The sequence below is a fragment of the Amblyomma maculatum genome, chromosome 5 (genome assembly GCF_055883805.1).
Source record: "Amblyomma maculatum isolate TAMU_Amacu chromosome 5, ASM5588380v1, whole genome shotgun sequence".
In the NCBI taxonomy this organism is placed as follows: Eukaryota; Metazoa; Arthropoda; class Arachnida; order Ixodida; family Ixodidae; genus Amblyomma; species Amblyomma maculatum.
In genome coordinates, this window is record NC_139348.1 from 22,560,882 (window position 1) to 22,705,060 (window position 144,179).

Sequence of the window (144,179 nt, forward strand, 5' to 3'; positions counted from 1 at the left end):
TTTCTAGCGTTTCTTTAACACACAAGGGACATTAGATGAAGGAGGAACACATAAGATGAGAAAAGATGAGTTCAAATGCTTTCCAACTCGCCCAAGTTTCCGCCTTATTAAGTGTCACTACCGTATTAATTGCCCAGGAGCAACCCATCGCTACCTGACTATTGGTTGATGCCCTGAGGACACATTTCGGACTCAGCCCAGAGCATGTTACTTAGGGTCGCTATGCCTTCAAAGTTTTTGCATTTGGAAGAGTCCACCTCAGAATGCCATTTGTGTAGGATATACGGGTTCGGGAAGGTACCCGTCTGTTTTCGCCAGATTACTTCTTCCTTCTTTGTGAGAGACCTATGGGAGAAGGGGTCTCCTGACCATTCTGTAGTGTTAGAATTTCTCTGTATGTAGTTGTCTTGCTTTTTCGACAGGGAGTAGTCTGCCCACGCAGGGGTCCGGTGGGTGAGTCCTCGGGCGACCTTGTTGGCGATATCGTTCCCTGAGTCCACTATGGGCGGGTGCCCATATTTTAATTAGGTCGTTGGGTATGTTCTCTTCGCTTGCTTGCTGAATTTTGCCGGCCTCTTTGGACACTTTACCGTTGTCATAGGCTTTGATTGCAGTTTTATGATAGGTGATGATTATTCTGCTTGGTGGATTTTTACTGCCAGGGCAACCGCCGCCATCTCTGCCTCCTCTGCTGAAGGTGTCTCACGCTACAGCTCGAGATTAGCTCGCCTTTTTCACTGCATACTGCTGCAGCGTAGTGCCCTTCTGTGTACTCTGCCACGCAGGTGTACACTACCCCTTATTTTTGTTTTTGGAGGAGGGAGCTTTGGAGTCTGAAATCTGCTTCCCTTGTGTTCCTCGTTGTGTATGGGGTGCATGTTTCTTGGTATGGGGGTTATTCTTAACCTGATGACAATTTCTTTGAGGAAGGCGTTTATGCCCTCTCGCGATTCTGGGTTTTGGTAGCCAAGCTTAGGTCTGGATCTGCCCGTTCTGCTGCTAGTTATTCCGACAAATTGGGCTGTGAGTTTCACCTCGCGCATTTCCTCTAGGGTATTTGACACTCCTAGGTTGAGGATCGTTGTGGTTGAGGTGCACGCTGGTAAACCTAGGGCTGTTTTGGCACATTTCCTGCTGAGGATGTCCGCCTTGTCTCTCTGCTTTAGTTTTCTTTAGCTATGGGATAGCGTAGATGATTCGGCTAATGATGAAAGAGTGGACAAGCCTAAGTAGATTCGCCTCCTTCATCCCCGCGTTTTTGCTTGCTATCCCTTTGAGAAGCCTGCAAGTTTGGTGGGTCACAGCTTCTAGGCTGTTTATTATTTCTGTGTTTCTTCCATTTTGTTGCATCCACATACCCAGTATCCTGATCTTGTCGATCCTTGGAACCGGAATGTTGTTGACCAGGAGCTGGATATTGACCTGCTGCTTGCTCTTGATTAGCATTCCCTATTTTTCCGGCTAGCATCTCAGCCCTATGGGTCTCAGATAGCTTTCCGTTTCCCAGATTGCCCTTTGTAGTGTGCCTTCTATCTCGCCATTGCCCCCTCTTCCTCTGTCGACCCAAAGGGTGAGGTCGTCAGTGTGGAGAGTGTGGCAGAGGCCTTCCATCTTTCTGAGTCGTTCTGGCAGCCTGGTCATTGCAATGTTAAAAATGGTAGGGGACAGCACCGATCCCCACGGTGTCCCTTTGTTGCCTAGCTTAATGTTATCTCTTGTTGTGCGCCCTATTTCCATACTCACGATTCGGTCCATGAGGAAACTTTTGATAGAGTTGTATAGCTTGCTTCCTACATTTAGACAATTGAGGTGTAACGCTGTCATACGATTTGCTGAAGTCCAGTACCACTATGGCTCTCGAGTCGCTAGTCTTCCTTTCCAGCACTAGTTCTTTAATTTGTAGCATGACGACGTTTGTAGATGTCTAAATCCAAGCACGATTTCTGGGTAGAGGTTCTTGCTTTCGAAGTATCCGCTGAGCCTATTCTGTATGACGTGCGCCACGAGCTTGCAAACACCGGAAGTTAACGATATTGGTTTGAGGTTCTCTAGTTTAAGTTCTTTTCCTGGTTTGGGGATGAGGACTAGATTTGCTTTCTTCCACTCCCCGGGTATATTCCCCTGTTCCCAACACTTTTGAATGACTTCTGTTAGTTGCTGGAGGGAATTGTCATCAAGGTTTCTTAACATCTTATTGCTGACCCCAATGTACCAGCCGCAGTTTTTCCGTTAAGCTTGTTTAAGGAAACTTGGATCTCTGTTCCGGTTATTGGTTGGTCTAGCTTCTCGCTGTTTTCGCTGCTATAGTCGGGGAATGTTTCGGTGTTTGTTTCCCCTATGCACCTTCCGATTATCTGGATGATTAAATCCTGCTCCGACCCTTAGAAATTGTCTGTTAGTATTTGCATTTTTCTCCTAGTCTCATCTTTGGTGTTGTCTGGGTCCAAGAGGTGTCTCAGTAGTTTCCAGGTGGTGACAGAGCTTGACAGCTTGTCTAGTCTATCGCAGATGTCGTTCCAGTGTTGTCTATTTAGTGTTTGGGCATGGCTCTCAGTTTCGTTGTTGAGAACTGCTATTCTCTTTCTCAGGTTGTAATTGCCCCTTTTTTGCCCAACCTCTGTGTCTGCTTTTTTTCTTCACCATTGTTTTATATGTGGCTATCAACCCACTTTCGTTCCTCGTGTAATTCTACTTCCTCATCAGCCTCTTTGAGCGGCTGCTTGATGTCATTGGTCCATTCAGCTATGTCGGTGATCTCACCGCAACCCCCTCCGTTGTTGCGGAAGGACTCCCAATTGATGAGTTTGAGGAGCCTCTTTTCACTTTTGATTTTGACCCCGTTTTTAACCACGATCTCTATGATTCTGTGATCACTATCTAGGTTCTCGAGTTGTGCAATGTAACCTCAACATCCGCTCCGATTATGGCCAGGTCGGGTGAGATGTGTGACATGCTGTTCCCCTCCCTGGTTGGCGCGAGTGGATCGTTAAGGAGTGTTAAATTACACTGTGTCATGGCATCCCAGATTTCCCTCCCAAACCAAACCTTTATTTGGGAGTGGGTGTATCTCCGTGCTTGGTCACTTGGTGTGGCGTATGAACGTCTCCTACTATTGCAAGATGCTGGTGCCCTTGTGCCAGTGCTTGCGCTTTGGCAAAGAGCTCCCTGAAGCCACAATCTTTCCATATTTTAGGAGAGCAGTAGAGGTTTAGGACTTGCAGGCTACATTCTTTCCGCCTCTGCGGTATAATATCCGTTAGCACGTAGTCAATCTGCGTGCATGCTGCAGGACTGTGATAGTTCTCTCCACCAGGGTAGCAGTCTGAGTGTTTGGCGATCGGCCTGGGTACGTTTTTTATCCCTCTGAGTAGCGTTTTCCCACAGTCTTGCTGCCCGATGATATCGGACCCATCGCACCTCGCAAGTGAGGCTTGAAGAACGTTTCTTTCTTTGTGAAGCCCCTACAGTTACAATTCCATATTGTGTTTGCCCCACTGTTGAGTCTGGTCTTGATTTACCCGCAGACGGATTTGTTTTTGCTGTTATGTCAGTTGGTCCATTCTAGTTCCCATTGGGATGACTAGTTGGCTTAGCTGAGATGAAAGTTGGTCTATCCTCACCGCGTTACGCTGGATAGCAATGGCCGCCTGTTGTACTACTTTTTTGAGTTGCTGTATGTCTACCTCCGGTTTGTCTATCCTGCCCTCTGCCTTTCTCAAGGCCTGATTCGGTCTTTTTAACTCTCTTTTTTGGCGGTGCAGGCGCCTCTGGCTCGGTTTCGGACGAGCTATCGTCCATGGCCTCGTGATGCTCTTTCAGTTGTCTGAGTTATGCTTTGCGCTTACTGTTCTCCCTTTGTAGCTCGATAACGTAATTACGGAGCTCCTGCATTTTAGCTTTTATTTGCTCCTGGTAAAACTTCCATTGCGCCTGTTGCTGTTTTATCATTTCGTGTAGTGGTCTCATTTGCTCTTTGAACTCCCTCACACTATGTCATGGGAATTCCCTGCTTCCAAGCCTATCGTTTTAGTGGGTGGTGCCCCTTGCTTCTTGGGCGGGGTGGTGGTGGTCTGCTGCGGTAGCTTCGGGAAGGATGTGGACCACTGTCGCTCCCTGCTCGTGGCCCGCGTCTTGCTCTCGTCCCGCCTGCTTCGATATTCTTGGTTTCTCCTCCTCCTCCTCTTGCTGGAGCTTCTCCCATGGAGCTTCTCCCATTTTGGGTTTTTAAAAATGTATGGAGTTCTGAAGACCTGCTTGCAGGTGTTGTCGCCGGGGGGGTGCGCCTTACCGCATAGCTTGCAGGTGGGGCTGCAATCGTGTCCTTCGGTTGGGCTCGGGATACCGCAGCCCCTGCATTTCTCCTCCATGCTCTCGCATACGTCGGAGTGGTATAGCACTCCAGACGTATAGCACACGTCTCACTTTTTCTTGTACAAGTGACCGTTAAGGATGGCACCTAGGCATTTCATTTTCCTCGGTACTTCCTTTGTGGTGAACGTAAGCATGATGGCCTTGCTATGTCCTGGTCGTCTGATCTCTACCATCTTGGGGTTCTCCTCATGTTCTGCTATCCCCTGCCTGATGTTTTGCAGTGAGGTACTGAGTCCAATTCCGTGGATGACTACTCTCGAGAAATCGTCGGGTACTGGCAGGTGAACTGTCAAGCCGTACGCTTTGCCTTCAATGCCCAGGTGTGTGAGGCGTATGAGCTTGTCTTTTGCCTCCGTGCTGGTGGTAAAGAAGATAAAAATTCCTTACTTCTCGTTCTTTACCAGCTGGCAGGCCTTGTTCCATTCAATTTACGCAGTTACCTGTATGGCTTCGGTCAGGGTCGATCCAATTTACTGTTTGACTACCATTCGTCCCATGGGGCGGAAAATGACTCTCCAGCCTTTCGGGAAGCTTTATTTGATTCGAGGCGATCGACTTTTCAGCTTGTTTTTTGGTGTCTCACTGCGGTGATGCTGGTGAGATGGCTATCACTTTTACCTCTTCTGAAGCGAGCTTGGCTTTCCGTGCCCATTTCTCCTCGAGGTTGCATTTGTTGAGCATTGTGATGAAATCCGTGGCGTCGAGCTCACCCTCTTTGGCATGGCGACCTTGCGCAGTGATATTCATACTTCCTGTTGGCTGCCGCATGGCTGCCGCGGCGGTACCGGGGACACCGTTAAGCCTTAGCCCTCGTTAGGCCGAGCGGCTAGTGTTCGAGTTCACTCGTCGACCCCACGGTTGGCAGCCCTGGCGCTAAAATGGCTAAAAATCCATTTGCAGACAAAACAATGATGTCCGCAGAGCCCTGTCAACTCCCGATTGACGATTTTATTCAGCTCTTGTCAATCCGGTAACATTTGCCGCTAGAAATCACTGTAGAAAGGCAGAGCCGACGTGGCAAAAGTCCGCTCGCCATGGCCCCTAGTGGAGAATCCGCCATTTTGATAGCTTTGATTAGCCATTTATGGCGACCCGTTATAAGCAAATATTTAAAAATATACAGAAATGGTTTTCCTGCTACAGTGGCTTCACATTCTCCTCTGAAAAAACCACGTAGAAATCTGCCTTATCTCAAGAGAAGTGGATCGTCGACTTCTATAAGAAAGCTCTAAATGTTCTCTCGCCGTGAGGTTGCGACATCTTGGCGCATGGCATCTATGCACAATTGCAGCTGAGCTGGGCACTCAGGCTAGACCTAGCGCCTCGTCTTCCGCGCTGGAGGTGGACTCTTTGCCGGCGTTTCTTGGACCATCAGATCTGCTACCGACGCCTGAACCTCGGCCCCTCGTGCACCTTCATCGGCAGCAGTGCCCACCCGTCTTCCCGAAATATCCAATAGCCCCTGGTGATCTGCACCGTGGACAGATCACGCCCATGGACACCAAGTCTACACTCCTATGTAGGCCTCCAATCATAGATCGTGAGGAGTAAATATCACCAATGGACGTATAAACACCATCAACCATGATAGAAAGCCCGCTGCCTTCACAACAGGGTCGTTCGGAAGACAATCAACCGAATCCATTTGGGCAAGTGATGGCTCACAGGGCAAGCATTCCTGACTTGAAATAAGTACCCATTTGCCCCTTACTACAGAATAAGCATGGTATAAAGTAATCATTAAAGGCTAACTTGCACAAGCGTCTCGGAACCAGAGGTTTTTGGGACTTCACTACCAGAAATACGTTGATGTCACCCAAGATGCACCACTATTGTTGCTCACACACCCAGACATCCTTTGAGCGGGGAAGCTGTCCCGGCCTCAAAGGAGATGCCCTCGACTTGGGTTGCAAGCTGAGCCAGAAGTCAACTACCTGTAGTTAGAGAAGGGGTGGGGTTTGATACCCAGGTTTCGCCGGTTCAAGCCAAAGTGAGGGCTAGTGTCAGAAGTGACAAACAGAAGCAAACTTTATGCACACCAAGAGACGATACAGAGGAATACACACTAACAGTGAAAATACACAGGCACGAGTTTCACAGGAAGGGAACGCCAAGCATGGAGCTAAAAGGGCTTTTATTGCGCAGAGGCTTTACAACACTAAACAATACACGAGAGGGTCCAATAAACAAACACCAAATTGTTCACCGGGTGCTGTCGCAAACCGACGTCTAGAGAGTAACGATGTGGGCGCCGTACGAGTGCCGCTCCTTCGCGGATAAATGGGCTTGCCGAGCCGCGATTTGACCCCAGGAGCCAAGCAATCCCACTTGCTAACCCGTAGCAACACTAGCTCAAGAACTGCCTGGCTGCTCCAGGAGCGAACCCAAAAAATACGGCACGCCGCGTCTCTGTCCGTTACGACGCGCAAGACAGGCGCGCACATACACGTACCTTCGCACTTTTAGGTGTCCCCTCGTCCTCCCGCCGAGCCGCGCGCCATCATTGGTGTGGGCCGTTCCTCTTCTCGAGGGGCACACGAACCGACTCGAGGCGGGTCGTGAAAACACGGGGGTTTATTCCTGACATGTCCGGAGATCATACAATCGGGAGACAGCAGCAGGAGCACCCGAACTGAAGACGATGCCGGCGAGGAAGAGAGAGAGGCGACAGCGTGCGCTTCCCTTTATAGCCTCGGCGCCAGGACCGGTTATCCCGGTACGAGCGGGGTGAGAAAAATAATGAAGGAGCGGCGCATCGGTAGCCGCGTGAAACACGTTCTCTTCAAATGTGGCTGGCGCGGTCCCCACCTTGGTTAAGCGCGGACGAAACTTCTGGAGAGGATGAGTACCTTCCGGCAGGGTGAATCACCATCCCCGTCGAGTGATGTGAGGGTGATGCCGATGCGTTCAAGGTTACGTGCTCTCCTCACGAGGAAAAGGAGACGTTTATTTAACAGGCCAGAATGGTCTAAGCAGACACCGCGCGGGCTTCCTTCGCGCCGCGCTGACCTAATAAAACTGTGCGCCGATGTCGTGACACTGCCCCTCCCTTAAATTTAGAATATTGTCCTACAATATCCTCAATTTACATGAATATCGCGCGCACATGCATGTGATAACTACATGGGGTAAATGCAAACGTAAAGCACACTAATTGCACAAGTTTCACGAACTGCAAATGACAAATGTCAAAATTCACATATGTTTCCAAATTTAACTGACTGTTGTCGAGATACTCTTCAAAACATATCACAAACCGTGAAATCAAGCTGACAGGATAAGTGAAAGCGATATCTGCACGCTGATCAAATCTACAGCGCGCATTGTGGATGTTCATCGTTTCGGCCGCTCAAAGTGCGTTAAATTAGTCTTTGAAACTGAATCCCTCCTATCCCACGTTAAAGTGGGCTATGTGAGACACCCAGTTCGGATGTATGTTCCAAGACCTGTTCAGTGCCACAAATGCCACAAGATCGGACATGTGAGCGCCGTTTGTCGAAACGAGGAATCCTGCCGTCGATGCGGCGGTACGCATCCTCATGACACATGCCAGACGGAGACTGTCAAGTGTGCAAACTGCTCCGGTGCCCATGAAGCTACGGCTAAGGACTGTCCTAAAATTCGGAACGAAAAACGTATACTAAAAAAGATGGTGAGAGATAACTCGACTCATCAAGAAGCGGCCGCGTCTATTCGTCGTCGCAAGCACCGTTCCCGACGCCGACACAAGGAATCGGAAGGCAAGCTTAGCCTGGATAAGTCAACTTCAGAGATAACGTCAGCTCAGGTGCCACAACAGATTGAGTCTAATCCCGTTAAGAGTACTCTTGCTGTAATGTCGCAGACAGTGTCACAGGCCAAGGATCAGATAGAAGCTGTTGTATTACCTACCGCCTCTGATGTTGAGTGGCCTGCTCTACCATCAAAGGCCAACGCCAGGCCTCATCCCAGTTTGGTTGCCACACGTACTGAAAATTCCGACAACCCCGACAGCCAGCAGGTAAAAGAAATGCTGAAACAGCTGGTTCGTTCACTGCGGGTGCTGCTCTCCAGCATCAACACGCAAATAGCAAAGTTTGCTGTTCAGTTTTTGGACGCATTTGAGCCGCTCTTGGCGGCATTGCAATAACTCACAACGGCGCAACAAACTAACCCCACCTCTGTGACGATGCACTTGCGCCGCAGTGTAGTGATGCAATGGAATGCCCGAGGCCTGCGTGGTCGGCTGAGTGACTTCCGACAGCTGGTACAGAAGTACCGCTTTCCTGTGATTGTGATCTGTGAGCCCAACATGCCGGCTGCTTTCCGCCTTTCTGGATATATTCTGCTATGGTCTAGAGAAGCAGACGAAACAAGCAAAGTGCTGGTATGTGTACGCCAAGACATTGCGCAGCACGTCCGCCATGCTCTGCAGCCCCACAACACGAACCACTACATTTGTTTGATGTTAGCCTTGAAAGGATGAGTATGCTCTGTAATTGGCGCTTATATTCCACCGAGGGATGGCTTGGACAAATCATATCTATTTTCAACAATCCAGTGTTGTGCAGCTCCTCGTATTATTGTGGGGGACTTTAATGCTCACCACCCTCAGTGGGGTAGTGCCACAATGAGCAGTAGAGGAAGAGACCTGGCAGACTTTATGCATACGCAAGATCTCGTCAATATAAACGACGGCTCACCGACGTTTCTACGCGGAAAAACCTACAGCAGCTGCTTGGATGTGGTGTTTGTTTCCAGAAGCCTCCATCCCTCCGTTTCTTGGTGTAGTGATGTGGAAACACATGGGAGTGATCCCATACCAACGTACATATTGCCGCATAGAAGACGACGCAAAAGATGACGACTATGGCAACACAAGCGCGAGCTGAAAAGAAGAAGGAGGAAGCTTGATCGCAAGACTCGTTCTAGGCCAATAATCAAACCGTCTTATATTTCGACCCTCCTTGGCGTTCTGTCGAGACGTGACACTGGTGGAGCGCGCTGGGGTATGCATAAGACTCCTTCCGGCAGTCCACAGCGGATCCCAGACATCGACACTCCTGTCCATCGCACTAGCCGCCGCCTTCTAGGCCTAGCCCCGGAGTACAGCCATCTGCCGAACGACTCTTCTTCAAACGCCCAAGTTCGTCAGGTCCCCCAAGCCATGGCACATACCAACCTTACGCCGGTGACCCTTCAGAACACCAAGGTACCAGAGTGCTTTCGCGGGGACGCTTTTGAAGATGTCGAGGACTGGCTTGACCAGTTTGAGCGAGTGGCCAAAATCAATCAATGGAGCGCAGACCACAAGCTGTCCAATGTTTATTTTGCCCTTCAGGATAATGCTAGAACGTGGTTTGAAAACCACGAGACCAGCTTATCCACATGGAATGACTTCCGCCGCCAGCTGGTAGATACTTTTGCGAGAACGGATCGACGAGACAATGCGCTGCGCCTGCTTGAAGTGCGCATCCAGAAGCCGAATGAGAGCGTGGCTATGTTTGCGGAAGACATGGCTCGCCTTTTTCGCCGTGCCGACCCTGATATGAGTGAACCAAAGAAGCTACGGCATCTCATGCATGGCGTCAAAGAACAGGTGTTTGCCGGCTTGGTCCGCAACCCCCCTAAAACCGTGAGTTCGTTAAGGACGCTACGGCTATCGAACGAGCCCTCCAAGACCGGTGCCGCCAGTACAACCGACCGGTCAACTGTGCCCCGACGACTGCGGCGGCGCTGACTGCAACAGATACGACCACTCTTCGAGACATCATTAGAGGCATTGTCCTTGAGGAGCTGCAGCGAATTACGACTACGAAGGCTCAGTCGTCAGGGGCCCTCATGGAAACAGTGAGGAATGAAATTCGATACGCCCTATCACCGTCTACACCATGCAACGAGTCTCATCCAGTCGACAACGCGGCACCCCTTTCCGAACCATACCACGCTCCAAAACCGATCAGCTGCACGGCCAACATTCCTGCAGCTTACCTCGAGCCGCAGCCCGAGAGCTATGCTGCGGTCCTTCGTCGCCCACCTCCAGACCACGCCCCACCGAGCTCACCGAACCGTCAGGAGATTCGGTTCCTCCAGGGGCCTCAGTGGGCGCCTCCCAGGCGCTCTCAACTGCGCCGAACTGACAGGTGGCGCAGTTATGACAGCCGACCACTTTGTTTCTACTGCGGACAACCTGGCCATGTGTATCGGTACTGCCGCCACCGCGAAGAGGGGCAGTCCTTTCCGCTTGCTTCTGCTCGCCGCCGCTTCGACACTGATTCTGCCCAAATCGACGACGACCCTCCGGTCAGCAGGGAAACCGAACCCCCGGGCTTCCGCCGCCGCTCCTCCCCATCGCCACAGCGTTATTCGCCGACGCGTCGCAACACTACTGGCGTTAGCGGACGGCGGTCTCCTAGCCCTCACCGGGGAAACTAAGAGCTGCAACCTCGCGAGGGGAGGTTGCAACCAGTCTAAAAGTGTCGAAACCCTCACCACCGCCGCAATTGCCGACAACCCGGACTTCTGACGCCGCCGCTAACATTGACATTTCCGCACTACCGCCGAAAATGCCGTACCAGATGATCAGCCATGACGACGAAGCTGACAGCGCCGACCTTGCCGCGCTTCCGCCGCAAATGCCGAAAGGGACGATCAACCCAGATAATTTTGTTAGCGCTGACCTCGCCGTTTCCATTGATGGGCTGGCGGTACATGCCCTGGTGGATACCGGGGCAGATTTTTCAATTATTAGCCAGAAACTGGCCGACACCCTGCGCAAAGTAAAAACTGAATGGACTGGACCAGTAATAAGAAGTGCTGGGGGTCAGCTACTGGCACCGACAGGGAAATGCACTGCCCGGATAGGAATAGGAAACGCGGTGTTTGTTGGCAGCTTCGTTATTCTCCCTGACTGCTGCAAAGACCTCATCTTGGGCATGGACTTTCTGCGTCTTCATGGGGCTGTAATCAGCATCCGTGACAGCATCGTTGCCTTCACCAATAACCATGAAGACCTTGGTTATGCGCAAGTACCACTATTACCCTTACGCGTCGCCAATGAGACGGTGACATTACCTCCGAGATCATGTTCTCTTGTTGAAGTGAAATGCGACGTGGCGCATACAGGCGATGGCGTCGCCGAACGGGCAGTTACCCTGGTACTCAGCCGAGGTGTTTCTATAGCTCGAGGGCTGGTCAACTTGACCAATGGGCATACCGAACTGCTGCTGACAAACTTCAGCGACGAGCGTCAGCAAATTCCGAAAGGCACAACTGTGGCCTTTTTCGACAGCCTCCCAAATGCGCAGCACTGTTGCTTACTGCAACAGAGAGGATCAGTGTGCAAGACACCCGTAACCATCGTTGATGTGAGCCCAAATCTGTCTTCTTTAGAGCGGGACCGCCTTTTGGATCTCATAGATCAATTTCGAGACTGTTTTGCTTCAGAATCGCGGATCGGCCAAACGCCTTTGACAAAACATCGAATTATCACGGATGACTCGATTCGCCCGATTCGACAAAATCCTTACCGTGTGGCTCCGAAAGAACGTGAAGCCATTCAGCGCCAGGTGGCCGAAATGCTTAGAGACGACGTTATCCAGCCGTCACAGAGTCCCTGGGCTTCCCCCGTGGTACTTGTTAAAAAGAAAGACGGCAGCTTACGATTTTGCATAGACTATCGCAAGCTCAACCAATTGACCAAAAAAGACGTGTACCCTCTCCCTCGCATCGACGACTCCTTGGATCGCCTACGAAATGCACGTTACTTCTCGTCGATGGACTTGAAAAGTGGATATTGGCAAATCGAAGTGGATGAGAGGGATCGGGAGAAGACAGCATTCATCACTCCCGACGGATTGTATGAGTTTAACGTCCTTCCGTTCGGTTTATGCTCGGCGCCAGCAACATTTCAGAGACTGATGGACACTGTGCTTGCGGGACTTAAGTGGCAAACATGCTTGGTGTATCTTGACGACGTGATAGTGTTTTCGGCTACATTTGAAGAGCATCTACTCCGTTTGCTAGCTGTGTTTCAGGCCATACAATCTGCGGGCCTCACATTAAAACCCGAGAAGTGCCACTTCGGTTACGAGGAGCTGCAGTTCTTAGGCCACGTCGTCAGCCAAGAAGGTGTTCGGCCGGATCCTGAAAAGCTCTCCGCAGTCGCCAAGTTCCCAACACCTACAGACAAAAAGACATTGCGGCGCTTCTTGGGTCTTTGCGCCTATTACCGTCGGTTTATTGCTGGCTTCTCACGAATAGCCTGGCCGTTAACTTCACTGACTCGTGACAACGCTGTCTTTCGCTGGGGTGAAGAACAGCAACAAGCTTTTAATGAGCTGAGGAGGCGTCTACAGACACCACCTGTCCTGGCGCACTTTGATGACGACGCCCCTACACTGCTTCATACGGATGCCAGCAACGTGGGCTTAGGTGCTGTGTTAGTGCAGCGCCAGGATGGTGTGGAAAAGGTAATTGCTTACGCCAGCAGGACCCTATCTAAAGCAGAAGCGAACTACTCGGCAACCGAAAAAGAATGCCTTGCAGTGGTATGGGCGGTTATGAAATTCCGCCCTTATTTGTACGCTCGCCCCTTTCAAGTCGTCAGCGACCATCACTCTCTCTGTTGGCTGACGAACTTAAAGGACCCTTCAGGGAGACTCGCGCGTTGGAGCCTTCGATTGCAAGAATTTGACATGGCAGTTATTTACAAATCTGGAAAGAAGCACGCAGATGCAGATTGCCTTTCGCGAGCGCCGGTCGAACCTTCCACTATGACCGATGAAGACACTGCGTTTTTAGGTGTCATAGATGACGCAACGCTTTCCCAACAGCAGCGAGAGGATCAGGAATTGCTCCCTCTTATTGATTTCTTGGAGAAGCGAACTACGGTTGTTCCGAAGATTTTCGCCCGAGTAATCTCTTCATTTTTTATTCGCAACAACGTCCTTTACAAGAAGAACTTCCGTCCTGGGGGAAACAGTCTTCTGCTCGTCGTCCCATCGGTTCTCCGCACTGAAGTTTTGCAAGCGTGCCACGACGAGCCAACCGCCGGTCACCTAGGCTACACCCGCACGTTGGCTAGAGTACAGCACGGATACTACTGGCCAAAACTGCCGGCGACAGTGAAACGCTATGTACGTACGTGCATTGACTGCCAGCGCCGTAAATCACCCCCTGTAAAACCAGCTGGCCTACTCCACCCTCTTCAAGTGCCAGCGACACCTTTTAAGCAAATTGGCATGGACCTCCTGGGACCATTTCCGACGTCTACAGCCGGGAATAAATGGATAATTGTCGCCACTGATTATCTGACCCGCTACGCGGAGACCAAGGCTCTGCCAAGGGGTACCGCCGCCGAAGCAGCTAGGTTCTTCGTTGAGAACATTGTCCTGAGGCATGGCGCTCCGGCACTTATTATAACTGACCGAGGAACTACATTTACGGCCGAACTTTTGGAAATCGTTCTTCGCCTCAGTGGTACCAGTCACCGTAAAACTACTGCCTATCACCCTCAAACCAATGGGTTGACGGAACGCCTCAATAAGACCCTCGCAGACATGCTTTGCATGTACGTCGACGTAAACCACAAGAATTGGGACGAAATACTTCCCTACGTTACGTTCGCCTACAATACGGCCCGCCAAGACACCACTCGCATGACACCATTCAGCCTCCTTCACGGGCGACCAGTAACAACTATGCTGGATGCAATGTTGCTCCCGAATGCCGACACCGATGATCTCGATCAGGACGCCGAGGAATTCGTTCAGCGTGCAGAGGAAGCTCGCCAACTAGCTCGTGTGCGGATTCAAAATCAGCAGGAGCACGATGCACAACGCTACAATCAGAGACACCGGCATGTAATGTACGAACCTGGCGACAAAGTGTGGGTCTGGACACCTATTCGCCGCCGTGGACTCTCCGAAAAACTATTGCGACGATACTTTGGACCCTATGTTGTTCAGCGACGTTTAACCGACGTCACTTATGAGGTGATGCCAGACGGGGTGTCGACATCAAAGCGACGCCAGCACCAAGCTGACGTCGTCCACGTCGTGCGTATGAAGCCATACCACTCAGCCTGACCTTAACCTCCTACTTCCTTTTGTTCTCATCGGGACGATGCTTCCTAAGGAGGGGGGCAAATGCCGCATAGAAGACGACGCAAAAGATGACGACTATGGCAACACAAGCGCGAGCTGAAAAGAAGAAGGAGGAAGCTTGATCGCAAGACTCGTTCTAGGCCAATAATCAAACCGTCTTATATTTCGACCCTCCTTGGCATTCTGTCGAGACGTGACAATATGCATTAAGTGGTTTGCACCTGCCACTTCACCTCGTGTGCAATACACAGACTGGCCCGCCTTTAGGGAAGCGGTGGAGACATCTAGCGTGGACCTCCAGTCACCATCTGAAATAGAGGGACTCATTACTTCTTCTCTCAGTCAGAACATTCGCTATGTTAGTGTGCCGGTGTCAGTGTCCAGCATCGACGTGGAATTCGAGCGGCTTCGCGCGATCCGTCGGCGGGCTGAAAGGAATTAAGAACGAAATCCGCGCGAGATCTCGCACTTTCTCGCCGAGCTAAACGACAAGTTTTGCGCCACCTGGAGAGGTTAGGACGACAACGTTGGATACAGTTCTGCTCATCACTGGATCCCCGTAAGCCCCTGTCGCGTATCTGGCATGTTGCGAGAAGCTTGCGCACACCTCCGCGAGAAAGGCACCCTTTTCGCGCCCTGGCCCTTTACCAACGCCGCAATAAAGTTGACGTAGCTGAAGATTTTTGTAAAATGGTTGTGGGCCCCAACCAGGCACAGTTACCAATTTCAGAGGTTTTTGCACCACCTTCGCCGAATGATCAATACGACGTGCCCTTTACAATAGCTGAATTAGACGCCACTCTTGCTTCTTGTCGGCATTCATCTGCACCTGGTCCTGACGGGATTACTTATTCAACCTTATCAAACCTAGGCAAGGATGGTAGAACTGCACTACTTAATTATTTCAATGATATATGGGCTTCTAGTACTGTTCCTGAACACTGAAAAATTAGCCGCCTGGTTGCTCTTTTGAAGCCTGGAAAGCCTCCTCTCGAACTTACCTCATACCGGCCAGTTGCCCTAGCAAGCTGTGTTGTAAAAGTTATGGAGCGCATGGTGCTGGCAAGACTTGAGTGGTATCTAGAGAGTAATGATCTTTATCCGAATGTGATGACTGGATTTCGCCGCGGACGCTCTTTCATAGACAGCGTCATCGACCTTGTGGCGACAGTAGAACACGAAAAGCGTCACCGTCGACTAGTAGCTGCTGCATTTTTAGATATGAAGGGAGCTTACGACAACGTCCTTTATGAAGCTATTTTTGATGGACTTTACGACGTGGGAGTTGGTGGCCGCCTGTACTTGTGGATCGTGAGCTATCTCAGTGGCCGCTCTGTTTACATGACTAGGCCTGAAAGAGATACTACCCGCTTTCAGGTCGGTCGTGGAGTTCCACAGGGAGGAGTTCTCAGCCCAACTTTATTTAACGTTGCGCTAATTGGCCTGGTGAGTACATCCACATAAGTGCATATGCTGACGACATCTGCATCTGGGCCTCTGGTTCGACGCGCCCACAACTACGTGCGAGACTGCAACGAGCAGTGTCATCAACATCGATGTACTTACGGCGTCAAGGATTATTTTTAGCGGCAGAAAAGTGTGCAGTGATCGCGTTTACGGGAAAATGTGTCAGCCGCTACCCGATTACCCTTCATGGAGTCGTAATACCATACGTCTCCAGGCACAGATTCTTGGGAGTTATTTTTTGACCACCGACTATCTTGGTCGAAACATATTGCTATGATGAAGAAAAGGCTAATTAATTTTTGCCATGTACTTTGTTCCATAGATGGCATCAAAGGGGGTCCAACTGAGCGCTCCTTATTACGGCTTTACGAGGCTCTGTTTGTTGGCTACATCCGGTACAGTCTCCCAGTACTGTCTAGTATGAGCATTTCCTGCTTGCGGACTTTAGAGAGCGTGCAAGCGCAGGCACTGAAAATATGCCTTGGACTGCCCAGATGCACCTCTAACAAAGGCACAATTGAAGAGGCACACGCTCGCCCAATGTCCATATACTTGTCACACGAATCACTTCGTGTATATTTACGAGCACTTACAAGACACCGTTTTAACCCGCTCAGAAGATTCTGGATGAGAGGCCGGACTGCAGTTTTACAAGTGCACTCCGCAGCCATCAGTCGCAAGTACCGACAGGATATGTATGCCCTCCCATATCGCCCCACCCAACCACCATGGACGATGGATAAACCTTTGGTGCACCTTCGTGTTTCCGGAATACTAAAGAAATCAATGGTACCAATTAGTGGACTCAAACAACTTACTCTGGCACACATCTGGTCAGAATATCCTGATTATATTCACGTAAGACCGATGGATCTGCGTCAGCACAGGCATCCACTGCAGCTGTGGTCATTCCAGCTCAGAACACGACTCTGCATTTCCTTTTGGGACATACCTCTACATCAACCGCTGCCGAACTTGTAGGCATTCGGGAATCAATTCGCTATTTATGTGGGGAACCACCTCAAAAATGGTGTATATTCACAGACTCGAAGACTGCATTACAAATTTTGGAAAACATTCTTATGCCACACTGCCTATCAGTCCATGGCACAAAACATTATGAAGCTCATCCTATCTGCCCAGCTGCAAGGCCACATGGTTTCAATGGATCGCTGCCCACTGCGGCCTACATGGGAACGAGCAGGCCGATGTTGAAGCGAAAAGCGCACTCATCAATGGCTTCCAAACAGCTGTGCATTTTTCAAGAGCGGATACGACGTGTCTTCTAAAGAGTTGTATGAATATTGCTACAGCAGCTTACTGGGCTCAACCAGACGCCCGACACATCCGTCTAAAAAGGCTCGATCGAACATTGAAATTTAATGTTCCGCGTGATATTCCGCGTCATCAGGCATGCTTGATACATAGACTTCGTTTAAACGTGGCTTTCACGCGCAAGTACTTACATTTAATTGGACAGATGGATTCACCGGAATGTTCAACTTGTGGCATCCCAGAGACTGTGGACCATGTATTATTGGAGTGCACAGTGTATGCGTGCGAAAGACGTGTGCTAGCCGCTTCCTTGAAGCGTTTAGACAACAGGCCTCTGTCGGAGGAACTGCTGCTGGGCGCTGGTAGAACAAGGGGAAGGGCGTCCAGGCAGTGCGTGCTCATTGCCGTTATTTGAGCGCCAGCGGACTTGATTCGCGCTTGTAAAGCAAGCTACTGTGTCTGTATATATATTTCTTATGCCTTCTCCCACATCGTTACCCATCATGATCTTCTTTCTTCTCTCCTTCCCCTTCCGCAGTGCAGAGTAGCAGGCCAGATTTGAATTATTCGGGCCAACCTCTCTGCCTTTTCCTTTCAATAAATCCATCTATCTAGCGCATCTCACTTGGAACACATTGGTTCCTCTCAACCATTGAGACACGCAACTCTTTTTCTGAGAAAACACTTGCTTTTCTTTCTCACGCGGGTAAGGCTATTTTTCCTCCTCGTACGTGGAGGTTTCAATACTTCAATACACGACTAGAGCATCTCACTTGGAACACATTTATTCCTCTCAACCATTGAGGCACGCAAGCTCTTTTTCTGAGAAAACACTTGCTTTTCTTTCTCACGCGGGTAAGGCTATTTTTCCTCCTCCTACGTGGAGGTTTCAATACTTCAATACACGACTAGCGCATCTCACTTGGAACACATTTATTCCTCTCAACCATTGAGGCACGCAAGCTCGTTTTCTGAGAAAACACTTGCTTTTCTTTATCACGCGGGTCCGGCTATTTTTCCTCCTCCTACGTGGAGTTTTCACTCGCAATTTGATCTCGCTATTCTTTCTTCTCGCACTCAGTTCTGATTTCTTATCGGAAGACAGAGAGAGAAACAACTTTATTTGCCCCAGGTGCCCGATCGGAAGTTTGGCCTTGTCTCTGATACTGCTAGCTGGGAGCTTGCGGACCGAACTAGCGATAGCATGTCTAGCATTGCTTCGTGTAGGCCCTTATTTCTTCTCGCCCTGTGCTGCTCTTTTTCCGCTTGCGCTTCCAGTCCTTCTAGCTTGTCTTCCTTCGGGAGCTTTCTTGATCGACTTCACCTACCTTGGCACGTTTGTGTTCTACTTTCATTTTCGCCGCTTTTCTTGCGGTTTGCCAAGGCACCTCTGTTTTGATTCCACTCGCATCACTAAAACACTGTTCCCCTTATGGAGCACCTCATTGAGAATCCCTTCTTTCTCTCTCAGAGCTTTTAATTTCCTTGTTTCGCTTTACGACTTTCAGTCGTATCTCTTTAACGCAGGGCTCATCATTAATTCTAGACTTTTTCTCCTCACATTAATTGAAAGCTCTATTCTCAAAACTTTCATTCCATGCTTCAGTATTGGTGCAACCGTCAATCTGACTGCTTCGGTTCATGATCTGCTCTGTAATTTTTCCAAGAGGAAAAGGTTTTCTCCTCTTCATCAGTGAGTGGCGCCTCCTCGGTAGTCGAGCCGTGCCTCGAAACCGGTTCTTGAATTATTGGGAAAGTGCTGTATTTTCTTACAGCTCTATCCGTACTTTGCTCACTGCTATATGACAGCTCTTTCTCTCGGTCACTCTTGCACTCGGACATGGTGCAATATATTGTGGAGCTAGAATCCTGCCCTCCTTCCCCTTCAGCGTAAAGCACAACTTCTTGACAATTGCCTTCGCAGTTTCTGCGCCCCCTGTGTTGTCGGACGGCATATTCTCACTTTTCAGAGAAATCTTAGTGCCAGAAGAGTCCTCTCTTTTCACTCTCTTTGAAGTTCGAAGGAACAGTCATGAGAGCGGAACGGGCTGTTAAAAAGTCTAGGCCTAAAATTACGTCTTGAGGGTAAGTAGGAAGGACGGCGAAGAGCAGAGGGACGTGGTGGCCGGAGATGCTGACGCGCGTAGTGCACATTCCGATGGTGGTAGCAGTGTTTTCCTCAGCAACACAAACTGTAGAGGTGTTAGCGGACTTAAAAACGTTTTTGAGGCGCTGGCGAAATTACGAAATGAGGACTGAAATATGTGCTCCAGTGTCAATAACCGCAGATACTGAGACTCCTTTCACAAGAATGTCAATCAGGTTACGTCTGGGTGTGGGGGTCAGTTCCGAGTTGACAGTCCGGGTCAGTAATGCAGCGTCAGTCGCGGGCACTGTACTCGCTAGTTTACCGAGTAGGTGCTGGTGTATGATGGGGAGGAGCTGCGACGAGTCACCGGTGAACGGGATCGGCGAGCCTGTGGGATGGAGATCGGCTGGGGCGACGGACAGTTTCGAGGCTGATCTGTTTTTTGAAGATAATGTCCAGGTCCATCATAGGCGGGAAGGGGCTCCTCTGGTTGGTCAGGGATTCGTCGAGGTCCATTGTAGTATCGACGGTCGGCGTTGTAATAAGAGCGAGGGGCGAAGAAGATACGGCTATGGCAATAACGCGATGGGTAGCCAGCGCGACAGCAAATGAAGGAAATTGGACTGTCGTCTAAGGTGCGCCACTCTGCAGGATTGCGGCTGAGGTAGCGGCGTGGGGAAGCCTGTCTGGCGGTAGCAGCAGCCACTACAGGAACAGGGTGCGTTGGTGATGGTGGCGGCTCGAGGCTGGAGGAGAGGCCGACGTTGGCAAGTTCCTGGCGAACAACGGCCTGTATCGTGGCCATGGCGTCGGGCAGCGAAGATGTGAGTGGTGCAGGAGCCAAAGCCTCGAGTTCTCTCCGGATGATATGAGTCATGCTCGCTGGATGAGAAGGCTACTGCAAAGGTGCCAGGTCAGCGCAGGATGATATAGCCGCCGTGTTCGGAAGCCTCTCAAAGCGATGTAGAAGACGTCGTTGTTTAGCCTGCTCAAAGTTTCGACAGATTTGAAGTACCGAGTCGATGGTAGAGCAATCCGTGCAGAAGAAGATGTTGAATGCATCATCCGCTATACCCTTGACGATATGCCCTATCTTGTCACTTTCTGGCATGGAGCTGTTCACTTTGCGGCACAACGAAAGCACGTCTTGAATATAGGCAAGGTAGGACTCCGTGGGGGATTGGGTGCGAGTAGAAATTTGTTTTTGCTGCGAGAGCCCGTCCAATCGGCTTCCCGAACAAGTCCTGAAGCTTTTGTTTACAGATTTCCCAGGTCACTAGCTCTTGTGCGTGATTTTGGAACCACGTCCGCGCTGTTCCCGGCAAATAGAAGATTATGTTCGCCAGCATAATGGCCGCGTCCCAGTGGTTGTTTCTGCGGCAGCGCTTTTACTCATCTAGCCAGTCGTCAGCGTCCGGCTTGTATTCGCCATTAAAGATGGGAGAGTGACAGATCTTTGTGAGTACCACTGGCTGAGCCGATGTTGCTGCGATGGTAGGGGCTCACTGGCTGAGCCGATGTTGCTGCGATGGTAGGGGCTGTCTCGGAGGTCATAGTGGTCGTTGCTGACATCGTTGTGAGCCCAGGTAGGTGGCGGTCACTGCGCAAACCCAACTTTCTCTGCTATTTTGCTCTTCTAATCTATTCTGTGCGCACGAGGATCTTTAGTCGCATCCACCAAGATGATACGTGGCTAGGTAAGGCCAAGAGATTAGTTCAAGATGACACAGCACACAGAAACACAGCAGCGTCGACCAGGCACCAGTCGACACTGCTCGAACGTTGTCTTCTCTAAAACTCATGAGATTCTTCTTCCTTCCTAATGCGCATATCAGTGCATGCACCGCAATATCCTTGAGATTCATCATAACTCTGAACTGCCGAATTGTCAATAAATAGCCCTACTCGGTGTATCTTACACAACCGCTTCCGCGCGGTACCTATCGCTATCGTTCTGCTGTTACACTGTTTATGACCTGTTGGTAAACCCTCCAAATTTGTGCTCTGTCCTCTGAGCTTGAGTTCACCAAACATCTTGCGGTGAATGCCAGAATAATTCTCACCCGTTATTAATATGTTGTTATTAACGATGCGCCGTTATTGTACACACACTCCCAGACACCCTTACAGTGAGTATGAGTAGCTGTCTCGGTCTCGGAGGAGATGCCCTCGACTTGAGTGGCAAGCTCAGTCGGAAATCAGTACCTGTAATGAGAGAAGGGGTAGCCGTTTGGTGCCCAGCTTGGGCCGGTTCAAATCATATTAAGGGTCGGAGTCAGAAGTAACAACTTTATACACAGCAAGAGATGATACAGAGGATACACACCAACACTGACAGCACAGGCACTAGGTTCACAGAAAGGCAGTGCAAAGCATGCATTAGAGACTCATAAACGCAGGGGCTTTACAACCGTCAAAAATACGCAAGGGAGTCAAACATACAAACAGCAATTTGTTCACACGGGGCCGTCGCAGACCGACGTCACGATGTGGTCGCAATGTAAGACGAGCCCCGCTCCCTCGCAGATAAGTCGGCGTGCCGAGCAGCGGATTGGCCCCGGCAGCCGAGCAGTATCACTTGCTAACTCAATACAATAGGTGGCTGCTCAAGCGACGCGACCTCAAAAGTAGGGCACGCCGCGTCTGTCTGTTACGACGCGCCAATACCGGCACGCGCATGCACGCAACTTCGCACTTTTAAGCATTCCCTCTTCCCTCCGCCGACCCGCGCGTCGTCATTGATAAGGCGAGGCCGAAACTTCAGGAGAGGATGAGTACCTTCCGTCCGGGTGAGTCACAATCGCCGCCTGAGCGATGAGAATGAGGGTGACGCCGATGCGTGCAAGGTTACGCGCTTTCCTAGCGAGGAAAAGGAGTCGTTTTTATAACATGCTAGAATGTTCTATGCATTGCCGCACGGAACTAATAAAAATGTGTGCCGACTTCGTGGCAGTCGGACACTATACTATGTTTCTCCCGGCTCTCAATTCTGTCGAACGACTGCAAACGCTCACGAGCATTCCGTTATTAAGCGAAATCCCAGTTCCTGTCCAGGTGTATCTAGTTGAAGCTTCCGACTTTTTACAGTGTTGCGTCGTTTACACGGTCAACGGCAGCGATTGTCAGGCTGCACTTCAGTGTGAGCTGTTCCACGCACAGTGTCCTCTGAAAGAAAAGTTGCGCATCAGTGTGGACTTTGCAAATCAAACTACTTTCGTTCTAGCAAAATTCTTTGCTACCCAATTCTTGGCCGATCCCCCTCTGTGGGTATGTGCCATAAGTTATTTGGACAACAACAACAAACTACCATGAAGTCATCATCATCATCATCATCATCATCATCATCAGCAGCCTGATTATACCCACTGCAGGGCGAAGGCCTCTCCCATATTTCTCCCCTTAACCCGGTTCTGTGCTAGCTGCATCCACTTAATCCCTGCGAACTTCTTAATCTCATCCGCCCACCTAACTTTCTGCCGCCCCCTGCTACGCTTTCCTTCCCTTGGGATCCAGTTTGTTACCCTCAGCGACCATCGGTTATCCTCTCTTCGCACTACATGTCCTGCCCATGTCCATTTCTTCTTCTTAATTTCCACTAGAATGTCGGTAACTTGAGTTATTTCTCTAACCCACTCTGCACGCTTTCTATTTCTTAATGTTACCCCTACCATTTTTCGTTCCATAGCCCTCTGGGTTGTCCTCAACTTAAGTAGAACTCTCTTGGTTAGCCTCCACGTTTCAGCCCCATAGGTGAGTACAGGCAAGATGCAACTGTTGTATACTTTCCTCTTGAGCGATACCGGTAAGCTGCTAGTCATAATCTGCGAGTGCTTGACAAATGCGCTCCATCCCAATCTTATTCTTCTGGTTATTTTCTTTTCATGGTCCGGATCTGCGGTTACTACCTGCCCTAAGTAGACATATTCGCCTACTGCTTCCAGTAATTCGCTACCTAATGTAAACTGCTGTTCCTTCCCGAGGCTGTTCAACATTACCTTAGTCTTCTGCATATTGATTTTTAAGCCTACCTTTCTACTTTTTCTATCTAGATCATCCATCATTTTTTGCAGTTCATCCCCCGAGTTGCTTAGCAAGGCAATGTCATCAGCAAATCGCAGATTACTGAGGTATTCTCCATCTACCCTTATCCCTAACTGCTCCCATTCCAAGTCTCTGAATACTTCCTCTAAACAAGCTGTGAATAGTACAGGGGAGATTGTGTCTCCTTGCCTAACACCTTTCTTTATGGGAATTTTGTTGCTTTCTTTATGCAGAACTATGGTTGCTTTGCAGCCACTATATATGTCTTCCAGCACTTTCACGTACGGCTCGTCTACCCCCTGATTTCGCAATGCCTGCATCACCGCCGAGGTTTCAACTGAGTCAAATGCTTTTTCGTAATCAATGAATGCTATGTATAGGGGCTGGATTTATTCCGAACATTTTTCTATCACCTGATTGATGGTATGGATATGATCGATAGTAGAGTACCTTTTCCGAAACCCTGCTTGATCCTTTGCTTGATTGCAGTCTAAGGTTGTCCTGATTCTATTAGCGATTACCTTAGTAAATACCTTATACGTAACAGACAGTAAGCTGATTGGTCTGTAATTTTTAAGGTCCTTAGAGTCCCCTTTCTTGTGAATGAGGATAATGTTTGCATTCTTCCATGGTTCCGGTACCGTCGATAACACCAGGCACTGCGTATACAGGGTGGCCAGTTTTTCTAGCACGATATCCCCTCCGTCCTTCAGCAAATCTGTAGTTATCTGATCCTCTCCAGCTGATTTCCCTCTTTTCATAGTTTCTAGTGCTTTCTTGACCTCGTCCTTTGTCACTGGTGGAACGTCTGACTGTTTTTCCCTACCGCCAATCTCATTACGGTCCTGACTACTTTGGCTACTGTAGAGATCTGTATAGAACTCCTCGGCTACTTTGACTATCTTGTCCATATTAGTCATGACGTTGCCCGCCTTGTCCCTTATCGCATACATCTGGTTTTTGCCTATGCCCAATTTCTTCTTTACCGCTTTAAGGCTTCCCCCGTTCTTTAAAGCATGCTCAATTTTCTCCATGTTATACTTCCTTATATCGGCCAAATTGCGCTTATTGATTAGCTTTGATATCTCGGCCAATTCGATCTGGTCTGCTGGATTGGAAGTTTTCATACTCTGGCGTTTCTTAATCAAATCTTTCGTCTCCTTAGACAGCTTACCGGTATCCTCTCTAACTATCCTACCACCTACTTCTACCGCGCACTCAGTAATGATATCTCTGAAGTTATTGTTCCTTGCCTCTAGGGTAATGTCGTCATGCTCAGTTAGAGCTGAATACCTATTCTGTAGCGAGATCCTGAACTCTTCTGCCCTCCCCCTCACCGCTAATTCGTTGATGGGTTTCTTTCTTACTAATCTATTGCGTTCCTTCTTCAGATTTAGGCTAATTCGGGACCTCACCATCCTGTGGTCACTACATCGCACTTTCCCGATTACCTCTACATCCTGCACAATGGCGGGGGTTGAACACATTATGAAGTCGATTTCATTTTTAGTCTCTACGTTAGGACTTTTCCATGTCCATTTCCGGTTCTTCCGTTTGCTGAAGAAGGTATTCATGATTCGTAAGTTATTGCGATCTGCAAACTCAACTAGTAACTCCCCCCTGCTATTCCTAGAATCAATGCCATAGTCACCTACTGCCTTGTCCCCTGCCTGTTTTTTCCCTACCTTGGCATTGAAGTCGCCCGTTAGTACAGTATACTGCGTCTTTACTTTTCGCATTGCCGATTCTACATCTTCATAGAAGCTTTCAACTGCCTGGTCATCATAACTACATGTAGGTGCATAGGCCTGTATAACCTTCAGTTTATACTGCTTATTAAGCCTAATTACGATGCCTGCAACCCTCTCATTAATACTATAGAATTCATCTATATTACCCGCTATATACTTATTGACAAGGAAGCCTACACCTAGTTGTCGCCTCTCTGGTAAACCTCGATAACACAGTACATGCCCATCCTTCAGTACAGTATATGCCTCATTCGGCCTCCTAACCTCACTAAGCCATATGACATCCCATTTCATGCCCTCTAGTTCCTCTAACAGCACTGCTAAACTAGCTTCACTAGCTAGGGTTCTAGCATTAAACGTTGCCAGGGTCAGTTTCCAATGGCGGCCTGTCCAGCGGTGTTACCATGAGGTAACACCCCCAATGTGTCCTACAAATCAAAAGGCAACGCAAAAGGCGCGTCGCCGCGCCACTAGGCCCTGGCCCATACTTGACAGCGTGACAACTGGGCAAATGTCCAGTCATTTGTCGGCTTATAAGTGGGATGACGAGTGGCCGGCCTTACTGTGCCTCATCGAGTGCACTTCCAGCTAAGCAGGCATCAAACAATATGGTGCACTAGGAACGCCGCCGACATCATTATACAAAACACAGCAGTATATCTAAACTACCGCATGACTATGGCCGCAGAAGCGAAGATCAGCAATCTTCGCAAAACCACGATCTCCCTGCTCGACGTCCACGAGATGCGGAATCAACCACCACATGTCAAATAACGCCGCTTCTTGGGCAAGTTGGTGCATACTTGAGTTGGTGAAAAACGGCGCCGAACGAAACATACCACAAGAAAGAAGACAAGACAGAGGCGCTACAATGTCTCGTCTTCTTTCTTGTGGTGTGTTTCTTTCGTTCAGCTGAAGTTTTCACCAATTCAAACATCTGTCAATGGCGCAGTGGCATTCACTCCTCCTGTCAAGCGGTGTCATTTTCTATCTCTCACCAATGTAGCAAAACGCGAACGAATAACTCTGCAGCAGCGCTGCTACGGTCTATGGACGGCAGTTGTCCAATTGGCGTCCGTGATAGTACAGCGCTTTAACTAGAACCCTGCAATGGCAATTACCGGCCGTCCTGTTGTACTACAGTGGAACTGCAGAGGCATATCTACGAATGTGCGGGAGCTCAAGACCCAACTACGAACTAGCAAACTCCGGAAGTGGGCCATGTTGCTATAGGAATAGGCGCCTTGACATCAATTTCGGGCGTCAGTGGTTACACATCTTCCATGACATACCGCCGTGTGCACAGTGCTGCTCCTCCAGGAAAGTCGGCGGTATATATTGATATGCGCTTTCCTCAGGTGGTCCTTTCTCTCAAAACTTGCGGCTCATCATATTGATATCAATTTTACAGCCATTGTCATTACTATGGCCATGGCTGTAAAATTTATGGAGAGCCATAGCGGTTGATTCGTTTTACGTTGAACGAGCAGGTTGCACCCCATGCTGTATTAACGTCGGCTGATTATTAAGCGTGCGTAAGCAGTACCCCGGGTGTACGATTTTAGTACCGCCCCTCAGCCGGATTGAGGGTATCCTGCTACGGGCATCGTGGCAAGCGTCTGCGGGTCGCCTTCATGGATGCCCTGTTCTACTCAACCATGCTGGGACAGCAACACGACCTTTGCGTTACACACGAAGTGTTACCTACGCTCCAGAATACACGTTGGTCGGGTTCGGGGATAATAATAAATAGGATTTTTTCAAGAACCGAACTACTACTACACTACCTCAATAACTAAACGCCATGAACAAAGTTTGGCTGCAAAGGAGTGATGGAAGTCAGCTGTTCGTTGTGTCGTCCAAGTAACCGCCGAAACAGTTCCGAGCAAACGAAAAGCCGCCTCAGCGTTTATTAGCGCTCGTTTTATACAGGCTCCGGGAAAGGGCACACAAGTGGCGAGCATGCGCCGATGATGCTGCACACAGGCTAGGGTCGCATTCAGCTTATCTACACGATACAGTGACCCCATTTCCAAAAACCAAGAAAGCATCTAACCGACCTGCAAACTTAAGTCCTATCTCCTTAACACCAACAATATGCAAGCTGGCAGAGAAAATGCTAGTTACACAATTATTGTGGTGGCTTGAGCTGTACGGCGTCTATCACCCCACTAAAACTGGTTTTTCTCCATAGGGTAGTTTGGCTTTCTTGCCATCAGCAGTTCGGTCATCGACCCGCAGCCGCAACAGCCGGACCGTTGCACCAATGGATATTGAAAAGCCATATAACAACATCAGTCATACTGTCATCGTGAATTCGGTTGACATACTAAACTCCATCTGACAGTGCGCAGTTATGTCGAATCATTCATGAGAGGCAGAAAATTTCCAATGGGCCTCAAGGGTTTGGACGAATTGTTTTGCTACGTGGCGTGACCCAGGGATCGGCATTATTACTGAAATTATTTAATATCGCTGTCATCTCGTTAGCATAGCGCTTGCATGCAATCTCTGACATTGGTATATACAATACGCGAATGATATCACTATCTGGAGCGCAAATCATGATTGGTTCATTCAGGAGACTGCCCCAAGTCAGCCGAAGGCATTACCTCTAAATACGCTGTATCAATTATTCATCTTTCGGGGCGGAAAACTACGTACACGTAGCTTGAAACAAGTTCACTTCGTCGCTGTCTATCAGGTTCCCCACTAAAGGAAAGTTGAAATTAAAAATTCTAGGTTTGACGAATAAGGAATTAAGGGTTTCTCGGGGAAAAAGCTACTCATATTTTGGGCTTGATTAGATGCAGAGGGCGGCGCTGGTTCGTCCATTTCACAGCAATTGGCAAGGGCAGTCGGGATGCAACGTATTGTTTATCAAGCCCAGTTTAAACACACAACAGGATCACAATGTGATCGCCTTGAGGCAGCGAACCGAGAGGCTATGAGGGCCATTATATGCCTTCCACACAATTGAAATTGCGCGGTTCAGCACATCTGTGAGCTGCAGCGGCAGCGCTGTGATGCTCGCAGACTTAAGGCCGATCTATCGCAGTTCCCACAAACACTGATGGCCTATGCAACTACGCTATTTACTCTTCAGCCGCCAGCACCAGTTCATCCTCCCTGGAAGCTTGTTCTGCTAAGCGAAAACGAGCGAACGGATAATCACAGACGAACGTTGTAGTTATTTTAATATCCAGTATTTTGTTTACCTTTCTGTGTTTATTTTGTAAGCATCGGGCCGATGCCTGTTAAGGGGGAAGTAATGCCGCAAACCATTCAAATCTTGTTCTTTTTTCGACAGCCGCCGAGAATTAGCGGCCTTACCACTCTAATTCAAGTGCGCGGATCAATTCTGTATTCTTTGCTTGTTCATGCTCGTTGTCGCATAACGTACCTTTATCAGTTTCAGTGTCGCGCAAGATGCGGCGAGATGTGTCTTGAAGATTCCGGCCACTCGCGTATGTTTCTTCTATGTTCCAGGTTGGGCTAGGAACAGTTTGTGGTTTTATCTGTTTCTTAGCAACCTTTAAACTGAGCGTGCACGTGAGCGACGGGAATTCTTTGTTAGATGACCGACGAGCACGTTTGCTGCTATCGCTGCCGCCGAGCTGTTGAGTTTAGTTATTTTGAGCGCGCAAGTCACCCTAATAAATGGTTAATGTTGTAGCTCCTCTGTGCCCTTTTCTGATCACGGCATTGTCACCGTCACGTGACACTGTCGGTTACTAATTCTGTCGGACACTGTCAGTTGCTATTGATGTCGGTTACTGTTTGTAACGTATATTCAGTGTGGAAGTCATTGCCCTGATTCGTCCACAGGGTAACATCGTTCGCGTATATGCCGAACGTTAGCCCATCTAGCTGTTCTGTAGTTGCCTCGGGAGTTCGTACATTACCACGTTCAATAGAAAGGGAGATATATATCCTGAGCGCAAGTGCGTCGTACATAGTGTTGGGGTGGCTACCCAGAAAACTTAATAGTGGCGCCATCTAAGCGTAGCCAGGGGGGATTGTAATAAATCACTTCGTGTTTGATTCTGGAGCAGCGTGTTTGCTTGGCTCTCTCTCTCGGCCTCCCGGCAACACAGCACGGGAACGCCCACGCAACATGGTGTCAGAAATGACAGCAGCATGAAAAACTTGTTCTAAAAACAGTTGCTTTCAACAGCCGTCAACGGCAAAAAGATGCTCCCTAACCAAAGCGCCCAGCAGGCCCAGTGGCTAGGCCCTACTCTGCAACCGCCAGACACGTTCGACTTCCGCAACCCTGCAAGTTGGTCTTCATGGAAGTCTCGCTTCGAGGACTATGCCGCTGTCTCCGGACTACGGAACGCTCCGCAAGACGTGCAAGTACATACGCTTCTGTACTGTATGGGACCGGAAGCTCGCTCGCTGCTAGATACTTTTTCACTCGACGCTGCCGTGTTAGCCTCCTACGACGCAGTTGTCAAACACTTCGAGCTCTTCGTACATCCCTGTAATGAGCTCTGTGAGTCGTCTCACTTTCACAAGCACAATCAGTAACCTGGTGAAAGTGTCGACGCATTTACACCGAACTGTTCAAGTTAGTGAAACGTTGCAACTACCCGTCACTGGCGGTAGAAGAACGCTTGGTCCGCGACAGGTTTGTCGTTGGATTGGTCGACACGTGTCTCTCCGATAAGCTTTGCTGCTACCCGAAGCTAACTTTCAAAGAAGCTTGGACGCAAGCTCGTCCGTCCGAGGATACAGACAAAGAACGCTCACTCTCACGGCTACCTCCCAAGGCATGGTCAACATTGATGCTGCGACTCAGAAGTTTCGCGACGGCCGGTCGATGCCAGAACGCGCTCAACGGACATGAATTCGGAATGCTATCGTGGTATTCCGGTCTGTTTCTTCTGCAGCCGCGCATATCATGCACGCTCAGAGTGCCCGGCAAAGAATTCTATCTGCAACTGCTGCGGTAAAAAAGGTCATTTTGCTGAAGCTTGCCCCTCCAGGAAGTCGAGGCAGGCCAAACTCAATGCCATCCAAATGCGTGCTCTCGAGACGCCAGCTAAACGAAGTATGTGGATATCACAGTCGACAAATACACAACTCAGTTCAAAGTAGACTCAGGGGCCGAGGTTTCCGCAGTTCCAAGTGACTTTCCCGGAGTCCCGGCTGAGCTCGCCTAGGTAGACGCTATTTTGACAAGGCCCGGTGGCCAACCTCTGCGTGTACGGGGTTCGTATTTGGCACAGCTATCTTAGCAAGGGAAGACCAGATCCCAGTGTCTTTGCGCCATTGAGTTACTTTCAGTACCTTTACTGGGTCTACCAGCCCTCCAAGCTCTTGAAGTTGTTAAATTTTTTGTACTGTCAACACTCCTGAGCCAACGCTGCCTGCTGAACTGTTCCATGGCCTCGGCACGCTCAGAGATGAGCACACCATTCGCTTGGAACAAGGTGTTGTGCCGTTCTGACTCAGTGCGTCTCAACGCATAGCGATCCCGGAGATAACCTCCCTCGTGACCAGCTGTGAAAGGTGCGCGCTTACTCGAGTGAATTCACCGGACCCACTCCTTCCTACAAACCACCCTGGTCGTCCCTGGAAAGTTTTAGCATGGACCTCTTTCACCACAATTCTCAAACCTTCTTAATGGTAGTGGGCTACTCCCGCTTGCCAGAGGTGGTGACAGTGAAAAGTACAACAGCTCCAGTAATCATTGAGGTGCTCAAAACCTGTTCGGCCGTCTTGGGATACCGCAACAGGTTGTCAGATAACGGTCCGGCATTTTCTTCACGCCAATTTGCCGCATTCGCCGCATCTTATAAGGTTTCAACCACATCACCAGTAGCCCCCATTACCCAGTCTAACAGAGAGCCAGAGCGCATGATCCGAACTAGAAAGACATCTTCCATAAGGCAAAAGGTCCTCACTTGGCCCTTCTCTGCTATAGAGATACACCAGGTGTGAGTGGCTTGAGCCCGGCTCAGCTCCTAATCGGAAGGCAACTGAGAACTCGAGTCCCAAAGCCGGATAAAAAGCTTCGTACACACTGGACCGAAAGGGAGGAAGTAGCCCTCAGAGATGATTCTTACAAGAAAAGGAGTGCAAAGAACTTCAACCGACCTCATCGCGTCAGGGATCTTCCATCACTTCAGTCCGGTGAGCAGGTTTGGGTTCGACCCTACGAAGTGCGTGCTACAGTTCTGAGCAAGGCATAGTGTCCAAGGTCATTCGTCATCGAAACGGAGCGAGGAACGATTATGCAGCGGAATCGTCTATACCTTGTTCCCTTTGTGTTGAGGGCAGCAGATCCCGCACTTCTCCAGCCTCACCGCCTAACTCAAGAAGCAGCAGCACCTGATCCGCCGCCTGTTACAGCGGGGCCTTCACGTCTTCGTGATGATGTTTTGTTTACCCGTAGCGGCAGCCGTGTATTACCACCGGACCGCTTGAACTTGCGACTGAGGGGAGGGGGGAAATGTTGGGGGGTCACCACCTATGAACCTAATATTGGCGCCCTCTACCTTACGCGCAGCCAGGGGGGGATTGTAAGAAATCACTTCGTGTTTGGTTCTAGAGCGGCGTGGATGCTTGGCTTGCTCTCTCGGCCTCCCGGCACGACAGCACGGGAACGCCCACGCAACACATAGGTGGTTTAAGCGAAGTTTGATAAATCCTTTCTGCTCAAACGTTTCCTGCAGGAACGCGGTGGCATCGGTGAGCCTCGGCTGCAGGTTGGACCTGAAGCAGATCGCCCAGCGTGCCCTGAACACGGAGTACAAGCCCAACCGCAGCCCGGCGCTAGTCATGCGCATCCGGCAACCCAGGTCCACGGCTCTGATCTTCAGCTCCGGAAGGATGGTGTGCAGTGGAGCTAGGAGGTATGCGTGCGACGAAGCCATTTTTCATGCACGCTCTAAATCCCCTGAATATCACATCTCGGTGAAACCAGCACACTGTCATTGGCATCTTTGTGCGCGCATCGTCTGATTCGTTAAAGGAACTTTACGCAGTCATTCCGCAGGTGACAGGGCGCTGGCAGGTGGTACCTGGCAAGTGACATAGCTTAGAACTGATTCTTCGATGGTTTGTGGCACTTATCATCATCATCAGCCTGACTATACCCACTGCAGGGCGAAGGCTACTCCCTTATTTCTCCAATTAACCCGGTTCTGTGCTAGCTGCATCCACTTCACTCCTGCGAACTTCTTAACCTCATCCGCCCACCTAACTTTCTGCCCTCCCCTACTACGCTTTCCTTCCCTTGGAATCCAGTTTGTTACCCTAAGCGACCATCAGGTATCCTCTTTTTGCAGCACATGTCCTGCCCATGCCCATTTCTTCTTCCTAATTCCCGCTAGAATGTCGGTAATTTGAGTTATTTCTCTGACCCACTCTGCACGCTTCCTATCTCTTAATTTTACCCCTACCATTTTTCGTTCCATAGCCTTCTGGGTTGTCCTCAACTTAAGTCGCGTTAAGTGCCACTCTTCTACTTAAGTGGCACTTACCGCGACCACATATCATAAGTTTGAAGCACCTGCCGCTGGATTGTTCAGTTTTTGTGGGATAGTGGAACCAACTTAGATCACTGCAGCCTAATGCATCGAAGAAATGCAGAATATCCCTCTTTATTCTTCTTTGCTCCCATTTCTTACTCTACATCTAATAACGCCATCTTCGTCAGCTAATCAATAGACTAAATATTTTGTATGTCATGTTGTCATGTAATGTCACATCTGCAGTTACCATGCTGAAAATTACCCATGCTAGCATCAGTACATATCTTAAAAAATGTTTTATACAACTGTACTTTCCCTAGAGCTTCCCTAGAGAAGCTATATCTTCTCTTGAAGTGAGAAGCTATTCAGCTTCAAACGTCAAAGCGCGGTGACTGAGTGTCAGCATCCCCTTCTAGCGTGCTTGCGGACGGCGTTAAATTCCCTCCCAGACCCCAAATTCGGTTTCTTTTCGTAGAGCGTTAGCTCCGTTTCTAACATTCATTAAGGTAATTTTACACCATAATTTGACCTTCAGCCACAGGTGTTGCTAGGTGCGTACTCTGTAAGGTACGCCAGCTGCCATGGAGAGGAGTTGAGAGGGTGGTATAGAGAGAATCCATGCCAACATCACTTTTAGGGTGAACTGAACTGAACTGAACTGCCAGGAATAGTAATAATTGGTTCAAGGAAGGAAAAGGCGCAGTATCTGTCACGCTTCCCCGTGGACATGCGATTCGCCATGGATAATAACAGTTCAGTTCAATTCAGTTGGTCAGTCGCGTCCGACTCTTCGTGACCCTATGAACCATATCACGCCACGCTTCCCAGTCTCTCACTATCTTCCTAACATCACATAACTTCACCTGCAGCGCCTCGAGAATACCATCTAACCATCGCGTTTGCTGCCTACCCCTTCTCCGGTGACCCTCAACCTTTCCCAACTTGAAATCTTTCTCCTACGACTCCTCTCTTCTCATCAGATGTCCAAAGTAGCTGAGCTTTAACTTTAGAATTTGACCCTCCAATGAGCAGTCAGGGTTTAGGGTCGACAATACCGACTCATTTGATCTTCTGGCCGTCCAAGGAACTCTCAAGAGTCTCCGCCAGCACCACAATTGAAACGCGTCAATTCTTCGACGGTCAGCCTTCTTCACAGTCCAACTCTCGCATCCATACTTCACAACAGGAAACACTATAGCACAAGTTATACGGATATTGGTTGGCAGTGTAATGTCTCTGCTCTTTACTAGGTGGTCAAGGCTAGCCATGGCTCTCTTTCCCAGAAGCAGGTGTCTCCTAATTTCATGGCTTCAGTATCCTTCCGGGGTAATCTTGGAGCCCAAAAAGAGAAAATCTGTCACAGCTTCCGCTTCTTGTCCCTTGATGCTTCAGGACTTGATCGGGCAAGATGCCATGATCTTTGTCTTTTTAGTGTTCAATTTAAGCCCAAACCTCTCACTCTCTTCTTGTACGCGCATAAGAAGTCTCTTGAGTTCCACTTCACTTTATGCCATTAAAGTGCCATCATCCGCATATATAAGGTTGTTGATACGTTTTCCAGCAATCTTCACTCCAGCTGAAGACTCGTCCAGACCGTCCTTCCTCATGATGCACTCAGCATATAGGTTAAATAGGCAGGGCTACATTATGCAGCCTTATCTCACTCTTTTCTCAATCGCAAACCAATTAGTAAGACCATTCCCAGTTCTAAATGTGGCCTCTTGCCCTTCATACAGGTTCCTGAGGAGAGGGATGCTGTGAATTGGAACTCCCATCTCTTGGAGAGCTTGCCACAATCTGCTGTGATCTACGCAGTCAAACGCTTTCGCATAATCAATAAAGCAGAAGTAGATGGGTTTCTGGAACTCTCTTGCTTTTGTCATGATCTAGCGAAGGTTAGCAATCTGGTCTCTAGTTCCTCTGCCCTTGCGAAACCCAGCTTGCACGTCCGGAAGCTCCCGATCCACATACTGCTGCAGCCTACCTTGGAGGATTTTCAACATCACCTTGTTAGCATGCGAAATAAGCGCGATCGTGCGGTAGTTGGAACAACCTTTCTTTGGAATGGGGATGTAAACTGACCTCCCCCAATCCTCTAGCAGAACGTTAACAGCGTCTTCATGGTCGAGGTTTTGAAGCAACTCAGCTGGAATGCCATCAATTCCGCTGGCTTTGTTCTTAGCAAGGCTGACTAAGGCCCATTCAACTTCACTCTTCAGGATGCCCGGCTCGAGATCAGTACTCACAACCGTCTTATGTTTGGTTTGCACGTCCGGACCGGGTCCTTCTTGTACAGTTCTTTAGTGTATTCCTGCCATTTCTTCTTTATCTCTGAGGCTTAAGAGAGGTCCCTGCCTCGTTTGTCCTTTATCCCGCCCAGGTTAGCACAGAAGCGGCCTTTGATATCTTTGTCTTATACAGAGCTCTTGTGTTCCTCAAATGGCTGTTGTCTTCAACTGGTTGGCACTGTATGTTCAGGAAGGCATTCTCATCTCTTCTTGCTATTTTCTGAAAATCCGCATTGACAACCTTGTATATCTTTCTCTTTCCCCCATAACTTTTGCCATCCTCCTTTCCTCAGCTATTTGCAAAGCCTCTTCAGATAACCAGTTTTCTTTCTTGCTTTTCTTTTTCTTTGGAACTACCTTAGTAGCAACTTCTTGTGTTATATCACGAACATTAGTCCACATCTCTTCAGACTCTCCGTCTCCTAGATCTAATTCTTGAAATCGATTCCTCACTTCCACGGCATATTCTGAGGGAATTTGATCCAGATCATATCTGAAAGGCCTTCTAGTTTTTCTAAAACAAAAGTACGAATGGTTTAGTTTTGATTAAACTGTGTAGTCGCGATAGCTTCACGTGGCAACGCCACCTGGCTTCGCTTAACTCCAATCATATCTCTTCTGCAGACTTCCTTGCCTCGCATCTTCTCGAACGGAGTCAGACGAACGGTCTTCGGATGGCATTTTCGACGTCGAGACGGCGGCAGCAGTAGCTGCGGCCTCCAACGTCCGACGTTCCCGCCTAGCTCCGTCGTCGCGACATCGTTTTTGCGAAGCGCTGCTCGCGTTCTTCTGGCATTTCGGTTGCTCTGTTCGATTTGCTCCAATCATTTCGCTTCTGCAGACTTCCTTGCTTGATCGCTATGTCTTCCGGATCATCAGAAGCACCGTTTATTGCGGTACGTCGTGCGGCGGTTCACGCCTTTCTCATCGTCCGGCTGCATGACATGGCTCTGGCCGAGCACATACATTCATGCAACCGGCGCATGCGATGGCGGCAGACGCTTTCCCCCTCCATTTGGTCACGGTGTGTGACATTAGTGAAATAGCGCTCAGGCCTCAAGTGTATAGGAGGCTTTGGTGCACCTTCTGTTCCTGGGGTGTCTCTTCCTCTTCGCAAACAAACGGGCCACGGCGGCAGAGTACGGCACATCTGTTGGAGCTAGAATCACGATGATTTACATAGTACCGCTTTTCTTTTCCACGCGCCGCTGAACCACCGATTGGTGATCATGGGTCACGTAGTGCGCCGCGGTCCACCTCCGCCATCAAACTTCCAAACAGTCACTTAGCGGATGCCTGCCACCGCACTGCATGTGCGAAGATTGCTGTATTTCGCGTCTGTGTTTTGCAGCTCGTGTTCTTTTTTCTTGTGAGAAATACTTAGCGGCAGAATGCCAGGCTGCAGAGCTTTCGGTTGCAGCAACCTGCATGAGTCCGGAATGTTTTTTAAGGCGAAAGCCTTTATAGCTACCTGGTTTAGCAAAAATGTGTGTGTGTGATTTGCGCAATAATGCGTCGCTCGCAAATAGCGGACTTGTGAGGAGGAAGATTAGGAATGAAAACGATTGATGGGGATAAGTACGACCCGAAGTTATAAACTCGATATGTCAATAACTAATAAAGATGATCAATAATGACTTCTAATGACCAGCACATCAAACTTCAACTCGTAATGACCGCACCTGATTGGAAATTAGTAAAATGCTTAGCAGTGTGTTGAAATGACTACAATGACTAGTCGTGGATAAAATTGACTTCTAATAACTACAGAATGACCAATATGTCAAACCATGACTTTTGAGGCCCTGCGGCCCTTTTTATGTTTCAAACCGCGAACGCTTTTTTTTTCGTTAGCATTGGTGTTTGCCCGGGCAGCGCTAGTGCGCATGATAGAGCCGGCAATCGTTGGGGAGGAATGTTATCGGCAGGGAAACGAAAGTAGATTAGCGCGTCGACAGCACAGCTCCTGGCTTTTTGCTCGGCGGGACACCGGCGTGGGGCGGCCAGCGTGCGTCAAGGGCCAGCGGAATGTGCACCGAAGACAGTACGAAGATCTGCGAAAAGACGGAAGCAGTGCCTGGAGGAATGGCTTAGGCGTATTTGCGTGAGTTGTTGCCACGCAAGGGCCAATGTTTCTTGTGCCGCCGGTAGCGCTTTGGCCCCGTTGCTCGTCCTGTTCGCTCCACGGTGTGTTTTATCTCGCCGTGGTGAAGCCCTGACCCTCTTTCTGCTTTGTCTTTCGTGTTTTGTAGTCGCGGAGCTATAAAATATACGGAGCTATAAAATAACACCATTATGCAGTTTTATCAGGTACGCGTGCTGATGTATAGCATAAGCTGGACTGTTTACACGTGCCGCATTCTCGCGTATCATGATCTGTGATCAGTGCTGCTCTATTATAAAAGCAAGAGCATCTATCAACAAACGTTGTCCTTTGGCCTCCAGCCACCGGCTACGTTCCGTTATTTCAGTGGCGACGAGGATGGGATAACTGCTGTACGATAGCAGCCAGGCCACCCGAGTTCGACGACACCACTAGTAGCTAGGGCACTTACCGTGTTCGTTTGGAGGCCTTTTTTGAGGGCCACAGCATCACAGACTGAGGAAAACAGGGTGCGCTTCTGGCGTCGGCACTGAATGACAACGTGGTGCGTGTGCTTCAAGGCCAGTGCCAGACGGAATCGGTGAACAACCTGAGCTACAAGGCCGTCGTACAGCTCCTGGACAACCACTTTCATGAGATAGCAACTAGCTACGTTTTCTTTATTCGGAACCAAGCGGACGGCGAAAGAGTACGGGACTACATCACCGACCTGAGGCGTCTTGCCAAGGATTGCAGTTTTGATAAGTTTTTGGATCGCATGTTGCGGGATCGGATTGTCTGCAGAATCCGTGATGAACAAGCTCGACGGCATATGTTATCGCAAAAGAAGTTGAGCCTGGCAGAGGCAGAAGCTTTTGTTCTAGCCGCGGAAAGCGCCGAGACGAATGTCCGGGTGATTAAAGAAAGGAGCTTCAACGACAACGTTGGGCTTTTGGCGGAATTTCCGGAAATTTTCGAGGATAGTTTGGGTCGTTGTAAGGGGCCGCCCGTGAAACTACACAAAAAAGAGGCCGCTGTACCACGCTTTCTCAAGGCTCGACCAGTGCCCTACGCACTTCGGGAAAAGGTATCGGCAGAAATTGACCGCATGGTACAGGAAGGGGTGCTTTCACCAGTGAGAGTTTCCGAGTGGGCTACGCCTGTCGTGCCTATAGTGAAACGGAACAGTGAAATTAGACTGTGCGGCGACTTCAAACTAACCGTGAATCAGGCGACACATTTCTAACAGAACCCTTTGCCAAAAATCGAGGAAATCTTCGCATCTCTGTACAGAGTGGAGGTGTTCACCACTCTGGATTTACGGCACGCATATAATCAACTTCCACTGGACGACGAGGCACAAAAAAGGGCCATGTTAAACACCCACAAAGGGTTGTTTGCATACAACCGCCTCGCTTTCGGCAACGCATCGGCTCCAGCTTTGTTCCAGCGTCGCCTCGAAGCCGTTCTACAAGGCATCCCTCGTGTCAAGATGTACTTAGATAACATCAGTATTGCCGAAAAACAGAACGACTACTCAACTCTTCGGCAAGTCTTCGAGCGGCTTGCGCGGTAATGGGCTCAAGCTGAACCGTGACAAATGCAGGTTCCGCGAGAAGGAAGTTTGGTTCTTGGGCCACAAGATCGATGCAACTGGGTTACACACTCCTGAGAATATGGAAGCCGTCACAGCCGCACCCAGACCAGAGACGGTGAGCCAGCTTAAATTCTTCTTGGGATTGATCACATATTACGCCAAGTTTTTGCCCAATCTCGCAACTAAGCTGGTTCCCCTCTATAGGCTGCTGGCTAAAGGAGCGCGATGGCAATGGGGATCCGAACACGAAGCCTTCCAGGCAGCAAATCAGGCTATGGCGAAAGCACAGCTTCTCGTACACTACGCCCCCGAAAAGCCGTTGCGGCTTGAATGCGACGCTTCGCCAGTGGGTGCCGGCGCTGTGTTGTCACACCGAATTGGAAACCGGGACTATCCCATAGCGTTCCGTTCAACAGCACTGACACCTTCGGAGCAGATTTTTTCGCAATTAGAGAAAGAAGCGTTCGCGTTGGTTTTCGACGTTACCAAGTTTCGAGATTATTTGTTGGCGAAGCATTTTACTCAGGTGATGGATCACAAGCCACTGACAGGTCTGTACCACCCGTAAAAGCCGATTCCGCAAATGGCAGCAAAAAGAACAGCGGTGGGCGTTGCTGCTAACGGCTTAACATTATGATCTAGAGTATCGGCCAGAACAGCGAAATGCCAACGCAGACGCTCTCAGTCTCCTTCCACTGCCGTGCATGGGAGACCGAGGAGGGCAAAACCGCATGGAATACGTGCTTTAAGCGCAGTGCCTCCATTCCACGGTCCTTTCCACTCAACAGCTAAGGAAACTAGCGGCGCGGACGATACGCTTCATCAGATCAGGTGGTAGATCGCACATGGCTGGCCACGGTATTTATCAGCAGCACAGCAACACCTGATGCCGTACTTTTCTCGCCGCAACGAGCTCGCGGCCAGTAACGACCTGATTTACTGGGGTCATCAAGTAGTGTTGCCAGAAGCGGCGCGACAAAGCATGCTAAAGGAACTGCACGACAGTCACCCCGGTATCAGTGCCATGAAGCGCACGGCTCGGGCTCGGGCGTTGTTTGGGTACCCTGGGTTAGATAGGGACATCGAACTGTTGGTTTTTGAAGTTGCCCGCAATGTATACAATGCTGGCTCATGCCGGCTGCTGAAGTTCCCACTCCATGGCCGGTGAGCAAAAAGCCCTGGTACAGGGTTCATATGGACTTCGCGGGCCCCATCAAAGGCTACCACGTTTTTGTGCTGGTTGATGCTGACACAAAGTGGATTGAAGCTATACCTTTCAAAACGACCACGGCGGAGGTCACCATTCAAGTACTTCGAGGTATTTTCGCACGCTTTGGCTTGCCATTCTGTGTGGTATCTGATAACGGGCCACAGTTTTCAAGCTCCGCCACGTCCAGTTTCTTGCAGGAAAATTAGGTGAAACACATAAGAAACGCCCCATACCATCCCTAGTCAGATGGGTTGCCGGAACGGGCTGTGCGAACAGTAAAAGAAGGTCATCGGAAGAATCTGACAAGTACATTGCAAGAACTACTAATCAAGGTTTTATTCCGTTATAGAATGACACCTTTGGAAAGAGGAAAATCGCCAGCGGCACGGCTGTTGGCCTTCCGTCCCGGAACCTGGCTGACAACTATCACGAATACCAAGGTGATAAGACATGACGGTTCTAGCGAAGCGGATCCAGGAGCAGCAAAAGAACCGACCCGGTTTCAACCTGGCAGGCTTGTATGGTCGCGCCAGTTTGTCTTCCCGGAAGTGGATGCCGGCAACAGTAGTGTCCACGACGGGAGCACGCGTGGTGACACTGGAAACACCGGAGGGACAGCAGCGACGCCACGTAGACCAACTCCGGCCACTAGTCACGAGTTCATCACCTAACAAGCACAGCCATGACCAGACCAACGACGGAGCTAAGCGTAGTTCCGGGGAAGCAGAAACTCGCCTAGATACGGAGGCACGGGAAGTCAGCTCTCAAGCCGAAGACCAACAACCAACACGTCGTTCTACTCGCCTGCGGAAGCCCCAAGATCATATCACGTACTCCAGCTTAGGGGGTGGGGATGCAGTGTTATCAGGTACGCGTGCTGATGTATAGCATAAGCTGTAACGGTTTACACGTGCCGCATTCTCGCGTATCATGATCTGTGATTAGTGCGGTTCTGTTATAAAAGCAAGAGCGCCTATCAATAAGCGTTCTGTCCTTTGGCCTTCAGCCGCCGGCAACGTTCCGTTATTTCACACTACCTTTCAGAAAAAGAAAACGCGGAGCAATTAAAACAAAGCACTTTGCATGCATATGCTGGGATTAGATCAACCGTCTCTTCACACTATACACGTGCACGCTAACCCTACTACACGGAGCCTTTTTTTTCTTTTTGATGGCTTGGGAAAACTTTGAGGAAGAGAAACTACCCCAGCTCATGCCTGAAATCACCGGGCTGCATAATGCAAGCCCACTCTGACCTCGCTATTCCCCAACATCGCAAATGCGAGCATTCCCGAGCATACACAAGCATAAAGCTGCGGTAGCCAGCTAGGCAGTTCTTTCAGGTCAGCACACAGACAAGAACACGGAATTTAAATTGAACGTTGCCATTTTGAGAGCGCTGTAGCGCCATCTGTAGACCGTCGCCTCTGGGATGGTAGATGAGGCAGCCACGGATACACGCATAGGTTTCTCGTTTAAATTAATGATTTACCTGAGAGTATAACCTCCAAGATCCGTCTATACGCCGATTATTGCGTGCTGTACCACACTATCAACTCTGTTAATGATCACCTCCTTCTGAATGAGTCTTTTGGTATGTTCCGTGACTGGTGTAATACGTGGCAGATGAACATCAATTTCAGCAAAACAGTTGTCATGTCTTTCACCAACCGCCTATCACCTTCTATTTACGACTATGCATCACTGCAAAGGGTTCATGAATATAAATATCTTCGCGTCGTTTTTTCTCACAATATGCAATGGTCAAAACACACCGATTACATCACAGCTAAAGCTCTTAAAAAGGTAGGTTACTTACGACGCACAGTACGGGATGCTCCTAAAGAAGCAAAATTGCTCATGTACAAAACTATAATTCGCCCTATTCTTGAATACGCTTCTGATGTCTGGAATCCATTCAAGCAATGTGAAATCGATCAAATAGAATCTGTACAACGTAAAGCTGTAAGATTTATTTTTCGCCGCTACGACTTTCATTTTTCACCCTCATCTGCGATGTCTTCCCTAATCATAAGCCCGCTTGCATCCCGCCGAAAAACTGAGTCCTTAAAACTTCTTCACTCCATAGTTCATTCTGCTAATTGCCTTTCAGAGGGTAAGCATATCTCGTTTTCAAAACCATCTGCAACCAGGAGCCATCACGATCTTAATATCCAACCTTTTTTTGCCCGCACTAACGTTTTCAAATACAGTTTTTTTCCGCGCACTGTGGAGTATTGGAATTCTTTGGATGGCAACATTCGTGCACTATCAATCTCTGATTTTGCGTCGGCAATTGAGTCGTAGCATTGTATGTTGTTTTTCTAGCGTTTATATTTGTAATGCTTGTATGTACTTTTGTATGCGTGGAATTGTTCCACATTTTTGTATCCACTCCTGCTATAGCCCCTTGAGGGGCTGCAGTATTTGCAAATAAAAAATAAAAATAAAAATTTCTGTTGTAGCAAAAGCTACACTACGCCACCCTTCTCCTTTAATTTGGGAGGGTGACGTAGAATCATCCTGCCATGACATTTGATTTCACATTCCCCTTATGCCACGCAGGCACGTTCATACGACTTAGTTAAAGCGGGGCATCATATGTTGGCTAGCAGCCATAGTCTAAGGAGGAGCGTACAACAGATCTCTAAGTTTGTTTAAGGCATGTCCTGTCAGTAACCCTAGTGCTTACATAAAATAACTTTTAGTATGTTTAGAAGTTTCTTCAGGGCATTCACGTTAAGAAAAACGAGTTTTTTTGTCAAAGGTTACGCCCAGAAGTATGTGTTCAATTCTTACTGGTAGTTTTTTTTTCTTTCAGTGTAGCGTAGGATAAGCCCCGACTGAGAGAGATAGAACAGCTACTCTTTTGGTGAGAAAACTGAAATTTGTTTGTGCCTGCCCATGGTGCTAGTTTATTTATAGTCAACTGTACTTGGTCTCTCACAAGTCGATACGTTAGAGGATGTGTACACGATCTGTAGGTCATCAACATAAACAGCGAGCATTATGGATTTCGGGATAATTGGGCTTATGGAATTCATTTTTATTATACAGAGAGTTGTACTTAAGACACATCCCTGTGGTACGTCATTCTCCTGTACGAAGTTCTTTGAAAGTGTTGAGCCCAGGCGCACACGAAGGGAACGATTCGACAAGTCCTTCAGACAATTTAATATCCTACCATGTATGCCTAAATCTGCTAGGTCATGGAGGATGCCAAACCTTCATGTAGTATCCTATGCCTTCTCCGAAGTAGGCAAGCAGTGCTGTGTATAAATACTTCAAGGACAGCGTTTTCAAGGCGGACGTGATGGTCTGTTAACGTGCTTTTTTGAACCCACACTGGCGGATGCCTAAGAGTTCTCAGAAGTGAAGGAGAAAGACTAATCTAGCATTAAGAACACTTTCAAAAGACTTTGCAAGGCGACTTGTGAGAGCTATGGGTCTATAACTGCCAGGGTCTGTTGGTGGCTTCCCTGTATTCAAGAAAGGTACAATAATAGCTTTTTTCCAGCCCCCAGTAATATTTTCGGATACCCATATTTTCTTGAAAATTTTCAGGAGTGCTCCAACAATAGGTGTAGAACGATGTGCGAGCATCTGATAGTGAATTTCGTCTGGGCCAAGTACTGTTTTCTTGCCGGCAGATAGAATCGTGTTAGCTTCCTGTACCGTTATTAGATTAATATACACCTCATATGTGCTCCCACATGTCAGAAGCTTTCTTTTTTTGGCCTTGTTTTTGTACGTATGAAGGATTTCGGGTATATAGAGAACTTGAAATTGCAGAAATATGCTCAACCAAAAATGTCTGCCGGTACTGTAAGTTCCAGGAGATGTTAGAACAGGAATTGTGTAATGAGAGAAGTTGCCAAACAGTTTGGGAACTAGCTCCCACATTTGTTTAGATGTGACTGAGCTATTCATTGATGATATTTATTTTTGCCATGAAGCCTTCTCTGCGTTGCGGCGGAGTGCCTGAGCTCTCGCCTGTTTGAATTTTACGAGCTTTTCAATTGTTGGGCAATTGCCAGAGGTTCCCCAGCTTTGTTTTGTTTGTTTTTTGCTTCCTTCCACTCTCTGAAATACCAGACTGCCATTTTTTGCACCACTCCTGATGACTATGGAATAGCTACAAGTGCTTCATCAGTGATGCAGGCCGTAATTTTTTCCTTTAACTCGTCAACACAGAGTTCTCAGAAAAACCGTATCCAGGTTGGCTTCCGACTGGAATAAGGCCCAGTTTGCGAGGTGCAGCTTCAACCGCCTGGGTTTGTTTAGAATGATGGATAGTGAGGGTGTTACGTTGATCATGAAAAGCAAATGATCGCTTTCAAGAGGATTGTCAAAGACTTCCCATTTAAAATCTGTTTGAAATTAATGTACAGCTGAACGATCAATCTAAAACGCTAATTTTCCCAGTGCTTTGGGAGCAGTATGTCTGCTTTTCTGCATTTAGCAGGAAGACATCATTGCATAAAATAAAATACTCTAAAATACGTCCTCTATTATATGTTTGATCGCTTCCCCAAAGGGTGAAGTGCGCATTAAAATCTCCAACAACCAGATATGGTTCTGGCAGTTGCTTTAAAAGCTATTGAAGTTATGAATGGTTATATTTAGGTGTGGTTGGAGGTAAATGAGCATATTGTTATTGTTTTATAATGAATTATAGAGACTGAAAAAGCTTCACACTTTGTTTTAATACTGGTGTCACGTGTTGCAACTTCATTCTGCAATACCACATGAACACCTTCAGACAACCTATTTGCTTCCTTTCGGTCGCCGTGAAAGACTTTGTGTCCTTTTCAAATGTTGTGATGAGGTCCTAATTAAGTTTTCTGCATGGCATAAGACTACAGGGAAAATGAATGAAAGGTGTCTTTTATATCACTGTAGTTAATATTAAACCACGGTAGTTCCAGTGTATGAGAAATGCCATGTTTATTTATGAGAATGTGCCTGAACATAGTTTTCAGGTTTGTCTGATCCCGTTATTCGAGTTTTCTCTCTCTGTTTTCTTTCCAGGGAGATATGCGGGAGCTGCAGCGGGGGCGAAGTAGAGGCTGTGTCCGTTGCCTTCTCAGAGGCTTTAGACGTTTGGGGAAAATAGTAGTTGTGGGTTGTAGGCTTCTCGTGTGGCGGCCAGCGTGCCCTGCTTTTGCAATGGCAAGACAGCTTTCACTGCTCCTGCCTGATGCAGAGATGGCCCTGCCTGAGACTTAGTCACCTCAGAGACCGAATCCTGCGGTGGTGTGCCGCCCCGATGCTCCACCACATTGGCATAGTTTGGTTTGGCTGTGAACACAAAAGTGCCCTGTCCAACAAGATATCGCTGCTTTGAGTCTTAAAATGTTATATTTTTTTTACCTTTATCGCAATTATATCCTATTCCTTCTTCGAAGGACATGACCTTGAGTATGCGGCGGTTTAACCCCCAAAGTTTGCACTGTGTAGTGCAGCTTCGCACTCATCACATTTATGGTAATTTGAGGCACATTTTGCACATGTTTGTCGGCCACGGCACCTCTGGGAGCCATGATCGAATCTTTGGCAGTTGAAGCTTCGTCTGGGGTTTGGGATGTAGGGTCGGATGTCTACGTTGATAAACGTGTTAAATTGGGCGTATTGATACATGTCTTGAACAAATATATATGCGCTGCCACATATGGCTTGAACAAATACATATGCGCTGCCATATATTTGTTCTACTTTGATGTAGCCAACTTCTATGGATTCAGGGAATTCGCTAGAGTTGAAAGTTAGAACTATGTACTTTGTTGGTACTTCTTGATTGATCTTTCGGATTTTGATCCTGTGCACACTGATTACATTTTGATCAGAAAGGCCTTCTAGTAGTTATTCGGTGAGCGAGAGGAAGTCATACTCTGAGATCACGCCTTGGACCGTGTTCAAAGATCTCCGGGCACTGACTTATAGGGATGTCCCCAAATGCTGGAAGTTGTTGAAGGTTGCTGTATTGGCGTTCGCTTTGGAGCTCAAGCACTAGATCCCGGCTTATCAGTTTACTTTGTACCCAGTGCCTAGGCTGGCTGTGAGAGACTTTGACACTACAAAAGGAGATATTAGCCGGGCGTGTTTGAAAGGGCTTTCACTGTGGATCGCATGGTATTTCGGGAAGCTTGCTTACTTTGGTGAAAACAACTGAGCTGCTACATCAGTCCGCCTTTTCTTGGAAAGGCGATTAGTTTTTTTAGAAGAAGCCATAAAAATGCTTGGACCATGTTTGGTCCGCAGTATATGAATAATAAAAATATATATATTTTTCGACTGCGGTGCCGGCCACCCACCACGGAGCCCAACAAGGGGATGTGACTGGAATCGGCAAGGAAGTCCTGCCCACGCCAGCCGTACACCGTAACTATAACATATGGCATAACCCGGGATAGTCATTCGCACAAGGTTAACCCTTGCCGTCTGGAAGTAGGAAGAAGCGAAGAAGGTGGGAAACTGGACAGTTGTAAGGACGAGACTAAGAAAGTGGGAGATCAGAAAAAAATAACATCAGATAAGCCGGGCTGAATCAAACTGCAAATGAGTGTTGTTTTCATAGCAGTCATCACCGGTGTAGAATTCCCATTCTGTATGGATAAGCAACACCAAGTCTCGAAATTCAGCGTGACCGGTTGGTGGTGTTTTTCATAACAAGCCGCAAAGCCCCGCTGGTGACTGTTCTTGCCACGCCGGTGACGATTATTCAAAAACAAAAACAAAATTACTGGTCTGTTATAAACGCCATACTCTATACGTCCGTCCGGTTAGAGCCTTATATTGGTCCAGTATAAACTTGTTTAAGCGCTATAAACGACGGGTTCCTCTGGTTAGAAATTTATTCAAAGTGAATGCCAGGTAAAAACCGGTTTCGATAGTGATTTTTTAGTAGGTAAGGGACAAAGTAGTCAGAGAAAAGACAAAGGGTTGCCATACTGGAGGGCACAGTAATAATTCCGACCACTGGAGATCTTTAACCTTCAACGACATATCATCAGCACTCGCTTTCCAACTATGAAACCTCCATACGAATACTGTTCTTGATGTGGTGCCAACACCAGATAGGAGGGGTGGTAGCGGGCGGCAGATCTGATGAGCTACAGACACAGTGCGGACCGCGGCCGCCAATTTTATCGGGCCGAAGGCATTTTTCAGAGCCCTACATCTTGAAAGATCTTTCTTCCTTGAATTCCTCCTTCCTCTCTTTAAGGTATGGTTCAAGTGTTCACCGAGAAGTGTGAAATATACTGCGCTTTTCCTTTCCTGAAGACGAATTTACAAATTGTATTAAACATCCAAATCGCGGGAGTTTACCACCGTGACCACTAAATCTGTTCGTAGTTGTCATGTAAGAGAAAACAATGAAATAAACATTGAAACCAGACATGTGTCATAAAATAGAGCTGTCGCTCGGCATTTGGTTCAGAAAAGTTGAACCTCTTTTTTCGTTATTCTTTAATCAGAAATGGCACCTATTCCAGTGGACACAATTTGCGGGCCAACTTCTTAAGAGGGATTTTGCTTCTGACGAGCCCTAGATGTTTTATAAGAATGAACCTTCCAGTCTTGGATGTCTGGTCGAGCACGTTATTCCTACCCATACAGGCGGACTCGCGAACTGGTTGAAGTGGGGCTTTATATGTGGTATGGTCGCCTACTCTACCGCCTGATATCCTACAAGTGTACCGAATGCTTTTCCTGCCTAAAGACACGGCCACTCTTAGCGAAAGTAAATCTCTAGAGATTCCGCGTATATGCTAATACAAGCACAGCTGCATAAAGGCGTCGTACAACCGCAAACCTTTACACTCTTGCAAACGAGTGCTGCGGGCGCCTTTCCATTCCAGGGTGGCACATATACACTTTTCGAAAGAGAGAACATCCATCGAGCTGCTTTTTTTTCCTCCCGTGCTTTCTGTTCAGGCTACCCTCAGGCAAGCTTTCCGACTCCACATGTCAAAAAGAGAGTGCTTAACGTGGCAGAGAATGGTTCGCTTTTCCATGGCTCGGATTGTACAGGAACGCGGATGAATCCGATCGACTTTAATTGACGCACATGCGGTGACAGTTTGTGCGTCTCTCACAATTTCAGACCACCATAGTAAGCGGGCATTCAAACGAGAAATTATCCTGTGCGATAGCAAAGCCATTTTTTATTGTATAATGTTCTCATTTCCTTGAACCCTTCCCGAGCCACCGAAAGGTTCATGTGTTTACAACGGCTTCACGGTAGTCCAAATGCTTTCTTCCTTGCGTTTGTACCAAGCAGAAATTATTTCTTCGAATTCAAAACTACTGTTTGGTATTCGGTATTTGGAATCTGGTCTCAAACAGCGCTGCTGTCATTCCAGTCTTGTTCGACTTGTTTTTTATCGTTGAGTTATCATGATCCACATGTAACCGCTACTCGGAATTTATTGATAATATTAGCAATTTTAATTTTAGCTCGAATCCACGTACTACCATATACGCTTCGACGATAGCTTCGATATGCTGGTAACAACAGTCGATCCATGCCATTACGATTTTTATGCCACATATTCGGACCATGCGAGTTCTTTCGCCCACACTCACACTTGGCTTTCACATGCGATTTTCACGGCACCGAGGGCGCTTTGGCAGGTAGCTAAGGTATTTAAATACCTGTGCCTAAAAAGCGTTGACTCACAATGGAGGAAAATAACTAGGAAACTAACTAGTAAGTATGCTAGTAACAAGGACGGATGTATAAAGAGCATTAAGCAACAGGTGAAAAACACAGAAGGTAAAAATTGGATAAATTCGATGGAAAAGAAACAGAGTGTGGAATTATACCGAAAGTGGAAAATCCAGATCAGGAAGGAAGATTTCTTTGATAACTCAAGAGGCAGTGCCCTACTTTTTGAAGCTAGATCAGGGTGCCTTAGAACACGCAGCTACAAAAAGAAGTTTAACAATGGAGATGACGCATGTGCTGTATGTGGAAACTCCAGTGAAACAATTGACCATATTATACTCGAATGTAATGGTATCCATCCGGAAGTTGATGCAGGCGCAATCACTGTTCCTGAAGCTCTGGGGTTTAGAGATAACAGTGGCCGGGTGAATAAACCGGCGGTGGAAACTAGCAAAAAACGACTGGAAGATTGGTGGCTTAAAAGCAGAGAAGTGACATAATGTTAGTAATGTAGGAGCAAAATTTAATAAAGAGAATGATGGTTTAGTTAACCATTCTAAATCAATAATTAGGATATAGGGAGAAAAATGAACATGATAGCTACTGCTACCACCCCGTTTCAAAGGGGACGCTCCTATATTCCATCCATTCCATCCATCCAGTTGCGTTATTTTTCTTTTGTTCGTTAGTGTAATCTGGCGATCCAAGCTATACATCTTGCTTAGTGTTGAAATTCTTAGCTGGCTGACCGCTGTCGTTGCATGCTTGTTTGACGACAGGCGCTTCGTTCCTTAGTCAGCATCGTGTGCGGTTAAATTTGCATCGCTTCAAATTTATATTTGCATTTTGTGATTTAAGAATAAAAACATCAAGCACCGGATTTGTTGGTTGAGGCGAAGTTCAGTCTTAGTCAAAAATCTTGAAGCCAAAAAAGTTTCTTCTCTGCCGCGAAATGGACCCGTCACGCCAGCTTAATGCTCGATTGGCAGTTAAAATGTTGCGAAATGATTTCGTACCCCAGAAAGAAACTGCATCGTAGTATTTCACGGCGCTTTAGTTGTAGTGGTGCCGCGACGGCTTTATTTTGCGGCTGAGACAAAAATCATTTGGCTTCAGGACTCTGTACATGCGCTGTTCAAGGATTTGATTTCCTCATCCTTGTGAAGACGAGCCTCGACTCTTCGTTCCCGATACCGAAATACTGCCGTGGGTATCTACGCTAGTGTCGGGGACACGATAGCAGTCGACACTTCCAGTAATGCGGGACGTGGAGGAGAAACTCAACAGGTGCCTGCATTCTCTCTGAAGCCGAACATCCGATTATTACTTCTCGAAGCTCTTTACTGCCTTTGCCAAGCGTAGCTAGTAGTGATGACGAACTATCGGTAAATTGACTATCGAGAGCTTTTTTGAAACTATCGATATTACACTATCGATAGTCTATCAATAGCGCAATCGATAGTGCAATCGAGAGTATTATCGATTTCACGCGATCGATAGTGCTGTCAATAGTTATGCAGTTTTTGGCCAGCGATATTGCTAAAACAATTGCTATAACCTGCTATCAGCAGTACTCATTTCGTGTAATTTATGGTAGAGATTAGGCGAATCAAATTAATAATTTAATTCCGCAATGAAAGTGCCGGATCACTAAATTGAAACTCAAAAGTGACCTGTAAACCCAACCAACAAATTCGGTGCTTGATGTTATTATTCTTAAATCACAAAATGCAAATATAAATTTGAAGCTGCGCAGTTCCCCACCATTGTGGATGAACAGTTCAACAGTTGTCGTTTATCAGCCAAGCATTCTGATGAAGGGACACAAGCGTGTCAACTTTCTTGCCATTCAGCCTGCTCCTCCTTTCTGAAATTACCTGTCCTGCCGTTGAGAATATGCGTTCTGCCGGTACCGACGTTGCTGGCACAAGCACTTCCTAGCCACTTCAGAGAGCGGCGTTGTGGGGCATTGCCAAGACCTCCAGAATTCTAAAGGGTTGCTCGTCCTTTCCTGTGGATGTAACTCGAGGTACTGGCGAGCCATTCGCTCTGCGTTCGAGGTCGCGGTTGAGGGCTCCTCTTGCTGTCTTTCAAGGAACCGCAGAATTCGGAATCCTGCCGCAGCTTCGTTTGGAACCTTCTGCTGTCTAGATAATTGAAATGCAGAACTAGCCGGTACCGATAGTACTATCGATAGCGCTACCGAAATAACCTATCGACGGACTAATCAACAGCGCTATCGATATACTATAGAAATTACTAGCGATAGTACCATCGATAGTACCATTGATATTACTATCAATAGTACTATCAATAGTACTATCAGTAGTACTACCAATAGTATTTTTGCTTGCCATCGTTAGATAGGGGCATTTGGCTAGCACCTTACCGGTATCGCTCAAGAGGAAAGTATACAACAGTTGCATCTTACCTGTACTCACCGAGGGGGCTGAAACGTGCAGGCTAACCACGAGGGTTCTACTTAATTTGAGGACAGCGCAGAGAGCTATGAAACAAAAAATGGTAGGGGAAGCGTGCAGAGTGGGTCAGAGAAATAACTCAGGTTTCTGACATTCTAGTGGAAATCAAGAAGAAGAAATGGGCATTGGCAGGACATGAAGTTCGAACAGAGGATAATTGATGGTCGCTTAGAGTAACAAACTGGATTCCAATGGAAGGAAAGCATAGCAGGGGGCGGCAGAAAATCAGGTAGGGCGGATGAGGTTAATAAGTTCGCAGAGGTCAAGTGGATGCAGCTAGCACAGAACCGGGTTAATTGGAGACATATGAGAGAGGCCTTCGGCCCTGCAGTGGGTATACTCAGGCTGATGGTGATGATGGTGGTGATGATGAGTTAGATAGTGACCCAATTATCGATAGTATCGATAGTACTATTGATAATTCTGCAGCACTAGTAGCTAGGTTCCGTGTATTGCTTCTCCGTAGTATTATTGCGCACCTATGTTAATGCCTGTGAATATCTCTAAGGCAAGGAGAGCCCGTGTCCTCACGATACAAGATTTCTTTGCCGCCAGGGAAGGGACGAGGGCCCCATTGTAAACCCGAGGCGCTCAGCAGACAGCCGATGTGTATATATATATATATATATATATATATATATATATATATATATATATATATATATATATATATATAATTCTCAATTCTACCTTGAAGAAGGACGGTCCGCCGTCCGAAACTGTTGGAATAAAATAGATAATCGGGAGGGTTGTGTGACATCCTGTTTATAAATATATATATATATATATATATATATATATATTGCACGTGATTGTGACTGTGTGCACAAGGATCTCCCGCAGCTTTTTGTCAGTAAGTCAGGGGAATTTGGCATCCTTGAATCCTATGCATGCTCCATGGGAAGCAAGTAAATATTTTTTTAAACATTGGCCTGCGAGGCAGGGTGTTGTTCTGCGAGCAACGAGGAATCAAGAGGGACAAGGCCTTTCTTGTTGGGAAAAATGTTTTCTATTCCATTTAAAACTAAGTGCGGTATTCTGCTTCATAGATGATGCTAGGTGATTATCGCACCAGAACTGGCATCTGTCTTTTCTGAGTTTATAGCCTAGAAACGTTGGTCATGATGTCGTTGGGTGTGTAATTTCACAAATTCGGCAGGTTTGATGCTACGAGTCAGAGCCGCTGTGCATGTTTGAGAGGTTTTTTTTTCATTCCTGCGAAAAAAGGCGCCGTTATTGGTATTAATTCAAAAATTACGAAATCACCTTCATGATTGCGCGATGGGTGCACGTGTGTGTGTGTGAGAGAAAGATAGCGAGAGAGACAGAAAGATAGATAGAGAGAAAGAGAAAGGAAGAGAGGCAGAGAGATGAAGTACTGTTAGCAATGCGGAACAGCGCAGCTGAAGCGCCCCCTCGAAGCTCCTTGCAAGAGTAGTCACTGAAAAATGAAGCCGCCTGGATATGGTGGCTAGAAGGGGGCAGTGTGACGGACAGGAGCCGGCGAGGCGCACAGGGGAGCGATGAAGCCTATAGATGGCGCTACTTGCAACTGGTGTGCAGCCTGTGCAGCCGTCGCGGCTGTTGGAGGGGGCGGCACAGTCAGGCACGCGTGTCGCGTGAATTTTGCGTAGTGTGAATTTTTATTCTGATGCGCGATGCCAACATGACGAAATGTATGCAGATTGGAGATGAAAAGATGCATTGTTTTCTCCATGAGTGCGCGCAAGAGGCGATTAGGAAAAGCAGGCATTAAAGGAACGCATATCAGAATATTAACTCTGTACGCGTTTGGTTTTCGCTAAAGACTTGATAGCGCAACTTAACATGTACAACGAATACGGATAATTCGGAACTCTGAGCTTTGGAGTTCGGCTGCAGCCGCGGCAAATATAATGAGTGGCCACAGAAAAAAAAAAAAAAAAGACGCACTAGCAAATTAGTTCTCGGCGCGCTACTAGACGCTAACAAGTAGGCAAACGTAAAACAGACAAGACGACGAACAGAGCGCTGTCTATTCGTCGGGCTGCATGCGCCAGCAACATGCCGTTTATGGCTACGTTACTTGGAAGCTGTAGCTCATACATGATAGGTACACTTGTGGGTGTTCTGGCGCATATATCATATCATGCACTTAATATTTTCCATCACTGCTTTCGCTGGATAAGTCCACATGACCAAAGGAAACACTTCATTACAAGACAACGAAATCATTCGCACAAAATGTCCACGAGAGCATAAATGACGGTTATTTTATTAATACAATATACAAATCAGACCAAACGACCAACGAATTAATGACTCTGCTTCGAATTCACTATGTTTAACTGGAAATGTTTCTTGCGTAATTTTGAAGAGCCTTGCCCTTTATTCAACGAGTAAAAAAAAAAGGAATCCATAGTTAGCACCGCAAACAGGATATATTTTGCAGTAACCTCTTTACGATGAAGATCGCGCATCCCGCTTGGTGGAGTTTGTTTTACTGCTGAGAAACTGCGCAAAATCATGCACACTGAAAGCATAACATGTTTTCTTTTTTAACAAAAATGTGAATGCGTCCCCTACTGCTTTAATAACGTCAGCCAGCATAGTTCTATGGTGCAGCCAAAAACAAAAGTTTGCGGGAAGGGGATTTGTGGGAAAAATTTGTTTCTTCGTTGCCTCGTTAGTTTGTCTTCTGATATTTTCCCCCCTCTGATGGGGCGTGCATGTGCCCTCGTGATTCCACACATTTTGTTCTCCATAATTGCCCGACCGCATACAAAAAAAAAAAATGCACGAGTCCGCATCTCTCAAACTTTTGTTTTCGCTGTAAAATAAGCCTCCCCTATCAAAGTGTTGCGGCACAGGGATCTTAATTGCATTCAGCTGCTGCTCGGGTGACTTTGAGGCCAGAATCACAATTCTGGCAAGAAATTGTGCTGCTAAACTTCTATGTCACACATCCTGCCATGTACAATATAAGCTGGCTATCACTTGTTTCACCCACATAATTGTGGCCTGAACTGAGGCCCAACTGAATAAGAGAGCCAGCATCACAATGCTCCTAGCATGTCCTCAAATATAAACATGTCCTGCGCAACATTTAAGTTTGGCTTGAATATTATTCTGTTTTTGTGGACGGGCAAGGTTATAGAAACTAGGGCAGATGATATTACGAAAAACTGCGCAGGTCTTGGGTGAAGATTTGTCCTGAGTATTCTCTATCGAAAAAGTTGTCCTGACTTAGCATATGCCATGTGTTCGCAAACGAAACACAATTAATCGTCAGCTCCTTGTCAGCACGTTATTTCGCTACCCCAGTTCGCGTTAAGCTGCATCTTTAGGTGGTCTGAAAAGGGGGTTTCGGCTTTGCGCGCTCTGTACCCGCTACTGCGCCCGGGTACAAAACATGTTCGCGCTTTTGCGCCATGAGTGCGCACAGCGTTATCTACTGCATAACACAGGATCAGCACAAAATCACCCACTTTGCACCTCAAAAGAATCACTGTGCGACTCCCAGCACCGAATCGTTCGCGGTCCACGTACAAACAGCGCAGTCTACGCGTCCCAGACCTAGCCCGGACCCGCGCTGCTGCGCTCGATCGCGCGGAAGCGGCTGGTGCTCCATGCACACCAAAGCGCTGCAGCGCCCCTTGCGGCGCCGGGAAATTTCATCGCGGATCGCGCCTCCCTCTCACAAGGCGCGGATACGTCGCCCGTCGCACTGCCCCCTTCTAGCCACCATAGCCTGGATGCGCCCAAAATTCAATGTTCGGGTTTTCCGGAGACCTGAGTATCAAAGCCTAACCTCTTCCTGAAATAAGTATTTCTGAAAAGTGTCTTGATGGCATGCATGCATGAAATACTTGCCTATTGAATGCAATGGAGCAAACTGTGTGCCGCGTTTCTCTTTACAGTGCACCGGAGATCAAGCTGGCAACCAGGAAATTCGCCCGAATCGTGCAGAAGTTGGGATTTGACGTAAGGGCATTTTCATTCTTCCAGCGCCGTTCATTCAGCATTAAAGCCACACTAGAGGTAAATGTACTGTCCGAGAAGCCCCATGGCAGAAAGCAAAATTGGAACAACAGCGTTATGATCACATCTGCACTTCCTTTCTGTGCTGTAGCCTGGCCTATATTCCTTCTGCCCCTTCTGCATGGTGGTTTATTGAAGGCAAGGATGGGTACGGGGCAGTGCAGAAACGCCGAACGGACGCGACCGAGTCTCGGCACGTTTCTGCGCTTATTGGCGCGAGAACGTTTCCTAACTACATTGTCCAAGCATTCTGAGGACCAATATCACTCGATTAATGGAAGCGCGAGTTGCGCCGCAGTGTTCACGCTCTTCGTTTTTTTCGCGAGCGTCGTGCGCATTCCACGAAACCGTTAAGCGTTACCGTGCGTAGGAAAACGCGTCTTGAGAAAACATCTCCAGCAGCTCTGCGACAAACTTCCCCGGAGGAACAAATCCCTCTTCAAGTGCTTGCCTAGAGGCTGTACGTGGACTCCTCGCATGTACGCCTGCGGCCGAGTTCCCAGCCCAGCCTGCCCCTATTACGGTAACACTGGCACACTCTGGCACTTGCTTCTGGTGTGTCCAGTCTCTGCTAGCCACGCCAGAACCTTCTGGCTGGCTACCTGAATTTTGGACTCCCTGTCGATACGGAAGTGCAATTGATTTTCCCGACTCGAAACCCACTTCATACTCACCGGCTCTTTCAGAAAATTCAGGAGGAGTTCGGACTCAGTTGTATCCTGTAGGCCTGCTTGGGCCTATAGTGCCACGTGCGACGAAAGGTGGTGTCAGCCAGCTCCTTCCACCGCATCCCTTCCGCACCCCTAAATCTGTTTCCCCCACCCCCTCGTTGCCGAGAGTGATGCCACAAAGATGGCCAACATAAGACGCGACCAGTATCCCGTCCCCGAAATATCCCATAATCACCACCACTATCTACGCTTCGCTAAGAGGAACAACACGAGCTTGCAGTTGGGGTCACTAGCACAGAAGTGGGCGCGGTTCTCTTTCTCTGTCTGCCCCTCTGAGATGAGCAATGGTTACCCACTCGACTGCTGCGCCCAAGAATGCTGGATTGAATCCAGGCCGCGGCGGCCGCTTTTCGACGAAGGCGAAAAGTAAAGCGTTCGTGTCCTATACAATGTTAGAGCACGTTGTAGAAACCCAAGTGGGAAATTTACGGAGCTCTCCACTACGGCGTCTGACATAGCTTGAGTCACTTTGGGATTTTGGGATATTGGGCACCATAAGCGAAACCATGTATTTCCTGTCTATGTCTGGAGCATTTGTTCCTCGCGGTGCGGTGCGTTTTTAAACGGTCACCAGCCACGCCCTTCTTTCGAACTAGAAGTGCCGGCGCTGGCGGCTTACTGTCTTAGCCGCACACAAAAGCTGTCCTTTCGTCTGCACGCTGGGTGCCCTGATGAAAGTGCACGACGGGGAAGAACGAGTATCCGACGTCGTAACAGTGCATACCCAGTATATTATGATGATGATAAACTCTTTATTTACTCCCAAAGAAGGGTAACCAGCCGAAAGACTGGTTGCACTGCTTAGAGAAGGTCAGCAGGGATCCCTTGGGAGTCTGCGGCCTCCAATGCGCGCAAAATGAGCTGGCGCTGTTGGGCGAGCTCGGTGGTATGCAGGAGAGACTCCCACGCATCCACTGTAGCTGTATTGTCTGCGTTGTGGCGTAGAGTAGAGTGAACGAGGCATTAAAAACACCGCATGGAAGTGCGACAATGAAGGGACGACAGTCAGTAAAAGCTGCGTGAAGAGCGCAATGCAAGGCGCCAAGGTTCAGCGGAAAGGAAAACAAAGCCACTAGCCATAGTACAGCCTTTCTGCAATTACGTGCACGCCTTAGAATCATTCGATAATAATCTCGGCGCATCTCAAACCACAACGAAAATGGTAAGACCGCCTTCCGGAGCACTCAGCACGAACAAAGAGGATAAGGTGGTTGCGTGCGCTACAGTCACAGTGATAAGCTCGCATGACGTCGGCTGTTGAAAATAACAAAATGATTTCAAAATTTCGCATCAATATTCTCTTGAGGGGCCAGGATGAACAGGAAAATCCCACAGACTGGAACTGATTGGGCTGTGGTAGAATAAAAGAAGACCACATTTTGAGCAAGAAAAGGGCTATGCAATAAAAAAACTACAGACAAGTAAATGGGTGAGACGAGGCGCTTCTCACATAATTAGAGGTAGTAGTTAAAATAGCTGCTCTCCATGTTTATCACCGATGGTACTGACGGATTGTATTAGCCACAAGAGTTTATTAAATCTGATGTTTGCAATGCGGCTGGTAAGTTGGAAACACGGGCCAACAGGCCTCGCTCTCTGGTGTCATGTTGCCGTGTTAACGATTACAGCTTAAGCGGTGACGTCGGAAAACGAGTCAGGTGTGCGTAGTGCTGCCTGATGACGATGTATATACAGTCGACGAAAATCGCGGTTTTATTCCACACCACTTGAAGAGACTATAGTGATGTGCAAGCAGTTTTTCCTAGCACAAACATATGCCGCTGCAGCCAGTTCCTGCTAATCACACCTCGATCAGCGTTGGTGCCGTTTTCAGGCCTCACGAGTTTTATGACCATTCATGCTGCGGCAGGTGTACAGCTGTATTTTCGTGGCGAGCACTGGCTTATCCGCGCATATTGGCGACTTTGCAGGCACACTTTCTGAACTTCAAGATTGAGAACATGGTGGCCAGCTGCGACGTTGGTTTTCTCATTCGTCTCGAAGGACTTGTCCTGGCGTGCGAGCCATTCGCCAGGTATGAATTTTTCGCTTCAGACGGTGTACCTTGTCTTTATGGTACGCGTAAACACACAATGGCCCTGAGATACAGTGTGTTAGCTATTCAATAGCAATGGAAGCTCCTTAACACCGACTGTTCTGTATCGCTGGTTGTGTTTGGAGACTACTTTACGCCTGTCTGCATCAAACCAGACATCACATCATCGTGTCATAGTGAGAAAACTTGGAGGGGTATAAAGGCGGTGACAAAAACCTAATGAGGACACATAGAAACATCGAGTTGTCGCTCCTCGTCTTTTGGCGGCACTCTCTCATAACGTGTGAATTTATCCGATCTGAATAAATCAATTTAACCGTATGAGCTATGGAAAGAACTGGCGTGCGAAAAAAAGACACGCGCTCTTTGTAGCCCATGCTGAATGCGCGTAATCACATAGAAAATAAAGAATATATATATATATATATATATATATATATATATATATATATATATATATATATATATATATATATATATATATATATATATATATATATATATATATATATATATATATACATATATACATATACATATATGGGTCCGGTAGGGCATAAGCATAATGGAGATGACACACGGTAGAAAAACAGTAAACTTTAATCCGACGTTTCGGCCGGGGTCCGGCCTTTGTCAAGGAATGTAGAAAGAAGCAGTCGGTCCCCATTTCTTATATACATACACCATCCAAGAACACGTGACCAGACAATATCAACAAATAAACATCACAATATCAAAAGATTAAACACGCGTGATGTAATGGAGGAGCAAGGTATACAGACAGAATGACACGTGTTGCGCTTAGGTCTTGCATCTTAATATGTTGCACAAAGAAAGTAAGATATATCACTTAAAAGGTTGTTGTCACTATCAGCGCACAAAACACAAAATATCACGAAGTTAGAATTGGTGGAGTACACGTTACACTTAATCCTGCAATATTCAGGAGGGGGAGGGGGGATTCATCCACTGAAATATCATTCTCATCGGTAGGCGACAGTGGCAGATAACATGTCAGTACAATTTAACAGTGAAATATAACTGTGATTAGCGCGGTAAAAAAAATTAAAAATAAAAATAAAAAATACATAAATAAACAGTCACTCAAATTGTGGCATGGTGAAAAACTCGATTGTGAGCTCAATGCGACGGAGAAAAAGAGAAGCAGTTAAAGAAGTTATTTTTTCGTACCACTGTTGATTACACAAGGAATCGTGTGCAAGGTTATTGGATAAGATGTAATGATCAGTCCATGTTACAGCGGGAAGCAATATGCTCGAGAGAAACTGGCAAACAGGAAAAAAATCAGTGCAAGTAAAGCATGGCATTTCGTGAGGGGCTTTGTGCTGTGACCGTAAGAACGCAAGCGAAGAGGCAAACAGTGCAAAATGGAGCCAATATGGATTAAACATATATTTTAAGAAGCTGCCAAATGTGCTACCATTTAGTTAAAATGCTACGAAGTGAGACAAGTTAGCTTGCCAGTGTTTTCATTGAGATTACAAGAAACCGTGTTAAACTGGTGTATTAAAAATGATTCGCGAACTACGCGTTCGTGGTGGGTTCTGAACCCTGATTCCAGTAAAGTTACTTGCATTCTTTTAAAGGGGTGCTTGGTAATGTTAAAATGCTTAGAGATAGGGAGGTTAGGCAGTGTATTACAATGAGCTTTATGATTATAAATCGATATCTGAAGGCTGTTTTGGTTTGGCCAATGTACTGTATTTTGCAGATAGAACATTGAAGCAAATAAATCACGTTGTCTGTATCGCATGAGAAGTTGCCCCCAATATACACATTAAAGTTCGATGCACTGCTAAAAGCTTTCACCGATGTAGTCATTTGTGCACAACCTTTGCACCGTGACTTGTTGCAAGGATGACAGCCGATTGGTACAGTGGGGCTAGCTTTAGGCGAAGTTAAAATATCACTGAGGTTCTTGTTACGGCGATTGACAACACGGGGTGCTTGCTGATAAATTTCTTTTAGACGCTCACTTTACATGAGAATGCTATCATGTTTCTTTAATATACCTGCAACGTTGGGGACCGAAGTTTAATGCGTTAGCACGAGATTGATTCGTGATTGGCCCGATGGTTCCTTTCCCGCTTTGAGAAGAGCTTTGCGATCAAGAAGGCTTTGCTCGTACTACTGCATCATTTATTAGGCACTCTGGATATTTGCATTCAGTTAGGGTGTTCCGAAGGTTGGCACAGTGAAATTCAAAGTCGCAATCGTCAGAACATATCGGTTTAAAGCGGACGGCTTGTCCTAATGGTATGCTAGTCTTCCAGTATTTAAGATGGCTGCTGTCGAAGTGCAAGTACTGAGGTCTGTCACTGGGTTTCCGGTATAAATCAGTGATTAGTTTGCTATTTTTTATTGACACTGTCACGTCTAGAAAAACAATAGTGATTCGAGAAAAAGAATATAAGTTTATGGCCTCATGCACATTATTAAAACTAGAGACGAATGATAGAAGTTCTGCTTCAACATGTTGCCAAATAAAAACAAATATCGTCTATGAATCTCTTGTATTAAAAAGGTTTTAGCGGGTAGTTGTCGAGAAACCGGTCTTCTAATAAGCCCATGAATATGCTGGCGTAGTTGGGACCAATACGTGTACCCATCGATGTTCCGTTAATCTGGACATAATGTCTGCCATCAAATTCCAATTTGTTAAGTTCGAGTAATAATTTAAGAAGGATAGCCAATGTAGAACCGTCAATGTTACTGCATACGTTTCGATCTTCAAAAGCCTATACAGCTGACCAGATATCATCGGAGTGGGGAATATTGCTATAAAGTGACGCAACATCCAGAGTTACGAGCAAGACGCCTTGAGGGATAGATATGTCAGCTATATCAGCTAGGAAATCAGTTGTGTCCTTTATGTAGTACTGGAATGTGGCTGGAATCTTTAAGTGTCCACATAGCGTGACAGGTTTTCAGTTACGGTTCCTATACCGGAAATGATGGGTCGTCTGAGGTTGTTCGGTTTATGAATTTTTGGCAATAAATAAAGTCTGCCTGGTACAGGGCTGGAAGAATTATTGACTTTGCAATGCTTTTGTCAATTTTTTCACTCAAGCTAAGACAATATAAGGTTTTTTCTAAAACAGTCTTAAACTCCGTAGTCGGATCACTTTCTAGCAGGCGGTAAAAGGAACCATCTGCCAGTTGCCTTTCGGCTTCCGCGATGTAGTCACTTCTGTTCGTGACCATGATGGAACCACCCTTGTCAGCCGGCTTTATGACAATGTCAGTTTGTGACGCGAGTCGTTTTATTGCTGCGGTTTCCTTTCCAGAAAGATTACGACAAAATTTCTTTTGGGTATTGTAAGCTTTCAGCACATCATTTTTGACTGCCTTAATATAAATGTCGAGGCAGTTTTCTCTTTGACCCAAGAACGCGGGATCGAATCCCGACCTCGGCGGCCGCTTTTCGATGGAGGCGAAAAGCAAGGCGCCCGTGTGTTGTGCGATGTCAGTGCACGTTAAAGAACCCCAGGTGGTCGAAATTTCCGGAGTCCTCCACTGCGGCGTCTCTCATAGCCTGAGTAGCTTTGAGACGTTAAACCCCACAAACCAACCACAAACCAAAAGTTTTCTCTTTGAGTCGGGGGAGTCCAGTCATTTTGAAAGGGCAATTTATCATCTTTCTCTCGAGCATATTGCTTCCCGCCGTAACGTGGACTGATATTGACATCTTATCCAATAAACTTGCACACGATTCCTTGTAATCAAGACTGGTAAGAACAATTATCTTCTTTAACAGCTTCTCTTTTTCTCCGTCGCATTGAGCGCATAATCGAGTTTTTCACCAAGCCACAGTTTGAGTGATTGTTTATTTAGGTGTTTTTTTTTATTTTTTTTTCGTACCGCGCTAAGTCAAAGTTATATTTCACTGTTATATTGTACTGACGTGTTATCTGCGACTGTCGCTTACCGATGAGAATGATATTTCAGTGGATGAATCCCCCCTCCCCCTCCTGAATATTGCAGGATTATATATGACGTGTACTCCACCAATTCTAACTTCGTGATATTTTGTGTTTTGTGCGCTGATAGCGGCAACAACCTTTTAAGTGATATATCTTACTTTTGTGCAACATATTAAGATGCATGACCTAAGCGCGACACGTGTCATTCTGTCATTATACCTTGCACCGCCATTGCATCACGCGTGTTTAATCTTTTGATATTGTGATATTTATTTGTTGATATTGGCTGGTCACGTGTTCTTGGATGGTGCATGTATAAAAGAAATGGGGACCGACTGCTTCTTTCTACATTCCTTGACAAAGGCCGGACCCCGGCCGAAAAGTCGGATTAAAGTTTACTGTTTTTCTATCGTGTGTCGTCTCCTTTATGTTTATATATATATAATACCAACTGACGGTTGCAGATAGCGCTTGAAACCCGAAGAAGTTGGAGACTCTCGCGCGCTTCGGCTAGCTGGGACGGTGGACTCTTGAGCCTGTGTCTTTGTGTTACTGTTTCCCAAGAACCCCTGTCTTGACTGCGTGTCTCTACCCCTGTTACCGATTCCCACAAATCCCTGTCTTCGCGACAGTTTTGGTGGAGCCGGCTGGGTAATTGTCCTCTCAATGTCGCACACCCCTCCGCGAACCAACGACACCGAGCTTTTGCCTGTGGACACGCCAGTTCATTCCGTCAACCGGAGGAACCTGGGCCTTCCTCCCGAACACGGGCCCTTAGAGTCCACTTCAACTACGAGCCTCCGGCCAGCCACGAAAAGCACTACGTCGCTCATGCAAAGGACTCCTGTTTACCTTCAAAACTCCCGAATGCCGAAATCGTTCCATGGCACTGCGCATGAAGACGTTGAGGACTAGCTAACTCAGTTCGAACGAGTCGCATCCTTTAATCAGTGGGACGACAATTTAAAGCTACGGAACGCCATTCTTTGCCTGGAAGACCATGCTTTGACATGGTATGAGAACAGAAAAAACACATTAACATCATGGCCTCAGTTCCGCTGTCTTATCATAGAGGCGTATGTCAGCCTGGATAAGCGCGAACGAGCAGAACGTGCTCTACAATCTCGGAAACAGATGCCAAACGAGTCAGTCATGATGTATGTTGAGGACATGATGCAACTATTTCGACGTGCGGATCCCAGCATGCCTGAAGACAGAACGCTGCGCCCTCATGCGTGGGGTTAAAGAACAGCTTTTTGCTGGTCTTGTACGTAGCCCACCAACTACAGTTACCTCATTTTTAACAGAGGCGGTCACCATGGAAAAGATCCTACACCAGCGCTCGGCTGTCTACGACAGCCCAATCCTCGCTACGAGTGCTGTCGAGCCTCTTACAACTGCTATAAGCAATACTGATCACCTCCGAGATCTTATTCGTGCAATTGTACGCGAGGAACTGCAGAAGGTTTGTGGCACGTTCCAACCCAGGGGTTATTCTCTCGCACATATAATCCGCGAAGAGATTCAGCAAGTCACGCAGCCATTTCTGCATGTTGCTGAAGCTCAAAGTACCCCTGTTCATGATTATCCTCGTCCGACTTGCGCTGACATTCTCCGACGCCCAGTTCCCGTCCAAGCTCCGTTGTCTACATTACCACCAACCCACTGCATGCCCGTCCAGCAGCGAACGCAATACATTCCTTTACAGCAATCAACGCGGTACGTGCGGCCACCGCTGTCACACATTCGACGAACGGACGTCTGGCGGACCCCTAGGAGCCGCCGCCTTTGCTACCACTGTGGGGAACCTGGTCGCATTTTTCGGTGGTGCCCTTATCGGGAACTCGGACCGGAAGGTTTTTACACCAACGCACCTAGACGCACGTTCTGTCAACTACCTTGTGACATTGGAGACAACCTCGTACAAGAGAGCCTCCGGATGGTGCGCCGACAATCAAGGTCTCCATCGCCACGTCGGCCATCCCCTTCAACAACTGGTGACTTCCCGCGAGCACCGCCTTGTCGCTCGCCAAGCCCCCGCCGGGAAAACTGAGTAGAGCGACCTCCGGGGGCGGGGCCGCTGAATGTCAGCACAAAGAAGTCTCCCCAATGAGAATAGATATGGATTTTGGAGCAGAAACGACAGCATTTGGTTCACGAGACCGGCTATCGCTGGACATCCCTGTGTGCATCGATGATCATTACGTCAGCGCTTTAGTGGATACTGGATCAGACTTTTCGATTTTGGGTGGGAACCTGGCAGCGCATCTAAGGAAAGTTAGGAAACCATGGTGTAGCACGCAGATACGCACTGCTGGGGGGCATGTAATTACTCCTATTGGACAGTGCACGGCTAGAATCCAGATTCGTACGTCAGCGTTTGTTGTCAGCTGCGTCGTTCTTTCCCTGATTTGATTCTCGTCGTGGATTTCCTGCGGGAATATGGCGCCATCATCGTTCTCCGACAGCGAACGGTCTCGTTCTCAACGGAGAAAGCGGCTGCCAGCCCCACCGACGGCCAACGTACGTGCGCCCTACGAGTTTAAGCCGAGTTTGTTTCAATGCCTTCCCGCTCCTGCGTGTTGTGTGCGACGGGCTACGTGACGGGCCGATAATTGCTAAAGACAACCGATCGCTATTATTTTCTCATGGCATCTGTGCAGCTCAAAGCTTAATTATTCTCAGCAATGGTCACTCTGAGCTCCTCGTCACGAACTTCAGGAATGAATCTCGCCACCTCTATCGCTCTACTGCCATCGCTTTCGGCGAACTGTTAAACGAAGTTTCTGAATGTTTCGCGTCTGACATTATTGATACTCCTAGTGTTCTAGACCACATCGATGTTAGCAGTGACCTTTCTGCCTGTCAACAATGCGACCTTCTTGCCTTACTGGTGGAGTACGCCCCGTGCTTTGCCTCATCATCGAAAGTGCGGCAAACTTCTATCACCAAGCATTGCATCTTAACGTCTGACCACGCCCGACCTATTCGACAGCAGCCGTACCATACTTCGGCCAAAGAACGTGAGGCAATTCGGACACAAGTCCAGGAAATGCTTAATGATGATGTTATTCAGCCGTCTAAAAGTCCGTGGTCGTCGCCAGTCGTGTTGGTTAAGAAAAAGGATGGCACGCTGCGTTTTTGCGTTAATTACAGAAAACTGAATGACATCACAAAAAAAAAGATGTATATCCGTTGCCCCGCATTGACGATTCGCTCGATCGACTTCGCAACGGCAAGTTCTTTTCCTCCATTGATTTAAAAAGCGGTTATTGGCAGATAGAAGTGGATGAGCGTGATCGGGAAAAGACTGCCTTTGTATTTAAAGTATTGCCTTTCGGTCTGTGTTAAGCGCCAGCGACGTTGCAGAGATTGATAAACACCTTACTTGCTGGTCTTAAATGTCAAACCTGTTTGGTTTATTTGGACGACGTCATCGTGTTTTCAGAAACGTTTGACCAACATCTTAAGCGGCTGCGAACGGTATTGGATGCTCTTCGCTCGGCCGCTTTGATACTCAAAATGGAAAAATGTCACTTTGGATATCAGCAGCTGAAATTTCTCGGTCACGTGGTTAGCGCTGACGGTGTCCGGCCTGATCCTGACAAAACATCCGCTGTAGCCAACTTTCCCATCCCTACCACGAAGAAAGCAGTCCGACGTTTCTTGGGCCTGTGCGCGTACTATCGCCGTTTCATTGCCGATTTTGCCAAGATTGCAGAACCTTTGACGCGCCTGACACGTGATGACGTCCCGTATGTCTGGTCTTCCGAGCAGAAGGAGGCTTTCACCGAGCTGCGCCAACGTCTGCACAACCCTCCCATTTTTGCACACTTCGATGAGGACGCTGCCACTGAAATTCACACCGACGTCAGCAACATCGGTCTGGGTGCTGTTCTGCTCCAGCACCAGCAAGGCGAGGAAACAGTGATCGCTCATGCCAGCCGTACCCTTTCTCGGGCAGAATCAAACTATTCAACGTCTGAAAAAAAGACTGTCTCGCCGTCGTTTGGGCAAATATAAAAGTCCGACCTTACCTCTACGGCCCGTAAATTTAAAGTTGTGACAGACCATCATGCTTTGTGTTGACTGGCTAGTCTCCGAGACCCATCAGGACGTCTTGCACGGTGGAGTCTTCGAATGCAGGAATTTGATTACTCTATCGTTTATAAATCTGAACGTAAACATGAAGACGCTGACATACTGTCTCGATCACCCGTGGAGTTGGCCCATGACAGTACGGACGAAGATGCCCATTTTCTTGGCATTATCAGTTCCTCTGATTTAAAGGTCCGGCAACGGGCTGATCCAAACCTCAAAACAATGATTGATCATCTGGGTTCTACAGTATCTCGACTGTTTGCTTAGAACTTGTCATCCTGTATGCGCGACGGACTCCTCTACAAGAAAAGCGCCGGGAACAGTGACCGAGCCTATCTTCTAGTCATCCCTGCAGATCTCCGCGATGAAATCCTTCATGCTTGCCATGATGAACCCACCGCTGGACACTTGGGCTTTGCACGCACTCTTACCACAGTGCGCCAGGCCTACTACTGGCCCAAACTTGCCGCCACCGTTCATCGATATGTTAGAGATTGCCGCGAGTGCCAGCGACGCACGACACCGCTATTGAAGACAGCGGGTTCCCTGCAGCCTATTCCCGCCCCACTAGTACCATTCGACCAAATTCGTATGGACATTCTCGGCCCTTTTCCTCTATCGTCAGCTGGCAATAAGTGGATTATCGTGGCTACAGATTATCTGACACGTTACGCGGAAACTATGGCAGTGCCACGTGTAACATCCTCCGAAGTGGCACAATTTTTCATGAAGCAGATTGTCCTCCGCCATGGCACCCCTTCATACATCATCACTGATCGTGGCAGGGCATTTACAGCGCGTCTTGAAGAAGTTTTCCAACTAAGCCACACTTATCACCGAAAGACTACTGCTTACCATCCTCAGTCTAATGGCCTTACTGAGCGACTAAACAAAACAATAGCGGATATGCTCGCCATGTACGTGAATGTGCGGCATAAAACATGAGACGAGATATTGCCTTATGTCACATTTGCATATAACACGGCCGTCCAAGAAACAACTCGATTCACTCCGTTTCGCCTTGTATACGGACGCGATGTACAAACTATGCTCAACGCTATGCTGCCATGTGCGGCTGACGACCAGCTGCTCACCGCTGACGCAGAAAAATTCACCAACTACGCTGAGGAAGCTCGCCAACTCGCCCGTAATCACAATAAAAAACAGCAAGCAACAGATGCACGCCGATATCACGACCGACAAAGCTATGTCGTGTTCCAGCCTGGTGACAAAGCCTGGGTGTGGACACCTGTTCAGCGGTCAGGCCTGTCAGAAAAACTTCTTAGTCGTTACTTTGGACTCTACAGAGTGTTGCGTCGCCTCGTACGAGGTTATTCCAGACGCAACTGTACCGAGTTCTAGTCGTCAGTGCTCGTCTGACCTAGTGCAGGTGCTTCGCATGAATCCGTATTTCACCCGCTGAAAGTCGCATTTGCCATCCGGATCAGTTTTTTCTGTGAGCTTGCGTTAATTTTTTTCAAGGGGGGGGGGGGGGATAATGCCACCTGACTGTTGGAGGTAGCGCTTGAAAGACGAAGTTGGAGACTCTCGCGCGCTTCGGCTGGCTAGGACGGTGTACTCTTGAGCCTGTGTCTTTTTGTTACCATTTCCTGTGAACCCCTGTCATGACTGTGTGTCTCTGCCCCTGTTGCCGATTCTCATAAATCCCTGTCTTCGTGACAATATATATATATATATATATATATATATATATATATACCCCTTCATGGATCACTGCCTTGTCGTGGCGGAGGGGCTTGCGAAACTCGATGAAGTCGTGAGCTCTGCTGTGTAGGGCCACCCAAGATAGACAGGTCACGGCAGAGAGTTCTGACTAAAGGTGATTCACTGGAGAAGGTAATGGCAACCCACTCCAGTATTTCCTGCCAAGAAAACCCTATGGCCAGTCACAATACCATTATCGATATGGAGCCGGAAGATGAGCCCCCCAGGTTGGAAGGCGTCCCACATGTTACTGGGGATGAACAAAGGGCGATTCCTAGTAGCTCCAGGACGAATGAAGCGGCTGGGCTAAAGCCAAAACGACGCTCAGTTGTGGATGTGTCGGGAAGCGACCGGAAAGTCCGATGTTGCAAGGAGATATGTCACATAGCAACATGGAATGTGAGATCTATGACGCAAGGTAAACTGGATATCGTCAAGCGAGAAATGGACAGATTGAACATTGATATCTTGGGTATCAGCGAGCTCAAGTGGACCGGAATGGGAGAATTTAACTCCGGCGACCATTATGTCTTTTATTGTGGGCACGAATCCAAGAGAAGGAATGGGGTCGCTCTCATAGTAAACAGAAGAATGGGCAAAGCAGTGCTAGGGTACAACCCCAAAAACGACCGAATGATTTCACTTCGGATCCAAGGTCACCCTTTTAAAAAACAGTTATCCAAGTCTATGCACCGACCACTGCTGCTGAAGAAGCTGACGTTGAGAGATTTTATGCGGACCTACAATGCCTTTTAGACTGCACCCCATCATCAGACGTCGTTTTTCTCATAGGAGACTGGAATGCTAAGGTCGGGAGTGAAGAAATATCCGGAATTACAGGCAAGTTCGGTCTTGGTGAGCCAAATGAAGCTGGGCAGAGGCTAGTAGAGTTCTGTCAAGAAAACAACCTGACCATAGCGAATACTCATTTTCAACAGCACAAGAGGCGCCTGTACACATGGATTTTACCGGACGGTCTGTACAGGAATCAGATCGATTATATTATTTTCCCGCAGAGATGGAGAAGCGCTATACAAGCAGTAAAAACAAGGCCTGGGGCCGATTGTGGCACCGATCACCAGCTTCTTGTTGCCAAGATTAAGCTTCGATTGAGGAAAACGCAGAAAACTAGAAGGCCTTTCAGGTATGATCTGGATCAGATTCCATTAGAATATGCTGTGGAAGTGAGGAATCGATTTCAAGAATTAGATCTAGAAGACAAAGAGCCCGAAGAGATGTGGACTGATGTTCGTGATATAATACAAGAAGTTGCTACTAAGGTAGTTCGAAAGCAAAAGAAATGCAAAAAAGCAAACTGGTTATCTGAAGAGGCTTTGCAAATAGCTGAGGACAGGAGGATGGCAAAAGGTATGGGGGAAAGAGAAAGATACAAGGTTCTCAATGCGAATTTTCAGAAAATAGCAAGGAGAGATAAGAATGCCTTCCTGAACATACAGTGCCAAGCAGCGGAGGACAACAGCCAATTAAGGAACACAAGAGCTTTGTATAAGACAATCAAAGATATCAAAGGAAGCTTCTGTGCTAAGCTGGGCGTGATAAAGGACAAACGAGGCAAGGACCTCACTGAAGCCTCAGAGATAAAGAAGAGGTGGCAGGAATACACAGAAGAACTGTACAAGAAGGACCCGGATGTGCAAACCCAACATAAGACGGTTGTGATTACTGATCTCGAGCCGGGCATCCTGAAGAGTGAAGTTGAATGGGCCTTAGCCAGCCTTGCTAAGAACAAAGCTAGCGGAATTGATGGTATTCCAGCTGAGTTGCTTCAAAACCTCAACCACGACGCTGTTAACACACTGCATACATTATGTCAGAAGATTTGGACAATCCTGCAGTGGCCACAGGATTGGAGGAGGTCAGTTTACATCCCCATTCCAAAGAAAGGCAGTGCCAAAGATTGTTCCAACTACCGCACGATCGCGCTTATTTCGCATGCTAGCAAGGTGATGTTAAAAATCCTGCAAGGTAGGCTGCAGCAGTATGTGGATCGGGAGCTTCCGGACGTGCAAGCTGGGTTTCGCAAGGGCAGAGGAACTAGAGACCAAATTGCCAACCTTCGCTGGATCATGGAAAAAGCAAGAGAGTTCCAGAAACCCATTTACTTCTGCTTTATTGATTATGCGAAAGCGTTTGACTGCGTAGATCACAGCAGATTGTGGCAAGCTCTCCAAGAGATGGGAGTTCCAATTCACCTCATCTGTCTCCTCAGGAAACTGTATGATGGGCAAGAGGCCACAGTCAGAACTGGGCATGGTCTTACTGATTGGTTTCCGATTGAGAAAGGGGTGAGGCAAGGCTGCATACTGTCGCCCTGCCTATTTAACTTATATGCAGAGTGCATCATGAGGAAGGCCGGTTTGGACGAGTCTTCAGCTGGAGTGAAGATTGCTGGAAAACGTATCAACAACCTTAGATATGCGGATGATACCACTTTAATGGCAGAAAGTGAAGCGGAACTCAAGAGACTTCTGATGCGCGTACAAGAAGAGAGTGAGAAGTTTGGGCTTAAACTGAACATTAAAAAGACGAAGATCATGGCGTCTTGCCCTATCAAGTCCTGGAGCATCAATGGACAAGAAGTGGAAGCTGTGACAGATTTTCTGTTCTTGGGCTCCAAGATTACCTCGGAAGGAGACTGCAGCCATGAAATTAGGAGACGCCTGCTTCTGGGAAAGAGAGCAATGGTTAGCCTTGACCGCCTAGTAAAGAGCAGAGACATTAGTCTGCCAACCAAGATCCGTATAACTCGTGCTATGGTCTTTCCAGTTGTGATGTATGGATGCGAGAGTTGGACTGTGAAAAAGGCTGACCGCCGAAGAATTGACGCGTTTGAATTGTGGTGCTGGCGAAGACTCTTGAGAGTTCCTTGGACTGCCAGAAGATCAAATCAGTCGATATTGTCGACCATAAACCCTGACTGCTCATTGGAGGGTCAAATTCTAAAGTTAAAGCTCAGCTACTTTGGTCATCTGATGAGAAGAGAGGAGTCGCTGGAGAAAGATTTGATGTTGGGAAAGGTTGAGGGTCGCCGGAGAAGGGGTAGGCAGCGAACGCGATGGTTAGATGGCATCCTCGAGGCATTGCAGATGAAGCTATGTGATGTTAAGAAGATAGTGAGAGACCGGAAAGCGTGGCGTGACATGGTCCATAGGGTCACGAAGAGTCGGACACGACTGAACGCCTGAACTGAACTGAACTGATATATATATATATATATATATATATATATATATATATATATATATATATATATATATATATATTATATATTGTCGCGTAGTGGTGACAGGGCCGTAGACACCAAAAGAAGACAGAGGCTTGATGGTACTGAAATTACCTCTTTATTGGGCTGCCTTCCGCCCGCAAAAGAACTAAGCAACTCGGCGGCGGCGGTAGCAACAAACTGCTCGTCGATCGTCGAACAAAAAATGCTCGTCACACTCGTCAACGCTCATTTTAAAGGTTGCTCAAAAAAATCTAGATAACGTCGCAAACTGCTACTAGCACAACCTGGAACATTGTAGAAATATACGCAAATGATCGTAATCTTAGAGACAGATCTCGGCGCATCGTTTGCGACAAAGAAAATGATAACGCGTCGTACCTCAACAACGTGCATGAACAAGCACTGGATACAGAATTGATACACGTGCCAGGATCACAGTGATAAGCTCGCATGCCTGATGCCGTTAAAAAACAACAAATACAGTTTTGAAGGTTTCGCGGCATTACTGCCCCCTTAAAACATCGCCTCGATGGTCTTAAAAAGCAACTTAAATAGAAACCGTACAAAGTTTAAACACGGCGGATTCTTTAACGCGCGTAATAAGGCTTCAGACGAACAACATGTACCATTTCTGGGCGCGCGCGCGTCGCCGTTGTGATGCTGTTGTACCGTCGGGAATGACTTCATAGTCCAGTTGTCCGACGTGACGAAGGATTTTGTATGGCCCAATGTATCGATGCAGCAGCTTTTCACTTAGTCCACGGCGGCGAATCGGTGTCCAAACCCACACTTTGTCTCCTCGATGGTATTCTGCGTGGCGTCGTCATAAGTTGTATCGTCGGTTGTCGGTGCGCTGTTGGTCTCTAATACTCAGCCGTGCGAGACGTCGGGCTTCCGCTGCACGCAGCAGGCAGGTGGCAATATTAAAGTTGTCTTCGTTTGTTACGTGCGGCAGCATTGCGTCGAGCGTCGTCGTGGGCTACCTGCCGCACACAAGCTTGAATGGGGTTGCTCTGGTCGTCTCCTGGACTGCAGTGCGGCAAGATGGCGTCCCAGGTCTTGTGTTCAGCGTCGACATACATGACGATCATGTCCGCGATCGTTATGTTTAGGCGCTCCGTAAAGCCGTTTGTCTGGGGATGATATGCAGTTGTTCGTGGATGGTATGTATGACTGTATTCCAGGATGGCTTGCGTCCACTCTGCCGTAAACGCCGTTCCCCTGTCCGTAATGAGCACTTCTGGGGCGCCGTGTCGCAAGTGAATTTGCTCGACAAAACTTTTGGCAACCTCTGCCACGGTACCATTGGGCATTGCTTTTGCTTCGGCGTAACGGGTAAGAGAGTCAGTGGCCACGATGATCCAATTGTAACCCATAGACGAAACTGGAAAGGGGTTGAGGAGATTCATCCCAATTTGTTGAAAGGGCAGGTCTGGGAGCGGAATCGGGTTTAAGTTGTGAAGAACATGTATGTGAGTGGGGAGAATTTGATAAAAGACGAAGAAGGAAAACCACGTTTGGAGAAAGAAGAAGAGGAAAACGTAGAGGTTGGCTCGAGGAGCGCGAGGCACGAGCAGGAGAGAACAGGCGAGCAGCGGAGCCGATCGGCTGTTCAAAGAGCTCGGAGCGGTGCGTCTTCTGCCAGGCCTGACCCGGGAATCCAGACCTGGGGCCTGCCGGCCGTATTCTGTCCTGTTCCTCCTGTTGTCCACGAAGCTTGGAACGGTGGTCGGGTGCAGGAGTGCCACAGCGCCAGCTCTTCACCGCTGCTGTAACGGCAGCTCTTCACTGGCACGAGCGTTCGGCGCCGTGCTGAGCCTACGCACATCGGGAAGACCGGACTCATTGGCCGTGGTACGACAACCCGAGGCCTCGTGCTTCCATTGGGCCCCATTCGGTGGCCTAGCCTTCCGCTAGACCTGCCGAGTCCCTACGTCGGTGACCCTACAACGCGTGAACAACCGGAGCGAGCGTCTACACCGACTTCACGTTCCTGCCTACCCAACGAACTGATGACTGTAGACAATTTTGTGTTTAGTCTTTGTCCCACTTACTCGTCCTACTCTCGTCCCGTCCATGAGTGTACATAAAATTATTCGTCGTTAAATAGGTCGGTCTGGTCATCTATTTAGATTGCTGTCTCTGAATAAGCCACAGAACAAGGTGGCCAGAAGATTTAAAGAAAAGAACCTCACAGTAGTCCTGCTTGTCTGATCGGCTGCGTCTTGCATCGTTGGCACTCACGACATGCTTCACGTAGTGGGCAACTTCGGCAGGCAGTCGCGGCCAGTAGTACTTCTCCTGGATTTGACGCAACGTGCGTGCAAACCTGAGACGGCTTGCTGTGGGCTCGTGCAACACCTGCAGAATTTCCTGCCGGAGGGTCTTAGGCACAACAAGAAGCTGCGCGGTCCTGTTGGGTGCGAAGTTCTTAACGAGGAGGCCATTGCTTAACGCGGACTATGATAAATTTCGCCTGAACACAACAGGAGGAGAAGCAGTCTTTTCTTCTAAGTAATTGGCTAGCGCTTTCAGCTGAGGTTCTGATCGCTGTTGTTCTGCGAAACTGCTGGTGCTTACCGGTCCCAAAAAGGCGTCTTCGTCGTATTCTTTCGCCGGTGCATCAACAGGGGCTCGTGGCAAGCAGTCTGCACCGGAGTGCCTGCGGCCTGACTTGTAGACGACTGTGATGTCGAATTCTTGAAGGCGTAGGCTCCATCGGGCAAGGCGGTCGGAGGGGTCCTTAATATTTGCCAACCAGCACAGCGCGTGGTGATCGCTTACCACCGTGAGTGGTGGACCGTGTATGTACGGGCGGGACTTTGAAGTGGCCGAGATGATCGCAAGGCACTCATTCTCGGTGGTCGAGTAATTCGCTTCGGCTTTCGAGAGGGACCTGCTAGCGTAGGCGATTACTTTCTCCAGTCCGGTATTCTTCTGAATGTGAACGGCGCCTAGGCCCAGACTGCTCGCGTCGGTATCTCAGTCTCGGCGTTCTCATTGAAGTGGCCTAGCACAGGAGGAGACTGTAGGCGGCGCTTAAGTTCCTCGAAGGCTTCCGCTTGCGGTGCTTCCCATTTAAATGGCACGTCTGCCTTTGTAAGTTGCATCAAAGGTTCGGCGAGGCGCGAAACGTTCGTGACGAATCGTCGGTAATATACGCACAGTCCGAAGAATCGGCGCCAGCTTTCATGTCACCTGGCTGTGGAAACTTTGCGATCCCAGCTGTTTTCTGTGGGTCAGGGTGAACTCCTTTCTTGTTGACAATATGACCAAGAAATAAGATCTCGTTGTAGGCGAAGTGACATTTCTCTGCTTTCAACGCTAAGCCTGAGGACTTGATTGCCTCAAGTACTGTTCGAAGCCTTCTCAGATGGTCTTCAAAATTTGATGGGAACACAACGACGTCGTCCAAGTTTGCCAAACAAACCTGCCACTTTAAGCCCGCCAGGACAGTGTCCATTACCCATTGAAATGTGGCTTGTGCGGAGCACGAACCAAATGGCATTACCTTGCACTCGAAAAGGCCGTCGGGTGTGATGAATCCGGTCTTCTCGCGATCTCTTTCGTCTACCTCAATTTGCCAATGTTCGCTCTTCAGGTCCATCGATGAGAAGTACCTTGCATTGCAGAGCCGGTCCAGTGTGTCGTCGATGCGTGGAAGTGGGTAGACATTAGCCATTCAAGCGGCGGTAATCGACACAGAAGCGAAGTGTGCCATCTTTCCTCACCAAAACGACTGCTGCCGCCCAGAGGCTGTTGGATGGTTGAATCAAGTCATCACGCAGCATTTTCACAACTTGATCGCGTATGGCCTGGCGTTCTAGTGGCGATACACGGTAGGGGCTTTGACGTAGCGGTCGAGTGTTTTCGTCCATGATGATGCGATAGTTTGCCAACGGAGTTTGCCTCACCTTCGACGCTGAAGAAAAGCACTCGCTGCAGTTTTCAAAAAAAGTGCGGATCCGGTCTTGTCTGTCTCAGGGGAGCGCTGGATTATTGTCGAAATAGGGCTGCTTGGCTCGGTTGGGTGCATCGTCTTCAAGTTGGCTGGGAAGCGCGAAGACTTCTCGGGTGTCCGCTAGCTCGTCAAGGAAAGCAATCGTCATGCCCTTGTTCAGGTGCCCGTATTCGTCGGTGAAGTTCGTGACGAGCACATGAGCTTGTCCATGATGGAAATGGACGATGCTTCTTGCGATGCTAAGTCCTCTATCCAGTAACAACTGAGTGTTTCGTTCGACAACCCCTTCCATGATTTTGACTTCTGTTGTAACCACAGGGACGATGACGCTAGATCGAGGCGGTACGGTCAATTCTCCGTCGAGGACGTTGAGAGCGACGTGATTCGTCGAAGTTCTCGTAGCAGGAATGGCTTTGTCGGTCGAGAGCTTGATGAGTTTGGATCGGAGGTCGATTGTCGCTCGATGTCCGTTTAGAACATCTATGCTCAGAATCACACCGCGAGAACAATGCTGTAGGACGACGAAGCTGGTAGGGTAGGTACGTCCTTTACTATAGCCCTTGCCGTGCATCGCCCGGACGGCGTAATAAGGTTACCACCAGCGGTGCGGATTAGCGGGCCGTCTCAAGTGGTCGTCACTTTCTAGCGCAGGGCGGCGAAAGCTCCACTGATGACAGAGTAGTCGGCACCGGTGTCCACTAGGGCGGTAACCGTGCGTCCGTCGACAGCAACCTCAAGGCCGCTTGTTCACGTCCTAGCATTGCACATTGGCTTCCGTGTTCGATCTCTGCTTCGTCTTGTGCTGAGGTCGCGGCCGAGGCACACCATCATAACGTCGCTTGGCGGCGATATCAACTTGAAGTCTGGTCGTGATCTCGTCACGTTGTCGTCTTGAGATCGGCGATTTAATTGCTACGTCGTCGTCACTCATCGTCGGCGATGGAGAATCTTCGTGTTTTCACCATGAAGCAACCTAACCTTCAAAGGTTGCTCTGTTTAGTTTCCGCTGCGCCGGCTTCGGGACCTTCCGGGCACACTCTGATCGTTGTTACGGCCTGGCGACGCGAAGCGGGTCCTGTACGGCGATGGACACCTGAGCCGACGGCTTGGAGGTGCAATCTCACCGCTACGCAGATAGGTGTCGATTTCTTGCGGTCATACACCTGGACGTGGTCGTGGAGCGCCAACTGCAAATCCGCGGAGACCGATTCGTCGGTACGAGCAGTGGCGCAGAATGTGGCCGGCCTCACAGCAGTGAAAGCATAATGGCCGGTTGTTCGCTGTCCTCCACTCGTCGCAATTCCTGAGGCTTGGGGGTCGTTGGTAGGCTTGGCGGGCGGGGAACAAGGGGCGGCTTTCAGGAACCGGACGGTAGCGGCGAGGGCTTCATCACGACGGGGCGCGGGGCGACGTAATGCAACGGCATAGTTCATCGTTGTTGCCTCTTGTGCTGGAAGTGTCGCAGCCGTCGCTTTGGAACGCCCAGCGCCTGCTGGACTTCTTCACGGATGACGTCCGCGAGCGTCGCCACCTGGGATTGTTTGCGATAATGGTAGCAATCGGCGGAGCTGCTCTCGCACGTTCTCCCGGATGAGGTCCCGAAGGTTCTCTCCGCTCGCAGATGCGCTGGCGTAGTAGCTTGAGTATTGAAGTGGTCACTCGTAGTGGCACATCCAACGTCTTCTCTGTGGTCGATGCTTCACTTTCAAATTCTTCCACAGTTTTTGGCGGGTTCCGGACAAGCCCTGCAAAAAAGCGACTCTTTAACGCCTCGCATTTAGAATTTCACTCTCTCACCTTCAGCCATGCTAGGGTCGCGTGGCGAAACAGGCGCTTCATCTCTACGTAGACCGGGACGGGCTCGTTTGGGAGTTGAATTCATGATTGGAGGAGGGCCTGAGCTCTTTGTTGTCGGACAGAACTTGCAAAGGCCGTCAAAAACTGTGCTTTGAATATCTCCCAATCCTTTAAAGGAGTCTCGTGATTTTCCAACCAAACTCGGGAATGTCCCTGAAGAACAGAGCAGACTTGCCTGAGTTTCGCAGCGTCTTTCCAGCCGTTAAATTCTGCCACACGATCTAAAAGGTTCATTCAGTCTCCCGCATCTTCATCCGGCCGTCCATGGAAGCAGGGGGGCTCAAGGGGTTGGACGAAAACAACCGGTGCTGTAGGCTGAGCCATTGTCAGCGTAGATGCCTTCCGAGATCGAATGGGGTCCGGCAGCAGAAGCGTGTTCAAGTTGGAACCCTTAAAGCCGGCGAATCGTTCGGTAGCCTGTTGGCTGGTCCTCCAGGGTAACAGGAACAAGGCTGGGGTCTTCGCTTGAAGGATCAAAGTCAGCACCTCCACCAGGTGTCACGTAGTGGTGACAAGGCCGTAGACACCAAAGGAAGACACAGGCTTAATGGTATTGAAATTAACTCTTTATTGGGCTGACTTTCGCCCGCACAAGAACTAAGTAACTCGCGGCGGCGATAGCAACAACCGTGTTCGTCGATCGTCGACAAAGAATGCTCGTCACACTCGTCAACGCTCAATTTAGAGGCTGCTCAGAACAATCTAGATAACGTCGTAAACTGCAACTCGCACAACCTGGAACATGTAGAAACATGCGCAAGTGATCGGAATCTTCGAGAGAGATCTCGGCGCATCGTTCGCGACAAAGAAAATGAACAAACACTGGATGCAGAATTGATACGCGTGCCAGGATCACAGTGATAAGCCCGCATGCCGGCGGCTGTTAAAAAACAACAAATATAGTTTTGAAGGTTTCGCGGCAATATATATATATATATTTATACAGGAGCATTGCTTCCGGCGTATTGTCATTGAGTATTTATGTTTAAAATTGATGTAACAACAGACGGAAATCATCTTGTGATGCAACAGTGGCACAAAATTCAACAAAAACACGCTCGTGTTTCTTATTCCAAATTCGATGTTCATAACCAAACTTCCCGTAAGCAGCCGATTTGCGTACTTGAAATGGTAGTAAATGAATGCGTCACTATGGACTTTTCATGGTACCATGTGCAATTGTAACGAGAAATGAGCAGAGATATAACTGATCAGAATATAACATCCGCGGCGCAATTCCATAGCAACGATGGTCATTTTTTAACAAGAGGGACATGCCACCAGGGGAAGTGCGGCAGATCCGGTTCGTGGAAGTAACGCACCTCAAGTTTGAAAGGGTGGTAACAATACCAGATAAAAATTTATGCATATTATTTGCGAATGCTACTGAATTCCCTGCTTTTAGTATCTTGTAGTGACTCCGCCTAGCGGCGCTCTTCCTGCGGATGAAGCGATGAATGACTGGTTCTATGATGTTCTCAAATTTGAAAGAAAAAAACGTGTCCAATTCTAGTCAATGCAGACTGTAATATCCACAGCTTTTACTTTACTGAGTGCGCACGTTTGGCCGAAACCTCCGACTGTATAAGTCCATTTTATTTTTCGTCGTTTGACAAAGCAGCGGGATTGCAGTCTTATATGACACATATTCCATGGGCATCTCGATAGTGAATAATTGACGCCCTAACTGCATGCCGCTTTAACGTTTTACCTGTGGACTTCTTGCACATTTTCACGCCGATAGTTCTGAAGCCACAAGCGCGACATCTGAAGCGATGCCGACATGGTATTTGTGACGTCATGCGCCCAGAACGGGCAGCATCTGGGCGCGCCTGCAAAACGCGAACATTAGCGTCAGCGTTCAAAAAAGCGTGAAAATTTTCTAGAGCACTTAGAATATTTACTGGAGAAATGCGAATGCCTGAGCATTGCTGATGCACTCAGTACAGTCTATCTCCATTTGAAAGTATCACCCCAGGGTTACATAAAGGGAAGGTTAATAGAGCAAAAAGACGCTCACAAATAGGCACAAATAGACACACTGGACCGACGCTGACTCCAACTTCTTTCTCGGAACATTACATACAAACTTCTTCAACATCCAAATGCTCCCGCATAGTGCAACAAAGTCATTAAAGCATTTTTGGCCACCCCTACCAACCAACATTTAACAGTCGACCTTCACTACTATACAGTGAGAAAGATGGTTCACTAATACATTTTGAACCAAGTCTTTTTACATACGAGGCTTCTAGCAGCTCACGGGCAAGATTATTCCTGCTCCTTCCTACAATGTTAATTTCTTCGAACTTCGGTTCACATTTTGTCTTAAAATCGCACGATTTGCAATGAACAGGTATATGTTTATTTTGATTGTTTTTTAGAGAGCGCATATGTTCTGCAGCTCTATCGTTGACACAACGTCCAGTTTGCTCAATGTATACCTTTCCACAGGTTAAGGGCATTTGGTAAATAACCCCTTTGGCGCATTTGAGAAAGGGCTTGACATGCTTTTTTGAGCAGCCTTGACTTCGACCGGCATTGCCCATGACTCGTCCGCACGTGCCAGCCAACTTTTTTGGGGCGGAGAAGACCATTGTGACACCGTATTTGTTGGCGACCTTCTTCTTATGTGCCACCTTATGTATATAAGGGGCAACAATAGGTCTGGATCCAATCTTCCCGTCATAGTGTCTTTTTACAAATGTTTATGTCCCTTCATATTCTGCAATAGGGACTTAGTAACGGCTACCGCTAGGTGTTCAGGATATCCCCCTGATAGAAGCCTTGTTATCTGGTTATCGAAGCTCTGTTTCATCATGTGACAACAAGACCTTTGTAAAGCACAATTTAACGTCTGCATCGTGATCGCTCGTTTAATAATCTTTGAGTGTGCAGAATCATAAGGCAATAAATCCTTGCAAACTCTTGGCCGATAGCACCAGCATACACCTTTTTGTGTTAACTTAAAATTAAGGTATACAAACTGCAAACGTCATGCACGGGTATTTTCGACGTGAACTGTAAGCCCTCGCCGTAATCCTGAAAAATATCTATTATTGGTGCCACGGTTTACTTATACACCACGTTGTCCTGTGTCTTCAAAATGACTAAAAAGTCGTCAACATATCTAAAAACATTGAGAACTTTCTCAGAGTCAAAGGTTACAAACAATGACCGGTCAATACACGCAAGACAAATGCTGCATAACACGGGAGCAACACATGAACCAATAAAGATCACGTCGTAATTACCTGTGCATTACTGTTTGCCATTTTTAGACCTTAATCTTAAGTTAACACAAAGAGGCGTATACTGGTGCTATCGCCAAGAGTTTGTAAGTATTTATTGCCTTATAACTCTGCGCACGCCAAGATTATTAAGCGAGCGATCACGATGCAGGCGTTAAATTGTGTGTACAAAGATCTTGTTGTCACATGATGAAACAGAGCTTCTATGACCAGATAACAAGGCTTCTATCAGCGGGATATCCTGAACACCTAGCGGTAGCCGTTACGGAGTCCCTATTGGAGAATATGAAGGGACACAAACGTTTGCAAAAAAGGCACTATGATGGGAATATTGGATCCACACCTATAGACCGTTTTACCGAGAGCAAGTAGGAAAGGAGGAAAATACTCTCTATCCAGATTCCTTGCGCCGGCCCATTGTTGCCAGTACCGAGTGGGCTGTGCATTCGCACACTTCATGCATAGCAGAGCGGCCTTGCACCACGGTATGTTCCCGTTTGAGAGACTTAATACCTTTATTAGCGCCCCTTTTAGTGGTAATGTCATCGAGACAATAATGCGTGATCGTGGACTGCGCAAATAATCAAAGAAATCGCAAGATGATTGCCGAGAGCGTATGCGGAAAGCAGGCAACGACAGTCCGAGTGCGGCGGTGATATGTTGCTGCTTCACCGCTTTCCAGTATATCCTGATTTAATTCGCCAATGAACGTTTTGTGTAAGCCAGACAGACTTAGTACCAATGACAGACTCACGAATATGATTGCCATTTTACTTCATCCGCTGTAGCAAACACGCACGCCGGGCAGGTCGTGAGTGCGTGCGGGCGCAGCCTCCCGCAAACCGGCCGCGCCAACTATACGGATCTCTTCAATTATTGTTCTTCACTTAAACAATAAGCCGAGAGCAAAAAAAAAAAACCTTTCTTGTGGATCTCTGACGCTGACCCATAATTGCAATACAAACAAGGTTCTCAAAACAGCTGCCGCTGGTGCGGCGTGCAGCTCATCATCTGCACGCTGGCTCTCCTGCAAAGGCGTCACCGAAATTTACTTCATACGATGGGATCTGCAGGAAGGCAGTTCCGCCAGAGTCCATTTACTCTAGCGCCCTGAGCAATTACAAAGCACCGTCGGACAACACACTGCAGTCGGATATGTCTTCGATGCGAAACAATATAGGCGTAGCGACGACTAGGGAGTAGCGCTCGGCGAGAGTGCTGTCGTCCGCCGCACCTGCGGGCGGCGCCGCTTTCGTAAGACCTGCAGTATGTGCTGTGAATTTGTCGCCTTCGTTTATAGTAGCAGCTGCGAGTGCATGTTTTTCGAAGTTTTGCTCAACAATACGTCGTGCAAATGATGCTGCTACGACGGGACGGGTATACGATGTTGCTGCGCCGCCGGACGTACACCGAGGCTGCATAAAAACGCTGACGGATGGTACTTTAGACACTTCTTTTATGTGACGCTCTTAAACTATGGTTTACCTTGAAAGTATGCACTGCTGATATGCTTTTCACACTCGGTCGCCGGCGCACCGCAGACACGCATGCATTCGCCATGCTCGGTACGCGATAGCAGCGGTTAGCGGCGTAACCGCGGTGAACGCTCCCGTGCGTTTAATGCGAAATGAAAGCAGCGCAACATCGGATATAAATATGCACTGTCGAGAGGAAATACACGACATGAAATGGGTCGCGCTTTACGTTAAATCAATGCGGCGATGACTGGAAAGCACCTTTCGTAGTATCTATATTCCGCTTTCGGTAGCTGCCCGTACGATTCGATGTGTGTTTGTGTGCACAGTACCATGAAAGATACAGCAGATACATCCTCACAGTTAACTCTGACGAGTTCGGTATGTGGAAGCGGAACGCAGTCCTTCGTAGTCGCCTTGGCCGCTGCTGTTTCCAACAGCTGCCGTCATGCTTCAAACGGATGGTATACGGTTTGCTGGCACGCTCAAACAAAACACAAAATAGCACCAAGGTGTCGGATAGCTTTCACGAGCACCACGAAACAGCACTTTCGCATCGCAGCATCAAAACGCACAGCTCAGCCCAAGATGCCGTCAAGGGGACTTTCCCAGTTTGGCTCATACGGGGAGCCACCATCAAACTAAGATGGCTGGGTCCAGGCATTGAAACTAAAATGGTCTATTCTTGCCCCTTACATACATAAGGTGGCACATAATATGAAGAAGGTCGCCTACAAATACGGACTCACAATGGTCTTCTCCACCCCCAAAAAGGTGGCTGGCATGTGCGGACGAGTCATGGGCAATGCCGGTCGAAGACAAGGCTGCACAAAAAGAATGTCAAGCCCGTTATCAAATGTGCCACAGGGGTTATTTACCAAATACCCTTAACGTGGGGAAAGGTATACATTGGACAAACTGGACGTTGTGTCAACGATACAGTAGGGTTGCAGAACATATGCGCTCTCTAGAAACCAATCAACATTTGCATATACCTGTTCATTGCAAATTGTGCGATTTTAAGACAAAATGTGAATCGAAGTTCAAAGAAATTAAGATTGTAGGCTGGAGCAGAGATAATAGTGCCCCTCAGCTGCTAGAAGCCCCGTTTATAAATAGACTTGGTTCAAAATGTATTAGTGAACCATCTTTCTCACTGTATAGTAGTGAAGGTCGACTGTTAAATGTTGGTAGGTAGAGGTGGCCAAAAATGTTTTGATGACTTTGTTGCACTTTGCGGGAGCATTTGGATTTTAAAGAGGTTTATATGTGATGTTCCGAGAAAGGCGGAGTCAGCGCCGGTCCGGTGTGTCTATTTGTGCCTATTTGTGAGTGTCTTTTTACGCTATTAACCTTTCCTTTATGTGATATGCACCAACTAGCCCGGCAATCATACACCTGAGGGTTAGCTTAGTTGAAATTAAGCGGTCAAATACGGTTCATTTATCAAAATGCAGCAGTGAATGCATGAGCTTAGCTAGGTGAAAGTCCTGCACCGTCGTGTTTCCGTCCGGCCGGAACGAAATTGATAACCTTCAACTCGCGCGCCCCTTGTATAGCTTTTGTTAGCAAAGCCAGGGTTCATACCGCACTGTGAAAGTTTTCTTTCCTTGGCGCATTCTAATTGCAGTGCTCCTGCAAGTGTAGGATTGGCCGGACGGCGTTGCCCCTATCGCGTGGCGTTCTCACAACCATGCCACAATGCCACACAACGTGACAGTCATGTTGGCCTTGTCACGTGATACCGTCATAGCCACCCTTGGCATAACTCCAACCCGTTTCATTTACGGCACTCGAACCCGTTACTTCTACGGGACTAAACCTCATGGCCTCCACGGAACTCTAACTCAATAGCTCTACGAGAATCGAAGCCCTATATCATTATTCCCTCATCACTAACACCGTTGTCTTACCACTAATTCGCTATGACTAGTTCCATTAACATCAATCTCAATATTATTCTATTATCACTAATCCCATTGTAACCAACCTCTCTGTCACTGACCATCAATCACCAACCCCGCATCACTGGTCTCCAATCAATAGCCCCTTATCACTAACCAATAGTTACCAACGCCCTATCTGTAATCGTCAATCACTAACCTCCACTACATTATTCATTAATCCAGTGACTAAACTGTGTCACTTAAGGCACTTTCACGTGGGCCTCACCTTTTACACGCACGTTTCGGCACACCAACATAGCCCATGAAGGCTTTCGCCTGAATAAATGCCGAGGCCTTAGGTAATCGCAACTCCCGAAGTCATTTTCGGCGATTTTCACACAAGGCTAAAATATTCGTGTGATGTACCTTTAGGACACTGAATAGGCGCTGTGCGTGACTGGGTACGCCCACCTCTCATTTTATAATATGAAAGCTGCCCCTGCGTCATGAGCGGAGTTATATGTATAGAGCGTGCCTGTCACCAAAGGGTGTTACTAGATCGCGTTCTCATGAGCTGGCGCTGACCTCGAATCACCATTAAGCTCATAAATATGAAATAAAGGTTTAACATTACAGAAATAAAAAAGATATTAAGCAGTCAAACAAGAAATCAACTGTGTAGTGTCGCACTAGCAGCAGAACTGGTCACGTTTTCGCATTTCTCCGTTGTATGCTCTGAAGTGTTTCTATCGCGTGATGGCCTGTTTCCCGGAGTGCAGAAAATTCCGCCTAATCGACGGTGGCAGCATCGGCGAAAATTCCCGCGAAGCTTACGGGGAGCAGGATTCTCTCTTAAAGGGGGACGTGGTTTTTGACATCACTTTCAAAGTTGAGCTTCGCGGCGACGGATGTCCAAGAGCGGACATGGAGAGCTGTTCCCTGACACGGATCCAGAAGCAGAGCCTTTGGACGCTGGGGTAACCAGTGGGAGTTGCTGTTGCCGCTGGCCTGTCACATTTGCATGTTGCGCGCCCTTTTGCATCATTGTTGTTATTGCTCCATACAGAATTGCGTCCATGTTAGCCTGATCGCCGTGGGAACTCATTAGACGTTCTCTTCCCAAACTTTTTGAAGCACAGGTTAGGTTTCAGATATTTTCCACTAACCGCTTTAGAAGTGGAGATTTTGGTGTAGGCCATTTTGCGCGTTCTTATAATCAATCCAATTGATGATATACTATTGGAAATATTTAGGTTATTGAACGCAAATATAACCTCTTAGTGGCCGCTAATGCACAGAACTCACGCGCACTAACAGATGCCGTAAAGAAACTTTTGTATCATTGGTGTAGTGGGAACAAACATCTAGATGTCTCTGTCAGGCAGCTCTTAGAAGAATTCTGGCTGCTGAATCAGAGCCACGGCAGAGAGGTGAGGCTCTTTTTTTGTTGTTGTTGAGGTGTCATTGCTGCTTCAAATTTCTAGTTATACCAAAAGTCGTTGCTGGAGCACCACAACTAGCTAGAATGCTTCTTTTTACAGTGGCTGGCCACTTTGCGACACTCTCAAGCGAGTTTTGGCGCCAAATGCAATCACATTTATTTCAAACAACAGCGCATGATCGCATCGAAAAGTGTCCGGTCTTCGCAACAAACGCCTATTCTTCAGGAAGGCCGTTATTGGTGAAAGTGCCCTATTGATGAACCATGGCTGACTACGGGGGCACACATCCAACTCTTAAAATTTGTTTTTTTTTGTTATTATTGGCTGAAAGTATCAGCCAAGCTATTGAAGCTCCCAAATCGTGGTCAACTTCTATTCACTTCTACAAAAATGTGGTAGGAGTGGATAGAGGTATTGAGCACATGGAGCTGGCGTGTATGGTCGTCGTAGTAGTCGGCGTTGTGACCGAGCTTGCCTCTGTCAGGTGGTGCTCGCCAGGTGACACGTTACGAAACCACATCCCACTGCAGAGTTGGCAAGAACTTGATGGAGGGCAAAATTTTAATCGTATCTTGGACCTTTGATTCCTGAATCAGACAGACTTTTCTTTAGCCACGCAGTCACTTTTATGCGGCTTGTGTAAAGTGGGACTTCATGTATCTAGGCTAAATGGTTCTTCAAATATGTTCTACATGACGTATCATTTAAAGCTGTCGCTTCACAATTTAAGACAGAGATAGGGTGTTCCACACAATTATAATCGTGATATGTCGTGACTGATGCTATTGTAGCGATGCTGTGGGTTTCGAAATCGCTTCATGTTGGCCTAAGGGCCGCTTACTCGGGATAGCTATCGAAACGCTCCGTGTATTAACGATGGGCTACAAGTGGTCCAACGACAGCTTACCATGTTTCTGAGCAGCAAACTGTGTTAATTTGCGCAATCAATAAAGAGCTCTTTTTTAATTTTGACTGGTTCTCCTTGTCGCGCCAATCTCATGTCCTGACTGAAGTTGTGCTTTGCTTAGAACACTTATGTAGCCTTCCTCTTGGAACACTTCTGTAGCCTCTTGGCTTCATGTTGTCCGGCTGTTAATCACAGGTGCTCGCACCTTCTTGTTTCAGCTACGAGCCCGAGCTGTATCCGGGATTGGTCTACCGCATTATGAAACCACGTGTCACTGTCCTCATATTCGTATCTGGGAAAGTGGTTCTCACAGGTGAGATCGGCAACCGGTCATTTTTCATTTGATTTCAGTCCCAAGGTTCCGCGGAATCCCATCTGGTGACTGAAATTTATAGCAACATAACAGATTAGGTGCGCCCGCCAAGAATTGAAGAAGAAAAAAAAAACGACATTAAAAAGTTTGGCGTTGCGGCGCACGTAGAGGTCCTTAGATTACGATGAAGCGAATCACGAGAACGTAAGCTATTAAGTGGCGTTTTTTCGCAACAGTATCCACTCCTTTCGAAAAATCGCCCCTAAATTGGGTAACCTTCCGTGCTTCGCTTCAGTGTGATCAAGCCATCCGTATGGGCGCCGGACCAGTAACCGTTCTTGTTCCGTTTTTTCTCTTCATCCTTTTTGTGCGTTTCTTCATACGTCGTAATTCATTTTATATCGTATGCTAATTGGGGCCCTGAACACGCGCAGTGCTACAAAATGGGGACGTTATTGAGAAGCCAGCGGAGCCAACCGCAGATATTTTAAAGTATTGCTTGTATGAACCAACCGGAAGAACCGCGCGAAGACGTCACGCAAAAGCAGAGCAATGTTGCCCGCATTTACCGAACTCGCGCTGAGCTAGACATTCGCTGATCCGTACAGCAACACGCGCATCGCCACAAGGAGTTCTCGATCTGCTTTCACACGTGAAGAGGGGTCGGGCCTTGCTAGCGCTGCTAACCCACACGATGAGAGGAGCGAACGGTCGCCTTCGAGGGCGGCTTCGGTCTCGAGTTAATTTCTGCGCCACGTTGCTATCATGCAATGAAGCCGAGCTAAAGAGAAAGCCTGGCGGCAAACCTCGCCTGCTGATGGGATAGGCTTTGTGGAAAGTATCTGTTAATTGTAATTAGATTGTTCTACTTCTATTTTTCTTGCCAATATAGTTCGACCTATGACACGTACTATCTTTTGGTAGGGAAAAAAAGCGCTGGTAAATACACAGACGAAACGATGAAAAAGAGAGCACAAGCATTTGTCATGTCTTTTTCTTCCTTGCGTGTCTATCTTTTAACACACAGCGAAAGCTTTGCTATGCTAGCAGGTCCCAAGGTAATCACCGCCGCAATTTAACCTTAAAGAGGAGGAACGGTTTGTTTTCTTTGGTTTGTGGGGTTTTACGTCCCAAAGCGACTCAGGCTATGAGACACCGTAGTGGAGGGAAATTTTGACCGCCTGGGATTCTTTAAAGTGCACTTACATCGCACAGCCCACCGGCGCCGAGCTTTTCGCCTGCGCTGAAAAGCGGCCGTCGAGACCGGGATTCGATCGCGCATCCGCGTGGGAGCAGTAGTCGAGCGCCCTAACCACTGCGCCACCCCGGTGCGGGTGTGCTATCACTAGGCACCACGTGACTCGCCACGCACGCGAACGCTGTGCGGGCGCTGCCTCGCCAGCGGTGGCCGCATAACTAACCACGTGGCTACACGCCATTAGCTTATTAAAGGGGAGGCGGCACCAGTCGCTCTTTCGCAGTTTCTGCTATGACCAAAGCAAGTCGGCCAGAGCCATCTGCGTCGTCGGGACGAATTCGTAGACGGCGGGCAGTCCAATAATTCACACCATGTCCCCCACCACACTAGGGATTTCCAAACAGGAAGGGCGCGTAAACGGGCAGAGCTAGCGGCAGAAACCGATAAAGAACGGAAGTGTCGGCTGGCTCAACCACGGTTGAAGCATGCCGGAAAGTGTCAGATAACAAAAGCATAGCCACGGATAATCAAGCTTTCGCTTTCATAACCATGATTAACGGAGTTAAGCTGCAGCAATTTTCTCCTATCAAGACCATCTCGCCGAATAAAAGTTTTGTCAAAGAGGTAGACCGCATGTCATTGAACGCCCTGTGCGGCTTCACCGGGCTGCAGGTTAGGCCTAGCGGCTTACAGCACGTTGAACACTGCCAGGACACAGGAGGACCGCGCTTGGCCCCCAGAAGCACGTCACTAGCGTGGGCACAGTTGCTTCTAGCGGTCCTAGAGACCCGCTACCAGATTATATATCCGTATCAGTGTGCACTGACACTATCTCACAAATTTTTTGTCACGAAAACACTGGGAAACAAGAATATCTATATCATTGTGTCGATACATTGCAATTCTTTGCTTTGCCTTTAACACCAGTACAGATTTGTTTCACCGGTCTCTGAATAGAGTTGCGAAAGTAGCAGCATGGTCAATTCGGCGTGAGCGGTAGTCTTTTTTCGTTTTCGGCGGCAGAGCACCGTTTACATGAAGACCATTAAATAATATTAAGTAGCACTGTCTGCGCACTCACAAACAACACTTATTGCAGTAACAGACTGCGTAGCAAATGAGATCTGGTAAAGTTTGTGTTTCATGCAGGAGGCAAAACAAAGGAGGAATTCCAAGAAGCGTTCGACCAGCTCTACCCACTGCTCAAGGCCTACCGGATTGAGTGAGACAGCTGTAGAACCTGAGCACCACCTCTTTGATCAGTAGTGCGCCCCTACTTTCTATACATGCTAATTTCCATGGACATATTTCGTCAATATCACATGGAGCACATGAGATTTTATTCGAGAATATTCAATAATTTTCAGCAAGAAGTGCTGGGCACACATATATACTATCCTGTTTTGAACTCAATAAAGATCCGTTTAACTTCAAACTGGCTTATTTTGTGTCTTTACAGTGCGAGAAGTAACCTGGTTAGCGGTTTTAGGCTTGGAGTTGATCACTTGAAAACATTAAAACAGGCCTCGTGAATGTTCAAGGATTGGCGGAGACACTTCTCCTGCGAGGACGTCGTGCATGGCCAAAATAACGCGAATATCCCATTAGGTAAGTAGCGATTGCTTAGTACTGACCTATGCTGAGCACTGAGTACTAACCTAAGAGCTGAGCACTTATCTATGGGGCTGAAACATGGAGGTTAACGAAAATGGCTCCACTTAAGTTGAGGACAACGCGGAGGGCCATAGAAAGGAAAATGGCAGGTGCAACTTTAATAGATAGGAAGCGTGTAGAGTGGGTCATGAAATAACTCTAGTTACTGTCTATTCAGTGCAAATCAAGAAGAAATCGGCATGGGCAGGACATGTAGTTCGAAGACCGAATAACTGATGGTCTCTAAGTGTAACCAATTAGATTACAAGGGAAGGTAATCGTAGCGGGGCGCGGCAGAAAATTAGTTGGGTGGACGAGATAAAGTAATTCGCAGGAGTCAAGCGGATGCAGCTAGCACAGGACCAGACTGAGGAAAATGTGAGAGGCCTTCGCCCTGCAGTGGGTATAGTCACCTCTCTCGCGGGAGCAGAATTTCCTGTCCCTGGAGAGAAGGTTTCAGGGCGAAAGCCTCTCATTGCATGCTTCATTGCCACAAAAGGCAGCGGTGCTGTTTTTGCGACTGAGCGATGGTACGAAATAAAAATGGTGGGGGTTAAGTATGTTTGGGGGGGGGGGCTTGAACCTAGTTACACGAGCGAAGCAGGCCATCGTTCGTGTGTGTTCAAGTTAACGTTCCAGCATGAATAACAAATTTAGTTTTATGAATGGAAAGGCACAATATCTTTATCAAATCTCGATCGACACCGACTTGTTGAGCGACGAGCACATTTCAAGGTTATTTTCTCAACGTAAACGGGTAGTATATCTCGCTTCTTGTTGGGCACATGACTAAGCTTGTTTCATGCACGAAGGCTCGGCCCGCTATAAATGGCCCGAATTTTCTTGTGCACTGACTGTAGAGAAAGCAGATTACCTGCTTCCATGCCGCTTCCTACTATATTCGCAGATAGAGTGAATTTTAGGAAGAGCCTGAAGTAGGATTCAAAATCTGCACTCTTGGATATTCACTGTCTGTTTTGTAAGCTGAAAAAATTGTAACAGGCAGGCAACGAGATCATTTTCAGCGCAGGTCGCCATAATGATTCTTGCTAAGGTAATTCCTCTGAATCAAGTTCACTCTGGGCACTGGAATCGAATATATCTAGTGCCGTTTAAACGCCGTATTCATTTCGGCTAAAAATAAGCCTAATTGAAAGATGGAAGGGGCACGAATAAAGGCGTCGAGAGCACACGCAAAAAAATAAACCTGAATTTTAGCCATTACTGCGAAGTAGTTTAGCTTCACAATATGTTTTACGTAAGGTGTATGCATACTTGTTTCCATATTGAATATATGTAGCATGCTGTTATGGCTGTAGGAAGAAGAGACAAAAATGCACGGGGCTGCTACTGGGTCTGTACCTGAGCCACCTCCGCTGCCTCGTGCGGACAGAAGAGAGAAAGTAGAGAAGAAAGAAAAAGAAGAGGGAGAGAAAGACTCGCGCCGGTAACAGCCATCGTCCAGCACCTAAGCGGTGGCGTGTGCAATGACGGCCTCAAACAGATAATACCTAAGTGGCTGACTAGCCCCCACCGCAAGCGGCGTTGACCTACGACTTTCAGTCCTGTAGGGCCAGGAACAGACACCCTTCCCCACCTCCCAAGTCAGCATATTAAATTTCGACCACCTGGGGGTCTTTAACGCCTCCTATTTCTCCCTTTCCACTTTCACTCCCACCTTCCCCCTTCCCTTACGTCGCGGTTCAGGTTTCCACAAAAAACAAGTGTGACAGATACTGCACCTTTCCTTCCCATGAACCAATTGATTGCAAGGACCGCTTGGCCATCCATTTCTTCAAGCCCTCTAACTGAAGTAAACAGAGTTCATGTGTTGGTGGCCTATTTGCTAATTACCTTTCCGACACCCAAGCCCGCCATAACGATGCCTAGGGCAAATTAATCAACTGCGCATCAGTCCGCACGTCCAACCCCACTCACGCAGAGGAGGCAGCCATTGCACTAGTGCTAGTTACCAACCCAAATGCTATTGTACTCACAGACCCCCAAAATTCGTCCAGGAATATTACCAGCGGTCTAATCCATCAGTCATGTCTGACACTACTATCAAAACACCCTTCTAATCAGGCCTCAATCATATAGTTTCAGGGACACACACAATACACGGGTGGGAATGACGCCGCCCACCGGCACGCCCGAGCGCTCTTACACTGAGATTCCCCCTTAGCCGACGAGGAAAAGGAGGCTATTACACAGCATATAATCACCTTTGCTGAACACCTGCAGACCTAAAGACTGGCCAGACAGACATACCCCACACCCCACAAAAATCTAGACACACCGTCCGCCGGCTACAAACAGACACTCTGGTTACACTATTTAAACTCCACCAATGGTACCCCAATGATACTCACAGACTCCCAAAATTCGTGCAGAAATATTAACAGCGGACTAATCCATCGTGGGGATATCGTGCAAGAAAAACTGGCCACCCTGTATACGCAGTGCCTGGTGTCATCGACGGTACCGGAACCATGGAAGAATACAAACATTATCCTCATTAATAAGAAAGGGGACTCTAAAGAGCTTAAAAATTACAGACCAATCAGCTTACTGTCTGTTACGTATAAGGTATTTACTAAGGTAATCGCTAATAGAATCAAGACGACCTTAGACTGCAATCAAGCAAAAGACCAAGCAGGCTTTCGGAAATGGTGCTCTAATATCGATCATATCCATACCATCAATCAGGTGATAGAAACATGCTCGGAATATAACCAGCCCTTATACATAGTATTCATTGATTACGAAAAAGCATTTGACTCAGTTGAAACCTCGGCGGTGATGCAGGCATTGCGAAATCAGGGGGTAGACGAGTCGTACGTGAAAGTTCTGGAAGATATATATAGGAACTGCACAGAAACCATAGTACTGCCTAAATAAACTAACAAAATTCCCATAAAGAAAGGTGTTAGGCAAGGAGACACGATCTCCCCAGTACTATTCATAGCTTGCTTAGAGGAAGTACTCAGATACTTTGAATGGGAGCAGTTAGGAATAAGGGTAGATGGAGAATACCTCAGTAATTTGCTATCTGCTGATGACATTGCCTTGCTAAGTAACTCGGGGGATGAACAGCAAATAATGATTGATGTCCTAGACAGGAAAAGTAGAAAGGTAGGCTTGACAATCAATATGCAGAAGACTAAGGTAATGTTCAACAGCCTCGGGAAGGAACAGCATTTTACGTTAGGTAGAGGAGTACTGGAGGTAGTGGGCAAATATGTCTACTTAGGACAGGTATAGTAACCGCAGATCCGGACCATGAAAAGGAAATATGAAGAATAAGATTGGGATGGAGCGCATTTGGCATGCACTCGCAGATTATGACTAGCAGCTTACCAGTATCGCTCAAGAGGAAATTATACAACAGTTGCATCTTACCTGTACTCACCCATAGGGCTGAAAAGTGGAGGTTAACCAAGAGAGTTCTATTCAAGTTGAGGACAACCCAGAGGGCCATGGAACAAAAAATGATAGGGTAACATTAGGAGATAGGAAGCGTGCAGAGTGTGTTAGAGAAATAAATCAAGTTACTGACATTCTAGTGGAAATTAAGAAGAAGAAATGAGCATGGGCAGGACATGTAGTGCGAATAGAGGATAACCGATGGTCACTTAGGGTAACAAACTGGATTCCAAGGGAAGGAAAGCGTAGCTGGGGGCGGCAGAAAGTTAGGTGGGAGGATGAGGGTAAGAAGTTCGCAGGGGTCAAGTGGATGCAGCTAGCACAGAACTGGGTTAAGTGGAGAAATAAGGGAGAGGCTTTCGCCCTGAAGTGGGTATAGCCCGGCTGATGATGATGATGATGAATGGTACCCCTCACGGTACACGCCAGAGTGCCCACACTGTGGAGAGAGAGAGGGAAACAACTTTTATTGCCGAAAGAGTAATAAAATAAGGCATGTCGGCCTGGCGTAGCCCCCAGGTGGGGGGACGCTCTGTGCCCACGAGAAAAGCATCAGCCGCGTCTTCTTGTCTGAGCGCGTAAATATTTAGTTCCAGCTCTCCACGGAGGGAGCTGGCAGTAAAGTACGAGGGGGTGGTCTTCCTCTACATCCCCAAAGGGTGTGTGCCACTGTGGCCGTTACTGCACAGTAGCGATTGGGTCAAATGGGGTCGTAGTTCCCGTCCGTAATCAGTGCCAATCTCGAATAGGTGAGAATAGAATTTGAAGTTTACGCAGCATGGTGGCCTGCGCTCTGTCAAGGTCAGGATGGAGAGGCGGGAAGCGTCGTCTCGTCTCTCTGTGTAGGCTAGTGATTTCGGCAAAATTCAAAGGGGCCTCGGCGAAGGCCTCTGGATCTGCGGAGCCGCCCGCCCGGTTTGTTAGACCTCGGGCTAGTCGGTTGACCCCTTCGTTCCCAGAGTTCCCTGCGTGGGCTGGTACCCAGACTAAGTGGATTTTATGATCGGGAGTGCGGCCGCGGAGTATGCATGCGGCGGTTGGGCAGATAAGGCCTTTCGAATAATTTTGAATCGCATGTTTATAGTCACTAGGGAGTTTTAGAATAGGGGGGCCTAAGGCTTGGGGCTAGATGAGCGGCGACGTTTAGAATAGGGGTTTCCCGACGCAGCGGAGCCGGGCTTGCGTTCGTCGATTGCAGCGCCACGACTGTAAGCCAAGGAAGATGATTTAAATATATAAAAGTGAACAACGCTTTTTAATTATCCCATAGTAGTATTATTGCACAAAACTATATTAAAACTACCAGTTATATAAACCGTTTGTCAGACAAGACGAAATCGGCCAATTGTCAATCGAGGCCGAGGCCGGGGAAACCTCACGTGTACCTTCCGCGCTTTCCGCCGTCAGGTCCTCATAGCAACCAAACCAGGCGAACTCGCTAAGCCTAGCAGCTCGGTAAATCCGGTAGCAATCTGAAAATATAGTGCGGTTTATCGCTAAACATTGGTGGTGCGGGCATCATGAGACATAGCATAAGCTTCGTTGACCTTGCGTTCGCCATGAACGCTTGACACCATGGAGCGGTGACGACGAATGTGAGCCGAGGCGAGCGGCCGCCGCGGCCGTGTTGCCATAACCCAAGTGACGCAATGGCGGCTTGGGGCGAACGCTATTTTCGGAATATAGAGATTGGCGTTTGGGCGGACGCTGTGCGGATGTGTTCCAAATGACTCCCGCCTTGAGACCGATTCTCGGCGGAACGCGCTGTGCCTTGGACTTGCTTTTTGTGGGATCGTCTGCGGGCAGTTGCCCTGTACCTGTGGACACCAAGTGTTTGGCAAATGTTCCCCCCTTTTAGGGTTTTTTTTTTCACGATTTGTACTCAACCACGGTGCGGCAAATCAGGCCTAATCATTAGGCCGAGCCGACGCCTGCGGCCCCGGGCTCCGGGGCTGTGACTTGTGGTTGTGGGCCTTTGCGAGGCTAAAGACAATGGAGTACTCCGTTGAGGGAGAATCTATAACGCCCGAAGAGTTCGAGGCGGGAGAATGGACCTGGGTTTTGAAGGCGCAATATCGATTCAAGAAGTCAGTGTACGGGGATCACTCCGAGAGTAGGCCTACCGAGAAACAGGCGGGCAGCGACGGGCGCCAGACGCACGGAGCAGCCCAAGTCAAGCGGGGGAAAGCGCCGGTGTGGAAGAAACGGGGACCGTTTCTGAAGATGCCAGCCAAGGATTTCAAGGTTGTGTGCCGGCCCAAGAATTGGGACTTGAGTATAGTGACCCCGAGAGAGCTCGGATGTGCCTTGAGAGCGGCAGCGGAGCTGACGAACGCGACTGCGGTGGAAGAAGACCTGGTGCGGGTCAATGAGACAACACGATGACGGTGAGCCCGCTGTGTATGAGTCGTAGTGGGGCATATGCGAATGTAAAGACGCTCAAGCTGGGCGGTCGTGACCTTGAGGTATCGGCGTATGTGGCGCCGCCGGAGAACTCTGTGCGCGGAGTAATTTACAATGTTCACAACGGATGCCCATTGGCAGAAGTTCGCGCAGGATTCTTGAAGAAGAGCGAAGACATGGACATTTTGGATACCAGACCTTTGTGAAAGTCAAAGGCGATTCAGATCACTTTCGGCGGGATGCGCGTTCCGCGGCAAGTTATTTATTGGAACTGTCTGTACGCTGTTATCCCGTATAGAGAGTTAGTCGAGACCTGCTATAACTGCAGACGAGTGGGACATCAGGCGGACGTTTGCTATCATCCGAAGACTAATCTCTGTCGCCGTGGCGGGAAGGAACATCCTGCACCACCGGACGGAGAGTCGCTGACCTGCACGCCGGACTGCATCGTGTGCCATGGGGCGCACAGCACGGGAAGCCGCAACTGCAAGTTTCTCCTAGCCCGTCAGCAGCCGACGGGTCTGCAGCACAGCAACGAGGACAAGAGCCAAACTGGCAAGGAAGAGCGGCGTTCGAGGCCCAGGAAGCGGTCATCTAGCGGTGCGAGAGGCGATAGCAAGAGAAGATACCGGTCAGCTTCCTTCCCGTCACTGCCCGGACCCGAGCCTGGCCAAGGAGGAGGGCAAGGTTCCGGTCATGGAAGAAGTCCAAGCGCCACAAGGAAAAAGGTGAGCTGGCCAACCGCGGGCTCCCAAAATGAGACTGCTCGAGAGAAGGCGCTACAAAGGCAGGTGATGCAGCAAGCAGAAAAATATCAAAAAGATGGAAGCTAGGATGCCATAGATGGAACGCGCGCTTAAAACCGGCAGAGTAGAAAGGGTGCAGACGCCGCTGGCCCAGGCCCCACAGAAAGCGGCGCAGGCGAACGCTTCTAGCGTGGACGATAATACAGCTATGGAAGTGGAGAATCGGGGGACGGTCAAAAGGCCGCCGCCGGCAGATGAGGGAGCTCATGCAAAGAAAATAGCAGAAACTTCGGCAGCGGACACGCCGCAGTCAGTAGTTAAAGTCACTAGTATTAGGAGGGACATGCTTACCCTTGCGGAGAGAGTAGGAAAACTGGAAGAAATACAGGATAGGTTGGAAGGTCGGATCGACAGGATCGAAGCCAGACTAGGCAAGATTGAGGAGCGTCTTGACGCCTTCACCAATGACTTGCGGGGTTTCCAGACCCAAGTAATAGGTATGTTTAAACACCTAAATGCTATGCTAGAGGCTAGATTGCCTCCCGTAGTCGGCCAGGAGCCGATGTTAGTGAACATAGCGCCTCACCATGACCCCTCGCCAGCAAATTGAGGTTTGGCAGTGGAACTGCAGGGGCTTCCGTCGCAACCGGGGGAACCTCCAGTCGCACATACAAAATCTAGATAGTAAGCCGGACATTATAGCTTTGCAGGAGGTTAGCAGCTCGGTTAAATTACCGGGATTTAAGACATTTACACCACCAGAGATTGATCGAGGGGGCGTATCGAGCGTCTTAACGGCCATGCTAGTCCATCGTAAAACCACAGTGATTCAGCATACCATAGATGGCAGCAAGGAGGACTACGTCCTGCTGGAGATTTTACCCAAAAGAAAAGGCGATAAGAGTCTCTTTGCTCTTAATGTATACTCTTCTCCAAAGATAAGGGGGTGGGCTTGCCAGACCTCCTGATAAAGACGGAACGGCTAGCGGCTAGGTCTCAACTCATCGTGGTGGGGGATTTCAATGCACCTCATCCGGAGTGGGGCTACATCCGAGCCAGCCCGAAGGGAAATATTGGCGGTTGCCCAGGACCTGCACCTGCAGGACCTGCAGGATGGACGATCTTGAACAACCCGCTAGATCATACGAGGATAGGCAACTTGAGTGTAGACACCTCTACAGACCTCAAATTTGTGAATGGTATCAGGGATGCAAAGTGGGTAAACACGGGACAGCCACTGGGAAGTGATCACTATATTCTTTCCAAGATATTTAGTGCTGCTAAGCACAAAGACAAGGTGAAAGGAACTCGAGTGACGGACTGGGACCGATTTCGGAAAGTCAAGAATGACACAGTGAACGGGGAAATCGAGGACTTAGGAGCCTGGGTTGAAGCACTCAAGCAGGCCGTGAAGAGTACCACAAAAGAGGTTCCAGCGGAGGAGGAGGGCTCTACGGCTGACTCCAGATTCTTACACATGTGGGAAGCACATGCGAGTCTCCTTCGGAGGTGGAGGACACAAAGGCATAATGGTGTCTCCGTAGAAAGATGGCCAAGTTAGAACGAGAAATCGAAACATACACATTGGAGTTGCAGTGCAAACAGGGGGGGGGGGGGGGGCAGATTTGTGACCGAATGAGTGGGCAGTTCGGATGCAAAAACATGGCAGTTGTTGAGGCACCTTTTAGACCCGGCGGCAACCAAATCTGCGCAGTAGGGGCAAATGGCTAGGTTAGAGCATCGGTATCAAGGCACGACTGGGGAGTTTATACATGAACTCCAAAGATGTTACATAAACCCAGAGGCGGGCGGTTGCTTGCCGCATTACTCGGGAGAGGAAAACCTTGAATTAGATGCAGACTTTACGGTGGCGGAGGTGGAGTTTGCAATGTGTCAGCTTCGTACCACGTCAGCAGCGGGTCCGGACGGGGTTACTAATAAAATGCTGAGGAACCTGGATTTGAAGTCAGTAGGGGCACTCACGAATTTGTTGAATAAATTTTGGGGGGCCGGGGAGATTCCACCAGAGTGGGAGCATGCTAGGATTACATTTATTCCTAAAGCAGGGAAGAAGCTCTGCATTGAGAATCTGCGTCCCATCACGCTAACGTCGTGTTTAGCCAAATTGATGGAGCATGTGGTCCTGAACAGGCTTCAGGGTTAGGTAGAGGACAAGGCGTTGATACCTGAAACAATTATTGGTTTCAGGGCTAATTTATCAACGCAAGACGTCATGATACAGCTCAAAAAAAGACGTGGTTGATCCTGGGTACGGCACGGGCACCAAGGCTATCTTGGGGCTCGACCTAACTAAGGCCTTTGACAATGTTACCCATGAGGCAATATTGAGGAACCTATCGGACATAAGACCGGGGTGGTAGAACCTTCCGGTACATCAGATCGTTTCCGCAGGGTAGGACTGCGCAGATTATAGTCGGAGAAATGAAATCGGATCCCTTCCCATTGGGGAGACCGTAGGGGGACACCGCAAGGGTCGGCATTATCACCGTTCGTATTTAATCTCGCCTTGATCAAGATACCACCCAGGCTGCACCCCGCCGGGGTGGCGCAGTGGTTACGGCGCTCGACTACTGTTCCCAAGGACGCGGGATCGAATCCCGGCCTCGGCGGCAGCTTTTGCATGGAGGCGAAAAGCAAGGCGCCCGTGTGCTGTGCGATGTCAGTGCACGTTAACGAACCCCAGGTGGTCGAAATTTCCGGAGTCCTCCACTACGACGTCTCTCATAGCCTGAGTTGCTTTGGGACGTTAAACCCTACAAACCAACGAACCAACCACCCAGGCTGCAAGTGATATCGGGATTTAAACATACATTTTATGCAGATGACATTACTCTTTGGGTAACAAGAGGCAGTGACGCACATTTGGAAGAAACTCTACAGCACGCGGTGGACGTTGCTGAGGAGCTAGCAGGGGAAGCAATAATTTCGTGCTCTCAGCCCAAGTCCGAGCTTTTTGTGCTGAGGGACATACCAAGAGGGATACATGCGAGGCACTATGTGCCGCCACCGCCTTTAGAGGTCAAAGTGGGGGGCGTACCGGTAGCTGAGGTCCAAACGATCTGGATCCTGGGTGTGTATCTGCAGACTAACAGGAAGAATAGCGAGTCCTTGAAAAGGCTTAAAAATATGGTCAATGCTATCGTGAGGCTAATCAGGAGAATCGCCAATCGTAAGAGAGGTGTTAAGGAAAAGGACTTGTGTAAGCTGGTGCAGGCGTTTGGGCTCAGTAGAATAGTGTATGCGAAGCGTTATTTAAAGTTGGATGCTACGGAAAAAGGCAAGGTGGAGGCTATGATTTGGGTTGCCTCACAATGCGTCTACCGAAACGCTGCTGGGATTAGGGGTGCACAATACCCTAGAAGAACTACGCGAGGCGCACTTGGTGATGCAGCTCGGTAGGCTTTCAAAAACAAAAGCAGGAAGGGACACATTGGAAAGAATCGGCGTTGGAGTTGACGCTCCAGCTGGTGACACTAAAATTCAGATTAGGCGGGAAATGCACAAGGGCTTGTACATAAAACCTTTGCCCAAGAACATGCATCCAATACATCACGAGGACCGCACGAAGGCAAGAGCCAAAGCTTTACATGCTAAGTACGGGAAGTACAACGGGGCAGTCTATGTAGATGTCATCGAGTATATGGACAAGGACGCATTTGCAATTGCGGTGGTGGACGGGCCAGGACGCTTGATCGCCTCCGGATCAGTCAAAACCCCGTTCCCCAGAAACTGCAGAGGAAGCGGCGATAGCACTAGCTATTACTAGTAGTAATAATTACTTAATACAAGTACCACAGGTTCATACCATCCGCATTCTGGGACTATACCTGCAACAGGATGGAAAGAACATCGACACAATTAAGCGGCTCAAAAAGGCCGTTGCAAACACCACACAAATCATAAAAAGCGTGACAGGACGCGCACATGGGCTTCGAGAGGCGGACACACTTCGAGTAGTGCACGCCTATACCCTCAGCAGAATTCTTTATGCTACACCATACCTCAAACTATCATGCAGTGAGGTCCACCAAATAGACTCATTAATTCGGCAAGCAACAAAGGCAGCACTTAAATTACCGAAAAGCACTAGTAAAGAGAGACTACTCGAACTTGGAGTCCATAATACCATACATGAACTTCGAGAGGCCCATTTACAAGCACAATACCTCAGATTAGCTGCTACAACTACCGGGCGACATATACTCACTAAGCTAGGCATCACTATTCCTGCAAACAATTCATCCCTATTAACACTCCCTAGCCAAATTTACACTTCAATCTATGTCAAACCATTACCGCGGAACATGCACCCCCACTATGACCAAGGTCGCAGGAAGGCGCGCGCGGCAGCGCTCCACAAATAGTACGGGAATGAGCCCGATGCCGTTTGGGTAGATGCCGCCTGCGATGAGAGCGGAGCCACTGCAGTTGTCCACAACCCCCACATTTCCCCCTTAACTATTGAGCTTCCTTCAGGCACGACCCCTGAAGAAGCCGAGGAGACCGCTATAGCTATTGCTCTGGCATACACCGATGCCAGTTACATACTCAGTGATTCAAAAACTGCCATTCTAAATTATGCCAGGGGCCGGGTTCATCCTCCGGCGCACCGCTTGCTGCACATGCCCACCTCCCACCTCCCCCGACGGATTGAGCTCATCTGGGTGCCTGCGCACTCGGGAAATCCCGGCAACGAGGCTGCCGACTCCTTAGCCCGAGGGTCTAGAAACCGGGCACAGGCGGACCTCATGGGGGATTTCTCGAAGGATCGTATGCACTCGTTTGCTGAGTTCACCGCAAACTCCTGCGCTGAGCGCCTCATCTATCCGTCACCCCACCCATCCCTCACTATCAGAGAACAGTCAATCTGGCGTCGTCTACAGACACGAACTCTACCGACACCAGCTCTACTTTCGAAATTTCAGCCGGTATCCCCCCTATGCACTTTGTGCTCCCACCCCAAGGCCACTCTTACCCACATTCTTTTATCCTGCCCGGCGTCTCCTCCCCCCGCCGGGCCGGTGCCTCTCCGAACCTGGGAGGACTGGGAGACCTCACTGCGATCAGCGGACCCGGCCAGGCAGAAGATCGTCGTCAGCCGGGCCGCATACGTCATGGATAAACATAATATGAACGTTTAGATCGTGAGTGGGGTCGTGCGGAGACCCAGGAGGCCTGCGTGCCTCGAATTCTTCTGCAAATAAAGTTTTTCCTCCTCCTCCTCCTACTTAATCTTCAGCGATTCAAAAACAGCCATGCGAAATTTGGCGAGGGGCAGAATATCTGTCACAGTGGCGCAATTGCTGAATCGGGCCACGGGGCGAGGGACTACGGAGGCGGAAATTGTCTTGGTACCAGCACACTCTGGGAATCCTGGGAACGAGACGGCTCACATGAATGCTCGAGGTTTCGTCAGCCGAGTAGTTGAGCCGGACGTTCTGGAAGGTCCACGAGAGATGGGCTGGTATCCTTTCATGACATTACTAATCATTTCAAACTTGAGCGGAGGATTTACCCACCCCCGGACAAGCAATTGGTGAAGGCGCAGGAATGCGTATGGCGACGATTGCAGACTAGATGTTTCTTCAACTCATACGTGTTGAGCAAAATCTACCCGGACATTCAGCCGGAGTGCAAATGGCGTCAGGAATATCCAACCTATGCCCACATATTATGGAGCTGTGGCATAGCACCGCCACCGGCGGATATTATGCGTGATCCTTCCCTCGAGCAGTAGGAGACCGTGTTGGCTAGCTCAGACCCGGTCGTCCAGACCAGGGCCGTGGAGTGGGCCACCCAGGTCGCCGTCAGCCATGGGTTGATGGCCATCTAACACAGAATCGTCCACACATGCTCACCGACGAAAATAAAGTTTTTCCATCCATCCATCGGAAAATAGCGGCCGCCCCTAGCGTTCACCCAAGACCCCAAGCGCGCCTTACGTTCTGCGTATGCGCATTTCGACGCCCCAAGCTCCTTGGGGCCCCAAAGCTTGGAATCCCCTATTCTAAAACTCTCTAATAAGGACTGTGTGCGTACGTAGCGATGGCCAACGCGATTGCAATTTCCTCCGCCGCGGTGGGAGAGGGAGCGCTAACCGTGAAAGCAGTAACAAGTGTGGAGTGTGGCGTGGCTACGCATGCGACATAGATATTGTCACTTTGTCTCGCTGCATCCACGTAGCATGCCTGATCGTCTGTAAGGTGAGTGGTGTCAAATGTCTGGGCCTTGATTCGACGGCGTGAGTCGTGGCGCTCAGCCAGCATATTGCTGGGAATGGGTTTAACCGTGAGGCGGCTGTAGACCCTATAGGAAGCCTTACTATGCTAGTACAATGCGACTGCTGCACCTGGGTGTTTATAAGGCTCTTGCAGAACTTATCGAAGCACTTAAAAGCGCCCAAATTCACCGCCTCTCACGCAACAGGTATGATCGCCCTATACTTGACCGCCTACACGTAACTCATATCGGATAGCTACGGCTTTTCACATGGTGTGGGCATGCCAGTTAAATCCTTTTATCGATAAACGTCCTAATCCCAATTTGGAGCAGTGGGAAGCCATTCTGCACAGCGAGCACCCCACCAACAATGAGGACTGGCTCGCAGGGCCCAGGCTGCGGCGCAGGCCACTGGGCTGCCGATTAGGCGGACCACCCACAACACCGAGAATTCCCATGCAATTAATAAAGTTGTCAATCAATCAAGACGATATCCTTTCTAGGGTGATGGAGAAAATTACCGTCGGCGAGATTTCCCCGCGAGATCTGTCAGCGAGATTCCGGCAGTGACAGGTACTGCGTCTTCCCTTTCTTGCAAACTAATTATCGAACGCCTCTGAACTTTGATGCGTTCAACGGATGCGTTCAACGCAACGAGGGTTGTGTTCGACAAGGGGCGCGCGATGTACCATGTGCAGCAGCAACACTCAAGCTTGCGCACTTTTCCACCTCAGATTGGGCGCCGCCGCTGTGGTGAAGTAGTTAAGATACTGTGCCGTAGTATCCGGGTTCGATCCCGACCGCTGGCAGCTCCGTTTCAATGAAGGTGAACCGGAGAGTCTGTCCGTGTGCAATGCGATATCAGTGCACATGGTGGTTGTGGTTGCGACTGCAAGAACAAGGAAATGAAAATGCACGGGCCTGCCACTGGCTCCAGCTGAGCCACCTCCGCTACCTCGTCCTGGCAGAGGGGAAAATAGAGTAAGAATTATAGGGTCTCTTAGATGTCTCCTAAGAGAGAAATAGCGAATGTCTACCATTCCTCTCCTATCATTAGCCTCTCTCCGTTTGCCTCTTATCGGCATTCGTTGCAGTGCCTCATATAATTATATTGGATTTGCAGGAAAGGAAAGACGCCGTATCTGTCACACTTTCTCCGGCGTCAGTTTGGACGGTACACAACCACCCACCCCTGTCAAGTGGCGTTCCTTGGAACACTTTCATGTGTGACGGTGGTAGGTGGAGGGTGGCTGCTCCTGGCCCTACGAGTCTGAGACTGGTAGGTCACTGCCGCTTGCGGCGGGGGCTAGCCTGCCACCACATTTTATCTGTTGTAGGCCGTCATTGCACCCACTACCGTTTCGGTGGTAGACGACGGCTGTTGCGATGCTCGCCTTTCTATCCCTGTTATTTTATTGCGAAGCAATTCTACTTTAGCTACCACCTCAGCCCGTGCCATGCCGTGGCCGCATAGCCACGCTTGACCTTTCGCGTGACCTCTCTGCGTGACGTCATACCATCTGTGTAAAAACAGGGCCCCATCTCACGCCCTCGCCTTGCGCGGCGCATAGCCACGGCCGCGGCCTGACTGCCGCTCCTCTCACCAGGGGCGCTGCGCGCTATGTGACGTCATACCATCTGCTTAAAAACGGGGCCCCATCTCACGCCGTCGCGTTGCGCGGCGCATAGCCACGGCCGTGGCCTGACTCCCGCTCTTCTCGTCACGCCCACGAGATGCCGCCTCCAGCCTTTACGCTTCGACAGGTTGCAAAGAGAAAGCATCAGCGAGCTACGGAGACAGAAGAAGAACGAGAAGAACGACTTTCCAAGCGAAGGGCTGAAGATGCAGCCAGGCGAAAAAAACGCTCAGCGTCTTCGACAGCAGAATCAACGGCAGAAGCAAGTGAGGAAGTTATAAGTTTGGCCGACAGTGCGGAATGTGCATCTCGTTCCAGCACTACTAGTTGGGAACGCCGGAACGCAGCCAAACGGGAGCGACGTGCACATGGCGCGCGAATTCTTTGGTCGAGACAGTAGGACTGGGCTCACTCGCCGTCCCGGCGGGCTGTGGCGTTTAGCTTCTTTGTGTATTAAGGCGAAAGCCTTTAATGGCTCATGCTATGTGGACAAAAATCCACATAGCATGACTTTTGCGGCATTCTGATTGGGTGTAACATATGTGTGTCGTCATTCTTGTCTGTGCGTGTTTACCCATGCCAAACATAGCAGAAACATAGCACCGCCAAGAGTATCACCATAGCCATAATAGCATAAGCATAACCAGAGAATCACCACAGGTGGTACAATAGCAGAACCGACGTATTGTTTCGCAATTACCATGCTTAACCAAGCTAAGCCACAGCTAATTTTTCTTCTCTATTCTCTCTTCTGTCCGCACGAGGCAGCGGGAGGTTGTTAATGTTGTTGTTGTTGATCTCTAATTTGATGGCATATATCCACACAGGGGGATCGGCCAAGAATTGGGGTGCAGAGGTTGGTTTGTGGGGTTTAATGTCCCAAAGCGACTCAGGCTATGAGAGACGCCGTAGTGGAGGACTCCGCAAATTTCGACCACCTGGGGTTCTTTAACGTGCACTGACATCGCAGAGCACACGGGCGCCTTGCTTTTCGCCTCCATCGAAAAGCGACCGCCGAGGCCGGGAGTCGATCCCGCGTCCTTGGGAGCAGTATTCGAGCTATTAAATTTTGAGATGGATAAGTACATCGCAAAAAAATAAAAGGAATGATTGCTAGGGAATACAGAAGGAAAGTAAAATATGAAAAACCAAAATAAAGAGGATAATTAACAACGCATGCAGTAGGAGAATACTGAGGTTTGTACTTACAGATTAAAAAGTACAAAACATATTAGCAAGGCAGATCAGCTACAGAGCCAGTAGCAGGCCCGTGCATTTTCTTTTCCTTCTTCCTTCAGTGACAACAACAACGTGCGACATTGCAGATGGCAGAAACACTAGACGGGAACTAATCTTGTGGCCCCGCCGGGGTGGTGCAGTGGTAAGACGCCCGACTACTGTTCGGAATACTCGGGTACGAACCCGACCTCGGCGACTGCGTTTCGATGGAGGCGAAACGAAGAGGCGTCCGTGTGCTGTGCGATGTCAGCGCACGTTAAAGATCCCAATGTAGTCGAAATTCCACGAACCGGTTCGTGGAATTTTTAGGTTTGTAGATGACTAATTTCTGTTTTTAGAATGTGACAACCTCGATTTCGAGCAGCAATTCCGTCATGTTTTTACAGTGTTCTTAGAGCATCTTAACCCTATGGTCTTAGCGCACGAAGTGCCTGAAAATGGTTTTATTAGGTTTTTAGATTTGTCATTTCACTTCACCTCATCCCATGTTTGTTGGGCGTTCGAGCCGCGCGGTTAAAAACCGATTCTTCCGTATGCATCTGCTCATTCAAAGCTCGTAAAAAGAGCCATTGTTCATTCAGTGCTTTACAATGCTGTAAAAAAGACATGTCAGCACAGGCTGGAACTTAGCTTCAAAAACCAAGTGTGCCGCCTCACACAGGCCGGTTACCCTTCTGACGTTCTGACTTCTGTGGCAGAGGAAGAGAAAAGACCAGATAAAAAGAAGATGAAGTTTGTTGTGGTGCCATATATGCATCAGGTATCACATAACCTGAGAAAGATTGGCAAGCATGCCGGAGTCGATGTTGTCTTTTCGGCTCCTAACCGACTCTCGAAACTGGTCAAAAAAGTTAATTCGGCTAACAATGAACCAAGCGGCTGCAGAAAAAGACACGCCAAAAAATTTGTGAAGTGCCAGGAAGGTGTAATCTATTCCCTGCCGCTATCCTGTGGGAAGAGTTACATCGGCCAGACTGGCCGATGTCTTAACGAAAGATTAAAAGAACATTATTATAAGGTTACGCATGTCCCTATTACCGGTCACGTGGCTAAGCACTGCAGCAGCTGCAAGGAAGGTGACGATAGGAGTGCCTGCCAACCTTTGTACAATGAGTGTATGATTTTAGGAAGCCATCGTGACCAGTTGACTAGAGAGGTGGTGGAAGCACAAATGATAGCGAGGCTCTCGGAAAGTTGTATAAGTGCACCATCTGTGGCATTATCAGAAAAATAAACAGCTTATCTCGAATGCGAATGTTGATGCGACCCTGTAGTAGTGTGAAGTTTATGTGTTCTCATGATCTGTGTGTCTTGATTTCTATTCTGCCTTCCAGTGGGGTATATATACCGACTGGACAAGCAATAAAAATCAGTTGTCAGTCAGCGCTGTGTTTGTCGTTATTGTCTTCTCTTGTCCCGTTTATCGCGCTGTAGATATGGAACATCGTCACCAACTCGCCCAACAACTGACCTTGTCGAACTCCACTACGGCGCGATTCAGGTGTCCACAGACACATTTGTGACAGATACTGCGCCTTTTCCTTCCTGTGAACCAATTATTATTATTATTATTATTATTATTATTAACCTCGTGGAATCTCGCAGAATACGGCATCTCACGCACAACTCTCGCGCACAAGATTTCATTCCATAAGCCTAGAAAGGTTTTCGCCTTAGAAAGTTAGGCTTGTCCAACGGATGAGTTATCTACCCACCTCCCCGACACGCAGGTCAGGGGGCGGCTGCCGCCGCCTCAGATGCAGGCTGGGAGGTCTTGGATCCCAGCAGCCTCTTCAGCCAGTTGGACAAGCAGGAGCTGGAGCTCAGGGTCCGAGCTGCGCAGTAACGTCCAGATCACACCAAGAACAACCAGCGGAAAAATGTTATTCGAGTCCTCCAAAAAATCCGCCTACAAGATGACGCCCTTCTCGAAGCCTTAAATGAACAATACCTATCTACCACTACTCGCACACCACTACCTGACTACCGCGGCAACCCGAACCCCAAATTTGACGAAGACATTTCGCCATGGGAAGTACGGGCAGCCATGCACAAGCTCAGAACAACATCAGCACCTGGGGCAGACAAAATCACTAACAAAATGCTCAGGAACCTGGATGAGAACTCCATACAGGCCATTACAGACCTTTTCAACGAGTGCTGGCAAAATGGAATGCTCTCAGCGCAAGGGACACATGCGAAAATCACCTTCATCCCTAAACCAGGAAAACCTTTGGATCTCAAAAATCTCCGACCCATCTCTTTAACATCCTGCTTAGGGAAACTTCTTGAACATGTGGTTCTGGCCCGCTCGCAGGTACACATGCAAGAGAAAGACCTATTCCCCCCTCTATGATTGGATTCCGCAGCCATCTCTCCACTCAAAACGTTATGTTACAGATCTAGGAAGAGATTCTACACCCCAGGAACGCTAAACGCACCAGGGCCATCTTGGCCTTGGATCGCACCAAGGCGTTTGACAATGTTCACCATTCAGCCACTATGGACGCTCTCTCGGATATTTCAGTGGGCGGAAGGACACACTCCCATGTAGCGGCCTTCCTTCGCAACCGAACGGCAGAACTAACATTCGGTTCACTATCTTCACCAACCTTACAACTAGGTAGCAGAGGTACCCCTCAGGGTTCAGTCCTCTCTCCATTTCTTTTCAATATTACACTCATTCCTAAGGCAAAAGCCCTGACAGTTATCCTTCACCTCTCCCATTCATTCTACGCGGATGACATTACTCCGGACATCAACGGGTAATGTCGGTCAAATGGAGGAAACGCTCCAGGCTGGGGCGGACATCGTCGCGGCGCATGCCGCGGCGGTGGGCCTCACCTGCTCACCGAGTAAATCAGAATTGTTGCTCTTGCACCCTTCAAGGTGCCGCACAGACATGGGTCCACCGCCTAATATTAGAGTCAACACTGATGACCAACACGTCCCCGAGGTTGATAAGGTGCGTATACGAGGCATCGTTATTCAGAACAACGCCAAGAATACTGCCACTATTACTAGGCTCAGAAACACAGTCATCCAGACCATGAGACTCATTAGACGAATTGCGAACCGTCACCGGGGGATGCGGGAGCACGACCTCCGCCGTCTTATACAAGCGTTCGTGGTGAGTCGAGTGGTGTACTCTCTTCCATATTTGTTTCTTTCCACGGTGGAGGAAGAAAAAGTAAATTCACTAATCAGGCAAGCCTATAAGCCCCGCCGGGGTGGTGCAGTGGTAAGACGCCCGAATACTGTGCCGGAGTTCCCGGGTTCTAACCCGACCGCGGCGGCTGCGTTTCGATGGAGGCGAAACGAAGTGGCGTCCGTGTGTTGTGCGATGTCAGCGCACGTTAAAGATCCCCAGGTGGTCGAAATTACTCCGTAGCCCTCCACTACGGCTCCTCTTTCTCTCTTTCCACTTTCATTCCCACCTTCCTCCCTTCCCTTACGGCGCGGTACGGGTGTCCACAGAGCAAGTGTGACAGTTACTGCGCCTTTCCCTTCCTGTCAACCAATTTAACTTAACTTTAAGCCTATAAAACGGTCCTAAATCTACCCAGACACACGTCGAAAGCCCGTCGCCTCCTTATGGGGGTTCACAATACCCTAGATGAGCTTAGCGAAGCCACTCGCACAGCACAAGTTGAACGCCTATCATCCACCACAACCGGGAGGCATATTCTCTCGTCCTTAGACCCATGCACTCAACCCCGAGAGAAATTCAATCTCTTTTAATCCATCCACTCCCGAAAAACGTCCACCCGGTCCATCACCTAGCTCGGCGAGAAGCTAGAGTCGCCGCGCAGCACAAACAGTGTATGTGGATACTGCAGAATATGCTGCCGTGCCACGTTCCCGCCACCACATCCCACGCTTTCTCACATCGACGGCACGTACTGGCGACAACTCCAAACACATTCGTTTCCATCTCCTCAATTTGCCCACATATTTCAACCCACGGACTTCCCACCGTACTGCACCACATGCAACGCCACCCCACCCACCCTCTACCATTACTTATGGGAATGCCCACATCCAATCCGCGTTCCTCCCGTCAAACACCCCACCCCCTCCTCCTGGGAGGCTGCCCTTCTAGCCACCCAACCTGCAGATCAGTTACGGCTGGTCGAGCGGGCTAAGCTAGAAGGAACAGCCAGAGGGCTCCTGGACTAAGAGGTCCTCCTGGGAGTGTTTACATTTTTTTTAATAAAGTTTTTTCCTCCTCCTCCTCCTCCTGCTCATCAAGCCTATGTCTTGAGCGTGGTTGCCAACCCTACAGTTTCTGGTTCGGTTAAAGCTGCATCCTCATTAGAGGCAGAAGAAGCCGCAATTGCATTGGCAATCTCCTCAACCACTGCCACACTAATCTGTAGTGACTCAAACACAGCAATCTGCACTTTCGCACGAGGCAGGATTCACATGCCTGCTGTCAAAATTCTCAATTCTATTCAACCCCTGACCAAATCAGTTGAACTCCTATGGGTACCTGCTGATACGGCCAACCCTGGGAATGAAGCTGCCCACAGCATAGCTCGAACGCACGTCAACCGAGCAGGGCAGCTACAGACCTAGGCAGTGCACGCGAACGCCTGGTTACCTATAACGAAATTACTCTCCACTACAGGGAGCAACGACTCCAATATCCGCCCCCATACCAATCGCTATCTAAACTCTAGCCGGTGACCTGGCGCCAGCTCCAGGCCCGTACCTTCCTACCTGCAGCACACCTTGCCCATATCCACCCCGGCCTTTTCTCCCCTGTATGCCCCCTCTGCGGGGCACCCAAAGCCGACTTTCATCAAATCCTCTACATGTGCTCTGAGCTCCAGCCACCACGCAATTTGCAACCAACAGACATAGAGCGATGGGAGATCGCGGTGTCCAGCTCGGACCCAGCTGCACAAAAGGAGCTGGTGGGCTGGGCACTAAAAGTCGCTGGGAGCCACAAGCTCCCGGCCACCCTACACGATATCGAGCCGACCCATCAAAACAAACAATAAGGCTCAAGATTCAGTAAACGTTTTCACCACCACCAGCAACGTCTCCCAGGTGTGTCTACAAGAAAAAGAAGAGGGATGGAGAGAGACGCTCTTCGCAACCGCCGCCATCCGCCACTGAAGAGGTAGCGGGTGCAATGACGGCCTCCAACAGGTACATCTAGTAACATTGGCTACAACCGCTAATGGCAGGCGCCCCCCCCCCCTTCCCCGCAAACGGCTGGGGCCTATACAATTCCTAGCCTCGTAGGGCCAAGAGTTGTTGTGGCTGTAGGAAGAAGGAAAAGAAAATGCACGGGCCTGCTACTGGCCCTGCAGCTGGGCCACCTCCGCTGTCTCGTGCAGACAGAAGAGAAAATAAAAAGATAAAAGGAAGAGCGAAAGAATGATGCGCGCCGCAACAACAGCCGCCGCCCACCACCGAAGCGGTGGCGGGCGCAACGACGGCCTACAACAAACAAAAACTCGGTGGCAGGCCAGCCCACGTCCCAGCCCCAGTGTAAAAGATCCCCAGGTCATCGAAATTACTCGGTGTTCCTCCACTACGGCTCCTCTTTCACTCTTGCAACTTTCATTCCTACCGTCTTCCCTTCTATTAGGGCGGTGTCAGGTGTCCAAAGAGCAAATGCGGCAAATACAGCGCATTTTCTTTCCTGTAGACATGTCAATGTTATTATTATTCACAGCAGATTCTGTTGTGCTCTCAGAATTTATTTCATGCACTATGCCCTTTGTATTTCGAGTCCGCACTGGTCCTCTCTGGAGGGCGATGCGGTCTCCATTGTGAGCAGTTGTACGTAATCATATTGGCTACGTCGTTAACGGCCGCTTTCGAGAGCTAATTAGTTTGGATCCAGAAGAATTTATCGCCAATATGTTCGTGATGATCCGTAGGGTATCATCCGATACCCTACTTACCATCAGATGTGTGTTGCTCATCGATTTAGCATTTTCCTGGTTCACCGCCAATGGGAGGCGCTAGGCCGAAGCGAACCCAGGGCTGCCTAGCCAGCCGTAGTTCTGTCACGGCAACATGGAGGGTTCCGCCGCTCAGACGGCGCGGTTCCCAGGTTTCCCAAATGAGCGTGCAAGCATAAGGATAAGGAATTACGCTCGAAGAAATTCAAAGTTCACTCGTATGGCTGCACATCAGTAAGTATAACAGCTGACCACGCCTGCAGGAACACTGGGTGAGTCGACTTCTCGAACCAATACTATCATCATCATCAGGCTGACTATACCCACTGCACGGCGAACGCCTCTCCCATATTTCAACAGTCTGTGTGAGTACCAAACGTGTTGCTGTTGCCGTGGAAGCACAAGAAGTAAAACTGATGCCTCTCAGTCAACTAAGTCGGAGATAAAAGTGACTGCCGATGATATTTGTGATTGAAATATGTGTTATTGGAATATGTATGCAAAAGACCTACTGTTTTGTGTGTACGGAAGGAAATGCGGTTACGGCGCTTAATTAAAAAACAAGTAGCACCTGTGCGCCTCCAATATCCGAACAAGAGTCAGGGCCGCTGCTCACAGTATAAGAAAGTAGCGCTTGGTAAAACTGAGGCTTCAAAATATGCGCAAATGAGCAGAAGTCTCCATTGCGCTTAATTTAAACTAACAGTTGCGAAAATAAGGACAGCGAATCATACTTGAATGATTGCATTGTGGTCCAGAGACCGTAGTCGAGCGAGCATTGAAAGTGACTTGCCGGTCATATCCTGTGTGTGCGCCGGAAATAGTGCACACGTCGAAGGCTTTAGGCTTGTGAGGCATTGGTAATGTTAAAACAGGATTGTTTCAGAGATCGTCGTCGTCGTAGTGATCAGCCTGACTATACTCCATGCAGGGCGAAGGCCTCTACCATACTTCTCCAATTAACCCGGTTGTGTGCTAGCTGCATCCACTTGACCCCTGCGAACGTCTTAACCTCGTCCGCCCACCTAACTTTCTGCCGCCCCCTGCTACGCTTTCCTTCCCTTGGAATCCAGTTTGTTACCCTAAGCGACCATTGGTTATCCACTCTTCGCACTACATGTCCTGCCCATGCCCATTTCTTCTTCTTAATTTGCACTAGAATGTCGGCAACATGAGTTATTTCTCTGACCCAATCTGCACGCTTTCTATCTCTTAATGTTACCCCTACCATTTTTCGTTCCATAGCCCTCTGGGTTTTCCTCAACTTAAGTAGAACTCTCTTGGTTAGCCTCCACGTCTCAGTCCCATAGGTGAGTACAGGTAAGATGCAACTGTTGTATACTTTCATCTTGAGCGATACCGATAAGCTGCTAGTCATAATCTGCGAGTGCTTGCCAAATGCGCTCCATGCCAATCTTATTCTTGTTATTTCCTTTTCATGGTGCGTATCTGCGGTTACTACCTGTCCTACTATAGCTGTCAGCAATACTAGAGCTGTCAGCAAAGACCTAATTCAGGAAGAACGTTAGGACCGAAGTTATTCGGGCGACTCGCATGCACGCATGCCTGCAGAAGAAATTCATATTGTCGTGCGGCCTCGCGGAGGGCTAGATGAGATGAGCCAGACATGAGCTGCACGCGTGGCTACTGCCATCACGGCGTCAGCGGGAATTGAGAACGCAGATCGAGCTGAAGATACGGCGTGTCCCAATACCCAGCAGAACACCATGGTACTCAGCACACCAAGCGAATTCAAGCTATTCATGCCCAAGACAACAAGTATCAAGTGAGCGCTTAAGGAACAACCGCCCACGACAAAGTCAAGGGCGTTACTAGGAGGACAGCGCTCGAGGACAGCGAAGCCGATATAATTAGTGTCTCTTGGCGTGTTAAGAGAATGACAAAAGCAGCCCTTCCTCTACTATAATATGCTTCTCATCGTTTGCATCTTATCGGCATTCGTTGCAGTGCTAAGTATAATTATAATTGGTTTAGAGCAAAGGAAACGCGCAGTATCGTCACTTTCTCCGGAAAATGCAAGTTTGGAAGGCACACCATAGCTTCTGTCGCGTGGCGTTCCTTGGCTAGATATAACCTCGGACCTGCTTTAGGTACTGACTCATCATCCACCCTGCATTGCAGTTTTCCTGCTGCTGATGAAAAACTTTTTATTTTCGTTTTCAGACCTCAGGATCACCGATTCCAGGCTGCGAAATACATACCGAAGAAACATTTTTTCGCTCTGACCTACTTTTTCCCCCGCCCTTCTCCCCCTCCCTTACCTAGCTTTTCTTCCTCGGAAGACAACGCGTATTTAGACTCCTGCCAGTGATTATCCACTTGTCGAAACGTTTGCTTGACTTAAGAACTGAGGCTCCCACCTGTACCCCTGTGCATCATAACAACCTGCGGAAAGCTCTGATGGAACCCCTCAAGAACCAACGAGGGACGAGGACATCAGGAAACTCGAAGCCAAAATTAATGTCAACAAAACTGACCTTCACGGCAGACTGAATGCCTTATACAAAAGCCTCAATGACAGGGATGCAGTTACCAACGCACTATGGACATCCAGGACAAAATCTTAGGGGACCTACAAACTAGAGTGGCACCCATAGAAACAGCGAGCCAGTCAATCCACAAGACTAGCTATAACACGGCCGGTCTCGAGGGAGAGTGCGCTTCTCTTCTCTTAGGGCCATCTGCAATGGGGTCTGTTTCCACCACCCGCCGCGCATCTGTGGGGTCGCCACCGTCCCACTGCTGCTCGTCCGCTACAGGCGTTCACGCGCAAGGGAGAAACGCGCGCTCGCTCTTAGCTTCGCCCGCGTCAGTTGCAACCGGCAGGTTCTGACATTTTTCCCCTTATGATTCATACAAAGGCTTTAATCAGGATCGAAAATTTATCGCCCCAACAATCCACTCACCTTCGTCAGTGCGGCAGCGCACGGTCGAATGAAGCTTCGGGTACACTTAACATTTTTTGCCCCTATGTTTTGTAGAAAAATAAATTTACCAGGCTAAGCAATGTGCCTTTGAAGGTTGTAAGCAGGTGTAGCGTGACTTGACGTGAGTGCATAGTGAACTGTTGGGTGGAGATTCTGTCAACCGCTACCGTTTCTGTTTAGATCAAAAGAGGCACCAGCGAAAATTCGTGGCGCGTCTCAGATTCAGAGTAATGAACAAATTTACTCATATAGTAAAAATTTCACATGTCTAGTGGAGTGGGCTATTCTAGCTTCGTTCAAAACAAATGTGGAAAGACAGCAGATGTATATATGTAGTCTCGCGACTACGTTTAATCAAGGAAATGGGCATAATGAGTTAAGTAGAATTGAAAAGAGCGGCAAACAGTAAAAAAGTTGTGTTCAAAGTTACAAATTGCACTACATATTCATCAATTCATCAAAATATGCGACCTGCATTTAGAAAATTCAGTCTCACAATCTTCCTGCACGACTTGTACACATAAGGAGTTGGCCTCTCGTTCTTCTCTGTCACTGCTGATTGAATCAGAATCTTAAGTACTATTTCGAGAACATTTGTGTGTAGTAGGTGCACGGCAGCTTTTTTTTAAAAAAAGCATCTCCAATACGGCAACAAACTCTGGTCTCAAATAATGCAGTCCATTAGAATACTGTCCTCGTAGAAGAGTGTAGTAGTGCCCCCAAAATAAAACGGAGCAGACATACCACCAAAATTTTATTTCGTGGCGCGCCCTGCAAGCTGATACTCATGTGTATAGCTTGGATGCGTGTGGGTCACCAGATGTTCAGCTAACACATTTGGTGTTCACCTTATCAGCTGCCCGGAGGAAGGAGACCGCTTTTTCCCCAAACTCGCGCTCCGCTTTATTTTGTGGGCACTAGTATATGGGCCTGCTTCTTTCGCTAGTTTCAAGAGTAGCGTAAGCGTCACACCCGAAGTTAATTGACTTAACAATATATCCATCGACGTAAGCTAAACCGGAATATGTGACTATGGGATGGCAGGCGATGCCATCACTTCCTTCAGTTCCTCGGTTACTGATTGCGGAGGGAAAAGCAGAAATGATTATTTTTTTTTTGACATCGACGCAAGGTGCCTTGATTTTGCTCTCAGATGAAAAGTCCGTCTTGACAATGTAGTCAAGTGCCGCTAGCTGTTACAGCCCTCGCATCTAGCATGTCGTTTCCTTCCGCACATTAGCCTTATACTTTCCCGAAGAGAACCTCAATGGGTCGCTATATAGGGCTTGAAATGTGTCTTCAGTGAGAGTGTCCTTCTTTAGCGCTTTAGAAGTTTCTTGCATACTTTCGGTATAGCAGGTGAACTCATTTGTAAGTCACTGCAATCACCTTCATCATTTATTGGCCTCTTTTTACCTCTTCCAGCACAAGTGGTGTCATGAATATCAAACCATTTCTGATTGTTTTCATAATGTTAATATCATGTAAACATAATATATATGAATTGTAATAACATATAAAACTCAACCCTACAATGCTTACTTTGACAGTTGTACTAACACTTTATATCATGCAATCATTTTGCAATTTTCATTACATTTTTATGAAATTATTTAATCATCGTTGCTACATGGATGGTTTCGCATCCAGCGCTGACTGAAAGACGCAGACGAGTTGCTGTCATGTTAGACGTGAAGAAGCTTCGATGTGATCACTGCTCATTCAGTTTTTTTAATTCCTATTCTTGTAGAGGCTTGGTAAAAATTCGGACTAATATGGGCAGAAGTAGCTACCATGCCGCAATGTATGTCATATGCTTGTCGAACGTTTGCTGAGCGACGGCGTAAATATAATAAAGACTCCGTTCTCGTATGTAGTAGATGACGACATGCCGCTGCAGCATCTACCTTCTGTGTCCTTTCATTTCGGGGCTGCACTCACCACGAAACCCGCGAGCGACAGCGCGAAACCAGGCAAAAGCCACCCGCCGCCGCTGAAGCAGACGTGGAGCTATGGGTGCATGGATGGAATATAAAAGCGTCCCCTTTGAAACGGGGTGGTAGCAGTAGCTATCATGCTCATTTTTCTCCATATATCTTAATTATTGATTTAGAATGGTTAACTAAACCATCATTCTATTTATTAAATTTTGCTCCTACATTACTAACATTATGTCGCTTCTCTGCTTTTAAGCCACCAATCTTCCAGCCGTTTTTTGCTAGTTTCCACCGCAGGTTCATGCACCCGGCCACTGGTATCTCTAAACCCCAGAGCTTCAGGAACAGTGACTGCGCCTGGATCAACTTCAGGATGGATACCATTACATTCGAGTATAATATGGTCAATTGTTTCTCTGGAAGTACTTTGCTTTGGGCTAGTTGGTTCATGGTTGAAGTGGATTATGAAGACGGCGCGAAAGGGACGAGGACAAGGAAGGAACACCAAAATAACAGGACAGGCGCCAACTTTCAACTGATGTTTATTCGCAACGGGTAGTCAGTTGCTACCTGCAGAAGAACCTTTGCACACTGGTGAGCGATGATCCCTTCCTTGTGCGCAGTTCTTCAAACGTAGTACAGCAACTAGAGTCTTTGCCTCCCCTAGAATACAATGGGTTCTCTATCGGCATTGAAGAATTGTATTATTCCGTTCCTCATCAAGGACTCCTAAGTGCGGTCAGAGAAAAGATCATGGACACAGGTGTTGTTCAGTTTCAAAATTCCGCTGGGATTAGCAGCGAGAGCTTTGTAGTTTTGCTAGAATTCTGCTTGAACTCAGCCGCTATTTCGTTTGAAGGTGATTTCTTTGTTCAAAAAAGAGGTGTCTGTATTGGGTCTTCGGTGGCACCTGTTCTTTGTGACATTTTCTTGTCAGCTGTTGGAAATGAAATCAAAAGTCTACTCCATGACTCGAATATTGTTTCCGTTTTCAGATATGTCGATGATTTTTTGATTATTCTGAAGGGGGCACCTGAGTTTGATTTAGCTGAGAGAGTGACTAGGACGTTGTCCGTTTTCCGCAATCACAGCCAAGGCCTCAGATTTACATGGGAGGAACCAGTTAACAACGAACTGCAGTTCTTAGACTTAAGGCTTGTGTTCAAGAACGATCATATTTGCTGAACGTACAATCCCAGATCAAAGAAAGGATTGCTACCTTTTGACAGTGCCCACTCGAAGCTCGTCAAAAGAGCTATAATTGCGAATTCCCTTCAGAGCGCTTTAGGAAAATCATGCCATCATATGATGTCGGTTAGCTTTGGCGCCCAAGTAAAAAGGCTGGAAGAAGCAGGCTACCCGCTCCCATTAATATTGGCTGTTTCTGAAATGTTGCTTCAGAAAGTGAAGAGACAAAATGTTGAAAGAAACCCGGAAGTACGAAGGAAGCCTATGCCAGTTATTCCTTACATCCATAAAGTATCCCATGGCATCAAAAAAGTTGCAAGTAAATTTCAGGTTCAAGTTGTGTTTCCTGCGCCTTCAAAACTTTCTAAGCTTTGCTCAATGAATAAGCCTGATAAACGACCGGTTTGCGCTATTAAACATAAAAATAAGTTCACCAAATGTAAGTCAAGAGTTGTGTATCAGATTCCTTTGAGCTGTGGTATGGTCTACATAGGGCAAACCGGTCGTTGTTTCAATGAGCGTGCCAGTGAACATATGCGGAATGTTCGCAATCAGCATGGAAGCTTCCTAGCAGACCACTGCAAAGCCTGCCAAGGGTGTCGTCCGGAACTAGAAAAGACGATTTTTAAAAAAATCTGGTAGAGATAAAGTAGAGCGAGAAGTAGTAAATGCTAATTTCATCAAGAAAAAAGGAAGTTTGTGCGTTAGCAAGCCGTCCATATCAATCAGCGACTCTGAGGTGGCTTTTCTTGAAGGATTCCTGTAGATTTTATACTTGGGTTTTATTTATTCTTGATAGGTGTTTTCGGTTGTTTTCGTTTTACGTTGACGATGAGTTGATTCCCTTAGCTTTTAAACTTCTTATGCACGTTTTTTCCGAGTTTCTTTTTTTGTTTCCATTGTCACCTGTTCAAGCCTGTGCATCTTTTTTTCGGCGTTTCTGTTGGCCTTTCTGGTAATTATTGTCACCTGTTTTCGTTATTGCGGTCGAAGGGAAGATTACAAACACGTGCCGTGTTTGTCTTGGGCACGAGCGTATCTGCATTGTGTGGTTGATATGTTTATTTTGTGTGTTTGTGCACACCGATAATCTTAGGACTCTTTTGAACAGGTTGATTTTATATATTTTCGGATGGCGTGCTTTACTGTGATGAATTGCTATTTTTTTGTTTACTGGCTTATTAACTGTGTGGTTTTTTCTTGTCTGTGACCAATACCGCCGGTGATCTGAGTGCTCCACGTGGATGACTATGTGATAGGCCTTTGTGATACGGTTTGGGTGCTTCATAAAAGAATGAAAGGGTTTGCGCGAATAAACATCAGGTGAAAGTTGGCGCTTGTCCTGTTATTTTGGTGTTCCTTCCTTGTCCTCGTCCCTTTCGTCCCGTCTTCATAATCCGTTTCTCTGGAGGTACCACATACAGCAGATGCGTCATCCTATATATGAATATAAGATAAGAACATAATATAATAAGAATATAAGAATATAAGTCATCTTAGTATATGAATAAATAATTTGAAAAATACTAAAGGGTATAGTGCCATTATGTTTGCTGAACTGTTTAAACAATCTCTTGAGTGTAGCTGTGTTCCTAGCGACTGGAAGGTGGGCAAGGTGGTTCCCCTGCACAAGTCTGGGGACAAACATTCTCCTAATAACTACCGACCCATTTCACTTACTAGCATCTCATGTAAGATCATGGAACATGTCATCTGCTCTCATCTCGCCAATTTTCTTGAATCAAATTCTTTTTTCAGTCATTCCCAACACGGGTTTCGTAAAACATTCTCATGCGAGACTCAGCTTCTGTGCTTTTCACAACACCTTAATTTCATTCTTGACCGGGGTTCCACAGCAGACTGTATATTCCTCGATTTCTCCAAAGCTTTCGATAAAGTTTCTCACCAATTACTACTTTTCAAATTAAGTAACCTCAAACTCGACCCTAACATCGTTTCGTTGCTTCAGTCTTTCCTCACTAACCGTTCTCAATACGTGACAGCAAATAAATCGAACTCTCGTTCAACGACTCTCCAGTGGGCTCAGGCGTTCCCCAGGGCTCCGTACTAGGGCCCCTACTTTTTCTAATTTATATAATTGATTTGCCTAACACCATTGCTTCTTCTGTGTGTCTCTTTGCTGACGATTGTGTTATATACCGTGAAATTAACAGTGACTCTGACATTTCTGTTCTTCAGTCTGATATTAACCAAGTTTCAGAGTGGTGTAAATTATGGCAAATGGAGCTTAACATTAACAAGTGCAAACATATGCGTATTTCTCGTCGTAACAATGCAGTAGTTAATTACAACCTCAATAATACTCCTCTTGAAACTGTGTCATCGTATAAATACCTTGGTGTGCACATAACTTCTAATCTTTCTTGGAATCTGCATGTGGAATCTATTACTAACAATGCTAACCGCATGTTGGGGTACCTGCGCCGAAACTTTACCATTTCTTCTAGTTTAATAAAATTGCTTCTTTATCAAACCCTTGTTCGTCCTAAACTGGAATATGCAGCCTCTGTCTAGGACCCTGGCCTTGCATCTCTAGAATCTGAAATCGAATCTGTTCAAAATCGCGCGTCACGTTTTATACTTTCCAACTATCACCATAACTCCAGTGTTATCGTTATGAAAACAACATTATCATTGCCACCGCTTTCACTACGCAGAAAAATTTCTCGCTTATGCCTATTTCACAAAGTCTATTACCACAATCCTGTCCTCAAGAGCCGGCTACTAACTACCCCCACATATGTTTCAGGTCGCATTGATCATCTTCACAAAGTAGGTGTTCCGTCATGTCGTACTAAACATGCCTCTTATTCTTTTGTTGCAAACACTTCTGTCAGTTGGAACCACCTTCCTAGCCACATTACTGATATTACGGACCCAAATTCTTTTAAGACTGCCGTATGTAATATATATTTAGAGATGGTAGTCAATTGTTTTTGTTCGTTTTCGGTGACATTGTTGACTGTCGGAAATGTTTTTTTTTCTTTTTGTCTCACCGGCTTTTCCGCTTTTTTTTTTTTGCGCCAATTCTTTTTTTTTTGTTTTGATCACTTTTCGCCGTGTTATTGTTCCTCCTATGTTGTTTTATGCTGCCCTGTACCCTGTACCAATGTATTTTTCTCACTCCCCTCTTTAATGCCTTCGGGCCCTGAGGGTATATGAATAAATAAATAAATAAATAATAAATAAATAATTCATTGGCGCAAGGGGCGCGAACAGTGAGCAGGTCGCGTCCCTTGCGGTGGCGGAGAGCGTAACTCAGGAGAAACGTTCCCATTGCTCTCACGGCAATTGAGAAGGCCGTAGGCCGTGGCTATAATTATCGACAGGCTGTCCGCTACTCCGGTAACCTTGCTACATTTCCAATACAAAGATGGCCCCTACACAAGAAATTGAGGTATGGCAGTGGAACTGCAGGACGTTCCGGGGCAAGCGGGAGAACCTGCTGCTCCACATTCAAAACTCAGCCAGCAAACCAGGTGTAATAAAGCTCCATGAAATTAGGGGACCAATAAATTTACCAGACTACAAAGCTTTTGTACAAACAGGCGCGTCGAAAAGCGGGACAAGCTCACCGCAACTTTCATTCAGCGAAACATCACCGCCATACAACGCACATTCGGGGACACCAACGCCAGTTACACTTTTCTAGAAATTATCCCCAGAAAAAAAGAGATAGAAAAGTGCTCCTCCTAAACTTGTACAGCTCACCAGAAGACGCAGGCTCAGGAATACTGCGTCTACCAGAGACAGTCCTAAAGCTCGTAATCAAGGCATGGGGTTACAACAAAACCACGCCCAAAGACAGCAGAATCTGGTATACAGCCCAAGGTTTTGGTTTCTCCATTCTGAATCATCCGCAGCACGGAACAATACGCAACACTCGCTATGCAGTGATCACTGCATCATCTCCATCAAGTTTAGCACAATACCACATAAGCGTCTGACCGCAAAGACCACAATTACAGACTGGGACAAATTCAGACAACTGAGGGATCAAACCGACCCCTCGAACATAATGGACTCGAAAGACTGGATCAGTGCACTTAATAATGACGTTGACAGCACCACAGCCGAAACACAAACCGCAGATCAGGACAAAACAACCACGGACGCGAGACTACGGCACGTGTGGCAGGCTCACGCTAATTTGTTTCGCCGTTGGAAAAAGCAGCGTTTCCACACAGATCGAGGCACATATGCCAGCGAACTGGAGAAACAACAGTTGGGCAAATCTGAGACGGAATGAATGGCAGCTCACCAGTAAGGAAACCTGGCTCTTGCTCCGACACCTGCTCCGCCCAACGACGACAAAATCTGCTGCGCGGGGTCACCCCGTACAATTTTATACAAAAATATGAAGGGACGGATGCGGAGCTAATAAATGAACTATGCCAAATGTGCATTAACACGACACCTAGGACTAGCCCACTCTCTATGTATGGAGGACTCCCTAACGAACAGATGGACGAGCACTTTAAAGAAGTGAAGAGGTCGACCTCCGCGGAGGGACCAGACGGCGTCTCAAATAAAATCCTCAGGAACCTAGACATCGGCTCAGTGTCGGCGCTAACAGACCTCATTAACACCTGCTGGAGGAAAGGAGAGATACCGCAGGGATGGAAACTCGCCCAAAGTGACCTTCATACCGAAACCAGGGAAGAAGCTTAAAGGGAAGCTGAGGCAGTTTTCAAGTTGTATGAAATTCTGTGGTCGGAAAAAAGGGGTATTTTTAATCATGTGTGTCAATTTGTTTTCAATTCTGTTGATAAAAAAAGAGAAATCGCTTGTTAAAAACGCGCCGCGGCCACGCCCTCGTCGCTGCCGGGACCGACGGAGGCGGGGCGTCGAAACTGGTGAACAGGCGGGTGTGAAGTCAATTTGGGAATGGCGGCCGGCCGGCTAGGCCAGCCGCGCATTTTACACGCATGCTTCGCTCCGTTCCGCGCTTTAGCGATCTACGGATCAGAGCAGTCTGCGGTTGGTGCCGTTTGTTTTCTCCAGTTCTATCATTCTGTGCTGAAGGTTCCGCGTGTTGAAAGATCCCATGAGGTCAACCAGCAGATAAGCAGCTGTTGCGGAGTGGCGCTCCGCGCTGTTCGACGCCCTCCCACTAGTGATCCTGTTTTGCTCAGTAGTAAAATAAACGTCGTTCAATGTTCAAAGTTGTTTTTTTTTTGTGTGTGTGTGTGTCATTAGAAAACAAGCATTCCTGTGAGTGCGTGAAGCAACTGGTGGCTATCAGCCCGGCTTTCCGTTGTGTGAACTTTGGTGGTCCAGGCGACATAGTGCTCTATAGTCTCCCAGAGGATAATAAATTTTCGGCGCTGTGGGCATCTGTCAAGAAAAGGAAGAAAAAATCTTGCCTTTGGAATCAGCTCTGTTTTGCACTGATGATTTGCATGCCGATGACGGTAATCGAATCTTGGCAACGATATTGCTGCCATTTGGGATTTCAGTTCAATCAGCACAACTGGTGTCCGCGGCCATTCTGTCATTGCTCTCGTAGCTAATTAGGTTAATACCACTGCTGCACGGCTGGCTTCACCGTCATTACACTTAACCGAGAATACCGAATTAAAACGCGATTCGCGGCTCACTGTTGTTACACAGCTCGCCACCCTTCTCGGCTACGTCAACAATTACCAATTAGGTACAGCAAACGAAATGAATATGATCGGCAGAATGAAGCTGCATTTGCATTAGTATTTTGTAACGCAGCCTCTGGATTGCCGTGCTGCTAGCTCGGCAACAGCACGCGCTCAAGCATCGTCCGAACACAGCACTGCCTTCACATGCCGCGCCGGCCGCGCCTTCCGCAAGCTGTCCGTAGATCCCTTGCGTTAGCATCAAGAAACCATGCTCAAATTTATTTGTGTCTTCAGTAATAAGTGCAGGTGTAACGGAATATCAAAAATTAACCCTTATTGAGGCTCGCTGACCCGTACCGAGATGCTGGTAGGATAACTTCGATACAAGCAAGTTTCTCTTCACAGCTGTGTAGCGGCAGTCGCCGGTGCCGTCGCTGCTCATCCAATCTTCGTGTACGTATATATTAACTCATCTCCTGAGGCGGCGCCGTGATAAATGATATTGTGAAAGCTACGCGTGTCCCAAGATTCATTCTCTGGGCGACCATGATGAAGGCACAGCAGAACTTCTACATAATGTAGCCACCATTTCATCAACCTTGCTCACAGCGACTTTATATATGTGGAAATTTGATTTCTTCCATGCCTTAGTTATAACTCTCGTTTTCGGTTCTTCCATCTTTATTTCGCTTTTTTTTTATCCTCAGCCTAGTTCGCTCGAGCTCCGGCCAGTTTTTCTACTGCCCACTTTACCAGTAACGCTTCTTGTCGTTTAACCCCACTCGCCTTTGTGGGGGCGCCTGGTAAAGAAAATACACAGGAGAAAACAGCTTTGTCTGCCGGCCCGCAACTATCCTTTTCCTTTCCTTTCTGGGGCCATCAGTCCCCTTCCATGTCCCAAACCTCGTTTGTCACGTTCCCCGGCCTTCACTCGGCCGGCAGCGTCTTTTGCATAGTGCCGCCGTCGACGCTCGTTTTGAGCAGGCCCGGAGTGTCCGGTCGGCGGGTATCTTGTGCCATTGATCCCCTTGTCTGTACAGGCTTTTGGCCATTTGGCTCCTTTTAAAGTTTTTCTACCTTTTTGCTCTTTTCAGCCACCTTTTATCCTTCAAATTTTGCTTTATGCGGAATAAGCGAACAGGTTTTAGCACATTTTGGGTCTTCTCCTGATTGCTTCATTTGAACAAGCTGACTTTTTTTCTTTTTTTACTTTGAAGTACCGCTGAAAAGGTCCTTATTTTCTTCAGAGTGCCCTGCAGACGACCGTGTCACCTTGCTGTCTTGTAGTCCTGTCTCGTACCTCCCTGTCTGCAGTAAACGTGGCTTGGAATGCCGGAGGCTTATTCTTTTTTTTTTTCATATTTGAGCTGCCTCTTCTAAGCAAATATTGTAAAAGCGCAAGGGGTGCAACACAGCCACCGCGTCACGTGTGCTGCATGCAGTTGTGGTCCTTGAGATTGATGGTTCATGGATCCATTGAGCTGAGCCGCCGAACGGTTTCTGACACAAGAGGCGAAACGCGCGCTTCTATGAGTTCGCCTAGCATTGCTCGCAAATGTCGCAAAAGGCCTTTGGACGTGAGCGCGTATGAGAGTTAGGGATGACTCGCAGATAGAGATAAAGCGTTTAAGACGACTGAGGGTTTCATTTTCAAGCCGTGTGGGTAAGGGTGAAATGCATCGGCGTGCGTGCACTTAACGCTAGTTTAATACGAATCCATAGTGTAATTTGCGCTTCGTGCTGTTTATGGATGTAATTTGTTTACGAGGTATGTGGTGCTAGGCGCTACGTATGAGTGGTCTATCTTCCTTGCATGCTGTCTTGTCTCTTTCATGCTGGTCGTTTCTCGTAGCGAGTAGTTTATTTTTTTCGTTTAGAATGCCGAGGTCCGGCAGCGTCTTGTTGCACGACGGATGATGATGTTAGCCAAATTTAGTGCCCTTTCTGCTGCCCTATCGATCATGGTTCGCTTTCGCCAAGTGCTCAAATCTTCGACGATCATTCATTACACCTAATCCTAATTTACTTCTTCATTACAATACATCGTTTTATTATTTGGCCATAAAGAAAGTGTCTGATAGCGCATTCGCCAAGTCCAATCAAATCTGAGGCTCTGAACCGATATAAAGATGCAATGTCGAATCATTTTAAGTCAAAACACACAGAGAAGGGTCCAGACAATAAATCCGAGCGAAAATGCCAGATTTTAACATCAGCGTGGTTCGACGAACACGGTAAGGTGAAGGAGCAAGCGGTTCAACGTTTCTACAGCGCCGCATATAACCATCACAAGCACTGTCTGTCGCGAGGCCGTAGTTAACTATTAAATAGTACAAAAGCAAAACGACTTTGCCAGCCAAGTTGATGCCAGACTATCTGCCATCAAATGCAGCGGCGCCCGAGCTGCGGCACGGAATAGAAAGGACGGCGAGAAGACAGGGATTGGAAAGAAAAGAAGGGACATACGAAAGAAAGGACGCGGCAGGTTATAATGGTATAAAATCAGTCACATGGAAAGTGTACAATAGCATGATGCCCGCCGCCCATTGTCTCAATTTATCAAAGCTTGCCAATACGGATAGGTATCAAATGGCGGCACAGCACCGCCACGAACGCCACACAGGTTGCCGGATACAAGGAACACTCTGCCGTAGCGAAGACGCACCCTCTCTCCTAGCAGCGAAGAGCCCTATCCAGCCATCTGGTCGGAAGGGGAAGTGGAGGGAGGCGTGCGCGTGAGAGGGGCGGAAACCGGTTGCTCGCCAGTTCCCGAATCCGATCCTCCAGAGAGGCGGTTTGCCTGCAAGCACTCCCAAACGTAGTTTGAAAAATTTGTCTCTTCGTCCCGTTGTCCACCGCGGAGGAATGGGTGCCTTGTAGCGAGCTAATGCGTGTAGGTGGGCAGGTTACAGTGGAAAATCAATTCCCTTCAAGCGCCGTCCATTATCGTACTGATATTAGCCTGTCCTTCTACCGCACTAAAATTTACAGAAAGCCCCTTTTTCCCCTGAGACTGCCCGTGCATCTGCCGTGTCTGTAGCGTCGGTCCCGCTGAGCTAGGGGCGAGGCAGCAATGACTGCGCGCGAGTGCTGGAGACGTGCGGGGAAGTTGCTTGTGCAAGCATATGACGTCCTCGTTTTTGGCCAAGAACGTGTGATATCAGGTTGCTCCACGAGAGTCAAATCTTTTGTAGTGCATAAAAGATGGAATGTATCATCGACGCGAGAACAAGGATAGATCATTTGAAGAGATCGCTACAAATTTGGAAGCAGATTTCACAGGTGAGAAAAATTTATTCATCCGGTTGTCTTAAGGATTGAGATAAGAGAGAAGTAGCTTTGCAATTGTTCCTATCAAATTCATTCGCACTCATGGAGAAGCATGGAACTAAACATGAGCGTTGCGGTCGCGACTGCGCCGGCAATCGCCCGTGATGCTATTTGACGTGCGCGCGAATGGCGCAATTAGCGGTATGCATGCACGGCAGCAGATACACTCAATTCTGTTATTTTGCGCAAAAAAACACGACACAAAAGAAACGAGGTAGACAGGACAAGCGCGTCTACCTCGTTTCTTTTGTGTCGTGTTTTTTGCGCAAAATAACAGAATGCTTAGGCACCAACTAGCCTGCAAAAGCGTACTCGCAAGTTATAGACACTCAAGGCGCGCTCTGTTTTGGCACAATGAGTTGATTTTAAGGTTGTTCGAAGGCGACTGAGGGCAGAGAGGTAGTCGCGCAGAAGAAAAAATTATGGCTGGTAAAACATTAGCCTCTACATGGAACTCTGTAACACTGTACAGTGTCTTTTTACAAAGTTAGTATTTTGAAACTGAAATAAACATGTTTATACGCAACAAACAAAAACCTAGTGTTTTATTTTGGACAAGAAAGATGTGGGTTGTTTTACATGCGCGGAAAAAAAAAATTCTTGCCACTGCAGAACGCATTATAGTATTTTTCTTGTGACCTCGCTACCTGACGTCACTACATACCTTGGATGGTCGCTACAATTACGTCAGAAGGTTGTGTTACGTTAGAACATTTTGTTGTTGCGACAGAACTTTGTGTTGTTACGTCAAAACATTGTGTTGTCTGCGGCGACATCACAAAGTTTTGTTGCCGTAACAGACAGAACGTTGTGTTGTTACGTCAAAACTTCGCGTTGTATGCTGCGACAACACAAATTTTTGACGTAACAACACAACGTTCTGTCGCAACAACAAAATGCTCTGACGTAACAACACAACGTTCTGTTGTTACAACACAATGTTCTGTCGTAACGACACAAAGTTCTGACGTAACAACAAAAGACACAGAAATATCTGTAGTAACATCAAACATTTCTGTAGTGCGATAGAAATTTCTGTAGTACAACAGAAATTTCTGTCGTCTTTTTCGACTGGGAAGGCTAGGTTGAAACGGCAAGGTCGTGACGGCAAGGCCAGCGATTCCTTGTCCAGCCCTTTAATCCGATGATAAAACTCAGGCGAGTGCCCGAGCCGACGCCGCGGAACGATGATGATGGTATGTACAAATGAAAGAGGAAGATCATCGCATGTACAAATTAAACAACATTCACTGAAGGCTCACACAATCTGCCTGAGGGGTTGGATGCGGCCAGCCTGGCCGCTACTAACTAACCGATGCATCGCGGAGCAAAACGGTTTCAAACGAAACACATGAACAATTTCAGTACCACGGTGGCGTCGATCGGCTGGGGGATGAACAGGCGTCACTTTGTAGTTCACTGGGGAAGTTTGGCTGATGACCTCATAGGGACCTACGTAGCGGTGGTGAAATTTGTCACTAAGGCCAGGGGTGCGCAATGGTGTATAAAGCAGTATTTCGTCACCAGGACGAAGAGACCACGCGATGTGTAGAATCATAGCGAGTCTTTCGGTCTTCCTGTCACGCTGCTGTGTTTAGGCAGTCAAGATGACGGCATCTGGCCACACGAGATAAAAAATGGGTAGGTACTGATGTGGAGTAGTCGGGCGTAGAGAAGAAGAAAGTGTCAAGAATTGTAGTGGGAGGACGGCCATAAACAAGGAAAAATGAAGAGTAACCGGTACTTCGCTGTACTGCTGCATTATAGGCGAATGTGACGAATGGTAGAATAGTGTCCCATTTTCGATGATCTGGTGTGATGTACATGGATATCATATCCGACAAGGTGCGATAAAATCGCTCAGTCAGACCGTCAGTCTGGGGATGGTAGCTTGAGGTTGTCTTATGAAGGGTGGATGACGCGTGAAGAACTTCGGCAACAACTTTCGATACGAAGGCTGTACCGCGGTCACATACGAGCACCCGAGGAGCGCTATGACGCAATACAATTGATCGCAAAAAGTAATTTGCTACTTCTTCATCGGAACCAGTCGGTACAGGTGCTGTCTCAGCGGTACGTGTGAGGTGGTCGACAGCTGTTATAATCCAATGGTTACACCCATCGGAGAGAGGTAGGGGACCATATAAGTCGATGCCGACTACGTCGAATGGCGTGTCGGGACATGGAAGAGGTTGTAAAAGGCCAGCGGGCGAAGAAGTCAGCCGTTTGCGACGTTGGCACAGAGGGCAGGATGCGACGTATTTGGCAACGGTGGAAGATAAGCCAGGCCAAAAGAATCGTTTTCTCACACTGTCATAGGTTTTGTCAAAACCAAGGTGACCTGCAGTAGTGTCATCTTGGGGAGCCGCCAGTATACGTGGGCGAGGCACACGCGGCACGACTGGGATCCAGCGAGTTCCATCCGGGCTATTCACGTAGCGGAGTAGGATGCCATCTTCGAGCTTGAAATTGCGAAGCTGACGGCGAATCCTATGGGCGGCTCCGAAGCACCGATAAGGCGGTCTATGATAGGATGGCAGTAGGCATCGGCTAATTGCTGTGAGCAGAGGGCGTTCTTATTCTCAGAGTCGTCAAGACAAACTGTTGTGATATATACGTCGGGAAAAGAGATGGTCGGCTCTGGTCAGAGGTGGAAATGCATTGGGAAGAAAAACAGCAAGCTGATTCCGAAAGTGGACAGCGACAAAGAGCGTCGGCTTCTTGGTGTTGGCGACCAGATTTATAAGTGACGTTGAAATGTTAATCTTGCAGGCATAGAATCCAGCGGCCAAGTCGGCCTGTCAAATTTTTGAGTGAAGACAACCGGCAAAGAGCATGGTGGTCGGTCACAACTGTGAAGTGCCGACCGTATAGGTAAGGGCGAAATTTTGCACAGCCCAGACGACGGCAAGACACTCCTGCTCGGTAATGGTGTAGTTTTTCTCAGCTGGAGCCAGAGCCCGACTGGCAAAGGCAATTCCTTTCTCACGCGATGTTGCATCACGCTGCAGAGGTACAGCGCCAAGACCGTGACCACTGGCATCGGTATGCAGGATGGTTGGACCGCTGTCACTGAAGTGGCCAAGAACAGGATCTGATCATTAAAAGCAGTTTTGCACTGTTCAGTCCACACGAAAGGGTTGCGTGCTTTAAGTAGCTTCATTTCATTGTGAGACAAAGTGATTTGCTGTAGGCAGTTCTTCGAGTAGCCTGTTTACTACAGCGCTGCTCAATTTGCAAGCGTCGTCTGCTGTGGCGTCGAAGCGAAACAAAATATATAGGCCTAGCGACGATCAGGGAGTGCGCTCGTCCGCCACGCTCTCTGCAGGCACCGCTCCTATAAGCTCGCTTCATCCGGCGTTGCAGGCGCTGCGAACATGTCTGATTTCACGATGTGGTTGAAGCCGGACAATTTTCGGCGTTACGTTGAACAGCGCACCGCGCAAACTAACTGAAAGATATAAAGGACGGGCAGCTGCAGCTACAGTACGCGTGCGTTTGTTGTCGCGCCGTTGGGCGATACTCGAAGGTTTATAAACGAGCTGTCGACTATGATTGCATCATATACAATGAATATTCCTTTTCTTGCTACTGAGACGAGCTTGATTGTGTAAAGGGCAGTTGTTAAGCGGGCCAGCTCTTGCTCTTTTCGACTCGCGCAACTGGGCTGACTTTGCTCTCGCTGACGACGCACTCAACAGCGTCTTTCGTAGGGCCCTTATTTTATTTTTATTTTTTTGAACTGCTGGTGGCTCGAACGCGTACGGTAAGTGTTAGAAGTGTTTTAAATTGTTCGAACAATCAATAACATGTTAGATCGAGCTCTCAAGTCCCATGAAGCGACGCGCACGCAGAAACACCGCCGGCGCCGGCCTCGCATACAAAACTTGACGTCATGGTGTGTCCGGCCAGTTACAGACAACAGCGGCTTTTGCTGGTGCTCGTTTTCCTGTAAAAACAGCTGTTTGCGCTCCTTTCTGCCTATTTTAAGTACGATAGTCTTTCTCAGCGGACAAAAAACTACAAAATGACGCACATAACTCATTTTTGTTCAGAATACGTTTCAGCTTCCCTTTAAAGGGGCTCTAAAGAGCTAGAGATACAGTTTTTCAATGCCTAGTATATGTAAGAATGTTGATGTAAGATAATCTTCCCACAAATATTTTTGAAATGCGGCATTTGGAAGCAGAGAGAGAGAGAGAGAGAGAGAGAGGACTTTATTTACACCGACATGAATCTCGAGGCAGGGGCTTAGCCAGGGGGAGGGTCTCCTCCTTGCCGGCTCTCTTGCGCCGTGGCCACAGAGGTCTTGGAGTAAGCCTCCTCCGCCAGGAGTAGGACGGTCTCTAGTTCATCCGCATTTGGGCTGCTGGTGTAGGACTCCCAGGTAATTTGATCAAGGGGATCAGTTTATTTAGCTCCCGGAGAATCGAGGCATTGCCACATTAGAGGATTTTGACTCAGAGGTACGTTGCAGAGATTGCAAGCCTCTGAGTCACCTGTCAACTCATTATGCAGAGTATCATTAGGAAAAAAAACGATTGGCCTGAATTTTCTCCAGGTCCTGCATTCTTAGATTGTAAGAGACCTATCTGGTGGTGGATAGATCCTTCTGCTTATAGAGGAGGAAACAACTTTATTCAACGCACTATATTAAGCGTCGAGAATGTCCTGGGCCAGAGTCACCAAGGCCAACTGGTCCTTCAGCTGGTCAGAGGCTAACCAAGCCGGCCAGGTTGGGGGAGGAGGGTGTGGAAAGTGAGTCTGGGAGTCTCAGAAAGCTCCTTGTAGGTGATGAGGGGGTCTGCCTCCGGGTAGCGGGGTCTCTACGGCCGCTCTGGTGTATACATCTCGAGCGAAGCGATCGGCAGCCTCATTGCCTGGTAGACCCTCGTGAGCTGGAACCCAGATGACTGAGATCTCCCGGTTTAGCGGGTGCTTTCTTAGTGGACTGGCCGCCTGCTTGGGAATGAGGCCTTTGCCGAAGTGCCCAAAAGCCGCCTTATTATCCGAGAGAATAGTTTTGGCTTTAGTGCGTGCACATGCTAGCGCTATCGCAGCCTCTTCAGCTATTAAAGCGTTACGCGTATGAATGGATCCAATTACTTCCTGGGAGTGGTTCCCATCTACCACTGATATGACAGCGTCCCGCAGGCAGCATCGCAATAGGCTGATTCCTCAGGAGGGTCGTTTATTAATTTGCTTTGAATAAATTTTGCTCTATGCTGTCTTCGTTCCTAGTCATGAATCGGGTAAATATTCTTTGGGATCGGTGCAATTTTGAATAGTTTCCGCGTCTCAAGCTCCAGTTCAGCAACATAGGTTGGCTCACCTCACTGAAGTTGTAGTTCTTTTAGCATTTTTCGGCCCACTACAGTAGAGTTGAGCTGCCAGATCTGGGCCTCTCTGACAGCTTTAGCAATCTCTTCCAGGTATTATGCATTCCCATAGCTAGAAGCTTCTCCGTCGACGAGTTGGGGCGATGCCTAAAGCCCTTTTGAATGACCTTCTGTTCACTTTGTCTAACTTCCCTACTTCATCTGGATAGAGATTGAGAAAGGGGGTGGCATAAGCGGCATTTGGAAGCAGAGTTATTTGCAATCAAAATTTGAATATCTGCGGCTCCTTTCAACTTTTTTAGCACGCGCAAAGGCAGGCCCTCCTCCACGGGCCTCGCCTACTGACACGTCACGACTGACGGATTTGCGCTTTTACTTTTTGCTTAGCGCCGCACGCCGCAACTTCCGTTTTGGCGCGCTTGCTTGCCCAAGCACCGCCGTGGGGCACTCCTCTGCTTCATCGTCGGCTATGGCGCACCTCGCCCTTCGGCGCAACTCTGAACTTTTGTTTCCATTTATACATCCCTGGCGTTGACCTCACCCGCGATTTTGTGTTACGTCGTGTGCGCTACGGGTGCAGGACTCTCTCCTTCCATTCATTATTACAACGCAAGGACGGCACAGAACAAGAGGAGGACACAACAGCGCGGCACAGAACAAGAGGAGGACACAACCACGCTGCACAGAACAAGAGGAGGTCACAACAGCGCTGCACAGAACAAGAGGAGGACACAACAGCGCTGACTGTCAACTAAATTTTATTCGAGACCAGTAGGGCTTTTATACCGCCTGGCGATCAGAAACGAAAAAAAAAAAACAGGAAAACATGCAAGAATAGCAACAGGAATGTGCTAGGGTACAATAACGGAGGTTGGGCGACACGTATCAGATTTCACATTCTGGATATTTGACCTCTTTCTTGGACAATGCCACTGATGGTGCGCTTATGCTCTGTGCCGTCCTTGCGCTGTAATATTGAGTGTATGTAACCAACTCGCCCAAAATGTTGTATTAAGGGTGCAGGACAGCTCTGGGCTGGACTGCCCACTCTCTGAGTTTGCGAAGGCAGTTGTCGAAGTGTGGAAATGCCGTTTCGACTGGATATGAGGGGAGGTCGCCACAATGAGCAGCTCTGACTGCGAAGGTATTGCTAGTCAGTAGTGTCGATAGGAAAAGCATTCTGCATAAAGTGTCTCAAGCCGCCAACCTCCGGAAAAAGTGGCTCATCGGACAGTCAGCATCGGTGAGGAAAACGTATATCTACGTTACCGGACGGCATTTCTCTCTCGATGCGCGTAATGTTAACCCGGTTGTGGTTCGCGATTTGGGCATCCCAGCAAGACTGCGTCTGCGTGAAGGAGCGGTATCAACGCTGTTTCTTTCAACGTTACCAGGCAGTACTGAACCAAAAGATTGTGATAATATTCGCTGTATCACAGTGCAGTGTGGAATTTTTTTTTAAACTCAGGCGCTCTTGCTCAGCGTTGTTTCGTGTATAAGCGTGAATAGACCGATTTCACCGACCGGTCTAGTAGAAGTAAGTGGTTTTATTGAATAAATAAAAATAATAATAAAGGAAGGAAAAGAGTTTTGCCTGCCCCGGTATCTGCTATCGAAATGAACTGAAGCACCTGAACTAGGGCGGCGGAAATAAAGCGATAGCAAGTAGACAGGTAGGAGAAATCAAAGAGGTGAGCGACAGGGAGAAAGGACAGTTTAGGTTAAAACTTAAAGGAGTATAATACGATATTGTACTTTCACAGTGTGAGTTTGTTTGAGGCCCGCCCGCGATTGCCTTAGCACACTGGAGGACTCTGCACTGCAGACGAGCCTTCGCAATGAGAATTACGTGAATAAAATAAAAATAAACGCGCCAGCCGCGCGCCTGCTGTGTCTTTGTCACTAAGAAAAGGTAAAACACGCCCACTGCACATTGCACTTGACAGCCGGAGTGGGACGTCCGGTCGTTATTGTCCGAGATAGCACGATGCGCACTACCTGGCGAGGTGGAACAGACGGGCCTCCACACCCGTCTGCTCGAAAAACGCGCACAGGCTCGCAAGGGTTCGCTCGCGAATGCGCGCACTGCCTGGCGGCCACAGGAGTGTTGTGACGCTGTCCGCGATTACGCCCTGCGATACCGCCAGCATCTCGCGGCGTGGCTCAGCTAGCGCGGCACAGTGCAGGAGCAGGTGCTAGAGAGTTTTCACCGCACCCCAGCCGTCACACGCGTCGATTGTCGCGAGTCCATGGCGCAATCGTCGTTCCCCACACGCATCCCACACGCGCACGAAGGATCATTCCGCGCTGCGACCTTGTCAACGAACGACCGCTAACGCTATGTATGCGCTCACCTCGTGCGATGCGCGGGTCGGGGTGCTGCATTCGGAGGTGGTCGCTGATGACCGCGCTCATATCCTCGAGGGCGAGGGGCTCGTCGGTTGTGCTGCGGTCGCGAGTTCGTCGGCTCATTCGTCGTCCTCGATGTCGCAGAGGCCGGGTATCCATTGTGCGCGGATGGTGCAACCGTGCTCCGCCAGCCGCTCGAGGATCTGGCACAGCAACGGTGTTCCCCGGCCTGTTGTTCGAAGGCGGCTGAGGGCGGCGCGAGAATCACACAGCAAGGCACACCTGGGCGGCGCCAGAGCGAGCGTGAGCAGCAAATCGAGGCCGAGCTGAAGCCCCAATAGCTCCGCCGTGGTGAAAGAACCTAGGAAGGGCACATGCTGTTTGTTGCCTGTGAACAACCTTTGAACATTTTTGTTTTTCACTTTTTCACTTCTTCACTTGTTAAAAATGTTTGATCAATTACACACTCAATTTTCTAAATCCGCATGATAAAGCATTGGCTTTTCATTGTGACAATTTTGACACCTTTGAGGCCCCTTTTTCTAATTTTTGATTTTTTAAAATTTAATTACACATTGTAAATTTTCATAAATGGCAACATCAAGCACTGCCTTTTAATTCAGATAATAGGACACAAGTTTTCATTTTTCAATTAGTTCAGCAAATAAGTGGCAAATTATACTAAATTTTCTTAGCATCATCAAATTAGTTTTTCATTCTGAGCGTTTTGAGACTATTGAACTACCCATTTTCCAATTTTTTTTATTTCCTTTTTTAATCGATAATTCACATTATTTTCATTAGCTCGTCATTGGCTATCAAACACAAATCAATTATCAATCAGTAGAAGGACAAATCACCATGATATGGTTTTTACGTACCGTTCCTTATTTCCGGCATGTGGTGTCGAGAACCATTACTTCTACTACTACAACGCCAACGGCTTTTAGGCCGAATGAGCTGTATAAACTATTGCCTAAACACAAAACACTGGAGTAATATATGTGTCATGTGCTGTTATAGCACCCAGCAACGGGACAGGTCAATTTTCCCAATGAACTACGGCATACACACGAGCTAAAAATAGCTCGGAAACACGGCGCGTAGGCTCTTCGGGCGGCTGGAGCGGCCGGTTCAGCCGGTTGACTACACGTACCAGCATGCACCGCGACAGCGGTGGCGTCGCGAAACAGGCCAGTGAGATCGGTCTATTGCCATGGTCAAAACCAAGGCGACCTTCCGATGGGATTTTAATATTTTTTTCAGTTACCGCTATAACTATTCGACCCCAACACCAATGCACCCATATAAGTATCGTCATCGGCGTTCAGCGCCGGATTCTTGACCGGCATGTACTTATGGGGGTCGAGTCCCATATCAGCACTCATTCGCCGAAGCCGCTGCTCGAGCTCGGGGTCCATAATCAGGGTGTCTAGCAACCGGGAAAACTGGGAATTGTCAGGGAAATTTCATGCACCGGGAAAAATCAGGGAAATGTCAGGGCAACCATCGAAAATTTCGCCAAATAAGGGAAAATGGCACGATATAGTGTGCTGTGCATTTTCATTAAGGTACCGCATAGCAAGTATAGTATTCATGCAGATTTTATTTAAATATTTTTCTGTGCTGAGCGCGCGGCCGCCACCGCGGCCGCGCCGCAAGGCGAGATATATTACTTCGACGCCAACCCATGGCTAAGCTGCCACAATAGGAGAACCAATGCGCACGTGAATTGGGTACTCAATAAAATATGCGAAAGCGCCGCGTGAGACAAAAAAAAAAAAAAAGAAAAGACGCGACAGAACGGAAATAACCGCGCCGGTAGCGGCCAGCGCGAAAGCATAGAGCTAGGTAGGGCGTCCAGTTGCAAGTACAGTTTTTGGAGCCCTGAAAACGGTTTCTTGAAAAAACTAGCGACCCGGAGCCAAGGAGGATCGAGCCCCACCATGACACTGAGTGGCCCTGAAAAGGTCCGTTGTGACTCACGTCCTCGAGATCTCGCCGCAGGTTCCGCGCTTCGTGTGCACGATAAAATTGCATAACACTTCCAAGTCGCCAAACATGAACTCGGTAGATTCCGTGCTGACGGCGGGGTGAAACTCGCGTTGGGCCGCCGACTTCCATGACAGAACGGGTTTTGCGCTAACCACTCAACACAGTGTGTCGGCGCCGCCATAGAGTAGTACGCGGCGGCAGTGGTGGAGGTGGAAAGAATTTATTACAAAAGGAGAGGCGGCGTCAACTCGAAGTGTACCATCATCCGGGATGCAGTTTGCGCTTCACTTTATTTTTTTTTTCACTTTGGTTTGCCTCGAAATAGTATATGTAATTTTAACCCATGGTGTTGTCATCGGAAGTCTGGTTGACGCTCCCTGCAAATCTAACAAGCCTAGCATCGGCTGTAACGCAGGTACCGACGGCACGCTTGTTTTTTTTTCGCGCCCGTTTCTTACGGCTTCCAAAGGCTCGTTGCGTGCACGGTTACAATCTATTGTTTTCGATCGCAAGGAAAAGCTACACAAAGCGGTGCATCAAGAAACGAGCTCAAACGCAAACTCGCACATAGCGGCAGCGACGGCAGCGAACGCAAAACTGAAAAAAAAAAAAAAAAAGAAATGACGCGCCTATCATGATAGCCAATGGGAGACCCGGAACGGCGCGCTTCAAAAGCGCGCCCCGTGAGAGCTAATCAGAGACCACAAACATCCTTCGGAAAACCGTCGTGCGCAGCCAGTCCGCTTGAGTGAAGCCATTTTGAGATGGCGCAAATTTCGCACAAAGAAAACCTTTTCAAACCAAGCCCAAGATAACCTTGGTTGGCGGCCTGCAATACCCGCAGGAATTTAAAACAAATTTTCTCTTTTCGGGGAGGATTTCATGGCTGCCGTGATGTTTTGAAAGCCGATTTTCGCGCATTTCCTGACCGAATTCAACGTCAATAATTTAAGCGCAAGTGCCTGAAAGGATAAACGTTCCGAAAGGGAATTTTTTTTTCAAAATGGATATTTGACCATTTTCCACCGTTCCAAGACTCGGGTCTCCCCTTAATTAACTGTACCGCTGTTATCTTTAAGAATTTTCACTACTGCAAGTTTTCAACTGATCTTATTTTTCAGGCGACTGCGCATTTGTCAAGAATCTGAAAATTTGCAACTTAGACGCAGTTTCCTTTAACGGCCGCGGGTACTATGCACTTAGGTTGCCTCGATGCGAATTTTGAGCAATATCAAAATCTCCGTTTGTTTTATAATGGGGCCTATAGGAAATTTCGCATCTGGTATCAAAGAGCTCTGCTGAGGCTTGCATCAATGCGCTTTTAATTTTCCCTAAACTATGACAATTTTACCGGCCATTAACACTAATAACAGCCTTTTACTGTTGTATATTGCTGAATATTTGATTAATAAGTAGCTTTTTGTTGGGAATTACTCGTATGTGCTCAATATCAGCAGCTACATTTTTGGGCCTCTTCACTTGTCAGGGAATTTGAAATGAAATAGTCAGGGAAAACCTGGAAAATTCAGGGATTTTGAAAATAGTGGATTGCTATAGACCCCATGATAATATCGGAGTCCCAGGGAGGTTATGAGATGTCAGTGAAATACTAGAAATTCCGAGTCGAGATCGCAGCTAGAGCGGTCTTCCGGGCATTGCAGTTGGAATCTCTCTCGTGCACCTCGCTCGAACCTTGAAACCTTCGTAGTTAGGCATGACGCTCCTTCCTGAAAGATAACGATTGATACCAAGAAAGAAAAATAAAAGGGATGAGGAGAAGGGGACTGCGTAGTTGTGCACTGTGGTGTAGCCTGTCAGGCTACGGCTCGGCGTCAGCTGACAGCGGGAAAGCGGAGAACGCGCGCGCCGAGAGGAAGTAAACAAATTATATGTTCGGTGCCGATTATGATCACAGCGTGGCTGCCATGCTGTAGCTCTTTTTTTTTTTTTACGCCGTGAGGTGTTTGTACAGAGCCCATATTGAAATGTTCCAGGGATGGAACCGCGTCTAAGTTCACCGGTCGAGGCGGCCAGGAAAGAAACACATGGAAACAGAGATGGGCGGTTGATAAAATAAGGAACAAGGGAAGAAAGAAGGGACAGTGTCAGGAATAAAGAGATGGAAACAGAAAAAAAAGGGCCAAGGGGCTTAGTCTTCATAGGGAGGCGGGTCGCGAATGAAATGTTAGCACTCGCGTGAACTCGCTTAGTCGCTTCAAGTTTGGCCTCTTAATCCCTAAGCGATCGGCTGCCGATTGGAAGTGTAAGTTTTCTTTGTTTCTTCGGTGCCTCCTCATCATTGCATGTCATGTGAAACCTTGCAAGGGGCACGTAGCTTTGGTATTGCGGTAACTTTTATTTGCTCGTAGTAAGTTAGGTAAAGAAGCTTAATTCGTTGTTGCTGCGTACAATGCGAACCCGCAGTCTGCGCCGGTATCAGGGGCCGAAAGCCGCCAACGGCGACGCACGATACCGCGGGTTCCCGCTTCGCGCACGGCCAAACCAGGTAGGTACACTAGTCTTAGCACATTTACTACGAGACAAAATGCAACCTCCGTGAGTAGTTTGGTGCAATCAAGTCAACATTTGAGATGGTAAGATTTTAAAAGCCGCCACAGTAATGATACATCACAACAATGACTAACTCATTGCACCCGTGAAACCGTCGTTTATTTGTGCGCTATATTCAGGCTAGTAAACACATTACTTACCAGCGTATGTTGTCGCCTTGACTCGATCTGAGGTGCGTATTTTGGTTTGGTGGACATAAATATGAAGCACTACGTACGGCGCGGTGCACTGGCGCATGGCATTTAAGGCACCGACCTAATGCTGGAGACATGGTAAGCCAACTTCGAAGTCCATTTCGCATGGGAGACACAAGAAACGAGAACATCATCATCATCATCAGCCTGACTATACCCACTGCAGGGCGAAGGCCTCTCCCATATTTCTCCACTTTACCCGGTTCTGTGCTAGCTGACTTGACCCATGCGAACTTCTTAATCTCATCCGCCCACCTAACTTTATGCCGCCCCTGCTACGCTTTCCTTCCCTTGGAATCCAGTTCGTTACGCTAAGCGACCATCGGCTATCCTGTCTTCGCACTACATGTCCTGCCCATGTCCATTTCTTCTCCGTAATTTCCACTAGAATGTCGGTAACTTGAGTTATTTCTCTGACCAGCTCTGCACGATTCCTATCTCTTAAAGTTACCCCTACCATTTTTCGTTCCATAGCCCTCTGGGTTGTCCTAACCTTAAGTAGAACCCTCCTGGTTAATCTCCACGTTTCAGCCCCATAGGTGAGTACAGGTAAGATGCAACTGTTGTATACATTCCTTTTGAGCGATACCGGTAAGCTGCTATTCATAATCCGCGAGTGCTCTCCAAATGCGCTCCATCCCAATCTTATTCTTCTTGTTATTTCCTTTTCAAGGGCCTGATCTGCGGTTACTGCCTGTCCTAAGTAGACATATTCGCCTACTATTTCCAGTACTTCGCTACCTAATGTAAACTGCTGTTCCTTCCCGAGACTTGAACATTACTTTAGTCTTCTGGATATTGATTTTCAAGCCTACCTTTCTACTTTTCCTGTCTAGGTCATCAATGATTATTTGCAGTTAATCCCCCGAGTTAGCTTAGCAAGGCAGTATCATTATAAGCTCCACAAAACGAGAACATACATAGTTGGAAAGTGCCCGCAGGTAACTGAAACGAGGTCGCCGTGCGCGACCGCGTCGTGGTTGCCGTGGTGCCCGCTTGAAAGGCAACGGTGCGTGCGCGAGACCGGAAGCGCAAAACAAAAAGCTCTCAAAAATATTTCGTTCTACAAAACATCCTAATTTTCTTTCCTGATAACTAAATGTTAAGCGTATTGCAATTATTTTTGCATAAGTGGTAGTTTAATGGATGCGTGACGTCGCAAAGAAGCAGACCAATAGGCATGCGAAAACGCTAATACCTAGATGCGTTGCAAAAAGGAGGAGGAGGATTGCAAAACTGGAAGGAAAGAGAGCCCCAACTTTCGAATAGGATTGCAGGATCTCTACTGCGCGTAGGCGTGTGTTATTACGTTCAAATGTTTATCGCAACATAACCTAGCGACTGACAGTTTGTGAGCAATGCTCGGGAGAATCGAGACCTCCTATATCTTAACTGTACTCCTAAATTGCGCTGCCTTACTTGGCAACGAAGGCTGAGACATTTATTAACCCCTTAAGAGGCAAATAAATAAAAAAAAAATATGTTCCCAAATTGCCAAACTTTTTTATTATGTAAAATGCTTCAGTAACGTGTTTGAAACACAGAAGAAATCACAGAAACAATTTCTGGCGCATAATTATAATTCATTAGTCATTACCTGCCCCCTTGTGCAATACTCCATACCTTAAACCTTTGAGGAGCATTGAGAAATAAAAAAATAAATTCTTGAAAGTACAGATAGTACGTAGTGGCTTAGAATTGCCGTGCAAATGATGCACCATTGCTTCTAGATGCATTCAAACTATACGAGACCACTATCTGTGTGGTAGCGTTCGAAGCATGGCACTGCGCAGATGGCCTTCTCGCGCCACCTATCGGGCACCATTCACGGCAGCTCGTCATCGTGTCAACGCTGCTGCCTTCCGCTTCTGACTCGCTGACGGTAAAAATGACATCACTATCCTGTTCAGTTGAAGAACAAAAAACAGTATCGTCATCACTTGCGCTATCATCCGACGTAGAATAATCTCCTGTACCAGATCCACGCACGCATGATGCCATGTTTTAGAAAACGCGGAAATGGGATGCAGGAATTCCGCCATCTAGTGTTCAAATCGCACTCAAGAAAAACGCGAACGATGGGACCCATGCTGCCATCTATGCTTTATGTGCTAAAGTACCGTCTCAAGAGCTGGGCTCACCAAAAGCTCCTTGAAACATTGCGGAAAAGCTATGACGATCTCAGCTCGTCATAAGCAAAAAAATGTGCCGATCGCTTGTGACGAGCTGAGCTCGGCATAATTAACGCGAAAGCGTTAATTCGCTATGTTCACAGATTTCTGCCTGCAGACCGTGTCCGCAGTAGTTGCGGGTAATTGAGAAGTGGTACAGGTTAATGAGTGGTGTCAATCGATAGAGGCTGACGTAATGTAGCTGCAGAAAAAATAATTAGGCCAATAGGTTAATTAGGTAAATACTTAGAATACCTAGTTCACAGGAAAGGAACGGCGCAGTATCTGCCACAGGTGTTCTGTGGACACCTGAACCGCACCGTAAAGGAAGGGAGGAAGGTGGGAGTGAAAGCAGAAAGAAACGGGTGTCGTAGGGGATACGACGTCACGAAACCGGAAGTAGAGTCGAAAAAAGGGCATAGGAAGGAATTGGCGCGCAATTTGAAAGTACCAAACACTAAAAGTGAATTTATGTGAGATAGAGGATGTGACGTCACGCGACCGGAAGTAGAGCCGAAAAAGGGAATAGGAAGGGATTGACGCGCAATTTGAAAGTGCCAAAGAACAAAATGGGCAAACAAAAAGTGAATTAAGCTACTAGAATCAACCAGAAGCAACCAACAGCAGCATCCGTGCTTTCGCATTACTCCAATGTAGATTCTGCAGTGCTCTAATTTTTCTCCGAGGCCCTACACGCCTCATCATAACTCCTAACTCATACCCTCATACTGCATATTCGTTGTGCCCAGGAAACTAACGAATTTGTAATCATCTAAATTCAACTAATATAGTTAGCGATATGGCTTCACGTTTCGGACGTCGGCGCAGTCTTCTCCCATGATTTTATTTTTTGTTAAAGCACATAGATGGCGATGCTGCGCTACATTCCTTGAAAAATTCCACATAGCGCAATAAGGTGATAGTAGCCACGGGGCTAAACGATGTCCTAAATGGTGACGCTGCAGGAGTGGTGCAAAATGTAGCTAACGGAGTTAACGATATCAGGGAGATAACACAGCAAGCGCAGATAGTTGTATGCCCAGTACCGGAGGTGCTAGGATCGAACGGAAAGCTGGAAAAGGACGTGGTGACAGTTAATCAGGACATAAGAAAGTTGAGCCTGGAGAAGCGTTTCGAAGTGGTAGAGGTAAACAGGGAGGTGCATAAAGCAGGTTTTGGTATGGCTTTTCAGCGAGATGACATTCATTTTAACAGAAAGGTGGGAGAAGAGAGCGGCTGGCGCCTGGCAGGCAGGGCTATAGCTTTTTTAGGGGGTCCGCGAGGACTCCGCGCACAGAGGTAGTTAGAAGTGAAGCAGAAGAAGGTGTAAAAACAGAGGCTGAGCCGCAAAAAATGGCAAGGAGGAGGTCGAGGAAGAAAAGTACAAAAAGAAGTTTAACACTAGGATCACTAGGATCATAAACATGCAAGGAGGTAGAAAAAGAGCGAAATGGCTAGAGGTAGAACAGCAGTTGAAGGATGCCAAAAAAGGTGTGTACGCTCTATGCGAGACTCATCTCGGGGATCTAGAAGATCCGCCGTTCATAGAAGGCTACGTCTGGGAAGGGTGCAACAGAACGAGAACGGAAAAAAAAGGGTGGAGGGGTAGGTCTGTTGATACACCAGGGAACAAGTTGGCAAAGAATATAATCATCTAGTAAAGAACATATCTCTGTTTCAGGAACAATTGCCGGCATAAGGACATGGCTAGGGGTAGTTTATTTAGGAACAGGACATCAATGCAGGCAAGAAAACAGGGATCTTGTTGAATGTCTCAGTGACGATATAAGCCAGTTTGAAGACGGGGCCGATATTATTCTGCTGGGGGACATGAACGGCCACATCGATGATCTCGATGGATACACGGATTGTTACGGGAAGCTAATGCTAGATTTCTGTGAGCGACACGATCCAGTAATAGTAAATAGAGAAACAAAATGGGAAGGACAAATCACGTGGGAATTCCGCAACAAGCAGACGACCATTGACTATTGTCTAATGCCGCAGGGAATTTATAGCAAGGTCACGAAAATGGAAATAGACGAAGAATGGGAGTGTAGTCTGGGAAGTGATCATAAACGTATTAGTCTACAGATGGGGCCTTGATGTAAAAGAGAATTGGAACTAAGACAAAGAGTAAACGTAAAATTAAACGATGATCAAATAGCGCAGCTGGCAGCAGATATAGAGGAAGCAATAAAGAAAAGCCTCATGGAAGACTGGGATTATGAACCGGTAGAACTACTCATAAGGAGGAAAATTAAGAAGTTTAAAGTAGCAAACCGCTGGAATGGAAAGATGAAGCCACGGAGCTGGTGGAATAAGTAAATCAGGGAAGCCATTGAACAATGTCAGGCTGCTTCACGGGAACCCGGAGAGGCAAAGAAAGGACAGGTATCTCAGGAGGAAATCGACCAGAAATGGGAATCATATCGACAAAAGAAACTTGAGGTACAGGCCTTGTCCAAAGTAAAATAATGCAGTCCACCGATCGCTGGATGGCTGACATACACGATGCCTCTAGAGGCGAACCAAGAAAATTCTGGAACCATATAAGCTGGCTAGGTAAAAATAACAAAAGAAAACAGGACCGGATTCAAGATAACGAGGGAAATGGTTTCAAGGGAGACAACGCAGTGAACTACATTACATCAGTTATAGCCTAGTCATTTAAGAGCGTCGATAGGGTAATCTCCGCAAATCAGGAAGCAACACAAGATACCAGAATACAAAGCAACTTAGAACTGACCCATCTAAACTGGAAAAAAGGCGGAAAAAATATTCCTAAAAACACATCTACAGGAATAGATGAAATTTCAATCTAGCTGATTAATGCACTTGGTCCAAGAAGTAAGGAAACGTTGTCAAAAGCTTTGGAAACAGTCAAAAAATAAGCAAATTCCGGATAGCTGGCGGCAGAGTAATCTGAATTTGATTTATAAAGGGAACGGAGAAAGGATGCATATAAAATCCTGGAGGCCGATCGATTACCATAACATCGTTTATGTATACGTTGGCCTTGCAGGCGAAGAAATTAAAAGTGCAAGTATGGTTAGAAAGTAACAAGATACTCGAACTTCAGAACGGCTTTAGAAATGGTAGGCGCTTAGATGATAGCCTGTTCGTGCTTACCCAATGCATCGAAATATCTAGAGGGGAAAATAGACCTTTGTATTTGGCCTTCCTGGACATACACGGGGCGGGGCGTACGACAACGTAAACAGGGATCTCCTGTGGAGCATATTCAAAGAAGAAGGTATCGGTTATGAAATAACGGTGTTCCTGCAGGAAATATACCGGGTTAACAAAGTAGAAATATCATGGGAAAGGATAAGAATTACGGAAATTGTCAAGGTATGCAAAGACAAGGTTGTCATCTATCACCGCTGCTGTTCATGCTTTATATGATAAACCTGGAACGGAGGATACAAGAAAATAGCCTAGGTTTTAACCTGTCATATAGATTAGGTGGAAAGTCGGAGAGCAGCGCCTCACTGGTTTGATGTATGCAGACAACATTGTGCTGCTAGCTCAGGGTCTGGAAGAATTGCAATCTCTAGTTAAGTATTGCGGAGACGAAGGGGACGCTCTAGGCTTCAGTTTTAGCGCAGTTAAGTCGGATCTGACGATTTTGAACGGTTCAACTGATCAGCATCTTAAAATACAAGACCATGAAATGCCCAGAGTAGCAGAATATACATATCTCGGGGTATGGGTAAACGAAGGATTGGCATACATTGAAAAGCATGAGCAATCACTTATGGCCAAAGGGCGAAGAAATGCCGGGATAATGAAGCACAGGACATTGTGGTGATACAACAGGTATGAGGTTTTGAGGGGTACTTGGAAAGGAATTATGTTGCCTGGGCTTACTTTCGAAAATGCAGTTTTGTGCCTAAAATCAATTGTACAATCGACATTAGAAGTAAATCAGATAGCAATCGGACGATTAGCACTAGGTGCCCACGGCAAAATCACAAATAAGGCGGTACAGGGCCATGGTACAGGGTACAGGATGGGCTGGGAATCTTTCGAAGTACGGAAAGCTCAAATATTATAATGGCATATGCCATTCATAGACGACGAAGATTTGAACGGGTGATTCAGAGAAGACGACGAAGCGAAACGGTGCTCCGCTTTCGTGCTGACCTGACTGGTTGTTGGTGTTCTTCGGTGCCAGAGTGCCAGAGCGCCTTCATTGTAACGTTACGTTACAAATCTGATGGAGGTGCTGGGTATCGATCCAGTCCTGCATAATCAACCTGTCACTACGG

General features: G+C 47.9%; 2 pseudogenes; both read left to right on the plus strand.

The window, feature by feature from the left end:
* The first annotated feature begins 29,273 nt into the window (after positions 1-29,273).
* LOC146187856 (uncharacterized) lies at positions 29,274-30,322 on the plus strand (annotated as a pseudogene).
* Positions 30,323-30,710: 388 nt separating this feature from the next.
* On the plus strand, positions 30,711-88,232 carry LOC146187857 (uncharacterized; annotated as a pseudogene).
* The last annotated feature ends 55,947 nt before the right edge of the window (positions 88,233-144,179 follow it).